A 110,527-nucleotide genomic window follows, 5' to 3' on the forward strand; every position below is an offset into this window, starting at 1 on the left:
CTAGTTGTGGGGTTAGTGTTAAATTCATATACATTCCCAACTCGGCCCCTCAGGTCTGCCTCCTCCATCAACCCCCCCCCCCCCCCCCCCCCCCCCCCCGTCTGTCCACCACGGGGTCAAGAGCCTTCAGCCACTCTGCCCCTCCCCTCTGGAACTCCCCCCCCCCCCCCCCCAGCCCGTCTGTCCACCACGGGGTCAAGAGCCTTCAGCCACTCTGCCCCTCCCCTCTGGAACTCCCCCCCCCCCCCCCCCCCCCCCAGCCCGTCTGTCCACCACGGGGTCAAGAGCCTTCAGCCGCTCTGCCCCTCCCCTCTGGAACCCCCCCCCAGCCCGTCTGTCCACCACGGGGTGAAGAGCCTTCAGCTGCTCTGCCCCTCGCCGTATGTCTGATTTTATTTTTTAAATTGATTGTGATTGTTAATGAACTGTTTTTAATTGTTGAACGGCGACCTTGAGTGTCCTGAAAGGCGCCTTATTATTATTATTATTATTATTATTATTATTATTATTATTATTATTATTATTATTATTATTATTATTATTATTATTATTATTATTATTATTATTATTATTATTATTATTATTATTATTATTATTATTATTATTACATTCGGTTATAAAAGACGCCCGGAGCCGGAAATGACGCGTGATCACTCTAGGAACTGACGTCGAGCGAAAGAGTGCGTCTTCGCTGATTGGCTGCGGGTCCAGGAAGCGGGGAGATTTGAAAGCAGCAGCAGGGTGGAGATTAGAAAGTGGGTGCATTGTTTTGCCAGTTTACAGTGACGCTAAAAACTGTGTTTTATTTTATCTCTGTCCGGTAGTTTAGTTTGAAAAGTATATATATTTTCTGTGCTGGTCGGGTTTCATAAAAGTCACCATGATGGAGAAAGAAATCATCACGGAGACCGACAACACTGTTATTATTGACATGGTGCTGCCGAGCCCAGAGGACAGCAGTGATGGAGACGAGGAGACTCTGGAGGAGAACGACGAGCTCCAACAACATGCTGCCGGTGTCACCTTTACGGTAGCCCTAGGTTTGTTCTGTTTTATTATTATTATCACAACACAAGTGCGTAGCTCGTCAGCTAACGCTAGTCTTGTTGTTGTGACCCCCAGCTAAAATCTTAGCCTAGCTAGCATCAATCAAACGGTAATGTTAGTCCATTTGCACACCAAAATAAAACAGATAGACGGCTACCTTTACTATCACTCAACCGACGGGTAAAGGGTTAACCTTCTGTCGTGTGGCAGTGAAAGGGTTAACCTGTTCTGCCGAATTGTACTGCTTCCTCGAAAACTGCTGCCGTAGCGCGAATCGCCTATATCTTTTGACAGCTGGGTGACGTCACCCTATAGTTCACTCCGAACTCCCAACAGGTGTACCGACATTTTATCATCTACAAATACATTCTGCTGCGAAGCCAATTACATGCAAATATTTACATGCTTATACAGTTCAAAAGGTGCAATGAAAAACACACGTTTAAGATATTGTTTAAGATATATCAACAAGACAAGACGTTCGTCAGCAAGGTGGCAGAATATTGTTGAGTGAACGATTGTGGGTCATGCGCAAGGCAAGCGCAGGAGCGCTGGGCAGCAGAATTCTGGTGTGCAGTGGAATTTGGCAGAACACCGGCTGTCCTTGTGTGGCAGTGAAAGGGTTAACCGGATGTCCGTGTGGCAGTGAAAGGGTTAACCGGATGTCCGTATGGCAGTGAAAGGGTTAACCTTCCGCATGTATTGTCGCAGTGAAAGGGTTAACCGTTTTGGTAGTGCTGCGCCGGTGAAAGGGTTAACGCTAGCTAACATATTGGTTTATCTTTTCCTTTTTTTTGTACAGAATCGTTTCAGAATGGAGACCAGGAGGAGGATGATGATGATGATGATGACGATGACGGGGAGGATGAAGACAGCGGCACAGACTACTTCCACGCCTGCCCGGCGGGCACCCAGTTAAAGAGGGCAGAGCACGCCGGAGGAGGGGAGGCGTCCCTCCCAGACACCTTTCAAACCAACAACCTTCTGCACTACGAGAGGTTCAAGGCCTACCAGGACTATATGCTTGGTATGATGACACAGAACACACACTAGGGTTACTACACAATGCACCGATGCTAGTAAAGTATCGAGGTACCCAGCTGTTAAAAACGGTCCAATACTCTCTTCTATTAGTGTTGATACTTTTAGAATAATAGTCTTGATTGATTGAACATTTTATTAACAGATGAATGGGTACAGTACGGCTCGATACACACAATTGTTGAGGGGATGCAGACCAGAGAGAGACTTTCGTCTTGTTTACATCAGGGTCCCCCCCATTTTCAATTCATCGTATCATCGATTCGTCTGGTACTGTATTTTCTGTGTTGAGTAGATATTTGTGTGTGAGAGAGTGGGGATAATGCATAAACATTACATTACTCTATCTGGCTTGACTTGGGTTGACTTGGGCTTTGGAAAGAGTCGGTGTAACATTAACCACAGCCCCCTCTCCCTTGCTCTCAAACACACATGCATGGCGTGTGTGAACAGAAGAGTCCACCAGCCACATTGAGTCGAGACATGGACCGGCTGATTCTCAGACTTGTACTTGCACGTGACTGACTGTTCCGGGGGGGGGGGGGGGGTTCTTCACATGCCTTCGAGCGACATTGTACTTTTGTGCTTATTTTATGCCATTATTAAGTCTGCACGTTTACATTGCACTACTTTTATTGTCTTTTATACCTATTCTTATGTCTTCAATTTATGCATTGTTTTTTTTATTCTGTCAATCTGTGTGCTGATTTTATGCCTATGTTCATTTTATACTATATAGATGGTTATTTAATATTTATTGTTGAAATATGTGCATTGAAATGTCTAAACTAAAGTATCGACAACATTGAAAATGAGGGTGACCTCGCTTGTCTTTTCGAGTATAAATAAAGGTTGTTGATGACGACGTGTGCATATTGTTTGTCGTCCGGGCACACTAGGCGACTGCAAGACGTCGGAGGTGCGGGCCTTCACAGCAGATTACCTGGAGAAGGTGGTGGAGCCATGTGACTGGCAGGCCCTCTGGTCCACCAACGTGTTCACGGTCCTCGTGGAGGTGAGTGTGGGGGAACTTTAGCTAACAAGGACCCAGAGTTGGAACTGTGAAAGAATGATTACTTGAATCAAGGATGAATGAAAACTTTATTTAACAGATTGCAGAATGGGTACAATACAGTACGGCTCAATACATACAATTGTTAAGGGGATGCAGACCTGAGAAAGACGTTTGTCTTGTTTCCATCAGGGTCTCCCATTTTCAATTCATATAGACATTTATGACATACACGACATACATGACATTTATGGCATAGGGACATATAGGTACTTAGTACTGATACATTTGTGACATAAACGGTATTCAAATATACAGTACTGTTACCCCTAGATCCTGACAGAGTATATACATATGATGGGGAGGGGACTGTACATTAGGAGGGGGTGGGTGGGTGGGTGGGAGAGAAATATACATACGGCGGGGAGGGAATGTATACATGCGGTGGGGAGGAGACTGTCTAATAGAAGCTGAGATTTGTTTTCTGTGCACAGTCTCGGTTCAGTTTACAAGGTGTAGCTGAACGGAGCCCCGATTTGAAGATCGGACTCGGTTTATATGCAAAGAGACGGGGGGGGGGGGGGGGGGGGGGGGTTGCCCAGAATCTGACATTTCTAAGAAGCTACGCTTCATATGTTAATACTGGAATTCAGACATGGAATGTCTGGACTATGTAAAATGCAAACCTGCGATGTCCCAACCGGAAGCGACTTCCTGTGTTGCCCTGGCAACGGGCAGTTTTTTATCGCTACAATGCAGCAGGCACACAATGCGAGATATATATATGTCTTGCGATGTATAGCAGGATGTGGGGCTGCAGAGGAAAGTTCCCCAACGCCTGTGTGTCTCTTCTTTGCATTTTTACATAGAAAATTACATCAGAAAAAGAACAATTGTCACAGGCATTTCCACAGAAGTGCATTGTAGACCTGTTCACTGTCCTTTAGTGTCCTAGTGGAGGTGAGTCGGTCTCAGTGTTCCTGTGGAGGAGGAGAACCGTAGTAAATAAACCACATGTCCGCATATCTATAGCAGGGTTCGCACAAGGTCCTTGAAATGCTTGATTTTTGACCAAAAAAAGTCGAGGCCTGGAATTCCTTAAACAGCCAATTTTCCATAACCATAAATATTGGAGCCGATTTCTTTTTCAATAAAAAAACTGCATTAAATGCCAGTTTAAAATGAAAAATAGTGCTTGGAAAAGTACTTGAAAGTCCTTGAATTAAATTTTGCAATGTCTGTGGGAACCCTGTAACCCCTAACTGCTCCCGATGAGCAGGTTGGCACCTTGCACGGTCGCCGTCGTGTGAGGAACAAATTGTTAAAGCGCTTTGGATAAAAGCTGTTGTATAAATGCACCACTGTGTCCCACCAGGTGAAGGACGTGGACTTCAAGGACCTGAAGGCCCAGGTGAAGCTGCTGCTGCCGCTGCAGTGTGAGGCGCGCGGCTGTGAGCTGGACGACGAGGCCCTGGGGGCCATCCTGGAGGCCACCAAGCACCGGGTGGCGCTGCAGGAGCTCCAGGTGGTCTACGACGAGTCGGGGGACTTTGACCAGACGGCCCTCGCCATCGAACACCTGAGGTACGGTCGTCTAGTCTCAGAGCACTGGGAGGAGAATGACTGTCTAATATTGCATGCACTCCTATCACGGATGTAAACTGTATTTAATATTAGGGATGTCCGATATTATTGGCCTACCGATATTGGCATTAAAATGTAATATCGGAAATGATCGGTATCTGTTAAAAAATATATATATATATTTTTTACATTTATTCAACCTTTATTTACTCAGGCAAGTAAGAACAAATTCTTATTTGATTTATTGTCAAAAGTATGCATAATGTTGTGTTAATTCCACGACAAGAGATATGTAATGTTAATTACCTGAAATTATTCCGTTTTTTTGGGGGGGAAACCCTGCATATATCGGTATCGGAAATTAAGAATTGGACAATATCGGTATATCGGTAAAAAAGCCAATATCGAACATCCCTAATTAATATTCTATAATACTCAAGTCAAATGCATCCGGTTAGTATGATTTATTAACTCAAGAGAGATCAATACATACAAAATTGTTAGATATATGGCTGGAAGGCTCTCCTCCAGGCTACCAGCTACGAGACCCGGAAGTAAGAGGACGAATGGAGAGAGAGAGAGAGAGAGACCCCTTTATAGTCAGGAGGGGGGACACCATAAAATGGGTCAAATGGAGGTTTTGGGGAAGGGAGGGGTTAAAGACATGTCCTCTCTGTGGAGAACGGACAGAAGGAGGAGACGATTCCCAGAGTCATTCCCCCACAAAACGTTTGTGTTTATTCTTGAGATGCAGAACGGGTGCGCTTCCTCCACTCGTAGAAACGGAGGATGTATCTTAGCCAGTTTGCTGCCATGGTCAGACGGAGAGTTGGCACCATTTTTTTTAAGACGCAAGCAACGCTAAACAAAGCAATCAATGGAGTTTTTTGTACCCTGGTTTAAGACTGGAGCTAATGTTAAAGCAGCTTCACTATCACCACAGAGATATTAACCCCAAATCGAAACCCAGATTTGTGGGTCTGAAAGTAAGCAAGTACATTTTATTTATATAGCACCTATATAAATCTAAATACAGGGATCACAAAGTGCTTTTCCAATCAAAATTTATTTAGAGCATCAAACAACATCATTAATGCATAGAACCAATTAAACACACCAACTAGAGATATACAAAATAAGACCAAGATAAAACTAGCCAAACGTCTGTCTGAACAGTTTTTAGCTGTTTTTTTTAAAGAGTCATGTTTCTACTGATCTCAGAGAGAAAGGGAGGGTGTTGTGAAGGATCAGATTAAACCGAATATATATATTTATTTATATATATATATTTAATCGTATTTGTATATCGTTTGATATCCCCTGTATATTCCTTGTACAATATGCACTGAATATCCCTTTAGTCTACTAAACAGCCCATAATAGTTTCATTCTACCATTGGACGAGAACCTGGCGCCAGGTTGCCATACCCCTAGGTCCAAGTTCAATCGTGCCGCCTAACATGTCGTGGCAAGCCCGGTTCCGCGCAGGAATATGTCGGGCGAAATACGAATGGTACTATTTGTTCATAGCGCATATATATATATGGCGCAAGTAAAGTAGAACTTTCTTTTTAGTCCAGTTCTTTACCCTCCAACAGAGTGACAGACGTGAAGCCTCCCCACGACGCACGTGTGGTGTAGTAAGGCCTACTTGGCCTCAGAATAGGCATTGAGATATCGTGCGGATTAATAGTTGAATAGTCATAGTTTGGCACTATACCGTCGAGTTGGACGTATTCTATTAAGCTAATAATAGTCTATTTATGTATGGTGCATCGTTCGGTTAGAGTTCTAAAGTTATCAGTACCCCCATCGTTCCTGACGTTATCTGGACGCTTAACCAGGCTGGGCAGACCCCTAGTGGTGCTTGCATCCGAGGAGCTCCGGGCCAGGGCGACTGGACCTGTATATTGGATTACTCTACCCGGACGACGGCGAGCCTTCCACGGCTTGGATTATGCTTTGGGTGCTTTGATTATTCCATGGATAAAGGCCAACACTGCGGAGTGTTGGAACTACCCCCCGGAGAGGACTCCAGGTGAGACGGCGCTCTACACCAGTGAGGTCGCCTCACGTCTCTCCGTTGTGGACCGGCAGCTACCGTCCACCAGAGGGTCCAGCTGTATTCGTCTGCGGACCGAGGTTCTGTGGGCACCGTGTTCAAGACTTTGAATTCTCCCAAGAAACCGTCGGCCAGATGGGATACCGCCAGCGGCTTCTCTAACCCCCCCCCCTCCTACTGTCTTACCACCAGCGGGACCCCCCCCCCCCCCCCCCTTAGTGTATCCAGCTATAATCATTTAAGTACCATCGCTATAGTTTCCTAAATATCCAGGTTGTATACTTACTCCCTGCGTAACCAGAGATTGGACATTCAATGTTGATTTACCTACGAATACTCATTTGCCATACAAGTGCATATTTCAAATCATAAGTGTAAACAAGTGAACGTTGTATATACCTTTTGCTATATTAAACCTTCGATTTGTACATTTGTGTGGATTCGTTTCATCAGGTGGGAAAGTGTTCATCATACTTATATCATGTACTGGATGGCCAGAAGTTAAAGTACAAGAGGTAGTGGTATTAAATACCATATCTAACAATACAGTCAGGGAATTGTACCCCTCAGTTACAGAGGGCGTTCTACAGTGTGGGAGCAGCTACCTGAAAGGCACGACCACCCCGGGTTGCAAGCCGGGCCCTAGGGACCGACAATAGAAGTTCGTCAGAGGGTCTAAGGGCCCGGTTTGATGAGTGAGGTATAAGAAGGTCTGAGATGTATCCAGGTGATAGACCATGAAGGGCTCTAAAAGTAGTGAGTAGCACCTTAACATTTTAAAGGGAGCCAGTGTGGGGAGGCCAACATGTGTGTGATATGAGACCTCTTATTATTTCTGGTTAAAAGTCTAGCAGCTGCATTTTGGACAATTTGCAAAAGCAGACTTTATTTAAACGGGTCAAAGGTATGTTAGAATAATCCAAACGAGTGGAAATAAAAGCATGGATGACCATCTCCAGCTCTGCCTTGGATACGACGGATCTTAATTGAGCCATGTTCCTCAGTTGGAAGAAGCAGGAACGAGTGAGTTGACTAACATGATATTTAAAAGACAACGCACTTTTGCTAGCTAATGCTGGACAGTGAAATGGGTATTCAATACATTACAGGAGAAACAACTCTAGCCAAAAGAACCACAATGTCAATACATGTACATTGTTAACACAAATTGGTAAAATATTTGAAACCTTGCAGAGTTTATCATGGCTGTCTTGATAAAAGTCTACTTTAGGAAGAGAATGATAGCAGAGAAAGCAGGACAGGTGAATGGGAGAAAGTACTAACAATAATTGTTGTAAACATTGTAATGTCCTCCTAACTAACCTCAGATCATCATGAATGGGTTGTTTTTATGCAAAGCCGTAATTCTAAACACGAACAGGATGCTGTCAGTTTGACAGGTCTGAGGGAGAGAGAGCGAGAGAGATTCAATTACTTCTCCATAGTGGAGGCTAGAGCTAACGTTAGTGGCTTCAGATTGATCAGGCTCTGGATTGATTCAGTTTCTAGAGAAGTCCTCCGTCTGAGTGTTCCCTGGTGTGTGTGTGTGTTACTGACAGGCTGTAGTTTAGGAGGGACCCTGAGTGTTCCCTGGTGTGTGTATGTTACTGACAGGCTGTAGTTTTGGGAGGGACCCCAAGGGCCTGAGGATACCAGAGAAACAGGTTTTGCTACTCGTATCTCTCTCTCTGCAGGCCTTCTCATTGTCTCTCCTTTAGCCGTTACCTTCTCCTCTCTCTTTCTCTCGGCTGTCAATTGTCCATAACAATACCTGTTTGCGGCTACATGTAGGCTGTCAAAAAGAGCCTTGAGGGGCTAAACGGAGGAGTATAAACACTGTGACGCGCATCATAAAATAATTCAGTTCCACGTCCAGAATATGCGCTCCTTTGCGGTCAATAGAAAATATACGCTCCCTGAGTTCCCCCCCCCTCTCTCCGTAAATGTCAACTCAAGTGAAAAGGTGAGTGAAATCCCATATGAACACTATTGCTGCCAAAACCCCAGTGAACACGCCCACCACCTAAAGCTACAGTACAACTAACAATACAACACCATAGAGAATACGGAGACTTTCATATATGGCTCCTACAATACCATTCGACTATGGATGAATAGGCTGAAATTAGACACATTTGAATATTAATGATAACAATAACATAATATATCAACGTAACGTGTTAAGAAAAGTAATTAAACACATTACCCTCACCAAGGTCAGTGTCGCAATATACCATGATGGGCATTTCTGGTCAGAGCACCCAGCCCTATGTTATTGCCAACAAAGAACACTATACAAGTTCAAGTTTTGTTTTGTTTGTCACATATAAGGTACATGTACATTACAGTGAAATGCTTGGTTCTGTATGAGCCTCTTGTGAATGTGCTTCATACAGTAAAAAGAATAAAGTCCAAACACTATATAAAATATACAACCTAAAGTACAAAATACAAACTTAAAAAGAAAGGAGAAAAATGCCAAAATTAGGTAATGGATGTAGTGCAAATCTTTTTGTAATAAATAGATAAAATAGGGTGTTTAAAGGTTAGTGTGGATGTGTCTGCAATGAATGTAGATTATTCCTTTTAAAGGGTAAGCATTGTAGCCTCGTTTCCTACTGTACCAGCCCATGATGTTGTTGAGTTCCTCCTCAGTCCAGCCTGCTCGTCGTACTGGTTAGGGATGGGTACCGAATTCGGTACTTTTAAGGTACCGAACCGAAACACGTCGGTACTACCGAGTATCGATTTAACACTTTGATCGCCATGGTTAAATTATAGACATAATTTACCATCCCTCGCCATCTCTATTTGTCTATGGAGAAGTTCCCCTTCTTTGCAGGGCTATAACTTTTTTAATTGTATTGCTAAATTGACATTATTATGGCCCATTCAATGTCCTATATCTATTGTTCAGGGTGTAGCAACGTTATACTTTTTCATTCACATATTCATACTAAAATACGGTCTAAAGTATAAGTATGTTTTTATCGTTTTCTGCAGCTTTCTCCAGAACTTGATTTATAGCCCCAAATGCATTATATTGATGATCAAATAGTTTGATAGCGATCAGTGCCAGATAAAAAATTTCAACTGGAGATGCTTCTAGAAGTTACTACGTATGATCTGATGATGACCGGATGGGCGGGGGGTCGTTTATAATTCCGTGGGCAACGTTATATCATTCATCTAGTGTGGGTGATATGATCATCAGAGCAGTTAGTAAAGAACACGTTGGAAAATAACGCTGGATCTTACCGTATCTTCCTCGCGCCGTTGGGCGATGAGCGTGTAGCAGAGATATTCCTATTATGGGATGTATAAATACCGATCCATTTCCAGGTTGTATAATAGTATATACGTCCAAATCATGTTTGTCGAGTTATTTGCACCGATCGGTGTTCACTGTGTCAAGATGGAGTCCTGCTAATGATAGCGAGTGCCCGGACGAAATATGGGTGAGCACCACTTCATCCACATGACTTCCTGTTGGGCGATCTGCCGATCGGCCACCAGATGGCGCTCTTGAACCGTTAGAGAGTTGAGTGGGCTCAGCAGTATATCTCGGGTCCCCGGGGGAGAAATATGATTTCGATCACAGATTTTTGAAATATTGATATCAAAGACGTGTTACGGCGTCTTCGGCAGAATGAGCATGGCGGGGAATGACGAGTTTCGGCGTTTCCAGCGATTAAAGTGTTAAGTGAGATACCAAAAAATAAATAAAAATCTACTTTTTTTTTTACCTTTTTTCTTTTCATGTCAACATTCACACGCACAATATATGCTTACCTAGGATTTGACTTGATTCAACAACCAAATAGTCGGAGCAATGGCAAGCCGAAAACGGTCGAAATTGTAGTTATTTGAAGTTTTGATTTTTTTTCACGACTGAGGTAGGTAAATAAATTTTTTTTACACTAAAGTACTGAAAAAAGGTACTGTTGGGTACCGGTATCGATTCACAGGTACCGGTACCGTATCGGTTCAAATGTGAAAGGTACCCATCCCTAGTACTGGTGGATATCTGCAGAAACGCCACAGAATTGGCCACATAACTATTGCAAAGTCGACGCCACCTTAATCTGTACAAGCCCTGACATAAATGTTTTAACCTCTTAACAGTCCTGCAAATTCTGCATACAATGCCTGTCTATTGCATACCCAAAGTAAATTGAAAGCTATTCTTGAACCATTTATAGCACATGCATGAGTCTGGCCTCTTTTGAAAGGAAACATTCTGAATGTTCTTCCACAACAGGAAGAATCACTCTTGAGTGCTAGTGTAATAGTTACAGAGGTTTGAACACACAGATTTATTTTATTACGTCTGAATTCAAACCGATGCCTCTTACAGGTTCCAGCTGAGAGGTATGTGCTGGAAATGGCTTCATAGCCTGATGTCTTATCTAGTACAGGTCCAAAATTGATAACAATACCACAGGAAATGAGTGTTTTACACATGTTTTTCTAATGGTATGTAATGTATCGGTATGTTTATCCAAAATGGCCATTGCCACCAATGAAGTAAATGCATGCAGCAGATGTCAAACTATAGTCTGGACCTTTAAGCAGAGAGAGAACCATATATATATATATATCTTGGGAAATATCCCTTAAGTGGGGTACCGCCCTTTGTCCGCTCGAGCTTTCAGCTGCTCGGCTCCCAGACTCTGGAACTCCCTGTTCCCCAACATGTCCCGACAGTCTGACTCATAACAACATTCAAATCCAGACTCAAAACCCACCTGTTCAAACTGACATACTCACTGTAACTGTACCCTGTGTGTCACTGTCGGGGTTTCGCACAAGGTCCTTGAAGTGCTTAAAGTGCTTGATTTCTTTTACCAAAAGTCCTGGAATTCCTTAAACAGCCCATTTTTTAACAAGGTGCTTAAAAAGTCCTTGCACTTCAAATCAACCGTTCGCATTGAACGTTTTGTTCATCCATGATAAAACTTCTGAATCAAGAAATTGCATTTATATTTTTTCAAGTGTAACTAATTGTCGGAAATTGGTTTTCAGCCATAAATATATTTTCTATGAAAAACGGCATTTAAAAGTGAATTGTATCCTGTTAAATGCCCGTTCTAAAATAAAAAATAGTGCTTGGAAAAGTCCTTAAGTATTAAAATGTTCAATGTCTGTGGGAACCCTGCACTGTTTTATACTTCCAGTTGTTTTTAACTTCAGTTGCCAAGATCCCTGTTTTTAACTTCGACTGTCTTGTTGTTATGGCCTGTAGGATGATCTTGGGTTGTTCTGAAAGGCGCCTCCAAATAAAATGCATTATTATTCTTCTTCTAGGTTCTTCTACCAACACATCTGGAGGAAGTGGGACGAGGAGGAGGAAGACGACGACTTCGACTACTTTGTCCGCTGTGTGGAGCCTCGTCTCAGACTGTGAGTACAGACTCATTCAGTCTTTATTTCATCTAGTCTCAGAGTACAGACTCATTCAGTCTTTATTTCATCTAATCTCAGACTGAGTACAGACTAATTCAGTCTTTATTTCATCTAATCTCAGACTGAGTACAGACTAATTCAGTCTTTATTTCATCTAATCTCAGACTGAGTACAGACTCATTCAGTCTTTATTTCATCTAATCTCAGACTGAGTACAGACTCATTCAGTCTTTATTTCATCTAGTCTCAGAGTACAGACTCATTCAGTCTTTATTTCATCTAGTCTCAGAGTACAGACTCATTCAGTCTTTATTTCATCTAATCTCAGACTGAGTACAGACTCATTCAGTCTTTATTTCATCTAGTCTCAGAGTACAGACTCATTCAGTCTTTATTTCATCTAGTCTCAGACTGAGTACAGACTAATTCAGTCTTTATTTCATCTAGTCTCAGACTGAGTACAGACTAATTCAGTCTTTATTTCATCTAGTCTCAGACTGAGTACAGACTAATTCAGTCTTTATTTCATCTAGTCTCAGACTGAGTACAGACTAATTCAGTCTTTATTTCATCTAGTCTCAGACTGAGTACAGACTAATTCAGTCTTTATTTCATCTAGTCTCAGACTGAGTACAGACTAATTCAGTCTTTATTTCATCTAGTCTCAGACTGAGTACAGATTAATTCAGTCTTTATTTCATCTAGTCTCAGACTGAGTACAGACTAATTCAGTCTTTATTTCATCTAGTCTCAGAGTACAGAGTCATTCAGTCTTTATTTCATCTAGTCTCAGAGTGAGTACAGGTTTCAGTCTTTATTTCATCTCCAAGAAGGATCATTGAGAACAAGCTCATTTAGAATGACGTTGAGAAATAAAAAAACATAATATATACAAACAAAGAACAAACATAATACATACAAAGAAAACACAATAAATACAAACAAAGAAAACAATGGAGACAGAAAGTCGATTTAAACATTTAGAATCATTAAATCAACTGCAGATGCTCTGTTGTTGTGATTATAGGTATAAAGACAAAATGTAAAAAATACAGCTATCATTTCCTTGCAGATTTTCGGTATCAAATTACATTTTTAAAGCATCAAAATTTACCAAAAGATATTACCATAATAGTATGTACAATACTAATTAAATCCTATTATCCTTCTATTGGTTTTTTAGTTGAACTTAGTCTGATTGTGTTTGCAATTGCATGCATACATTTAAAGCAACTATTTACACAAAATATGCTTCTATTTAGGGCTGACCTTCGAAGCTTTTTTTGGCAATCGATTTTAATTCGAAGCTTCGGGGGGAAAAAAATCTTATGTTGGGGGACTTGTACAGCACTTTGGTAAACGTTGTTGTTTTTAAATGTGCTCTATAAATAAAGTGGATTGGATTAATTAATTAAGTAGCCCCTTTCGTGACTGTGATGCAGCCAACAAGGTTTCACTCGGCTGCCCTGCATGGGTGCAGTGGGGCTGCTCTCACAGCCAATGACATGACATTTCATAATTATGTTGCAACCTTCGTCTATCAAGCAAACAATTATATAAATATTTTATATGTAGTTGATAGAGACAAAGGCAGAATTCGACTTAATTAAGCATGTTTTATTAAGACATATATATATATATATATATATACCGGTATATATATATTTTTTTTAACCTTCTATTTCTCCAATTTTTTTCTCTGATTTTCTCCCCGTCCCAATTAGGCGTTGTGCCAATTCCCCCCCTCCCCTACCTGGTCACTGTACGCATGTTCTCCCACGAGTCGGTACAAGGGTGTCCTGATGTCGAACGCATGCTTCCTCCGAGACGTGCGCCGTCAAGCCAGTGGTGCTTTTTTCACTTGGCAGCGAGGACTCTCATTGGTGAAGTGTAACGCGTGGGAGGGCACGCTATCTCCACCAAGTCGCTTAGCAAGCGCCGAGACCTGACCTGTAGGCGTCGCTGTCCACAATGCCAGATTCCCACCCGCCAGCTTTCCCATCCCCTAATACTGCCAATTGTATTAGTATGAACGGCCAGCCAAACTGGTAGCAACGCCGAGAGCTGGGCTCGAACCCAGTTAAGACATATTTTTATATGGGTCGGGACACTTTAAAAAAGCAGCACAATGAACACAAATCTGTCCGACATAGTCTTAAATAACAAACGGCATTGCTTCGCTTCTTCGTCGAAATGTCTGCTGCACATGTCCTTGTTGTTTTCAACACAGATAATCTCCACGTGCTTGTTGTAGAGAGGTGGAGTCGAGGCGCCGCTTACTTTCGTTTCATTGGAATGGAGGCGGGAATGCGCCGCTTACTTTCGTTTCATTGGAATGGAGGCGCAAGATTTGAGACAAAAAAAGTATTAAAAATATTTAAATGTTTATACATTTTTTAAACTTCAAATTATTTTTTTATGTTCGAAGCTTGTGCCATCGAACGAAGCTTCGAAGTATTTAAGACAGCCCTACTTCTATTAACACATTCAGTGCCAGAGGTCGCTGTGGGCCGTGTGTGCCAGCGCTTTAATCAATGGGGATACATGCCGGTGTTTGCAGGGCTAAAACTATATTAAATATCATAGCTATGGATATAAAACTATTGCCCATTTGACATCGAGTTTCCCACAGGATTTTCAGAGACTATGGGGGGTGAACCTCCGACCCTCTAGGGGTTTTTGTGTACATTTTAAAGTTAAATGCATCAATCTGGTGCACTTTGAGAGCAAAATAAAGAGGCTAGATCTATGATGAACTTTGTGTTCAAAACACAAAATCGACTAGACTAGTGCTTCCCAATCCTCTCCTCGAACCACCCCAGCCGTTCAATGTATTTGTTAAATTCCACCACCAGCACACCTGATTCAACTTAACTAGCCCTTTATTAGTTGAATCAAGGTGTGCTGGTGGTGGAATTTAACAAATACATGCAACGGCTGGGGTGGTTCGAGGAGAGGTTTGGGAAGCACTGGACTAGAGCTGCGCATACATTTGAGCCATCAAAGAAATTAAGCAAAAGTGATTATTTTAGAAAATAAAAAAAATATAGTGGATTACTATTACCACTGCCAATACTACTGATACATCCCTATTGGCAAACTTTATATTTAAAAAAAATAGCCACAGTCTAGGTAATTAATGGGAAACCCTGGACTCAATAGAGTGACATGTATAGTATTAAAGGAATTAAGCTAAAACTAATGGGCACTACAGTGTACAAAAATGTATTGCTGGGTCTCAGGAGGATATAAAAACCTAAATCTTTTTAGAGTTGAATCAGCATTGGTATCAGAAAATGTCCTAGTATTGGTCTAAATATTTCCCCCCCTGTGACCCAAGTTGGTGTTCTGACAGCGACGGATCTTTCAGACCGGGTTTGGACCTGTTGCAGTTCAGTCACACTCGAGCCCTGCATCCAGTAATGATAACAATAATATTTGCTGAAATTCCCTCGGGATAAAGTTATTCTATTCTATAATAATGAACTTTATTTGTATAGCTCCTTTTCATACAATAATTGCAGCTCAAAGTGCTTCCCAGCAGCAAAAGAAAAGGCATAAAATGAGCACATAAAGTGCAGACATATAAAATCACAGTTTTTCACATTAGGATCCAACATCCCAACAGGCCACCTTGTTTATGGTTTGATTCTATGGCGGTTTTAAAATGGACAATAATAAAAAGAGCAGAATAGACAGAGTAAAATAGTGCAATAAAATAGTTCTGAATTACTGTTGGTGTTAGTACAGTAGTTTGATCTGACTCATAAACATGCCTTAACGGTTGTTAATGGGGGACCAGTTGTGTTGTCACCACTAGATGGCGCTATGTACCAGGGCATTGTGAGAGCATGAATCAGCTACTGTGCAGCTGTACCCAGGATAGGGTGATGGTTAGAGCTGTACCCAGGAGAGGGTGATGGTTAGAGCTGTACCCAGGAGAGGGTGATGGTTAGAGCTGTACCCAGGAGAGGGTGATGGTTAGAGAGCTTTACCCAGGAGAGGGTGATGGTTAGAGCTGTACCCAGGAGAGGGTGATGGTTAGAGAGCTGTACCCAGGAGAGGGTGATGGTTAGAGCTGTACCCAGGAGAGGGTGATGGTTAGAGAGTTGTACCCAGGAGAGGGTGATGGTTAGAGCTGTACCCAGGAGAGGGTGATGGTTAGAGGGCTGTACCCAGGAGAGGGTGATGGTTAGAGCTGTACCCAGGAGAGGGTGATGGTTAGAGGGCTGTACCCAGGAGAGGGTGATGGTTAGAGCTGTACCCAGGAGAGGGTGATGGTTAGAGGGCTGTACCCAGGAGAGGGTGATGGTTAGAGCTGTACCCAGGAGAGGGTGATGGTTAGAGCTGTACCCAGGAGAGGGTGATGGTTAGAGGGCTGTACCCAGGAGAGGGTGATGGTTAGAGAGCTGTACCCAGGAGAGGGTGATGGTTAGAGGGTTAGAGGGTCGTTCTGAAGGCAGCAATGTACCTGCTGCCTGCATATTCTCAGGTTTTGCATTATTTGTCCAAAAAGCTGAACAATTCTGCTTCTCACTCCTCTGACTCAATCTGTTGACTCTATACCCTCTACTCTATCATGACCTTTCCCTCCCCATCTCATGCCCCCAATCTCTCTCCCACTCCCCCTCTCGCTCTCTCCCACTCCCCCATCTCTCTCCCACTCCCCCATCTCTCTCCCACTCTCTCACCTCCCCATATCTCTCCCACTCCTCCTTTCGCTCTCCCACTCTCTCCCCCCCCCCCCCTCACTCACCCCCCCCCCCCTCACTCACTCCCCCCTCACTCTTTCTCACTCTCTCGCTTTCCCCCTCTCTCCCACTCCCCCCCCTCGCTATCACTCTCTCTCTCCCCCTCTCTCTCTCCCACTCCCCCCTCGCTATCTCTCTCGCTCTCTCGCTCTCACTCTCGCCTGTCGCCTCCCCCCACATAAGATCTGCCTAGAGGCTTTTAAATCGCTGCTCAAAACACACCTCTTTTCCCTGGCCTTTGACCAGAGTTAGCCTGCCACTTGCACACAACGTCTTCTTGTCTCTTTTATATTGCACCTTGCTCTTGTTTTCTTAATTGTACAATACCTTTTTTTTGTAATTTTAGTGTATGTTTACTTATTACTGCATTGTATGTGTTTTTATCATGTACCGGTGAAGCACTTTGGTTTGGCTTTAGTCATTTGTAAATGTGCTATAAAAAATATAGGTGACTTGACTCTCTCTCTCTCTCTCCCCTCTCTCTCTCTCCCCCCCCCCCCTCTCTCTCTCTCTCTCTCGCTCCCCCCCGAACGAACGTTCAAACCTTCATTTTTAATTAAAAAAAAATATTACAAATTAAAAATATTTTTTCTATATATATATATTTTTTTTATAAATATCCTCAAACTAAATCCTCAATTTGAATAAAGTGATTCATCTGATTAAATGAATCTTTCTTTTTGATCAAATCAACTTTCTTTAATGAATATAACTTAGCAGTTTTTTTTTAATACTATAATATTAGTGTAGCCTAATCTTTATCTGCAACTGTGAAGAAAAACTCCATTGGTTTAAACAGAATGAATAGACACGTAAAATAAATATAAAATTATTTATTTATTTTTGATTCAAAATAAAAAATTCGAATTTAGAATTCGAATGTTAACGAACGAACATTCGGGCTCAGCCTTAGCAGGCACTATGACATCCTGCAGGACCGGGTCCCGCTGGCCTGCTGTCAGAGTATGACCTGTCCTCTCTCTCTCTCTCTGCCCCTGCAGGACCGCGTCCCGGGGGGCCTGGTGTCAAGAGTATGACCGGTCCTCTCTCTCTCTCTCTCTCTCTGTCTCCCTGCAGGCACTATGACATCCTGGAGGACCGCGTGCCCGCGGGCCTGGTGTCAAGAGTATGACCTGTCCTCTCTCTCTCTCTCTGTCTCCCTGCAGGCACTATGACATCCTGGAGGACCGCGTGCCCGCGGGCCTGGTGTCGGAGTACGAGTCCCTGCTCTCCCGCTGCGCTCAGTGCTTCCAGCAGTTCTCCTCGCTGCGTAACGGCTTCAGCAGCGACTCTGAGTCGGAGCTGGACAACGTGTCCATGGTGGAGGGGCTGCACCTCTGTGAGAGGATGGAGGTTCTGAGACGCAAGCTGTGCATTATGGAGAACCCGCTGCTCAGGTGAGGAGGGGGAGGCGTGGCCTAGCTTTATGATGAAGGCAGGAGGAGGCGTGACCTAGCTTTATGACTGAGGGGGCGTGGCCTAGCTTCATGATGAAGGCAGGAGACGTGGCCTAGCTTTATGATGGAGGCGTGGCCTAGCTTTATGACTGAGGGAGGGGGCGTGGCCTAGCTTTATGACTGATGGAGAGGGGGGAATACGTGTTTACCACAGGGCAGGAGGCGTGGTCTAGCTTTATGATAAAGGCAGGAGGTGTGGCCTAGCTTTATGACCAATGGAGGGGGGGTGGCCTAGCTTTATGACAGAGTGAGGGGGGGTAGCAGTGTTTACCACAGGGCAGGGGGAGGAGGTGTTGCCTAGCTTTATGATGAAGGCAGGAGGAGGCGTGGCCTAGCTTTATGACTGAGGGAGATATTGGGCGTGTTCGAGATTGATTTAGGCTCGCCTCGAAAGTAGACGAGAGTAGACAAGTGCAGCCGGGGGAGGAGTTAAAAAGGCGGACACTTCAGATTTGACAACAGCCTGCTCGCCTAGTCTCGCATGGCAGATATCGCGTTCACGTTACCACACACACATACACACCTGTCCAGCTCATTATAATGCGATGGCCGCGTGCAAAATTAGATTAGATTCAAATGTACAGCACACCATATACTGCTATAGTGGAATATACTATTCATTAGGGATGTCCGATATTATTGGCCTACCGATATTATCGGCCGATATCGGCATTAAAATGTGATATCGGAAAATATCGGTATCGGAAATTAAGAGTTGGACTATATCGGTATCGGTAAAAAAGCCAATATCGAGCATCCCTACTATTCATATACCATAATGTATACCATCTTGTTGCGCGCTCCTGGCACCACCTGGCGCACGCACACACAACACGCACACTGCTGAATAATTCTGTTTTGCATCATGAGGCAAAACAGACGACGTGTGTGTGTGTGTGTAGGATACAGTATCAGCTCAGCTGCTGCATCGTTAATGAACTATAGATTTATATGGAATTCGTTCATCTATCTAGCGATTGGGTTAACTGAGAGCCAGATTGCTTAGAGGAGTACTGTACATAGAGCGGTAATGCTCAGATTGCTCATTGAGTCATGACTATAAATGCAAAACGTAATTGTCGTATTTATTATCATTATAATTATTTAATTCCGATGATAGAAACAGTCCGTCTGTAGAATCGACTTGAAGAAGCAATCACCATTTGTTCAGGGGGGTTGATATATTGTTATTTTGATATCGACTCTATTGCAGAGATGGTTATTTTAAAAAAACATTTTTTTTTTTTTTTTTTTTTTTTAAGCGTTTATCGCTTTTTCCTGGTCAAACATGACCGACAGATACAGTGAGGGTGAAACGGGAGAGAGAGCAGGGGAAGACATTTGGCAAATGACGGCGGGTCCGGGAATCGAACTCGGGTCAGCCGATCCGCGACGCAGCGCGGTACATGGTGTGCTACTGGAGCGCCCTGCAGAGATGGTTATTAATACAGCATTCATTACTCTGATAAAAATAATTTGGTGTCTGACAACTTGAAGTTTATCATGATGATATGATAACGGTATTTGAGGAGCTCTTGGTACCCAAACTCCTGTATCCAATAATAATAAATATATCTGATAGACGGGATAGACGGGTAGACGGACCCGTACTGTATTGTACCCATTCTGCAATCGGTTAATAAAGTTTTCAATCAATCAAACGTCTCATAACTTCCTCTTTTGGGTGTGGCTGGTGGTGACAACCAGGTGACAACCTTTCTGAGCCAATAGGCACCAGTTTTTCCCCTAGGATTTTTTTCAGGGGGGCTGGTAGGCCCCCCAAAACGACTACGGTTGTTGCGGGGTGTGCGTGTCACGGATACGTGGTGTCAACAGTGTTGTCATAAACGTGCGCAGTAAGGCGGTTGTTAGTATCGGTGCATTTCTCTACACTGAGCTGAAATTAAACGATTGCACATAAATTAGGTAAATAAATATTAAAGGTGACATGCATTATAAATGTCTTTTTTCAGTGTCTAGCATTGTATTATAGTAATAGGAGTTAGTATCAATGTGTTTGTGTCTCTAAATACCATATTGGCGGATTGGCGTCATTCAGGTCATTCATTTCCTGGTTTGAAAAAATCTGGTAATTCTGATTTGACTCGCATGGTGACGTCACGTGGCGAGGATGGAGCGGATAGTGATCCGATTGGCTATGGCTGGGCGATATGACGATATTATATAAATATCGGGTACAGTTCATTAACGATACACTTTTTAAACGTATCGTGGATATTGTGATGTTTTGCCCAAGAGGATTGCGTCAATCTGGTGCACACGTTCAAACTTTTGAACAACGCCGCCCCACACACACACTACTGCATTTAACAATTTCTGAGTTGCAGCACTTAAAAACATTAAATGGACTGTTATATCTTATTAAATTGTGGACATTTATTCATTCCCACTTACTTACGCCTTTTACCCCCTTTGGGGCATAGGCCATCAACAAGGGTTCTCCAAGCATCCCGATCCTGAGCCAACATTCCCACTTATTAGACACTATTTCTGATAGTAAAATGGGCGTAAAAAGGCAAAATACAGAATTCTGAAATATGAAAATGGAAAAAACTGAATTTGGGAAGAAATTTAATGGAATTTGGAAAATAATCAAATGGATTTCATATGGCTCTAGAATAAGTCTGTGTTCTGAGAGGAATAGGTCATGCTTTGATGGCCAGTAACGGCATTCGTGTTGAACACCACAGACGCTGATCAGCTGGATCGTTATGAAAACATTGCAGGATCAAAGTGGAATTGATGTCAGATAGTCCTTACCTTTTGATCAGGGCTATTCCAAAAAGAATATTCCAATTGTTTGATCACGATTTCCAGTATTGATGTCCATCTGGTCCACGACATAATCCGGCACAACACATGCATCGAGTGTCCTGGACAAAATGCTCCGCCCGGAGAGGTTTAAATGTAACACACGGCCTGGAACAGGGTTTACTGCACTCTCGATACCGCCACCTAGCAGGATCTGGCCGGTACTGCACCCTCAGGGTCCCAGTATGCCTTTTAACTGCAACATACAGGTCCGTGACATTGAATAGAATATTAAAATTGGAAAAAAGGAAAAACTATCCAAAAACGTATATATACGTGGTTGGCCGTGAATGAGTTAAGGTAGATGTAATGTCGACAAACGGCGACCTCTAGGCAAAAGATGACAACATGGTACTGCACTTTGTTTACAGTCTTTGTTTTTGATGTGTGGACTGGATGTCAGTGGGGATAGGGTAGCGGTTGCTGGCTCTACCAAGAGAAGTCTGCAGGAATTATTGAGTTGGGTTGGATTCCTAAGCGCTGTCTCGATGTTTGTTTGCCTCTCCAGGGGCCTCTTGAGAAAGGTGAGAGGAGGGCAGCAACCATATGAAGATTGATAAACTTTGCCAGGGCTTTCGCCGTGACCTCCGTTTCAACGAGCGGGAGGCCTTGACTCCCGGTGTCCTTAAGTCAGAAAGGCAGCCTATATACAGGGCAGATGGATGCATAACGGGACTGAATACAAACCAGAGGCCCTATCGACTTCCCTCGCCCACGTTCTGGCTGAGGGGAAATAAGCTGGTCAGGAACTACTCCCAGTGTTTCAGAGTAGGGATGAGTTAGAATTTTCTAATAGTCGTGCCAGTCTCCACATTCGATTTGCATGTCCGAGTTGAAAAAAAAATATATAAAAAAAATGTATATATATTTTTTTAAGTGGAGCAAACCATTCTTATTACATTTTTATATTTAGAGGCAGCCTAATTTTCATAGCCTAATTGATCTAAAAGATGCACATGCTACTGTTTCTGTTTGTTTATTAAAACTGGTTGATAGGCCAATGCAATGCTGTTATTATAGGCTACGATGGTAAATAGTGTAATTTAGATTTATTGTCAGTCAGCTGAGCTGATCAACGTTCTGAAGGATTATCTGAAGTGCCTATTTATGTGCAAAACATTTGGTTTTAATTAGGGCTGTCTTAAATGCTTCGAAGCTTCGAACGTTCGATTCGATGGCACAAGCTTCGAACATTAAAAAAAAAATCGAAGTAAAAAAAAAAAAAAAAAAAATTTTATTTTTTTTTTACTTCGATTTGTGTGTGTGTGTGTGTGTGTGAACTACCCATCCCAGTTAGGACAGCCGAATCCCGTCCAATCTTTCGCCGTCGACTAAAGACTCACTTCTTCAACCATTATCTGAAATGATAAAAAAATAAAAATAAAAAATCTAACCGTGACTAACCTTACACTTGCACTTGTCCTAATAAACTAACCTACACTGTAACACGCAACACTTTGATGAACATTGTTGCTCAGCTGATAGAGTTGTACCCTTCTTGCTGTCTTGTCGTACAGAACTTGTAAGTCGCTTTGGATAAAAGCGTCAGCTAAATGACTAAATGTAAGCGTGTGTGTGTGTGTAGGTGTGTGTGTGTGTGTGTGTGTGCGCGCACCTTGTAGAATTCCACACATAAGAAAGAAAGATACTGGGATGAATAAACAAAATAGGAAATAAAATGTAGAAATGCATGCAATACATAAATAAATATGAATCTCCATATATGAAATATAACATTTAGATAAGGTGCTACTGAGATGTTTTGGTGAGTTCTTTGTTTTTTTGTGGAAGTTGGCCTTCTTAAAAATGCATGAACATTCACTGATAATTGGTCTGTAGTGGAGTCTACAAGGTCTACATTGCCGGACCATGTAGAATCCGGACCTTGTAGACTGACATAATTCTGTGCATAGTTTAGTCTACACAGGCCATATTTCAAATAATCAAAATCTTACTTCATTCATCTTAAACATTCTTGATTTGGGGGATTGGTAGTTCCCATGAAATCTGAAGTTGTTCAAACGACAACGGCGATCCACCTTGAATTAAATCACACAGCCGAGTGAAACCTTGTTGGATGCGTCAGTCACGAAAGGGGCTACTTAATTAATTAATCCAACCCACTTTATTTATAGAGCACATTTAAAAACAACAACGTTTACGAAAGTGCTGTACAAGTCCCACAACATAAGATAAAAAAAAGATTTTTTTTTTTTTTTTTTTTTATCTCTCGAAGCTTCGAATTAAAATCGAAGCTCGGCCCCGAAGCTTCGATTGCCAAAAAAAGCTTTGAAGGTCAGCCCTAGTTTTAATGAATGTAGGCCTGTCACGATAACAAATTTTGCTGGGCAATTAATTGTCCCAGAAATGATTGCGATAAGCGATATTATTGCGGTTTTGAGAGACCTTTTTTTTGTTTTGAGAAATGTATTTCCCAAAAGTTCAAAAAAAAAAAGAAAAGTTCACTAATATAATGATAATAGCATAATAATGCAAGGAAACCATTTCAAAGTGCAATAAACTTTTATTTAACATTGGAAGACCTTTTACATATCCTAAATAAAACAACCGAAAACAATAAAATGGACTCTCAGCCTCTTAACACATTGGTCGCCAAAATCGCTTTTCAGCGTTATTGCCCGCCATGCGTTGACCGCCAACATTGCTGTACAGCGTTTTTGAGATCAATATTTCATTTTTTCGCCATGGCATTCATAATTCATCCACCCAACCCCTGATGCCCTAGCGGGACCCTAGATGGGACTGCAACGGCTCAATACCGCCGCCTGGTGGATGGTCGGCGAGTTACACTCTCGCAAAAACCGGAAGTGTCATCGGTGCATCGAGGAAATTCCTCCGGCAGTTGCATCTCGCTACGGGACTCCTGACAGATACTATAGTACATATGGATCGCTTTCTAAACTTAATAATCGATATGATTTCGGCGTTTATTGCGCCATACAAACCGGAAATGGACCTAGGCGATCGGCGTCGAATAATTGGGATCTTTCACCGCCCGTCTCATCGGCCCACGGTAAGAGAACAGTAACGTTATTTTCAGCCCGATTGTTTATTCATTTCACTGCAAACCATCTGATCAATATATCACCCATTGTATTTACTAACTTTGCAGTGCAAAGCCTTTATAAATGTGTAATGGCCTCTGTTTCTGTTATATGCACATTTAGTTTCAAGTTTCACATTTGTTCAAGTGTCAATAAACAGTGTTCAGTATAGCCTATTTGTCTGTGTTTCACTTTCAATAACGAATGCGTGCTTGCCGAATCCCAAACAATATTCCTGCTGCAGTCGTCCTCTAAAGATAGCCATTTAGACTAGATGCTATACGCTATACAGAATAGACTACTACAGAAATAAATGCATTCAAACTTTTTTTGCGCTTACCGCGGGACACCATGGTCACCCTGACTGTGGCTCGCGTTTGTTTACTGTGGCTCGCGGATACGCATGGTGCTCACAGGAGCTCTCGTGCTGTACTCTGTAGCATGGGCTGCGGAACGTATTTCGAATGGGGTAGGGCCAATTTCACTGAAATTGATATAAAAGACCCCAGAATTGTCTGTATTCATCCTTCGAGAATATCTATACAGCGCCTCTATAATAGACGGTCCTGCACAGTAGCGCAGCGACCGGAACAGGAAGCTGAGACGCTATTTGTAAATATACACCTGCAGTTGTCCGAGACTTGTTTGTATATTGTCATCGTCCCTTATTAAACTGGATGGAACAAATGGAATATCGTTCTTATTTAATCCTATACGTTTCCTGACGGTACAACCTGCTGTATAAAAGCAATACACGAGGGATGTCGTGAATATTGCCACGCTGTGATGTGACGCAAGCTTTGCTCTCGTGCCTGCATGCGGGCACATCACAGCCAACCTCTGCAGTAACGCCAGCGGCCCCGCCTCCCCACACGGAGACTAGAATGACTGACAAGAGGTTCTGGTTCCCGCAATTAATCGCGCCCGTCAAAATCATCGCATTCATTTTCATTATCACGCGATAAATTGATTTATTGCTTATCGCGACAGGCCTAAGTGAATGATCCATTCTATTTAAAAGAATAACTGAATTTAACTGAAACATTTTAACAGACTTTTAAAAGATTTTTGGCTCGGGTCGGGGGTTGAATTTTAGTAGGCTTGGGCGGGGGGGGGGGGGAAGCAGAGCTAAGTTAACAATATACTCGTTATCACCATACATAACGCTTATATTGAAACACGTTGACATTAAGGCCGTTCTTTCAACCTAAAAGTGCACTTTCTTCAACCTCGAACCTAAATTCCTTAGCGACCCGTGTTGCCAAAGTAAACAAATCAGCGAGCACATTCGAGACACAGATATGAAAGTCATACAGAACAAATAACGTATAACGGAGGCTGAAATTAGACCAATATGACTCACAAACTCACGCCAGTAGTACACAACTACACATACAGATGCACAAAATTGATTCTGCATTGATTAAGTGATAATCAAAACCCAGCTTAAGCCGTTAAACCCATGTAGTGAATCGCGAAGCCAATACGCGCACACACAGTCGGACTGGAATGATTTACCAAACATACACTCCCAGCATTCATATCTTGTACGTTCATCTTCCAATCGCTTAACCATAACATAACTTACTTACCGGTACCCAAACAACGTGTCCCGAGTCCACTCATGCACGAATCCATTTCAAAACGTTAGAAAAACGGTCTGTTTCCCGATTCCTCAATCATCCAATGTCTGGAAGTGGGCCCATGGTTAATAAACGGACGACCATCGGTCCATAACTGCATTCTATAGAAGAATAAGTATTTATTTGTCGTGCAGATTAACCCATGCGAGATGAAGGACCCAAAGGAACACGCACGTTGCGTCACCTGCTCAGCTCAGCTCTGACTGAGAGAGGGAAAGTCCCTGTTATATAACTCTGTCAGTGTAATAGAAGGAAACGCATCTGTGATTTGGCGCACAGTCTGTGACGTCACGGTATTGAAAATCATACCGACGGGATTTCAAAATACCCTGGTATACCGTAATACCGTCATACCGCCCAAGCCTACTCTTTAGAACACTAGACTATTCGAAAATGATTAGTCAGTCATGCACATCCCTATTTCAGAGTATAGTTTGTTTTCCAGCACATGGGTTTTAACTTTCTATTAAAGATCAGACAGTCCAGGGACATCCCGAGCCCCACCCTCTTTTCTTGATCCTCCAATCACAATGGTTCCCTCTTAACAAATTCTGGGGGCGGGGTTTGATGGGTACATTTTACCTCGACTTTGGGGCCAGCTTATTGGCCATCACTTCTGGTCTTGCCTCTGACAAACTTTGACGGGTCAGGTGGGTTTAAGATAGAATAATGAGCTTGTCCCAAAGTAGAGTTAAAATGTAAAATTTTGGATTTAAGTGATATTTTGGTTAATATTGTTTAAAATGATCTGCAGATGTTTGCCTCTGTTACCACTACAGCATTGTGTTTAACTACCTGACCATGTCTCCATTTGTGAAGAAGACTAAAAACCACGTCACTTTATTTCTGACATTGGCCATGTGGGGCGATGGTGGCTCAGGAGATAGAGCAGTCGTCTGATAATCGGGAGGTTCCCGGTTCGATTCCTGCTCCTCCCGGGCAGCGTGTCGAAGTGTCCTTGAGCAAGACACTTAACCCCCTAACTGCTCCCGATGAGCAGGTTGGCACCTTGCATGGTGTGTGCATGTGAGTGAATGGGTGAATGTTGGGAACAAAAAAAAAATCATAAAACGCTTTGGACAAAAGCAATATATAAATACACCATTTACCATTATGATATTACTACATTAACTCCCTTACTGTCTGTGTGACTCCATTTGTGAAAAAGACAGAAAACCACATCACTTTATTTCTGACATTGGACACGTGAGCCACAACTCTTGGTATCGGGTTTGGGGGACATTGTCTTCCATGCGCCCCTAACGTCTCCGCCTCTCCCTCCCCAGGTATGTGCTGGGCTACAAGGGTAACTCACGGCAGCAGTGCGTCCAGGCCAAGGGTCCCAGGCCTGGCGGGGGCAGGGAGGTGCACGTGGTCACCGGCTCCACCACCGCCATCCAGCTCCAGTCCCTCCTCACCACCAGACTGTCGCCCCTCTACTCTGCCCAGGACACAGAGATCCAGGTAAAAGCCCGGAGCCCTATTTTCTGAAAATTCGCCTAAAATACATACCTAAGTAAATGGAATATTGCTCCACTTCTACAAGGTCCATTTGCATGTTCTCGGTATCTAGGGACATCTATGGACCTCAGTGAATGTATTCCCAGTGTCAGAAATATTGTGTCTATTACTAGGCTTGCTTAAATTGTGATGAAACAAAGGAGAATATGAATTATGATTTTTCTTTCAAGTAAAGAGTTTTATTTGTCACGGCATACAAGTATACAATGAAATGCGGGTAATGCCTGCAACGATGTGCAATACAGTAGTAACAACATCTAATAGAATCCAATAAAACAACATTGTGCAATAAACAGGTAACATAGTAGGGCATATCGGTATTTGTACATAAGTTATTTACAGAGCATGGAGGACATGCTAGGTCCTTTGGTAGTGCAATACACTGTTACTGTTACTATACTATTTTTAAAGTGACCTTTTCTTAGTGGCCATAAGTGTGGGCATGTGCAGCATGAGTGTGTGCTTGCTCATGTTAAAGTGGCTGCTAGTGTGCGAGCGTGTACAGCGTGCGTGTCGTGTATGTGCTCATGTGTGCTTGTGTGTGGAGAGTTCAGTGTTCTGTGGCACTCTTTGCATCTTTGACAGTGAATACCACCATGCTAAAAATGACCAGACATGAAACGGCCACTGATCTCGTTCAGTACCTTCTTGAGATCACATGTACAAAAAAAATCGAAGGAAATTAATAAAGGGAAGATGATTAACACTTTGGGTGCCAGCTATTATCCGTAGCCGTCTGTAGTGAGGCCATCACTAGATAGATGGGGAACGGTCACCTTGTTTGTAGAGCTATATTCTATATTATAGCTATGGATACAATACTATGGCCCATTTGACATCGAGTATCTATCGTTCAATATGTGAAAAAGAAAAAAAAAATTCATCCATACATTCCCGTTTTATACCGTGGTGAATATAAGTATGGTTTTAGAGCGGTCTAGGGTAATTCCTGGGAGGCTGGTAATGGCCCCCAACGTGTATTATACTAAATGCATTGGCGTTTAGTCCCTACACACGCTACAAAAAAAAAAATCAAATGCATATGATGGGTATTATGTTCCATCATGAATGCATGAGGAGGAGGGGGTCGTTTTTTGATGCTTTGATCGTCGCCAACGGAATACGTTTTTTTTGTATCTACTTTTTCTCCCATTTTCTATTTTTCTCCCATCCCAATTTCATATCGTCCAATTCTACCCTCCCCTGTCTCGAACGCTGTTAGGCCATGCCTCCCACAAGCCGGCTGTAATGTGGACGAAGCCATACATTGCACGTGTCCCCTCCGGTACTCGAGGTAGCAGCCGTCGCATCTTTTCACCTGCACAGCGCGATCTTTCAGCGTCGGGGTTCTGCGTTTGGAGGGCACGCCGCCCCCGTTGCTTCCTGATTCTACTGCGCAGGCGCACCAACCGACCTGTAGGAGTCGCTGTCCACAACGTCCGATCCACACCCATCAGCTTCCCACCCCCTAATACTGCCAAATGTATTAGTATGAACGACCAGCCAAGCTGATAGCAATGTGGAGAGCTGGGCTCGAACCCAGCGTCTCCTGCATTGGTGGTGAGCGCCTTGCCCACTGCACCACCTAGCCGCCCCTAACGGAATACGTTATTGTTGGATTCTGGCAAACCACAATCAGCCCCTTATCACTTCTTCATCTGTTGGCCCGTGTAGTTTCTGCGCTGTGTTTTATTTCTCCGACGTCTTCTCATACTGGCTGTACATCGTGGTCATTCCCCTTTAATGCAATCCGTAATCATAATAATTCACACTGTCAGACATGTTACCTTTCTTGGAACCCGTTGTTTATTACATAAACAAAAGCCTCAGATGTTACCCATCTCGTATTGTCCTTGAAAAGTCTTTGATGGAACACTAAATTCATTATTCTATCGTCTTGTCTGCTGTTAGTCCAATGGTGGCTGAGGCCTCGTCGTTAGCCAAAACCCTTCGCTGTTAGCTGAAGCTAATGATGAGGTGTCGCTCCCCTCCCCCACCCAGCGAGGGTGGAGAGGGATGAAAGTCTCTGATCAACGCGTGCGCTCTTCAGTGTGGTTCGTTTCTCATTCTAACTGTACCCGGAAGAAAAAACCCCATTATATTATCTTCGCCATAGCAACGACAGGCCCCGCCCCTCTTCTTGTTACCATGTGATGCTGCCATGGCAACTGCTTTTAACCTTTAGTATGGTTCGATGTCAAACTCTGCATAGTTCTCTCTGACCAAATCTGCACTGTTCCCAGTCCTTATCAGTGTTTATGTTTAAACCTTGGCATGCACACACTCTCTCTCTGACCTGGCTGCTCTCAGATGGCTACAAGCAGTGCTGTCTTCGACCACAGCTATTTGACCCAGATCACTATAGCAACCGCTCAATTGTTGATATTATCCCCCCCTAGTTCTCTCTGTTCCACCCAGCTGATAACGGCCCTGTCTGCACACACACATACAGGATAATGATGATGATGATATTATCCTCTTAAAACTCATCTCTATATCGGTTATAAACCAAATGCAAATCATCGATTTACTTCATTATGGACTAACGTTACACACCTACGCTCGGATCGCAATGAAGACATTCTTGGATCAATGCAAGATTGATATCATATAGCCCTTACCTTGACTAGGATGTATCCCAAAATAATATTCCAATCATCTGATCGCCATTCCAAGTATCGATGTCCATCGTGTCGCCAACATAATCCACCACAAAACACGGATCGGGAGTATTGGATTCTTCTCAATCTGAGCATTATAACCGCTCATCTTGCCCGGAGAAAAAGAGCCCACCCGGATCCATATAATCGACGCACAGCCCAAGACACAAGGTTTAAAAGGGTGCTCTATACCGCCGCCTGGGAGGATCTGGCCCGTCCCAGTATGCCTTTTACAGGCAACATACAGCTCCCTGACATTGAATAGGGTATTCAAATCGAAAAAGGAAAAGTGACCCAGAAACTACTTGAAATATTATTATAGAATAGCAGGCTTATAAAGGCTTATAGCCAATTCGCACATTTATGGATTGTGCCAAATCTTATCTTTCAAATGCCCAAGTTTAATTTGGATTTAGTATCACCAGGCGTGCATAAGAACAGATGATGAAATCTACTGTATTACAGTAGGTTTCTTATTCTGGCCAGAGTGACGCTATTTTGAAACTGATTTCAAATCTGATTGTTGCTTAATGCTAAAAATAGGGAGACAAACTAACTGCGCTCCAATATATGCCAATAACGTTACATTTTGTGGTATATTATCCCGAGTAATAAGAGATTAACATAATTTTTTTTGACCTAGAGGCCTCTGGGTAGGGTGTTTCTGAAAGTCCAACACTCATTGAAAGCTCTCGATGTACAAAATGGTGATTTCTTTTTACTGATTGGCAATTTTTAAAAATGGCCGACTTTCGGGATTAAAAACAACAGAAAAACGAAAAAATCTATCTAATAACACTTTAACCTATTGGTAAACTAACATATTGATGATAATATACATTATAACTAGGGATGTCCCGATCCGATCACGTGATCGGCCCCCGAGGTCCAGGTAGAGACCTGCTTAATGTCCTGTAGGACACACAGGTCCAGGTAGAGACCTGCTTAATGTCCTGTAGGACACACAGGTCCAGGTAGAGACCTGCTTAATGTCCTGTAGGACACACAGGTCCAGGTAGAGACCTGCTTAATGTCCTGTAGGACACACAGGTCCAGGTAGAGACCTGCTTAATGTCCTGTAAGACACACAGGTCCAGGTAGAGACCTGCTTAATGTCCTGTAGGACACACAGGTCCAGGTAGAGACCTGCTTAATGTCCTGTAGGACACACAGGTCCAGGTAGAGACCTGCTTAATGTCCTGTAGGACACACAGGTCCAGGTAGAGACCTGCTTAATGTCCTGTAGGACACACAGGTCCAGGTAGAGACCTGCTTAATGTCCTGTAGGACACACAGGTCCAGGTAGAGACCTGCTTAATGTCCTGTAGGACACACAGGTCCAGGTAGAGACCTGCTTAATGTCCTGTAGGACACACAGGTCCAGGTAGAGACCTGCTTAATGTCCTGTAGGACACACAGGTCCAGGTAGAGACCTGCTTAATGTCCTGTAGGACACACAGGTCCAGGTAGAGACCTGCTTAATGTCCTGTAGGACACACAGGTCCAGGTAGAGACCTGCTTAATGTCCTTTATCCTATCCCTACTGACAAAGCACAATACCGGTTGGTTTTTAGTTCACTCATTGTTCAGGGAAACACATTGTTAATGACATTGACGGATTGTGAATTTTGTGATTGACTCAAATTATATGTACCGGTATTTGGAAAAATAAATAGCCACTTTATTTGAAGAGTCAAAACTGTTTTCTTGGCTTTGTTTTGTTCATAGTAGTAACGCTCATGTCATGATAAATCTGGTTAGGTCAAAACTACAGGAATATACATTAAATATTTTTTTTATAATACAATAAATATATATATATCGGTATCGACCTTGAGGAGCAGAAGGTTATCGGTATCGATATCTGGGTAAAAAAATCTATATCGTGCACCCCTAGTTTTATTTATTCTTTTATTATTATAACAGGGTTCACACAAGGTCCGTGAAGTGCTTATAGTGTGATTGATTTTTTTTTTACCAGACCTGGAATTACTTAAACAACCCATTTTTTAACAAGGAAGACTTAAGAAGTCCTTGAAATTCAAATCAACCATTCACATTGAAGTTTTGTTCATCCATGATCATGATCAAATTTTTCTGAATCAAGAAATCTTTTTTTTGTTCAGTTAAATCTGACTAGTCGCTGTCTCGCACGCTCTAACTGCTTTTCCTCATTTCTTCCCATGTGATGCTCTAGCTGGCAAGCAGGTCAAGAAGATGCTTAAAAAAACAGTATTTAAAAGTGAATTGTATCCTTTAAAAGTGAATTGTATCCGAGTGACATCCTTGAAAATGAAAAATAGTGCTTGGAATGAAGTCCTTGAATTTCATTTTGCAATGTCTGTGGGAACCCTGTTATAATCTTTTTAATATATAAATAAAACCTGTAAATGTTAAGCATATCTGTGCCCACATTCAAATAATCGCTAATTTGTAGCTTGGTCCGTCTGTCAATAAACGGATAGAAAAGTGACTGGAAGGTTGCTTGGTCTGTTGGTTAATTTTTTTAATTGGATACTAATCCATTGGAAATTAATTAAAAACAGACTCGGTGGATCAATGTACCCGCATAACGCTCAGATTAAAGTAGGCGCTCTACAGATATTGAGCGTAATTTTGTCATCGCCCTGTGTCACCAGTAATACCGGTGTTGTTGAGTTTATTAGTCATGTGAAATTCCACATCACTGTGGCAACCCTGCCCTCTTCATTCAGGCTGCGGGTGACAGCACCGGCGAGAGGGTTAGGCTGCTCCGGGATCTGAGCGCTTATTTTTCTGCTTTTGATTGCCTGTGTTTCTGTGTGGAGTTGAAGTCAGACCCACTATATAAAAGGTCTCGTCTGATCTTCTACACTTTATTTTCTGTGTGGAGTTGAAGTAATTTTTTATTTATTGCACTTATACTTTTTTTTCTTTTTTTTTGTTCATGAAAATATATCTAATAGACTTTGACTTCTTATTTTTAAGATTTAAAGTTTTACAGATTGTATTTTTATATACGGGGGTCTATATATGTATTTTGTATCCCTCTGGTCTGGAAACGCTGCACTTTTACTGGTGATATTTCTCCAGACTAAATTGAAGTCTGTGTTTCTAGTTCCACAGCGACGTGGTTCAGGCGGTGAGCAGGTGTCACCAGGACGACGTGGTCATCATCCTCCCAGGACATTACTGCATCACCAGTCCCATCTTCATACCAGATTCCATCACCGTAGAAGGTACATTACTGCATCACCAGTGCCATCTTCATACCAGATTCCATCACCATAGAAGGTACATGATTACACAGACCCGTGTTCACTGGACACAGTGTTCGCACAAGGTCCTTGGAAGTGCTTAAAGTGCTTGATAATATATATTTTTTTAAGTCCAGGCCTGAAATTCAATGAACAGCCCATTTTTTAACAATGTGCTTAAAAAGTCCTTGGAACTCAAATGAACCATTCGCATTGAACGTTTTGTTCATCCATGATAAACATTTTCAGAATCAAGAGATTTAATTTTAAATTGAATTGTATCCTTTTTAAAATAAAAAATAGTGCTTGTAAAAGTACTTGAAAGTCCTTGAATTTCATTTTGCAATGTCTGTGGGAACCCTGCGGATAACTCTTATGAAGAGAAGTATCTCTGGCATGTGGTGTCACCATCTGAACTAACCTCGTCTCAAATGTCTTAGTCATGTGTATGTATAAACCAACCATTTGTGTCAACAGGAACTTATGACTATATTTAATAACAGGAATTTAATAAAGATATTGCCGCCTAATTGAACCTGGTAGCGCTAGCTGGCTAATGCTAATTGGTCCATTTAACTCATTCTGCGCCATCGCAATGGGGGGACCGGTGAGATTTGCGAGTGCTTAAAATATATCTTATATTATAGCTATCGGTCTAATACACCTGTCTATTGTCAGTGAGTTGCTTCCAGTCAACATGTACAAAACGGATTGTTTTTTCATCCATACATTTCCGTTTTATACCGTTTTGAATATGAATATAGTTTTTGTGATTCTTAGTAATCCCAGGAAAAGACGCGATAATAGCCCTTTAGTGGAATACACTAAACACGTTGTCATTGTCCGCCTGATTATCTAATCATCCTGAAATCAACGCTAGATAATCGTTATTATCCTTCCTCATGCAAGAATGAAAAGGGCCCTGGGCCCTCATTTATCAACAATTCTTAGAAAGTGTTCTATTTTCGTTCTTAAGCACAGAATTTAGAATGTGTGTACGTACAGAAAAATCGGGATTTATCACATGTGCGTACACAGGTTCTATGCACACTCCGTGTTGCTAAATGCCACTTGTTTTACGCTCCGCGCTCGTGCACGGTTTTACGTATTTGCATATAGAACCACCCGTAATTAACCATATATGGGCATGAAACACCCCCATGAAATGTGGAAATGTGGACTAAGCCGAGCGAACGCCTGGGAGAAATACGCGACAGGCTGACAGACATGTACACAGTGATGTCGGAAACAGTCGGATATATCTATTAACTTCCTAAAGACCATTGCTGCCTGGGCAGCGCAAACACTAATAAAGACCGTTAACCACTGTTTGCCATTGGTGTCATTAATAACCATGCTGGAATATGACTGCTTTTTCTTCGTTTCGTTCGATTAATACCCAGGGATTAAAGTTCTCCGTCAATTTCATTCCAAATCGCGACAGGTTTTCCGTAAATTTTCTACCTGCATATGATTTGTAGAGGCATACAATCTATTTTGATGTCGGTATTAGGTAGCCTATATAAACAATAATACGAGAGCATAATAAGAACCTTTCTATTCACATAACTGGCGGCTGTATTTGCACTTTTGCAAGCTCAGACCCATTCCCAATGATAACATCAGGCTGGATGGATGAAAATGAATGGATATAGCTAATAAAAATAAATAACGATTAAAACCTGACTATACTCGTGATTGGCGCTGAACGGTTGTCTAGTTAACCCGACTATACTCGTGACTGGCGTTGAATGAGTTAACAGGGTTCGCACAAGGTCCTTGAAGTGCTTTTTTAAATAAAAAAAGCCAAGACCTGGAATTCCTTGAAAACAGCCTTAAGGTGCTTAAAAAGTCCTTGAAATTCAAATCAACCATCATCATCCATGATCAAATTGCTCTGAATCATGAAATAGTTTTTTGTTCCGTTTTAATCAAATCTGTCGAGTCGCTGTCTCTCACGCATACACACACTCTATTCCTGTCTCTCACGTACTCTGTTCCTGTCTCTCACACACACACACAGTGTGGTATCGGAGAAGCCCGGGCGGCTGAGATAAAGGACGGTGGCACCATGACTGAAGAGCAGCGGCTTTAAGGCTCTCCTGCCGAGATGACTAATAATGGAATCCTGCCTGCCGCCACAAGAAGCCTTTGATATCTAGCTGTGGTTAGCGGTGCCGCGGTGCGTGTACTGTACACACACAGCTTTCCGGGATAATATTGTTGCCTATATTAAAAGATATTCCTGTGATCTTCGAGTCATAAGACGGCCCTTTTTTTTTAAAGTGAATTTCTCAAGAGATAATTGAACTTCGTCAGGAAGATCGAGTGGTTAATCAACATAACATCGGAGGATGTGAGAGCTGTGCTCTTGTGTACCCTGGCTCCCAGCATGCCACTGTCACAACGAGGAAGGCCACTGCATGGTACCTACTCGACTCGACTCTACTCTGCCTTTTCGGTTTTCCATTGCCAAATTTTGCGGATAGTACCTGGTACCGGGTACTTTTTTAGTACCTGCTTTGTCGAGGTTCCAAGCGGGTAGAAGTGGCGTGAAACACTGCAGACCACTGATTGGTCAGAAGAGAGACGTCCTGCACAAAACACAAAACCGCCATCTTTAAATAGCCTCGTGACTACTAAACATTAGCATTCATTATTTGTTTGCAGCAAGAACAAACTGCAATAAACAAAAAAGGATACATTCACTGTGTATTCTGCCTCATGTTTTGATGAAACAAAACCAACATCAACACAATTTACCACCAAGAACAAAGAGTTTAGTCTCACAAAAATATCGCTAATTTTGTTTAGCTTATGTGCTAATGTGACTGGGTTTTTCAATTATAACCGTTAGCATTGCGCCTAGCGTACATTAGCTAATAAGGCATTGGTATCATAGAATAGAAATACTTTAATCACCCTGAGGGATATCTGACACTACAAATCAGGATGATTAAAGTATTTCTATTCTATGATACCAGTGCCTTATTTGTATGCTAGCCGCAATGCTCATAGCTAGCTTCGAAATCCTCTATAGTCTTGTGTGTGTCGCGTTGAAGATGACGTCACGGCGCCCTTGCTAGTTGCTATGACGACCAGCTACACTGATGGGGCGGGGGGGGGGGGGGGGGGGGGTGTAACTATCTGCAGTGGAAAACGAACGAAGTACCAGGTAGGGCTGGGCGATTCTTGCTCAAATGTGAATCACGATTTTTCTCTCTAAGAATTGAGATCACGATTCTCTCACACAATTCTTATTTTTTCAATAAAATCATTTATTGCACTCTTTCTTAAACAGACAACATAACATATCAAAGTGCTTGACTTAAACTCAAAAGTCTCTTGTAACATACAAAATAACTCAAGTCAGAATCGTCATCATTTTAAAAAGTTAAGTAAAAAGTTTAAAAGATGTATATATATTTATGAACACATTGGGTGCCATGCAGTATGCCCATCTTTACCACTCTCTGCCAGTCCTGTAACCCTATGGAGTGGCTCACCTTCTTTGCAGGGCTATAACTTTTTAAATATTATAGCTATATCGACATTACTATGGCCCATTCAACATCGGGTATCTATCGTTCCGGATGTGGGAACGTTATATTTTTCCATTCATACATTGTCGTGTTAGTACCGTCGAGAATATAAGTGTTTTTAGACTGTATAGCAGTCATTCCTAGAACGCGCGTTATAGGCCCTGACGCGTATATATATGATCGATTGGCGTTTCGTCCCTATACACTAGGGCTGTCCCCGACTAAGGATTTTGATGGTCGACTATGATTGGAAAAAAATTGCCGTTAGTCGACTATTGGTCAAAAAAAAAAGTATACAATTTCTATTTGTTAAAAAATAAAAGATTTTTTTAAATGTATCATTCCATTTGGGCTGTGGGGGGTGCTTAATGTCTGAAGGAGTTGACGGAAGGCTTCTTGTCCTCTGCAAAAGCATGCAATTGGTCCAATGATGGATACATCTTGATATTTGTCTAGTCTAGTGTGTTCATTAGATGGGTGAAATCCTCTTTCTGTGCCTGTTTTCGTAGGCAGTTAGCCTCTGGTATGCGTGCCATTAGCGTTAGCCACGCTTCTAGGCCGCTTTTCTTTTGGAAAGAATGATACAAACATTTAAAATAATATATATTTTTAATTGTATTCAACTAAGAGGTTGGCCAGTCGACTACGGCTCCTTTCGACCGATTAATCGACTAATAGGGGTCAGCCCTACTATACACGCTATATTAAAAATGTCAAAGGCATATGATCGCTATACATTATGCTCCATCATGCGTGAAGGAAAGGGGGGGGGGGTCGTTTATGATTCCTTGATTGTCACTAACGGCTTTCTTTAGTAAGACACCATACGTTGATCGGACAGATTGCAATGAAATAAATGACAATCGAGCTGCAAATAACGTTAGATTCCTCTTACCTCTGGCCGATGCGTCTGGAGAAAGAAAATTCCAATTATTTGACGTCGATCTGCTAGATCCATGCACTCGAGGTGTGTATATTGATCCACGTTACAAGATATCTCTGGCGGAGATTTTTCCCTGATGCACCGAGCGCCACTTCCAGTTTAGAGTGGAGTGTAACTCGCCCGAAATCCACCAGGCGGCGGTATTGAGGCGTTGCAATTAGGGATGCTCGATATTGGCTTTTTTACCGATACCGATATACCGATATTGTCCAACTCTTAATTTCCGATACCGATATCAACCGATACCGATATATGCAGGGTCCCCCCCCCCCCCCCCCCCAAAAACGGAATAATTTCAGGTAATTAACATTACATATCTCTTGTTGTGGAATGAATTAACACAACATTATGCATACTTTTGACAATAAATAACAGGAGACTAGGTCAACAGGTAAAATGAGAAAAGCAGCTCTCACACTCTAGGATCTAGGGCTGAGACCTAACGTTCGAACCTTCGTTTGTTACGTTGGCATTCAAATTCTAAATCAACATTCGAATTTTAACATTTTTATAAATTCTTTTTTTTATTTTTTACGTGTCTATTCATTCTGTTTAAACCAATGGGGTTTTTCTTCACAGTTGCAGATAAAGATTAGGCTACACTAATATTATAGTATTAAAATAAACTGAGTTATATTCATTAAAGAAAGTTTATTTAATAAAAAATAAAAAAAATACTCATTTAATCAGATGAATCACTTCGGGGCTTCGGGGACAGCCTTACTAGGATCTCAACATTCCACTATTCATACCTATGGGCCAAAATGTATCACTAAAAGTATTAAAAAAATTAAATATGATAAATAATTCACGTCTGTGGCCTGCTGTCGGCCTATGTGCAACGGTTCATCCAGATTGGATCAGAACTGTAGAAGTTTGCAATACACCCCCATCATGTAACGCTTTTTCCAAGGAACATGTCGCAGGAATTGTCACACTAGAAGAAAATAGGTAACAAAATCTCTGTTCGTCGACGTTCATAAACGGGCACAACGCTTGCTGGAAAGGTGTCGGCCACCCGACAAGATTGTGTCTGCATTTGTGTGGTGTGATCCCGGCATGAGACCAAACCCACGAAGGTCCCAGCCAAAGGGTTGCATGTAGCTGGTTCAGTGAGCCTGGGAAATGGCAGTTAAGCTAAAGTTATCACAGAATATTCTCCAGAACTGCTGTAATGAAAGCATTACAGATTTACATAGGAAAGAAATATGATGATAATAAATCAACTTTATTTGTATAGCGCCTTTCATACAAGAATTGCAGCTCAAAGTGCGTCACAGCAGCAAAAAAGACCAAATGAGGTAATAAAGTGGACATAAAAATGGCATCGTTTTTCACATTAGGACACAACAGGCCACCTTGTTTATGGTTTTATTCTATGGCCGTTATAAAATAGACAATACTAAAAAGTAGGGATGCTCGATATTGGCTTTTTTACCTATACCGATATTGTCCAACTCTTTTTACCTATACCCCCCCCCCCCCCCCCAAAAACTGAATAATTTCAGGTAATTAACATTACATATATCTTGACGTGTATTTAAGACAACATTATGCATACTTTGACAATAAATAAAATAAAAATGTGTTCTTACTTGCTTGCCTGGGTAAATAAAGGTTAAATAAATGTAAAAAAATATATATATATATATATATATTTGAAAACCAATACCGATATTTTCCGATATCAAATTTGTATGCCAATATCGGCCGATAATATCTGACATCCCTACTAAAAAGAGTAAAATAGTGCAGTGCAATAAAATCAAACGGCGACGGTGTTGGAGCTTTAGGCAACGTGAGGTGAATACCAGTGCCTGTCCATGTGACGTAACGTGAGGTGAATACCAGTGCCTGTCCATGTGACGTAACGTGAGGTGAATACCAGTGCCTGTCCATGTGACGTAACGTGAGGTGAATACCAGTGCCTGTCCATGTGACGTGAGGTGAATACCAGTGCCTGTCCATGTGATGTAACGTGAGGTGAATACCAGTGCCTGTCCATGTGACGTAACGTGAGGTGAATACCAGTGACTGTCCATGTGACGTAACGTGAGGTGAATACCAGTGACTGTCCATGTGACGTAACGTGAGGTGAATATCAGTGCCTGTCCATGTGGCGTAACGTGAGGTGAATACCAGTGCCTGTCCATGTGACGTAACGTGAGGTGAATACCAGTGCCTGTCCATGTGACGTAACGTGAGGTGAATACCAGTGCCTGTCCATGTGACGTAACGTGAGGTGAATACCAGTGCCTGTCCATGTGATGTAACGTGAGGTGAATACCAGTGCCTGTCCATGTGACGTGAGGTGAATACCAGTGCCTGTCCATGTAACGTGAGGTGAATACCAGTGCCTGTCCATGTGACGTAACGTGAGGTGAATACCAGTGCCTGTCCATGTGACGTAACGTGAGGTGAATACCAGTGCCTGTCCATGTGACGTAACGTGAGGTGAATACCAGTGCCTGTCCATGTGATGTAACGTGAGGTGAATACCAGTGCCTGTCCATGTGACGTAACGTGAGGTGAATACCAGTGCCTGTCCATGTGACGTAACGTGAGGTGAATACCAGTGCCTGTCCATGTGACGTAACGTGAGGTGAATACCAGTGCCTGTCCATGTGACGTAACGTGAGGTGAATACCAGTGCCTGTCCATGTGATGTAACGTGAGGTGAATACCAGTGCCTGTCCATGTGACGTAACGTGAGGTGAATACCAGTGCCTGTCCATGTGACATAACGTGAGGTGAATACCAGTGCCTGTCCATGTGACGTAACGGACCAGTGAGCGCCACTCCGGTCGTTACCGGCACACAGGGAGATTCGGAGAGGCAGGAACAACTCCTGCTTCTCCCCCCGAAGCAGTTAAACAACCTCTCCATGCAGACTGTGTAAAATCCATAACCAAAGCCTTGGGGTTGTTAATAGCTAATGATATGTAGCCCTCTACCGTTGTGGATCTTTATTAGTTTCAGTCACAATGTATTATTCCCTGCTAGTCGCCCCAACAAGGTCCTTCCTGATCTGGAACAGACACGAGGCACACGTGTAAAGGTGACTCTGAATACCCACCACATTACACCAGACCAGAGGGGGGGGGAATGGATAATGAATACAAATACTGTCCATAAATATTTTCACATCAACACAAGTTTCATCATTTTGGCTGTGTCCACCACCACAATGGATTTGAAATGAAACGACCAAATGATAAATGTACACAAACTAGGGACGGGCGTGAGTAATTATTGATTATTACTTGGAATATTCGCTGTTTCAACAGAATTTGAGGGTGTTTGGAAACAAATATATAATAATATTATATTATACAGTCTATCAAATTTGGTTACCTCCAAATACATCCACAAAGTGCTGGTTTATGCCACTGAACCAGAAATCTCACTCTGAAATCCTCTGAGGCGTGAGATGTTGAAGACGACACTGCTCAGCTGTGGAGCATGAGGGCGTGCCGCGAAGGGTTTGTTACGTTGGCGTACAGTGAGCTTATCGCTATCTAACAGATTAAAAACAGCGGTTCGTGTTTGCATGTCCAAATGATGCCAACCAAATGTCGCCCACTTTGCGTAGCGTTCGTAGATTATTACAAATGGTAACTTGACTGTTTTGACTGACGATCGGGTATATTGCATTATGTCTGCGGAGCGACACAATAAAATCGGTAGCCTATGTGTGTGACTCTCGTTCTAAAAATAGATTTCCCTGAACTAGCACTACTCGAGTAATTCATCAGGGTTCGTGCAAGGTCCTTGAAGTGCTTAAAGTGCTTGATTTTTGACAAAGTCCAGGCCTGGAATTCCTTAAACGGCAAATTTTTTAACAAGGTGCTTAAAAAGTCATTGAAATTCAAATCAACTATTCGCATTGATCGTTCTGTTCATCCATGATAAAATAGTATCAATCAAATTAATCAAGACATTATTTTTTATTATTATTTAAAGTGTACCTAATTGTCGGAAATTGGTTTTTTAAGTCATAAATATTGGATCCGATTTTTTTTTTCTATAAAAGACTGCATTTAAAAGTGAAGTGTATCCTTTTTAAAATGAAAAATAGTGTTTAAGAAAGTACTTGAAAGTCCTTGAATTTCATTTAGCAATGTCTGTGGGAACCCTGATTTGTGCGAACAGGGAACCCTGTACTATATGTATTCTCTGCTGTATTTCATTGCAACGTCTGCTTCTCCTGACCAGGGTTCGGGTTGCCAGACGAGGTGGTGATCGAGAAGAAGAACAAGAAAGGGGATGCGTTTGTCGAGACCACGGGCGCCAACGTGAAGATCTCCAACATCAAGTTCATTCAGCGCGACTCTATCGAAGGCATCCTGTGTGAGTAGTCTCTGCTCCCTTTAGGGTGAGACTCTATCGAAGGCATCCTGTGTGAGTAGTCTCTGCTCCCTTTAGGGTGAGACTCTATCGAAGGCATCCTGTGTGAGTAGTCTCTGCTCCCTTTAGGGTGAGACTCTATCGAAGGCATCCTGTGTGAGTAGTCTCTGCTCCCTTTAGGCTGCGACTCTATCGAAGGCATCCTGTGTGAGTAGTCTCTGCTCCCTTTAGGGTGCGACTATCGAAGGCATCCTCTGTGAGTAGTCTCTGCTCCCTTTAGGCTGCGACTCTATCGAAGGCATCCTGTGTGAGTAGTCTCTGCTCCCTTTAGGGTGCGACTCTATCGAAGGCATCCTCTGTGAGTAGTCTCTGCTCCCTTTAGGCTGCGACTCTATCGAAGGCATCCTGTGTGAGTAGTCTCTGCTCCCTTTAGGCTGTGACTCTATCGAAGGCATCCTGTGTGAGTAGTCTCTGCTCCCTTTAGGCTGCGACTCTATCGAAGGCATCCTCTGTGAGTAGTCTCTGCTCCCTTTAGGGTGAGACTCTATCGAAGGCATCCTGTGTGAGTAGTCTCTGCTCCCTTTAGGCTGCGACTCTATCGAAGGCATCCTGTGTGAGTAGTCTCTGCTCCCTTTAGGGTGCGACTATCGAAGGCATCCTCTGTGAGTAGTCTCTGCTCCCTTTAGGCTGCGACTCTATCGAAGGCATCCTGTGTGAGTAGTCTCTGCTCCCTTTAGGGTGCGACTCTATCGAAGGCATCCTCTGTGAGTAGTCTCTGCTCCCTTTAGGCTGCGACTCTATCGAAGGCATCCTGTGTGAGTAGTCTCTGCTCCCTTTAGGCTGTGACTCTATCGAAGGCATCCTGTGTGAGTAGTCTCTGCTCCCTTTAGGCTGCGACTCTATCGAAGGCATCCTCTGTGAGTAGTCTCTGCTCCCTTTAGGGTGCGACTCTATCGAAGGCATCCTGTGTGAGTGGTCTCTGCTCCCTTTAGGGTGCGATTAGAGGCCATGGCAGTCATGTCTTTAACTCGTCATTAAAGGTGCTATAGATGACATTCAGTCACTAGATGTCCGACTAGAGCACCAGTATGTAATTGATCTAATCTGGTGCATTCCACGCGGGGAGAGAATGCATGCAGGCAACATAACTACATTCATTTTGGACCTGCCAACATTTTTTTAATGATAAATCAATAATTTCTTCAGAGGAAATGCAATACTTCTATTCTGCACCTTTCTTTATTTTTATTTTTTTATTGCTCTTTTTCCCCCTCCTTTTTCCTCCGATTTTCTCCCATCCCAATGTTAGTCGTTATGCCAATTCCCAATCCCCTTCCTGGTCGCTGCACACTTACCCCCCACAGTCAGTCTGGGAGAGTGGAGGCCATCACGTGCTTCCTCCGACACACGTCTAGCCAATCAACCGCTTCTTTTCCCCTGGCAGCGCGGACTCTCACTGAGAGGGTGTAACGTGTGGAAGGATCACACTACCCCCCTTAGATCCTATCCGCGCTGAGCAGGCGCCCCGACCGAACTGTAGGAGTCGCTGTTTACAACGACCCGGACCCACCCCTCCAGATTTCCCACCCTCTAATACTGCCAATTGTATTAGTGTGAATGGCCAGCCATGCTGGTGACAACGCCGGAGCTGTGAGCTGTTTTTGAACAGACGAATCCACCGTCTCCGGTGTTGGTGACGAACGCAATCTCCGCTATGCCACCTGACCGCCCTTATTCTGCACCTTTCTAATTATTAACATGAATAAAAAAAATTGTATGATTAATCTACATACAAATTGTATCTATAGCACCTTTTTAATATTATTTTGTACAGTATGTACTATTGTCTAAATAATGTGCTTTGTGTTGTTTTCAGCTAAATATCTTATGTTAATACGGTATTTCCTGAAGGACTTGGGAGAATAAATTCTCACATAAAGAACGGTTACAAATACAATACTGAACCTTGGCTGACGGTAACAGCCCTTCCAACTCAAATGAAACATGTGCTGATGGGAGGCTTCTATGTCTATTCAAATGTGAGCGATTGGAAGGATTTAAAGAGTTGTTTAAGGACTAGTGCCAGTTGAGACCAAATCTTAATTGGCCTAATTTTAAAATGCTTGTAAAATGAATAGATTTCTTTGTAATTTATGTAAATCCAGCTGATCAAACAATATATTTTTAACAGTGTCTTTTCAGTTCAGATTTTTTTTTAGATTTTCTCACTAGATTCCCCACCTGAAACTTGCAGTTGCATTTGCATCCATGGGGTGGCACTGTTGTCATGTCGGTGTATGTTGAGGAGGAATCATGCATGTAGACTTCTTCCTGTCTGTCTCTGTGTTAACGTAACAGCAGTACAGCAGAGGCACTATGGAGTTGGGATGTCGGGGTATGAAATTTCACAGTACGGTATCAGAAATATACCACGGTATACCGTATTTCACAGCATTACCTTACCCCCCTTTTAATGAAACATATTATGGCCCATCGAAAAAACCAACACGTATTTGGCTTTGAAGGAAAGTATTGCTTTATTGAACTGAAACATATGTGCGTGTGTGCAACTATCTTAGAATCTAGTGCAGTTTAATTATGTACATTAGATTAAAATGTATCGTCATCATACATCACAAGTACAGTATAACAAAAATAAGTTTGGCATCCAACCAGAGTGCAACTGTTACAATAAAGTGCAATATACAATGTACAGGTGGTTAACCTCTTAACTTGCGCCCCCAAAAGTGGAAATTTTTTTGACATCTCCCTCCTGCTGGTATCCTCACTACTAGTAGACTGTTTTCTTCACTACTAGTAGACTGGTATACTGGTATCTTCACTACTAGTAGACTGGTATCTTCACTACTAATAGATTGGTATCTTCACTACTAATAGACTGGTATCATCATCACTACTAGTAGACTGGTATCATCACTAGTAGACTGGTATCATCACTACTAGTAGACTGGTATCATCACTACTAGTAGACTGGTATCATCACTACTAGTAGACTGGTATCATCACTACTAGTAGATTGGTATCATCACTACTAGTAGACTGGTATCATCACTACTAGTAGACTGGTATCATCACTACTAGTAGATTGGTATCATCACTACTAGTAGACTGGTATCATCACTACTAGTAGACTGGTATCATCACTACTAGTAGACTGGTATCATCACTACTATGGTATCATCACTACTAATAGACTGGTATCATCACTACTATGGTATCATCACTACTAGGGGTGCACTATCGATTATTTTTTACCCCGATATCGATACCGATAACTTTCTGATCCTCAAGGTCGATACCGATAATATATATATATATTTATTGTATTATATATATATATTTTTATGTATATTCCTGTAGTTTTGACCTAACCAGATTTATCATGACATGATTGAGCGATACTACTATGAACAAAACAAAGCCAAGAGAACATATTGACTATATTTATTTTTCCAAATAAATATAATTTGAGTCAATCACAAAATTCACAATCCGTCAATGTCATTAACAATGTGTTTCCCTGAACAATGAGTGAACTAAAAACCAACAGGTATTGTGCTTTGTCAGCAGATAAAACATTTGACGCTATAGGAGAGGAGACTGTTGTGGTCTTGGTGCATGAAACAACTATTACTTGGCATTTATAGGACAGCACGCCTCAAAAAGAATTAAATAAACCAAACAAATCATCTCTGTCAAATGTCTTTAATTTCGCAAACGCCTCGTCAATAGGTACAAGCCGCGCCGGTTCCTTTGCAGCTGGCTTTGGATTCGCAGCAGCTTAGCCTTTAGCTGCTCGTGCGCCGTCGTTGGATTTTAATACACCATCGTAGCGGTGGTGATGTTTCAGGTGACTTATTATTAGGTTGGATGTGTTATAGCTTGTTGCCCCTTTCCCTCCTCGTGGAACTTCTGCATTTGTTACAAATAGCAAGCGAACTGTTTTTCCTCTGAAACTTTGAAAATGTCCCACGCTACCAATGACGCCATGTTTGTTTACCATCTGTGTGCTGCTTCTGAAAGTTAGGTGGCTACGTCACAGCCAGGCATGAGAAAGGGAGCGCTGGATTTGTGAAAAACTCCCTCTTCCTAGTCGAACCACAGTACTGGCAAAACGGGAGGAGCCTAGAGTAAAAACAAACGCCCTTCATCCCAATCCACCCACACCGGATTTCTTTTAACCAAAAAATGTATTATATATTATCGGAGCTATCAATAATTTTATCGGGATGACGTCATAATTGCTGATATCGGCCCGATAATTATCGTGCATCCCTAATCACTACTAGTAGACTGGTATCATCACTACTAGTAGACTGGTATCTTCACTACTAGTAGACTGGTATCCTCACTACTAGTAGACTGGTATCTTCACTACTAGTAGACTGGTATCATCACTACTAGTAGACTGGTGTCCTCACTACTACTGCTACCCTCCCTCCTGCTTGTATCCTCCCTCCTGCTGGCTCTGAACGGCCTCTTCATCCTCCCTGACCCCTCAGTCTTCCTCCCTGCTGCCCATGCAGCGGCCATCATCAATAATTCAGCGTGAGCTGAGGGCTCTGGCTACCAGCTGGCACCAGTCGTACATCACTGGCTGGAGACTGTGGAACTATGGGCGGTGGTCATTCTTAACGCTGGGCCAATGTGGGGTGGAGATCTGGGGGGCTGTGTTCTGAGACGTCCTGCTGGGTTTCCATTCAGCCTGCCCTCCTCCTCCCCAGCCTGCTGCTTTTAACCCGAGCCTGCCTCCCAGGGCCCTGACAGGGCAGGGACGCCTCTCTTAGTGTTTCCTCCAATCGGTGTCCTGAAGGATCCTTCACTTTCAGATTGATGTTTGAGCTGCAGACTGTTATTACTGCTACTCTCTGAGCTGCTTCCCCAGTGCAGTTAATTACCACAGCTAGACATCCTGCCAAGAAGTGTCTTTCTCCCGTCCAGTTAACATTCATCTTGTTCCTCCTCTTCCAGACGGTTGAACCTGACTAGGCTCCCTGTCCTTCACCCACTTTACTAAGATTCTGAATCGGAAAGGTCTTTATTTGCCAAGTAGTTTTCACATACAGTACAAGGAATTAAGCTTTGGTTGTTTTCGGTGCGACATTAGCGGACAGACATTAACAGACGGATAATACAATAAAGAGGTGGAGTAAGATAAAATGAAATATGAACTACGTTGAGCACAATAGAATATAATATAATTATAAAATAAAATATAGGCCAGGGCTGTACAACTGTAAATAAAGAGGTTGATTAATATATATTAAATGGGAAATGGGGTACAATAAAGATAATATAATAATAATAATAATAATAATAATAATGCAGGACCTGTCGCAGAGGTCTTTGATTGGCATGCAGACGACTCTCAATGTTAGCGGCACACAGCGGTTAGTTGGCACACACACACACACCGGAACACACACGCATGCATTGTGCCTCTGCGCTTAACCCATCCCGTCGTCCTTCCCCCCCAAGGGCAGCCGGGAGCAGACGAGGGCTGTGGCGCGAGCCACGCCCGGGGACCATCCAAGTGCTCCCGCCCGTCTTCGTCACGGACGCGACAGCGTTAGCGATCTGTTGTTGTGCATGTTTTTCCATTGGGTTTCTCTTATGGGGGGCGGGGGGGGGGGACCCTTGCGAGCACAGGGAGAACATGCAAACTCCACACAGAAAGGCCTGGGAGATCACCCACCTGGGTACCTGGCATCGCGGAAACCTGGTCCCCAAGCGGGAATCGAACCCTGGACCTTCTTGCTGTGAGGCGACAGTGTTACCACTACGCCACCGTGCCGTACAGATAACATAGGAATAGGCCAGGGCTGTGCAATTGGGTAGTTATGCAAAGAGTGAGTGGAGTATGAACAGGTATGTTTGGTTTTTTATGCAAGTATTTAGTCCAGTTGGGGTGTGTTAATGTAACACAGTGGGGGGGGGGGGGGTACTGACAGCATATGACGCGTCATCAGTGACCCAGATTTAGTTTACCTCAATTTCCTACACTTTCCTTGGGCATTCAAGTAGGGCTGTACCCAATAGTTAGAAGCTTCATTCATAACGTTGACATTCTAATTCTAAATCAACATTCGATTGATGACCATATTTAGTCATAATTTCCGTTGACTAAATGAACACCGCTTGTGCCCCAGGCGTGCGTCAGGGGAAGCTGGAGATGGAGAACTGCGTGATGCAGTGCGAGACGACCGGCGTGATCGTGCGCAGCGCGGCCCAGCTCACCATGAACATGTGCGACCTCTACGGCTCCAAGGTGAGTGGCTAACCTGATCTGAGACCCGCCCTCTTTTCTCCATCCACCAATCGCAACCACAAGTTTAGTTTTATTTGTCACATAATAAGGTGCATGTACATTACAGTGACATGCTTGGTTCTGTGTGAGCCTCCTGAGATTGTGCTTCATACAGTAAAAGAATAAAGACCAAACAGTCACTATACAAAATATACAAACTAAAGTATAAACTAAATCCAAAAATGAGGTAGAGATGTATCTACTATATCTTTAGTTTTGAGTAATAAATAGATCAAATATGGTGTAGTGTTTAAAGTGTCTAAAGGGAATGTCCTATCACAAGCGATGCTTTCGGACGCAGCAGTTGCGATTGGAGGATTGAGTAAAGAGGGCGGTGTTTGAGATGGGGACAGATACAATCATGCTCAATTGACCTAACAGAAAGTGTAAATTAGTGGGTGGGAGAAATATGTTTTGTGGGTTTTGAGTGTCTTATTTTTCCCGCCGTCCATCAATTTAAATCCTCTTAATGGTGACTGAAGTAGATTATGTTGACTCAGTTTTAAAACCAACAAGCGTAACAACAATACAGGTCAAGGTGTTATGTGGTGAACAGGTGTAAACATTATTCAAATCGCAATTAATTTAATGCGGTTGGAAAAACAAGGTGTGGGCGTCGCGTGTGATGAAGGGCTGTGGAGAGAAAATAACTGGAATCGCAGTTAACGTGAAAATTAAGTCAAATTAAGAAGCAACATAACGCTCAGAGCTGCTGGTGGAGAAGCTGTATTACTGAAACACACCGTATCTCGAGCGGGGATTGTTATTTAATTTCTCCCGGTAATTAGCAGAGGCAGATGGTACGTACGGTTTGGATATTGGCACGTTTTTAATGCAGAAGTTCCACGGCTGGCCTCGATGTCATCTCTCAGCAGTTGTTTTCGTCTGCATCCGTGACTCAACCTGGGTAATATAGATGCCTTGGAAAACAAGACGTGGTGATTAGTAAAGTGTCTGTATCGAGGTCACTTTCACACCTACACTTTGGTTTGGTTTAGCTTTCACGCCGCACTTCGTCAAGCCTGCCAAACTTTCTTTAAAAAGGCCATGTGGTCACGCAGGTCATTATGTTGTGAAAAACTTGCAGGAATATTTCTTTCATCTTGGGAGGTTTTGTCCTCATTCCTTTTTCGTCGGAGGCTGAGTGCATACAGGCACTGAGGAGATGCACGTTCACTCTGGGTTGCAAGGTTGTGCAGGAATAATTAAGCGTTGTGTATGAAGAGGACAAAACTGTTTCTCAATCTTATCTGGAAATGCGTATCCCTCTCATACAAAGCCCCATTTCAGCAGTGGTGTAAAAAATACCCAGAAATGATACTTATAAGTGAAAGTATGGGTACCGTCTCAAAATCGTACTCAAGTAAAAGTCAGAGTATCTGGCTAAAGACACACTTAAGTACATTTAAAAGTAGAAACTTTTACTTTTACTCAAGTACTAAAAAGTAAAAGTCAAAATTTATTTTTATTCCGGGGCAATGAAATGTTCCGTTTCGTCCTCTTCATCACTCGTATTATCGTTTGTGGCCATCTTCTGTAGCTTGTCACTCTGACCGTCTATTCTTCTGATAGCAGGTGTTTAATCAAAGATCCACGCTTTCTAGTCTTGCACAAGGACCAATCAGCATAGGTATGGGTGGGTTCATTTTCCATTGATGGGATTTCATTGGCTGTTTTTAAATAAAGTGCAGCCGCAGGATTAATAACGTTAACGTTAGTTCGGCCAGAGAAACAAATATACTAATTTAAATGGTTGGACCTGCGAGATTTGTACTTTGTAGGTCTGCATTTTAAATGTAGTTGAGTAAAAGTACAAGTATACAAACCTAATAATACTTGAGTAAAATACAAATCCCCAAAAACAGTACATTTACATTTAGTCATTTAGCTGACGCTTTTATCCAAAGCGACTTACAAGTTCTGTACGACAAGACAGCAAGAAAGGTACAACTCTTATCAGCTGAGTAACAATGTTTATCAAAGTGTTGCGTGTTACAGTGTAGGTTAGTTTATTAGGACAAGTGCATGACAGTAAGGTTAGTCAGGGTTATATATATATATATATATACCGTATATATATTGTAGTGACTAGTGACGGGGTCACTAGTCACTACACATCCTGCTAAGTCAAAACAGAAATCCGCCATATTTAAATCACCTCGGGAACTATTTAGCAACATTTATTTTCAGCAAGAAACAAACAAAGTGCAATAAAAAAAAATTATACATTTACTGTGTTCTGCCTCATTTATTGATGAAACGAAACCAACATCAACACAATGTACCACCAAGAGCGGAGAGTTTAGTTTCACAAAAAGAGAGCTGATGTTGTTAGCTTACATGCTAACGTGAATGGGATCTGCCAGTATAAACACTTAGCATTGCGGCTAGGCTAGCGTACATTAGCATAGTAAAGCTAGTAGAATGGTTGCAAACGTTATTTAACAGATTGCAGAATGGGTACAATACAATACAGCTCAATACAAACAATTGTTAAGGGGCCCAGGGGGTGCAGACTGTTGTAGTTTGGTCAAATCAAGCTAATTTACATCATGCTCCATGATATCTGAGTGGAGCGCGAGCGTTTGATGCGCAAATGAAGGTGATCGCTGAGCGAGCGTAGAGCGGCCCCCCTCATGGGGGCCAACATGAGCGAATGAGAGCGTAACTAAGCCGTCCAGAGCGAAGAGCAGATTTCTTGGCCGCGACACTCGCATGCTCTGTAGGGGACACGTTGATATATAGGTGAAAACAGCTCTGATTATCCCAATACTGGTAAAATAGATTCCTTACCTCAGATCAGATGTTCTCCAAAAAGATTATTCCAATTCCTGATCGCCATTCCAAATATCGATCGCGTTTATTGATCCAACGCTGGGTGGTCAAAAGACATATTCCACGCTGTTCTGATGGTGGGCAATGACTGGGATCGTCTCCGGTTACTTGCCTGACAAGTAAAATGTGGAATCCGGACTATTTTCCCCCCCCCATGCGTTTCATTCAATCCAATCCAATGGGGTGCAGTACCATCCGGAGAGATGATAGGGGGCGGTATTTTCCCTGTTCGAGCTCAGACAGATCCCCACTGGTACCATCAGGCTGCTCAACGAACAATAAACACTATGCAACAACCATCAAATGCACACAGCACACATCCACACGCACACACTCACTTTAAACAAACAACACACTGCAGCACCCACTCTCCACACTTTAGAACACCTAAACACACTTTATATTTATTGGTAAAGGATTTGCACTACAACCTGTACACCTTACTGTAAACTGTACCTAAATTGTACCTCATCCCATTTCTGCTTTGCACTATATAGTATTGTATATTAGTACATTGCATAGTATATTGTATATTGTATGGTAACTCAGTTACTTCTATTCTGCATCGAACATTGTACATATGTCTATACTGAACACTGTGACTTCTATTTTTACTTCTATTTTTACATGCTATACTATTTTATTTCATACTTATCTTGTCTAGCACAGTCTCTGGAGCGTAACTTTGTATAAAAGTATTCTGTACTTCTGTATGACAACTATTAAAGAAACTTGAAACTTGGTAACGTGAGGCTATATTGATGAAATATGAATGGAAATCGCTAAAAAAAAATTATGATTAAACAACGAGATTTCTCGTCGTTGGCACTCAACGGTTGGCATGAACTAACGAGATTTCCCGTTGTTGGCACTGAAAGTGTTAAAAGCACATGGTGTTTTCCTGCCTCCTCACCAGAGTTTCATACAGCTTTTACCCAAAACCAGGCTCGGTGTGAAAGAGACCAAAGTCACCAAACAAAACTCAACTTCATTGTCTTCCACTATGTGATGGTAAAAGTGGCCCGACATCTTATTCCTTGAGCCTGGCGGCTAACATTTTCACCAAATGGTCATTTTGAATCATTGAACCGTATGTTTTGGAACGTGAAACGGGTCGATTCCTCTGAAGTCTCTTGAGTCAGACTGCTGATGTTGTGTGGTTGTTCGTGTGTGGATGTTGTTGAGGTGTGTGGTTGTTGTGTGTTGATGGGAGTGTTGTTGGTGATTTGTGTGTTTTGTTGAGGGGTTGTTGTGATGTGTGTTGATGTTGATGGTGTGCTGTTGTTGTTGGTGATGATGACGTGGTGTTGTGTGTGGTTGGTGTGTTGTGTGTTGTTGATGTGGTCTTGAGGTGTGTTGTTGGTGATGATGACAAGGTGTGTTGTTGAGGTGTGTGTTGGTGTTGAGGTGTGTTGGTGTTGTTGTTGTTGCTGATGTGTTGTTGGTGTTGTCGTTTAACACATTCCCGCCCGAGCACGGATATCTCTGTGTTTCGAGTCCATGCGTTGTGGACAGAGGCACGGATATATCTGTGGGAAGTTGTTATTGCTTTTATTCCATTTTAATAACCTATTCAAGGTCGAGCGGCACTGCAGATTTACCCTACTCTATGAATTCGACAAGGTGCAATACCGGCCAGATCCTCTTATGGGCGCTATCGCGATAATGCAGTGTGCCCTGTGGCTGAACGGATCAGTCTTTTTTTTTTTTCAATGGAGATTTCAGTAGCAGGATTCTGGATCTGCAGCCTGTAGCTTGGATTACGTTTCAGATCGCAGATTTCACCATGCAATAAGGGGATTTATCATCAGCCAATGGACATATCGATCTACCAGATGGCGATCGATAACGGGGAAATGCTCGGGGGGATCAGCCCGGACCATGGTAAGATCTTTTTCACGTAAATTACAGCCTGATCGGGCATTGTTTTGATAGCCATCCAGGCGTTCGGCTAGTTAGACGAACACGGTTATTGGTAATCAATTATAATAAACAACGTCCCCCGCCCCCCCCCCCCCCCCTTTCATGCATACATGCTTTGGGATCGTGTCGATCATATGCAGTTTGAATTATTTCTGTAGCATCTGTAAAACGGAAATGCCATTGGATATAACGCTAGCAGCTATTAGCCCTATAACTAGCCTTCCAGAAAATATACTAGTCCCAAATCCTGTATAACGCTTATATTCACGCCACTATAAAATGAGAACCTATTGATGATTATTTTTTTCTTTAAGCCATTTTGAAGGGACGGTTTATGGACTCAATTGACAATGAAAATGGACAGATAGCAATACTATAAAGTATAGATTTAGCTGTACAAAAAGCCCCACGTTTGTTTACATTCCCAGGTCCTCTTGACATTAATTGGACTCAGCCCAATGGCCCCGAATGTGTTAATGATGAGGTGTGTTGTGTGTGTGGTTGAGGTGTGTTGTGTGTTGTTGAGGTGTGTTGTGTGGATGATGATGATGATGATGTTGTTGTTGTCTCCAGGGTCCCGGTGTGGAGATCTATCCTGGCAGCGTCTGTAACCTTCTGAACAACGGTATCCACCACTGCAAGGAGGGCATCCTCATCAAGGTGAAGCAACACCTCTTCTGTTCTGCAACATCCCCCCTGTCCCCAGTGTTAATTTTACAGCTATTTTAATTTTAGTCGTAGTCATGTGTCAAATGCTCCTTTTTCGTTTTCATCATATTTAGTCACCTTCATTTATTTTTCGTTTAGTCAGTTTTAGTCAACTACAGGTCTGCGCATTTTAGTATTAGTCAGTTTTAGTCTCGATTTAGTCTTTTTTGTTTTAGTCTAGATTTAGCAGCAGAAAACGGATGACATTTTTTAAAGATAAATTTTTTTGGCGTTTTATCGCTTTATTTCTACTGGGCAGATGAGGAATGGGAGACTGAGTGGGGGGAAGACATTCGGCAAATAACGACGGGTTCGGGAGTCGAACCCGGGTCGGCCGTGTCGCGGCTGAGCGCGCTATGTGGTTCGCCACTGGGGCGCCCCAACGGATGACGTTTTTGTCTAGTTTTCGTTAATGGGAAAAAAAGGCATTTTATTCTCTTGTTAGCTAGGTTTAAGCGTACTTTATACTTTGTGAACCAACCCCTGTGAGCCGTGGCTAGCGTTAGCATCAGGGCTAGCTAGCTAGTATTAGTATAGCAACAGACAGGCTAATCCACCACAAACGGCTCCATACAAATTCACTCATATGGTGCTAATACATTATTACATTTACCTGGATTTCCTTGTGGAAGGTCTTCAGATGTCGTTTGAGATTAGTGGTGTTTTTACCCTTAATTCGATGACTACATTTCTCCCGTGTTCTGTTCTATTCTGCAACACCTCTCTGTTCTGTTCTGCAACACCTCCCTGTTCTATTCTGTAACACCTCCCTGTTCTGTTCTGTTCTGCAACACCTCTGTTCTGTTCTGCAACACCTCTGTTCTGTTTTGCAACACCTCCCTGTTCTATTCTGCAACACCTCCCTGTTCTATTCTGCAACACCTCTGTTCTGTTTTGCAACACCTCCCTGTTCTATTCTGTAACACCTCTGTTCTGTTCTATTATGTAACACCTCCCTGTTCTGTTCCTCAACACCTCCCTGTTCTGTTCTGTTCTGCAACACCTCCCTGTTCTATTCTGCAACACCTCTGTTCTATTCTGCAACACCTCCCTGTTCTGTTCCTCAACACCTCCCTGTTCTGTTCTGTTCTGCAACACCTCCCTGTTCTATTCTGCAACACCTCTCTGTTCTGTTCTGCAACACCTCTGTTCTGTTCTGCAACACCCCCCTGTTCTATTCTGTAACACCTCCCTGCTCTGTTCTGTTCCTCAACACCTCCCTGTTCTGTTCTGTTCTGCAACACCTCCCTGTTCTGTTCTGTTCCTCAACACCTCTGTTCTGTTCTGCAACACCTCCCTGTTCTATTCTGTAACACCTCCCTGTTCTGTTCTGCAACACCTCTGTTCTGTTCTGCAACACCTCTGTTATGTTCTGCAACACCTCCCTGTTCTGTTCTGTAACACCTCCCTGTTCTATTCTGTAACACCTCTGTTCTGTTCTGTAACACCTCTGTTCTGTTCTGCAACACCTCGGTTCTGTTCTGCAACACCTCCCTGTTCTGTTCTGTAACACCTCCCTGTTCTGTTCTGCAACACCTCCCTGTTCTGTTCTGCAACACCTCCCTGTTCTGTTCTGCAACACCTCCCTGTTCTGTTCTGCAACACCTCCCTGTTCTGTTCTGTAACACCTCCCTGTTCTGTTCTGCAACACCTCCCTGTTCTATTCTGCAACACCTCCCTGTTCTATTCTGTAACACCTCTGTTCTGTTCTGTAACACCTCCCTGTTCTGTTCTGCAACACCTCTGTTCTGTTCTGCAACACCTCCCTGTTCTGTTCTGCAACACCTCTGTTCTGTTCTGTAACACCTCCCTGTTCTGTTCTGCAACACCTCTGTTCTGTTCTGCAACACCTCCCTGTTCTATTCTGTAACACCTCTGTTCTGTTCTGTAACACCTCCCTGTTCTGTTCTGCAACACCTCTGTTCTGTTCTGCAACACCTCCCTGTTCTGTTCTGCAACACCTCTGTTCTGTTCTGCAACACCTCTGTTCTGTTCTGCAACACCTCCCTGTTCTGTTCTGCAACACCTCCCTGTTCTGTTCTGTTCCTCAACACCTCCCTGTTCTGTTCTGCAACACCTCCCTGTTCTATTCTGTAACACCTCCCTGTTCTGTTCTGCAACACCTCCCTGTTCGGTTCTGTTCTGCAACACCTCCCTGTTCTGTTCGGTTCCCCGGACCTCACCTTGAGAAGCGCCGGTCCAGACCAGCGTCCAACGTTGACGAGTTCTGTAATGTTGTGCTGCGTCTCCAGGACTTCTCCGACGAGCTGGACGTCATGCCTCGCATCACCATGGAGAACAACGCCATCCACAACAACGAGGGCTACGGGGTGATCCTGGTGAAACACAGCGACGCGGAGAAGGACCAGGCGCTACAGCTCAGAGCTGCAGGTAGACTACTGCCCACTAACTAACTCTGTCAGAACAGAAGGACCAGGTGCTACAGCTCAGAGCTGCAGGTAGACTGCTGCTGCCCACTAACTAACTCTGTCAGAACAGAAGGACCAGGCACTACAGCTCAGAGCTGCAGGTAGACTGCTGCTGCCCACTAACTAACCCTGTCAGGACAGAAGGACCAGGCGCTACAGCTCAGAGCTGCATGTAGGCTGCTGCCCACTAACTAACTCTGTCAGGACAGAAGGACCAGGCGCTACAGCTCAGAGCTGCAGGTAGGCTGCTGCCCACTAACTAACCCTGTCAGGACAGAAGGACCAGGCGCTACAGCTCAGAGCTGCAGGTAGACTGCTGCCCACTAACTAACCCTGTCAGAACAGAAGGACCAGGCGCTACAGCTCAGAGCTGCAGGTAGACTGCTGCCCACTAACTAATCCTGTCAGGACAGAAGGACCAGGTCTCACTAACCCTGTCGGGACAGAAGGACCAGGTCTCACTAACCCTGTCAGGACAGAAGGACCAGGCGCTACAGCTCAGACTAGGGCTGTCACTTTAACAAAAAAATCGAATTAGAAATTCCTTGCAGAATTGTAGACTAGTTCAAATTCGAATTTCAGTGTAAAAATATATATATATATATATATATATAAAATACCCAAACCTAAAAAAAAGTAAGCTATTAAAAAAAAAAAATAATAATAATAATAATAATGTGACAGCCCTAACACAGAGCTGCAGGTCGGCTCCTCACTAACCCTGCCAGGAGGGCTCTCACCTGAGAGGTTGGAATGTTGAGATCTGAACATTCTGACTGATGTCATGATGGCCACCGAACGTTAAGACTTCTAGAGTTCAAACATGGAATTGACCCGCCCTCTTTTCTTGATCCTCCAATCACAACTGTTGCTTCGCTCTGACGAACTTTAGAGGATTAAGAAAAGAGGGTGTGGTTCTACTGCCACTATGAGAATGTACCGTCATTGGTGACTTTGAGAGATGTGTACTGCAAGCCAGGTTTGGCATAGCGATTTTTCCTTTTATTTTTTGTTTTTTATAAAACTGCCACTTTGAAATAAAAGCTCCCCTGATCGATGTTAGAAGACATTGTTCAAGGTAAAGAGTCTGTGTGGACCACAGACTAATCTAGTTTAATAACTCATTCATATTCCTGGCTGAGGGAACCACTCTCTCTTATCTGGGCAGGAAAATGTGAGTCTATTGAGGCTTTGCAGAGAATGTTTGGAATGCATGTTTTTCCTCCATGTTGGAGGAGACGATGGTTGCAGTGTATCGATATGTGAGAAATATATTAACACAAATGTAATATACTCTACATTCTATTGAAGCGAGAGTGACTTCCCGGTTCAATTCCTGTGTCAAAGTGTCCTTGAGCAAGGCACTTGACCCCTAATTGCTCCTGATGAGCAGGTTGGCACCTTGCATTAGGGGTTAAGTGTCTTGTTCAAGGACACTTCGACACACTGCCCGGGAGGAGCGGGAATCGAACCGGGAATTTCCGGATTACCAGACGACTGCTCTACGCCCTATTTGGTGCCACCCTCTTGTTCAAAAGCTCCTATACTATCGCAAACTAGGGATGTCCCGATCCGATCACGGGATCGGGGCCGATCACGTGATTTTCCGAAGATCGGGATCGGCAAAAAATTTAATTAAATAAAACAGGATTTATTTTTTTTATTCAACAAACATGACCATGTTCACGTCTTAAACTCATACTGAGGCCTTAGTTTTGGTTTTAAATTGCATATCATCATTCATTTATTTATTGTCACACAGAGCAGAAGAATTTTGCCAAAACAAACCAATAGCATCCAGCTGCAGAACGGCAGACCAGCCACACTCTCAGACCCAAATTTAAAAATGTTTTTTTATTTTTTTAATCCCAATTTCTCACATTACATTCACCCTGAATGTTGACGTTATCCAGGTGAAAAGTTAACTTCATTCAAGCGAGGCATTGCAATCCTTGACCTAAATCATTTGATGTATAATTAAATCAAAGGAAATGCGTTTGGGTCTGAGAGTGTGGCTGGTCTGCCGTTCTGCAGCTGGATACTATTGGTTTGTTTTGGCAAAATTCTTCTGCTCTGTGTGACAATAAATAAATGAATGATGATATGCAATTTAAAACCAAAACTAAGGCCTCAGTATGAGTTTAAGACGTGAACATGGTCATGTTTATTGAATAAAAAAAAAAAATTATATATATTGGTTTTGGTCGGATCGGGAAAGATCGGTATCGGTAGATACTCAAAATCACATGATCGGGATCGGATCGGGAGCAAAAAAACGTGATCGGGACATCCCTAACGCAAACTGTATGATATTTTGCTGTAAACAATATTTTATCTGCTCACAAGTCTACTTAATAACTATCTGATGAGGCAAAGAAAAAGTTTTACATGTATTTATGAGAAACACACAAGTGTAGTTGAGTTGAGCTACAAACTTCAACCTGCAGGTGGCAGCCAGAGGTCACAGCTAGCTAACCACCATGCTAACTGGACACTGCAGCCAGAGGTCACAGCTAGCTAACCACCATGCTAACTGGACACTGCAGTGTGAGGTCACAGCTAGCTAACCACCATGCTAACTGGACACTGCAGTGTGAGGTCACAGCTAGCTAACCACCATGCTAACTGGACACTGCAGTGAGAGGTCACAGCTAGCTAACCACCATGCTAACTGGACACTGCAGTGAGAGGTCACAGCTAGCTAACCACCATGCTAACTGGACACTGCAGTGAGAGGTCACAGCTAGCTAACCACCATGCTAACTGGACACTGCAGTGAGAGGTCACAGCTAGCTAACCACCATGCTAACTGGACACTGTAGCCAGGTGGCAGTGAGATGTCACAGCTAGCTAACCACCATGCTAACTGGACACTGCAGTGAGAGGTCACAGCTAGCTAACCACCATGCTAACTGGACACTGCAGTGAGAGGTCACAGCTAGCTAACCACCATGCTAACTGGACACTGCAGCCAGAGGTCACAGCTAGCTAACCACCATGCTAACTGGACACTGCAGCCAGGTGGCAGTGAGGTCACAGCTAGGCAGCTAGCTAACCGCCATGCTAACTGGACACTGCAGCCAGGTGGCAGTGAGGTCACAGCTAGGCAGCTAGCTAACCGCCATGCTAACTGGACACTGCAGTGAGAGGTCACAGCTAGCTAACCACCATGCTAACTGGACACTGGAGCCAGGTGGCAGTGAGGTCACAGCTAGCTAACCATTATGCCAACTGGACACTGCAGCCAGGTGGCAGTGAGGTCACAGCTAGGCAGCTAGCTAACCGCCATGCTAACTGGACACTGCAGCCAGGTGGCAGTGAGGTCACAGCTAGGCAGCTAGCTAACCACCATGCCAACTGGACACTGCAGCCAGGTGGCAGTGAGGTCACAGCTAGGCAGCTAGCTAACCACCATGCTAACTGGACACTGCAGCCAGGTGGCAGTGAGGTCACAGCTAGCTAACCGCCATGCTAACTGGACACTGCAGCCAGGTGGCAGTGAGGTCACAGCTAGACAGCTAGCTAACCGCCATGCTAACTGGACACTGCAGCCAGGTGGCAGTGAGGTCACAGCTAGACAGCTAGCTAACCGCCATGCTAACTGGACACTGCAGCCAGGTGGCAGTGAGGTCACAGCTAGACAGCTAGCTAACCACCATGCTAACTGGACACTGCAGCCAGGTGGCAGTGAGGTCACAGCTAGGCAGCTAGCTAACCGCCATGCTAACTGGACACTGCAGCCAGGTGGCAGTGAGGTCACAGCTACGCAGCTAGCTAACCACCATGCTAACTGGACACTTTTATTATTTTAGTATTTGACAAAGAACTTTTAACTTTATCCTCTCCAGATGAGCGGGCGGAGGAAGAGGAAGATGTCGGATCAGCAGCTGAACAGGGCAGAGCTACGTACCTTGCGGTCCGCGTGGTGGACGAGGGCGCCCCTCTGACCCCCGCCACCTCCTCCAGCTACGGCATGGGGGGCCGCGTCCCCCCGGAGGTCACAGAGGGCAACGGGGCCATCGAGCGTGAGCTGACGGCCTCCTCCTCGGCCAAACTGCTGCTGCGTCGCCAGCTGAGCCGGAGCCGGGAGCCCAGCTCCACGCGGCCCGACGACGCCCTGCTGGAGCGCGAGATGTTCGTCTCCATCCGGGGCAACCAGTTCAGACGCAACGGCCTGGGCAGCTTCGGTAGCTTCCTGTACTAGAGAGCCTGGACCCGTCTGTCTGTCTGTCTGTCTGTCTGGTAGCTTCCTGTACTAGAGAGACTGGACCCGTCTCTGTCTGCAGGAGGAGGAGGAGGAGAAAGAATCGGGGCTGATTTGGCATCAGATGGGGTTATATATTGAAACGTATCTTTGCATATGAAGTGTTTCCACTGCAGAAATCTGTTCCCTTTTTTTCTAATTATGCAGGCATATGAGACTAGGCCTGTTGGACCGACGGTGACTCACCGCCCCCGCTCTCCGTCTCGCACTAACACACTTTTATCTTCTATCCTTCCTGAGCCACATGGCTCTACTGGCTGGATGGTGGATGCTGAATGGAATATGTATTTTTAAATGCTTTTTTTTGACACGCACCTTTTTTTTATAGACACTCCTTTTTAATTCAATTATATCTATTTTTTTTATTGAATTAAACCAAATCAATAAAATGTATTGTGCTTGTAATGACCGCCTGTTTTTAACCAATGTGTTTATGAGTTATGTTAAGTTCCAACAAAAATATTCACTTTTTTGTATATAATGTTGTTTCCACTGTGTTCTTGGTGATGGTCTTTGTATAACTATGATGCTGTCTGAGATTATCTCGGAGCTTTGAGTGATGTTCACGTCTTCTTGAGGAAAGTTCACACGGTCTTGTTTTGGTGTTATCAATTTGCCACGCCCACAATTTTTTTTCTTTTTTTACTATTTTATATTCAGACGGTTCTCTTTGAATGCTGGCGGTCAAAAGTACAAATAAAATTAATATATGTTTATGCCGTGGTGGGTTCTGTCTCTTGATAAGAGTTGTGCCAGCGTCTGCTCTCTGCAGCGACTGGTTTCCATGGTAACTAAGGACTCGCATAATCGATGGCTGAAACGCAAAACCACCTATCTGCATAATCTCAGAGTTTGTGATTTCACTTTGGATGATGAGAAATCTATCTCCACCTATTCAGTCGGTCTGCAAGATATTTTACAAAAGCAGTGTATTGTATTGGGCATCCTTAAAAAAATATTTGCATTCTGCAAGAAAACCACACGTTTTCTGAAAGTAAAATTTTCAGATGGGAGGTTTTGCGTTTCAGCCATGGATATGCAGAAGGGGTCGGGTGCCAGTTGTCTAATGTTCTATGGCCGGGTCTCGTTAGTGAGCAGACGTCATTGGTCCAATCCCAATTCCCTTCCCTTGGCCCCTACCTCTTATTTTGCAGTGCCTCGACTGGGGCTGTGGAAATATAGAATATGAATTGTCTGATGGAGATTAAACCTAGGCTATAGGAAACTTCTTAAAAGTATTCTTGTTCACTGTCTGAGGAAGCTGGTAGGACTGGTAGAGCGGTCGTCTGGTAGACAGTGGCTCAGGAGGTAACTTAGATTAGAGCAGTCATCTGGTACAGTGGCTCTAGAAGTGAAAACTAGAAGTCCAATCCACTTTATTTATAGAGCACATTTAAAAACAAAGTGCTGTACAAGTCGCACAGCATAAAATAAAAAGATAAAAGCACACAATAAAAACATATACAATATGTCACATAAAAAAGCCAGGTCTCAAACTGTTTAAAAACCAAAATCCAAAGCAAATAAGTGTGATTTGAACACCTGCAGAGTGGGGGCCTGCCTAACATGCAGTGGCAGCTCATTCCAGAGCTCGGGCTGCCACTGCAAAAGCACGGTCCCCCCTAAGCTTCAGCCAGGAGGAGCTGATCAGAGGACCTGAGGGACCTTGGAGGAGCTGATCAGAGGAACAGCCAGGAGGAGGAGCTGATCATACATACACCAACATATTGCATTGCAAAAGTCAAGGCGAGAAGTCATAAAAGCATGTATAACAGTTTAAAAAACACTGAGATAAAAACAATTTGACCTTGGACATCCTCTTAAGTTGGAAAAAGCTCTTTCCCACTATGGCATTGATCTGTTTGTCCAACTTAAGGTCACAATCGATATTTACCCCTAGATTGGTGACCGTTGGCTTCACAAAAGGTCCAAGGAGGCCCAAATCACCAGGAGGAGACACATGCCCATTGTTGGGACCAAACACCATAACCTCCGTTTTACTGTCATTGAGAAGTAGACAATTTAATGCCAACCATGCTTTGACATCATGAAGGCATGCTAACAATGGTTTCAACGGGTTGCGATTGTTCCTTTTCAAGGGCAGGTAGATCTGACTGTCATCTGCGTAGCAGTGAAAGGAGACGCCATGTTTTCGGAGTATAGATCCTAAGGGGAGCAAATACAGCACAAATCAAATTGGCCCAATAATTGAGCCCTGGGGCACCCCACAGGGGAGAGGTTTAGTTAGTGGGTTAGTAGTGAGGTTATTTGTTAGTGGGTATTTCAAAGTACCTCATATTTGGTACCATTTTGAAGCTAACTAGGGCTTTCCAACTTGTTGAAATTGAACTTGAAGATAAAAATCTATTTTCAAGCACTTTCCTTACTTGAGATAAGACAATTAAGCATTACATCACGCGCAGGAGTGTTATATGAATTAGATCATGCCTAGGGGTGGTTAGGCCCGAGGCGCAGCCGAGGGTCATTAGACCCCCCTAGGCATGATCTAATTCGTATAACACATGACTTCAAGTGATGTAATGTCTTATACAATGGCCGAATTCATCCAACCTTATTGCTATACAATGAATAAACAAACAGTAATTGAAGCATAATGGACATTTATTCACAAAACCATCCGCAGAAAAAGTAGGTCAAAAAAAATTCTAAAAGTTGCCTCCGAGTCTAGAAGCAGGTGCGGTGCTTCAAAGCATGCCATCTAACAACAAACTTCATATAAATCCCGCAATGTATTATTGTTTTGACAATGGGTCATGACAAACCAATTACATAATCCAACATTGTGTAAACAACTAACATATTCCAGTTAACGGTATCTTTTTTAAATTATTCGTTACGAATATATCCATACTTCCATTGTGTCCGGGACATCCAGTGAAATCGCTTCGTGCGACAGTGTCCTTTTGCAGAGGCAGGTTGCTACAAAGCATGCCATCTAACGGTGGATACAGTACAGCTCAATACACACAATTGTTAAGGGGATGCAGACCTGTTTACATCAGGGTCCCCCATTTTCAATGCATCATAACATATATGAGATACAGATAGACAGTGCTACATCTATACATAGGTTGCTACAAAGCATGCCATCTAACAGTGAAGTTAGTGGTTGTTATTTGATTGATTGAACATTTTATTAACAGTGAAATGCAGTGTCCTTTTGAAGGAGGGAGGTTCTACAACGAATGCCATCTAACAACACACTTCCCGCGATTTATATTTTGTTTCACAATGAGTCATGACCAACCAATTACATAATCCAACATTGTGTAAGCAACTAACACATTCCATGTGACTTTATCGTTTTTGAATGAGTCGTTATGACGATATCAATACATCCATTCATAAAGATTATTGTCCGCCATCTTGGTTTCATTCATAAAAACACGAACGGCGGAGTGATTCGGAAAAAAAGTTATTCGGTTGTGGGTGGGTTCTGGGATCACGTGGAGTGTGTTATGAGAAATAACAACGTCTGTGTTGACAGAATCCGGCTATAGGGCGACAATAATGTGGTCAAGAGGCATGGTTTCTATCTTTAGCCTTTAACTGGCGTGGTTTATTTATTCACATGGCAGAGCAGCAGTTCTATAGTTCTCCTCTCACTGAGAGGCTGGGGGGAAAGAGAGAGTGGGAGGAGACATCTATATTTATACTCGCCACTGGTGGTGTTCCTGAGTGGCTCCGCCTAGAGCGCCCTCTAGTGGAAACAGTTATATATGCAGTTAGACAGTTACTAACAATCCTACACAGAGCCTCTGACTTCAACACTCCCACTTAGGGTTTGTATTAGCATACTGGATAACTTCTTTGAAAAACATTTTACAAAGGAAATAATATAATCCAAAACATCAACAGGGTATGACAGTCAATATTTACACATTAACACTTTAATCGCCGTTGGCGCTGGAACACGTCTTTCCCCGCCATGCTCATTCTGCCGAAGACGCTGGACAGCGTCTTTGATATCAATATTTCAAAAATCTGTGATCGAAATCATATTTCTCCCCCGGAGACATGAGATGTACTGGTGAGCCCCTATCAACTATCTAACGGTTCAAGAACGCCATCTGGTGGCCGATCGGCGGATCGCCCAGGGAAGAAACAGGAAGTGGAAGCTGGTGCTCATTTCAATTTGGTCCGATCACTCGGTAATAGTCCCAGGACTCGAGCTGATCACGACGGATAGTGATCCGTTACCAATAACTCGATAAACAACATGATTTGGACGTATATACTATTATACAACCTGGAAATGGATCGGATATTTCGACATCCCATAATAGAAAAAATTCTGTTCCACGCTCATCTCCCAACGGCGAGAGGAAGCTACGGTGAGTTTCAGCGTTATTTTGTAATGTCTTCTATACTAACTGCTCTAATGATCATATCACCCACACTAGATGAATGATATAACGTTGCCCACGGAATTATAAACGACCCCCCCCCCCATCCGGTCATCATCAGATCATACGTAGTAACTTCTAGAAGTACGTCCATTTGACATTTTTTATCTCGCACAGATTCCTACCAAACTGTATTTGATCATCAATATAATGCATTTAGGGCTATAAATCAAGTTCTGGAGAAAGCTGCAGAAAACGATAAAAACATACTTATACTTTAGACCGTATTTTAGTATGAATATGTGAATGAAAAAGTATAACGTTGCTACACTCTGAACAATAGATATAAGACGTTGAATGGGCCAATTTAGCAATAAAATTTAAAAAGTTATAGCCCTGCAAAGAAGGGGAACTTCTCCATGTTAAATAGGGCTGGCGAGGGATGGTAAATTATGAATTTAACCCCGGTGATCAAAGTGTTAAACATGACCCTTGCAAATCCCTTCAATTTTAATTTGGAACAGGTTTCCTCATAGTGTCTGCTACCCTGTCGTCCGTTGGACAGTAAACCAGTGTCATTCTTTCTTCTCTGATGACAGATCTGATGAGATGATATTTTCTATATTGACATGTTTACATCTATGTTGACACACTGGGTTCCTAGCAATCACAATGGTTCCCTGGTTGCCCTCATAAACAACAGCCTTCATATATACACAGTGTCCATCCATTTTAAATGATGTTGACAAAACGCCCCTCATCTTCAAAAACCACCATATTTGGTATAGAGCAGGGGTCTCAAACTCAATTTACCTGGGGGCCGCTGGAGGTAGAGTCTGGGTGAGGCTCCACAAAAAAAGGGTTTCAAGGCGGTTAGGTGGCCGAGCGGAGATTGCGTTCGTCACCAGCCCCGGAGCTGTGAGCTGGATTCGCCTGTTCGAATCCAGCTCACAGCTCCGGGGTTGTCACCAGCTTGGCTGGCCGTCTGCACTAATACAATTGGCTGTATTAGAGGGTGGGAGAAGCTGGCGGGGTGGGTCCGGGTCGTTGTAAACAGCGACTCCTACAGTTCGGTCGGGGCACCTGCTAAGCGTGGATTGGACTTGAGGGGGATAGTGTGGTCCTCCCACACGCTACGCCCTCTCAATGAGAATCCGCGCTGCCAGGTGAAAAGAAGCGGTGATTGGCTGGACGTGTGTCGGAGGAAGCACGTGGTAGCCTCCACTCTCCCAGATGATCTGACTGTGGGGGGTAAGTGCGCAGCGACCAGGAAGGGACTGGGAATTGGCATACGACTAACATTGGGATGGGAGAAAATCGGAGGAAAATGGAGAAAAAAAAAAAAAAAAAAAAAAAAAAAAGGTTTCAAGTATTCCAAAAAAAGTACAACTGAGGGCGCCCCTCTGACCCCCGCCACCTCCTCCAGCTACGGCATGGGGGGCCGCGTCCCCCCGGAGGTCACAGAGGGCAACGGGGCCATCGAGCGTGAGCTGACGGCCTCCTCCTCGGCCAAACTGCTGCTGCGTCGCCAGCTGAGCCGGAGCCGGGAGCCCAGCTCCACGCGGCCCGACGACGCCCTGCTGGAGCGCGAGATGTTCGTCTCCATCCGGGGCAACCAGTTCAGACGCAACGGCCTGGGCAGCTTCGGTAGCTTCCTGTACTAGAGAGCCTGGACCCGTCTGTCTGTCTGTCTGTCTGTCTGGTAGCTTCCTGTACTAGAGAGACTGGACCCGTCTCTGTCTGCAGGAGGAGGAGGAGGAGGAGAAAGAATCGGGGCTGATTTGGCATCAGATGGGGTTATATATTGAAATGTATCTTTGCATATGAAGTGTTTCCACTGCAGAAATCTGTTCCCTTTTTTTCTAATTATGCAGGCATATGAGACTAGGCCTGTTGGACCGACGGTGACTCACCGCCCCCGCTCTCCGTCTCGCACTAACACACTTTTATCTTCTATCCTTCCTGAGCCACATGGCTCTACTGGCTGGATGGTGGATGCTGAATGGAATATGTATTTTTAAATGCTTTTTTTTGACACGCACCTTTTTTTTATAGACACTCCTTTTTAATTCAATTATATCTATTTTTTTTATTGAATTAAACCAAATCAATAAAATGTATTGTGCTTGTAATGACCGCCTGTTTTTAACCAATGTGTTTATGAGTTATGTTAAGTTCCAACAAAAATATTCACTTTTTTGTATATAATGTTGTTTCCACTGTGTTCTTGGTGATGGTCTTTGTATAACTATGATGCTGTCTGAGATTATCTCGGAGCTTTGAGTGATGTTCACGTCTTCTTGAGGAAAGTTCACACGGTCTTGTTTTGGTGTTATCAATTTGCCACGCCCACAATTTTTTTTCTTTTTTTACTATTTTATATTCAGACGGTTCTCTTTGAATGCTGGCGGTCAAAAGTACAAATAAAATTAATATATGTTTATGCCGTGGTGGGTTCTGTCTCTTGATAAGAGTTGTGCCAGCGTCTGCTCTCTGCAGCGACTGGTTTCCATGGTAACTAAGGACTCGCATAATCGATGGCTGAAACGCAAAACCACCTATCTGCATAATCTCAGAGTTTGTGATTTCACTTTGGATGATGAGAAATCTATCTCCACCTATTCAGTCGGTCTGCAAGATATTTTACAAAAGCAGTGTATTGTATTGGGCATCCTTAAAAAAATATTTGCATTCTGCAAGAAAACCACACGTTTTCTGAAAGTAAAATTTTCAGATGGGAGGTTTTGCGTTTCAGCCATGGATATGCAGAAGGGGTCGGGTGCCAGTTGTCTAATGTTCTATGGCCGGGTCTCGTTAGTGAGCAGACGTCATTGGTCCAATCCCAATTCCCTTCCCTTGGCCCCTACCTCTTATTTTGCAGTGCCTCGACTGGGGCTGTGGAAATATAGAATATGAATTGTCTGATGGAGATTAAACCTAGGCTATAGGAAACTTCTTAAAAGTATTCTTGTTCACTGTCTGAGGAAGCTGGTAGGACTGGTAGAGCGGTCGTCTGGTAGACAGTGGCTCAGGAGGTAACTTAGATTAGAGCAGTCATCTGGTACAGTGGCTCTAGAAGTGAAAACTAGAAGTCCAATCCACTTTATTTATAGAGCACATTTAAAAACAAAGTGCTGTACAAGTCGCACAGCATAAAATAAAAAGATAAAAGCACACAATAAAAACATATACAATATGTCACATAAAAAAGCCAGGTCTCAAACTGTTTAAAAACCAAAATCCAAAGCAAATAAGTGTGATTTGAACACCTGCAGAGTGGGGGCCTGCCTAACATGCAGTGGCAGCTCATTCCAGAGCTCGGGCTGCCACTGCAAAAGCACGGTCCCCCCTAAGCTTCAGCCAGGAGGAGCTGATCAGAGGACCTGAGGGACCTTGGAGGAGCTGATCAGAGGAACAGCCAGGAGGAGGAGCTGATCATACATACACCAACATATTGCATTGCAAAAGTCAAGGCGAGAAGTCATAAAAGCATGTATAACAGTTTAAAAAACACTGAGATAAAAACAATTTGACCTTGGACATCCTCTTAAGTTGGAAAAAGCTCTTTCCCACTATGGCATTGATCTGTTTGTCCAACTTAAGGTCACAATCGATATTTACCCCTAGATTGGTGACCGTTGGCTTCACAAAAGGTCCAAGGAGGCCCAAATCACCAGGAGGAGACACATGCCCATTGTTGGGACCAAACACCATAACCTCCGTTTTACTGTCATTGAGAAGTAGACAATTTAATGCCAACCATGCTTTGACATCATGAAGGCATGCTAACAATGGTTTCAACGGGTTGCGATTGTTCCTTTTCAAGGGCAGGTAGATCTGACTGTCATCTGCGTAGCAGTGAAAGGAGACGCCATGTTTTCGGAGTATAGATCCTAAGGGGAGCAAATACAGCACAAATCAAATTGGCCCAATAATTGAGCCCTGGGGCACCCCACAGGGGAGAGGTTTAGTTAGTGGGTTAGTAGTGAGGTTATTTGTTAGTGGGTATTTCAAAGTACCTCATATTTGGTACCATTTTGAAGCTAACTAGGGCTTTCCAACTTGTTGAAATTGAACTTGAAGATAAAAATCTATTTTCAAGCACTTTCCTTACTTGAGATAAGACAATTAAGCATTACATCACGCGCAGGAGTGTTATATGAATTAGATCATGCCTAGGGGTGGTTAGGCCCGAGGCGCAGCCGAGGGTCATTAGACCCCCCTAGGCATGATCTAATTCGTATAACACATGACTTCAAGTGATGTAATGTCTTATACAATGGCCGAATTCATCCAACCTTATTGCTATACAATGAATAAACAAACAGTAATTGAAGCATAATGGACATTTATTCACAAAACCATCCGCAGAAAAAGTAGGTCAAAAAAAATTCTAAAAGTTGCCTCCGAGTCTAGAAGCAGGTGCGGTGCTTCAAAGCATGCCATCTAACAACAAACTTCATATAAATCCCGCAATGTATTATTGTTTTGACAATGGGTCATGACAAACCAATTACATAATCCAACATTGTGTAAACAACTAACATATTCCAGTTAACGGTATCTTTTTTAAATTATTCGTTACGAATATATCCATACTTCCATTGTGTCCGGGACATCCAGTGAAATCGCTTCGTGCGACAGTGTCCTTTTGCAGAGGCAGGTTGCTACAAAGCATGCCATCTAACGGTGGATACAGTACAGCTCAATACACACAATTGTTAAGGGGATGCAGACCTGTTTACATCAGGGTCCCCCATTTTCAATGCATCATAACATATATGAGATACAGATAGACAGTGCTACATCTATACATAGGTTGCTACAAAGCATGCCATCTAACAGTGAAGTTAGTGGTTGTTATTTGATTGATTGAACATTTTATTAACAGTGAAATGCAGTGTCCTTTTGAAGGAGGGAGGTTCTACAACGAATGCCATCTAACAACACACTTCCCGCGATTTATATTTTGTTTCACAATGAGTCATGACCAACCAATTACATAATCCAACATTGTGTAAGCAACTAACACATTCCATGTGACTTTATCGTTTTTGAATGAGTCGTTATGACGATATCAATACATCCATTCATAAAGATTATTGTCCGCCATCTTGGTTTCATTCATAAAAACACGAACGGCGGAGTGATTCGGAAAAAAAGTTATTCGGTTGTGGGTGGGTTCTGGGATCACGTGGAGTGTGTTATGAGAAATAACAACGTCTGTGTTGACAGAATCCGGCTATAGGGCGACAATAATGTGGTCAAGAGGCATGGTTTCTATCTTTAGCCTTTAACTGGCGTGGTTTATTTATTCACATGGCAGAGCAGCAGTTCTATAGTTCTCCTCTCACTGAGAGGCTGGGGGGAAAGAGAGAGTGGGAGGAGACATCTATATTTATACTCGCCACTGGTGGTGTTCCTGAGTGGCTCCGCCTAGAGCGCCCTCTAGTGGAAACAGTTATATATGCAGTTAGACAGTTACTAACAATCCTACACAGAGCCTCTGACTTCAACACTCCCACTTAGGGTTTGTATTAGCATACTGGATAACTTCTTTGAAAAACATTTTACAAAGGAAATAATATAATCCAAAACATCAACAGGGTATGACAGTCAATATTTACACATTAACACTTTAATCGCCGTTGGCGCTGGAACACGTCTTTCCCCGCCATGCTCATTCTGCCGAAGACGCTGGACAGCGTCTTTGATATCAATATTTCAAAAATCTGTGATCGAAATCATATTTCTCCCCCGGAGACATGAGATGTACTGGTGAGCCCCTATCAACTATCTAACGGTTCAAGAACGCCATCTGGTGGCCGATCGGCGGATCGCCCAGGGAAGAAACAGGAAGTGGAAGCTGGTGCTCATTTCAATTTGGTCCGATCACTCGGTAATAGTCCCAGGACTCGAGCTGATCACGACGGATAGTGATCCGTTACCAATAACTCGATAAACAACATGATTTGGACGTATATACTATTATACAACCTGGAAATGGATCGGATATTTCGACATCCCATAATAGAAAAAATTCTGTTCCACGCTCATCTCCCAACGGCGAGAGGAAGCTACGGTGAGTTTCAGCGTTATTTTGTAATGTCTTCTATACTAACTGCTCTAATGATCATATCACCCACACTAGATGAATGATATAACGTTGCCCACGGAATTATAAACGACCCCCCCCCCCATCCGGTCATCATCAGATCATACGTAGTAACTTCTAGAAGTACGTCCATTTGACATTTTTTATCTCGCACAGATTCCTACCAAACTGTATTTGATCATCAATATAATGCATTTAGGGCTATAAATCAAGTTCTGGAGAAAGCTGCAGAAAACGATAAAAACATACTTATACTTTAGACCGTATTTTAGTATGAATATGTGAATGAAAAAGTATAACGTTGCTACACTCTGAACAATAGATATAAGACGTTGAATGGGCCAATTTAGCAATAAAATTTAAAAAGTTATAGCCCTGCAAAGAAGGGGAACTTCTCCATGTTAAATAGGGCTGGCGAGGGATGGTAAATTATGAATTTAACCCCGGTGATCAAAGTGTTAAACATGACCCTTGCAAATCCCTTCAATTTTAATTTGGAACAGGTTTCCTCATAGTGTCTGCTACCCTGTCGTCCGTTGGACAGTAAACCAGTGTCATTCTTTCTTCTCTGATGACAGATCTGATGAGATGATATTTTCTATATTGACATGTTTACATCTATGTTGACACACTGGGTTCCTAGCAATCACAATGGTTCCCTGGTTGCCCTCATAAACAACAGCCTTCATATATACACAGTGTCCATCCATTTTAAATGATGTTGACAAAACGCCCCTCATCTTCAAAAACCACCATATTTGGTATAGAGCAGGGGTCTCAAACTCAATTTACCTGGGGGCCGCTGGAGGTAGAGTCTGGGTGAGGCTCCACAAAAAAAGGGTTTCAAGGCGGTTAGGTGGCCGAGCGGAGATTGCGTTCGTCACCAGCCCCGGAGCTGTGAGCTGGATTCGCCTGTTCGAATCCAGCTCACAGCTCCGGGGTTGTCACCAGCTTGGCTGGCCGTCTGCACTAATACAATTGGCTGTATTAGAGGGTGGGAGAAGCTGGCGGGGTGGGTCCGGGTCGTTGTAAACAGCGACTCCTACAGTTCGGTCGGGGCACCTGCTAAGCGTGGATTGGACTTGAGGGGGATAGTGTGGTCCTCCCACACGCTACGCCCTCTCAATGAGAATCCGCGCTGCCAGGTGAAAAGAAGCGGTGATTGGCTGGACGTGTGTCGGAGGAAGCACGTGGTAGCCTCCACTCTCCCAGATGATCTGACTGTGGGGGGTAAGTGCGCAGCGACCAGGAAGGGACTGGGAATTGGCATACGACTAACATTGGGATGGGAGAAAATCGGAGGAAAATGGAGAAAAAAAAAAAAAAAAAAAAAAAAAAAAAGGTTTCAAGTATTCCAAAAAAAGTACAACTGATCCAATCTTCTCAATCTTTAGCAATAACATTTCAGAACATGAACAGTTCTTCAGAACATAGGCTTCTCAGTGGTGTCAGTGGACTCATCCACAGCTATGGAAATGCACTGCATTTTTTAATTCTATCACAAAGCTGTTTAATCAAATCACCAGCCAGTATTTCAGTTATTCTGGTTGCTGTGTGATCTGAGGGGGATTTGCTTTTGTTTGCCTTCATCACTTCAGTCATACATTATTTTATTATGTATGCATCAGAGAGAGAGAATGGCTTCTTGCCACTGAGTGAGGACTTGGTTGCTTTTTCTCGTTGTGACATAGATTTAACAATAATTCTGCTTGCAGCTTGATATGATGATTTCATTCCATTTATTTTTGTGGTTCTTAGCACTGAATTTTGAGGAAAGGTTGCATTAAAATAACTGTTTTGTTTTGTAGTGGCGCCACCCTTCACAAGAGCTACAGTTTCTTGGCATATTAGTCACATTGGTTTGGTGCTGGGACTCAGGATGAATGCATATTTTTCAGTCCATTCACCTTTGAATTGCAGTCGACTTTTCTTTTACTGACCATCTTTGAACATGCCAACAGTTGACGGATTAGAAATATCATTTATTGTTCAAAAGTTATGAATTAATGAATGAAACTAAATATAGAAATGATTAATAAAAGAAAAAAAGTATTAATATTATTTATGTAATAATGTATTGTGTGTGTGAAAATTTGTATTCAAACTTAACCTGTTCTCTTCCTCGAGCCTCGTCTTCCCCTGCCTCTCTTCCAAGCCTCATTCCTGGGTTGGAAAAGGTGGGGGCTGGGCTAGTGGTTGAGCTAGCTGAATGTTAGCCATGAGCCAGGTATGAGCAGGCTGCAGCTAGCTCGGGGCTAGCTGGGCTAATCACCGCTGGCCGACTAGAAGCGTCATGTCTGGGCATGTTTCGCCGCGCCGACCCGATCACACACATCGTCCATTCTGGGATGATAAAATGAAATATATTATATATAGAATATGATCCAGTAATGAATAAACAAATAACAGCAAATACAGTATTTGAAAACATTGTTAGACTGAATAATATACGTAAATGATCCCTTGCGGGCATGGGGAGAGACACACTTTTGCTGGCGTTGTACTAGAGTCGCCACGCTGCTTTAGAAACATAATTTTGGAGTGGAAAATATTAACAAAATCTCCTCAAAAACATCTCACAAACACTATAAACTGTCAGAAACTGAACGAATGCCATAATATGCAAAACAGCGACGTTTAATTGATTCAAATCAGTACTTACATGATCACCTCAAAACGGAAAATCCTCGCACTCTGGCCGACAACGCTTTGGAAAATGCTGCGGTCTCGCTCGATTGGTCTCCCGTCTCTTTTCCGACCAATCCCATGCCGCCTTCCCTGGGACTTCACGAAATGCGAGATTACCATATTAAAGGTACAGTTTTTGGCTATAAAAAAAGCCACTGGAATGGTGTCGATTGGACGAGAACTGGAGGCGTGACGACAATTTGATTGACAGAGTGACGATACCGTCGACCCCATTCACCGTCAGATAAGAAGGATAACCCTGCTGACCTTGTTGACAAGGTGAGGGGGAAGGACATCTAAGGGGGAGGCTGATGGCTTCATATGGAAAATAATTTCCTCTATCTGAGAAAGGGACACAGGCTCAAACTGGCTAAAGAGGAAGTCTAGTAAATTACCTCCTCAGCCAATGAATAGCTCTGGTGGAACTCTTTGTTCCGACTTTAATAACACATTTCCCTAACTTCAGTTGAGCCCTGGAAGCTGCTGTGAGTGGGACAGTAAAAACAATGCAGTGTGAACGACTCACTGAACGACTCACTGACTCACTGCAGGCTCCATCAGGGTTATTGTCGTTCTTCCAACATCCACTCGTTGAACCCATCATTTCAAACGTGTCGCTCCGGAGAAGAGATGGAGGGTTTCAACTTTGAGACGACGACAAAGGACGTTAGTATAGATTTTTCTGCCAGAGCTCTGGACGCTGGGAATGGGCGGAGAGAGGAACGGCAGGCGGAGAGAGAAACGGCAGCCGGAGAGAGAAGCGGCAGATCGTTTTATCTTCAATAAGCGTCAGAATCCAGGAACGACCAAAGCATTGACCCCCAGGAGACAGATAAGGACGGGGCTATCTGCCAAGAGTCAGTGTGGGTGCACGCACGTGTGTGTGGGTGCGTGGGAGTACACGTGTGTGTGTGGGTGCGTGGGAGTAGGCCTACACGTGTGTGTATGGGTGCACGTGTGTGTGGATGCGTGGGAGTATGCGGAGCAGTGATGCGGTGAGTGCATCGTTCACTCACTGTGCGACCTGTTTGATCCCCCATAGTGTGTGTGCATGGGTGTGTATGCATGGGTGTATGCGTGTGTGTGTGTGCATGGGTGTATGTGTGTGTGCATGAGTGTATGCCAGTGGAGGCTGCTGACCACATTTTTAGGTGAAGCACAAATTATTATATTATATTATATATTAAATTATATTGTTAAAACATATTAACATTAGGTGACAGCGCACCTGACCAGATGAAATCATATTAGGTGACAGCGCACCTGACCAGATGAAATCATATTAGGTGACAGCGCACCTGACCAGATCAAAACATATTAGGTGAAGGTGACAAGGAAGCCACAGACTCATACCCCCCCGACACTCAACTAACCGCCTCGGACAGTCCTTCATACCAGCGGCCATCAGGCTCCACAACAGTGGGCAGGGACTGCTGCCAGACATCGACCTAGAACTAATAGGAACCCAAGTAGGACAATAACACTACCTTATGCATACTGCACCTTATGTGGATACTGTGATACTGTGAATAATGAATAATGTATATTTCAGTTAGTTAGATAGTAAATTATAACACTACCTTATGCATACTGCACCTTATGTGACACTGTGAAAATATATTTCAGTTAGTTAGATAGTAAATTATATTGACCTATTTGTTTACACTGCTTGTGTTGTTTTCACTACCTGTACCCCCCCCCCCCCCTTCCCCCATGCTGCTATGATGCCTGAATTTCCCCAAGGGGATCAATAAAGGAATATCTTATCTTATCTTAAAAGGAAAGATGAAATTACCTACCTGGGTTCCATCCTATAGAGGCAAATCATTCCTGTGACAAAATGGGATCCAATGTAATAAAACTAAGTCAACCAACGAACTAGATTCCTGTATCGGATCTCCTCTCTGGTAAAAGAGAATACCTTGAAGACTCTAACAGGAGCACTCATTCAAGGGTACTACGACTATGCTTGCACCTCATGGTACCAAAGCACCTCAAAGGCACTAAAAACAAGATTACAAACATCACAAAACAAACTGGTCAGACTACTGCTTGACCTTACTCCTAAAACCCACCTCACCCCTGCCCACTTTGACAACCTAGGATGGCTTAGAGTAGACGACAGAATACAGCAACTTGCAATGGGCCTGGTCTACAAGATACACTACACCACTAAGATACCCATGTGCATGTCGAAATACTTCCCAAAGGTCAGTGAATACCACGACCACAACACCAGAGGGAGTTCCACAAATCATGTTCAACCCAGATAAAAAAATGTAATAAAATAAAAATAGTCATAACTTAGAAATGAGATTGCATAGGTCTATGAATCGATATCGCGATTCTGTTTTGATTAAATGCCCAGCCCTACAGTGTGTACAGTAAGTTAGCTTGGTGATAATCATTGTGATGTAGGCTAAGCTGGCTAGCTACTGTTAGCATACAAGCTTTTACAAACACTGTAGCCTACTTACTTTTTCATCCACAACGTTTTTTCTGATCCAGATGCATAAGTCCACTTCTTCATGTTGCTCAGTTGCTGGTTTATACTTCGGTCCTAATGTTGGCGCAAAGTTTAATTTAGCCTGACTTGACTTGTTATAGCTGTACAGCTTACTAACTACTAAACAACAACTAAACTACTAGCTTGCTCTTTCAAACAGTCAAAACGGGGCCAGCTGCAGGTCCGGAGGTTAGGTTTAGCTCTGGCCAATCTCAAGTTTCTCAAGTTTCTTTATTAGTTGTCATACAGAAGTACAGAATACTTTTATACAAAATGCTTCTTTCTGTTACATTTTGTATAAAAGTATTCTGTACTTCTGTATGACAACTAATAAAAAAAACTTGAGAAACTTGAGATTGGCCCGAGCTAAACCTAACCTCGGGACCTGCAGCTGGACCCGTTTTGACTTTGCAATGCAGCAATCTCTGATTGGATTTGCAAGGCTGCCAATCATATTCAACCTCCGTGTACTGGATGTCAAGGGCTGTCAATCATTCAATCCTCCATTCAATGGCAAGAGTTTAACTGCACAGACCGTGCTTAGACGAAGTTAATAGCCTATTTCGATTGGCTGTTATTTATTATTTATTTAACATTGGGTCAGCCTGTGAAGTGAATCTGCACGAATATTACTGCAGTCATTACTACAGTGCAGGCCTGCTCAGAGCTGTCAATTTTGGCCATTTTTTAAAGAAAAAAAAATTCACTGGACAGAGGAAAACTTTTCTAATAAAAAGATATAAAATAATAATAATTAAAAAAATATTTTTTTTATATGTATATAAATATTTATATATATATATATATATATATATATATATATATATATATATATATATATATATATATATATATATATATATGTAAATTAATAATAATTATGAATTATGAGTGAATTTGTGTTTCACGTGTTGTCATAGAGAAACCTCCACTGGTGTATGTGTGTGTGCATGGGTGTGTGTGTGTGTATGCGTGTGTGCAGGCACGTGCACACATAGAGGCCAAGGGGTGCACGTGCCAAGGGGTGCCTTTTTGAGTCTCATCAAAAAAGTGCCCTTTTTGAAAAAACTTTTTAATTTTTTTTTTTTTTTTTTTTTTTTACAGTTACGCATATAGACTGCCCTTCCAACTGAAAAATGTCAGGATAGAATAAAAATATTAGGTAAAGAGAGAGAGATGCCCCATATTCCATTGCAGTTTGCACGGCCTCCTCAGCGTGCCTCTCCGCGGACCTATATATTTTATGCATAGCGTGGGTGGTGATGATGATGATGATAGAAACCGCTATTGAATGCTGGTATTACACTCATTGAGGGACACAAAGAAGTCAAGTCCGATGGGATTTGGGAATCTCAAATAGAAATCGTGATTGGAATAAAAAATGCATTTATATTAAACAATACAGAATATACAGCACTTCTTGGGGTCTGTAGGGTAAGCACTTATTCCCTCCCCCCTGAACATTTATGGAGATGTATGGTCCTTTTAAGTCAGTGATAAAAGTGTCTTTCAAGGATAAGTGCACTGATTATTATAGTTCAATATTCAATATTTGATCACCAAAACCCCCTAAAAAACATAAAAAGGGGGCCCCCCGCCCGAAAAGGGCCCTTAAAAATCGCGCTTGCGCGCTACGCGCTCTCGGTTAATATATACACACAAGTGTAGTGCCCTTTTCAGCCTTTGAGCACCTGCCCCTCTAAAGTCCTGTGCACGTCCCTGCTCCCCGCCCAAAAAGGGCCACCAAAAATAGCACAGGCCCAGTGCCCTTTTCAGCCTTTGAGCACATGCCCCTCTAAAGTCCTGTGCACGTCCCTGCTCCTGCCTTCATCTGAGGTCCAGGCAGCTGTGGTCCCGTTAACAAAGCCTTCTAATAATATACATTTCTCTCTGATAACGCAGTGGATTTAGAATTTTAAGCGTCAGTTAAAAAAAGAAATAATAAAGAAAAAAAAGGGAAATAAAATCGCTATTAGATTACATTCAAATTGTTGTCATCCAACCAGTGTTAATTTTGGCAGCTATTTTCATTTTAGTTTTAGTCTTAATCATGTGTCAAGTGCTCCTTTTTCGTTTATCATATTTAGTCATCTTCATTTATTTTTCATTTAGTCAGTTTTAGTCTAAATTTTGTCTTTTTTGTTTTAGTCTAGATTTAGTCGACGAAAACGGATGACATTTTTGTCTATTTTTTGTTAATGTACTAAAAAAATATATATATTATATAAATTATAAAACCTTTTTTTTCTTAAATGTTTTACTGCTACTGTTTTATATATACTGTTTTTTTGTAATCACTAGAAAGTAATGGTATTTATTCAACAACTGTTGAATAGATTGAATGATTGTATAGATTAGTATTAGTATCATTAAATGACAACTGTGCTCAATGAGTTCACCCACGGAAAGGTTGTTGGCACATTGGTTCAACATACATACAGTACTACATACTAAATACAGACAATAATATTCCCTCCAGTGCCTCTAGTGCTTTCTGAAAGATGCAGTCTTCAGAAAAGTGAGACTTTTGATGGTTTGTAACGACGACACATACGTGGAATAAACACATGGTGTCTACGAGTCTACGGGGCTCCCACTTTTACTGGCAGAGAACAATGGAGACGAGACGGGGTCTCGTGGCCCGATTGGAAAAACTTCCCTCGAGGATCTGAGGGACAGAGAGGAAGCAGGCTGAGGGGTGAGAGGGTTGGTAGGAGGAGAGGAGGCAGGCTGAGGGGTGAGAGGGTTAGTAGGAGGAGAGGAGGCAGTCTGAGGGGTGAGAGGGTTGGTAGGAGGAGAGGAGGCAGGCTGAGGGGTGAGAGGGTTGGTAGAAGGAGAAGGAGAGGAGGCAGGCTGAGGGGTGAGAGGGTTGGTAGAGGGAGAGGAGGCAGGCTGAGGGGTGAGAGGGTTGGTAGAGGGAGAGGAGGCAGGCTGAGGGGTGAGAGGGTTAGTAGGAGGAGAGGAGGCAGGCTGAGGGGTGAGAGGGTTGGTAGGAGGAGAGGAGGCAGGCTGAGGGATAACTGAGGGAGAGGAGGTCAGTGAGATATGGGGGGGGGGGGGGGGGGGGCAGTTGGTGAAGGGCTTCGTAGGTGTCCAGGATGTTGTAGTTGATCTGGTTGGAGACAGGAAGCCTGCAGTGGTCTTTTAGAACTGGGGTGATGTGGTGCCAGGATTAGGTGTGAGTTAGAAGTCTGGAAGATGCACTCTGAGAGAGAGAGAGAGAGAGAGAGAGAGAGAGAGGCAAACAATAGAATGCCAGAGAGACACAGATTCATGTGTCAACAACTCATTGTAAACATACAATGTGTACCGTGTTCAAATTTAAACTAGTTTCTCTTTTTTTTTTTTTATCCACTTTTTCTCCCATTTTCTATTTTTCTCCCATCCCAATTTCGTATCGTCCAATTCAACCCTCCCCTATCTCGAACGCTGTTTGGCCATGCCTCCCACAAAGCGGCTGTAATGTGGACGAAGCCATACATTGCACGAGTCCCCTCCGGTACTCGAGGTAGCAGCCATCGCATCTTTTCACCTGCACAGCGCGATCTTTCAGCGTCAGGGGTCTGCGCTTTGGAGGGACGCCGCCCCTGTCGCTTACTGATTCTACTGCGCAGGCGCACCAACCGACCTGTAGGAGTCGCTGTCCACAATGTCCGATCCCCACCCATCAGTTTCCCACCCCCTAATACTGCCAAATATATTAGTACGAACGACCAGCCAAACTGAAAGCAATGTGGAGAGCTGGGCTCGAACCCAGCGTCTCCAGCATTGGTGGTGAGCGCCTTGCCCACTGCACCACCTTGCCGCCCAACTAGTTTCTCTTTCAAGCCTTCAACTCAACTGTAACCTGAACATATGGTGTGAAAATAATGTGCTTTCTATTATGCTTGAGACCAATTCTCTACCGCAATGTAAGCAGTCTGTTTAATAAATAATTGCCAAGTCTTCCAAACCAGCCTCTGCGGTAACTGGCACGATCGTGAAGTTGTCCCTGAAAAAGTAAACTCAAGAGCAAGAGCGGCCTCCAGGTAATCGGAAGGTTCCCGGTTCGATTCCAACTCCTCCCGGCAGCGTGTCAAAGTGTCCTCGATCAAGACACTTAAAGGAACACGCAAACTTTTTGGGAACCTACTTCCAGTGAATGACGCTAAGCTAGGCTAACTGTGTGGGTCTTCCTACTCTTACTGCATGCACAGAAGAAGAGGGGAGGACGTGACCCTCTTTGCGCCGCCCCTGTGCCTCAAATAGATCCGCTATCAGCTCTATCTTTAATCTTTCAAAATGTTCAGTTGCTATCGCTATCAGCTCTATCTTTAATTTTTCTAAATGTTCAGTTGTTATTGCATGCACTCATCTGTGTTTCACTACACACATGAGTGCATGCTTACCAACTGTCAGTCTGCAACACTACTATCACCGACATCTAAGAAGGGAGATCCCCCCTTGAATGGCCCTTCTAAGGTTTCTCTCCTCCACACTGCCTGTGGTGCATTTCTTCCTATTGTTAGGTTTTAGTGAGTTTTTCCTTACCTTCGCGTGGTGTAAGTCTGGGAGTGTTTGCATTCATTCATTTATTTTGCATTTATTTTAAATTTGTTGGACCTTATGGTGTTCTTGTTTTGTTCTTGACTTATTGTTATGTTTCTTCTTGACTTGTTTAAAGAAGACGTGTCCGGCCCATGCGGACATTAACGTGTGTTGTCGGGCCTTACAAATACATTTGATTTGATTTGATTTGGTGTGGCAGGTCTTGGAAGTTGTACAAAATTGCATACCTTTCACCTTGGCATGTTTCTCGTCTTCTTCTTTTCTTCTCTTTTTATACTGGATGGCCGGATGGCTTTTGCCTCTTCATAGTTCTCTAACGTTAGTCTTTCTTTCCTCAACGCTCAATTCTATAAACACTTGACCGATACCCATCAATGCACAGCGCTCTAGCATGTTCTGACTGTGAACACCTAAAGCTGAGGCTCAGACCGACCGACTGTTTTAGATTTTTAGGCAACCGCCTATATCGCCTGTAGGAAGCTCCGCCCTCACACACCTTATTGTCTAATGTAACCAGGTCTTTACTGCCCTCCTCAAAGGGATTCCCATTGCTCAGCAACACCTCCATCAGGTCTTTGGCATGGCGTTGACATTGGTGCTGAGATGCAGATCCTTTCTTGTGATGAGGACGTTCCTCACAATCATCGTTTGTTCTTCACAATCAACTGTTGTTTACAGTTCTCATATCTAACTCTAGTTCTCCACATATTTATGTCTCATTGTGTGAAATATCATATAAGATATGCTCCAATCATGTTTATTTTATTTGTATTCAATTACTCATTCATGAAAACTTAGGTACAGGCACCAACATCACCATTCTAGGTTTAATAGAATAAAAGTTATGAAGCGTAATTCGAAATAAATACAGAAATTGCAGCCATCTTTGATTTTTGCCATACCAGAATATTCAAAACATCAATATTTTAACTCCAGTTGATTTCTCACACAGTATTAACTTAAAATAGCAATACAACATTATATTACACAGCAATTGTGTGAACATTAAGACGTTTTTAAAGAATTCATGATTTTGATTGTGGCCATTTTGGATACGTTTTTATAAAATTCAACTGGTTCCTTGACACTCAAGCCAAAATTGTTCTATAGATCCTCATCTTCAAATTAGAAGTGGAAACGAAACTTTCGAATATACATTTTAAATGACTGAGTGTCCAGGCACCCCACTATCATAAAAGTGTGTGGTTTTCTGGTCAGCAGGAGATGTGCATCTCTGGCAGCTTATGGTCAGTGGCATTGTTCGTCAAATAGTGTTGAACTTGAGTATTACACCCTGAGTGCATAGTAAAATAGACATATTAGCATGGTAGGTAGTAGTATACGGATAGTAACATAGTACATAGTAGTAAGGTACTAGTAAAAGACAGTTATTTATATATATATTATATTGTAGAAATCATCGGAATAGAGAAACGCACAATTTATATCAGTTAACAACACAAAGCCATGTGTCATTTATTTCGCAGTAGCACAAGTGACAGCTGTCAGAACTATGCCGTGCTAGCTTCTGACAGCTCGTAGTAATCAAACATTCATCAATGAAACCCCACACAGGGCGTCTCCTCTCAGCCCAACCCATAACCAACCTCCTTAAAGTGACAGTGCCCCATCAACACATCAAAACAATACCATGGGGAATTATGTCTCTATAGAACCCACTACAATATAAATATTATATTTATTAAGAAGGTTGGGCGGTCAGGTGGCGTAACGGAGATTGCGTTCGTCACCAACCCCGGAGCGGCTGGATTCGCCTGTTCGAATCCAGCTCACAGCTCCGGGGTTGTCACCAGCTTGGCTGGCCGTTCACACTAATACAATTGGCAGTATTAGAGGGTGGGAGAAGCTGGCGGGGTGGGTCCGGGTCGTTGTAAAACAGCGACTCCTACAGTTCGGTCGGGGCGCCTGCTAAGCGCGGATAGGACCTGAGTGGGATAGTGTGATCCTTCCACCGCTACGCCCTCTCAGTGAGAATCCGCGCTGCCAGGTGAAAAGAAGCGGTTGATTGGCTGGACGTGTGTCGGAGGAAGCACGTGATAGCCTCCACTCTCCCAGACCGACTGTGGGGGGTAAGTGCGCAGCGACCAGGAAGGGGATTGGGAATTGGCATAACGACTAACATTGGGATGGGAGAAAATTGGAGGAAAAAGGAGGGGGAAAAAGATAAAAAAAAAAAAATAAGTTATTTATTTATTTGCATCTCAGATATAGATTGAAGAGGTCTGTTTCTATATGGGTGACATGTCCCCATACACAGGGCATACAAGGGCATTCGCATGCAGTCACCAGCTCTCTACCCAATCCAATTCCTATATGGGAGATTTCCCACGACCTGTTAAGACAGCACTCTCTTACGCCACCATCGCCAAAACACCAAAAGAGCATCAAATCACTGACCTCTAGGACCATCATTCAGGTCATAGTACCAGTTAGATTAGATTACATTGAAATGTATTGTCATCATACAGCATAAGTACATTACAATGAAAATAAGGGTGGCATCCAAACCCACTGCAAATGTAACAGTAAAGTGCAATAGTAATATTAATATAGTGATTAAGCTGGGTATAAGATATATACATTTGTTCTACTGAGTATAATGCTAATCACATGTATGAGTTGTAATATATTTTAATGTTTCAAAAATGTTCTTATGTACCCCAGTTGCTATTGCATGCACATATTTGTGTTTTATTACATGTATATGTACATACATACCAACTATTTGTCTGTTTTATTCTCCACCCATCCATAGCAACACTATTATCACCGACATCCAAGAAGGGGGATCCCCCCTTGAACGGCCCTTCTATGGTTTCTCTCCTCCACATCGCCTGTGGTGCTTTTTTCCTATTGCTAGGTTTTTCCTTACCTTCGCTGGGGTATGTCTGGGAGTGTTGCATTTATTACTTTACATTTATTTTGGATTTCATGGTGGGTTTTTTGTTCTTGATTTATTGGGCTGTTTCTTCTTGAATAGTTTAAAGAAGACTTGTCCGGCCCATGGGGACATTAACTTGTGATTTCGGGCTTTACAAATCAATTTGATTTGATTTTATATGCATTTATATGTCCAGTGATACAGTTATAAAGACACTATGGTCATGGTCAGGCACTCTACTACTGGCCCCTGAGCAGCTAACACTGGAGCGGTTAAAGCTGAGGTGCCTTGCTCAAGGGCACAGCGAGCAGGCACGTGCACACATAGAGCCCAACGGGTACACAAACTAAAAACCGATATTGTCTGAATTACTAGAAGAAAGAAATGCACCACCTTTGGCTGATAGTAATTTATAAATTTCTTAGGATTTCTTTTGGTCTAATAAATGTGTAAGGTTCTTAGATGGATCTCCTGCTGCCTCCTCCTCCTCTTCCTCCTCCTCCTCCTCCTCCTCCTCTTCCTCCTCTTCCTCCTTCACTTCCTCCTCCTCCTCCTCCTCCTCCTCCTCCTCCTCCTCCTGCTCATCCTCCTCCTTCTCCTCCTGCTCCTCTTCCTCCTCCTCCTCATCCTCCTCCTCCACGGGGAGCAGCGTACTGGCTCATGTTAGGCAGGCCATGCATTATGCAGCAGCTTAGGCCACCTCCTAATCCTCCTCCTCCTGCTGCTCCTCCTCCTCCTCCTCCTCCTGCTGCTGCTCCTCCTCCTCCTCCTCCTGCTCCTCCTCCTGCTGCTGCTCCTCCTCCCCCTCCTCCTCCTCCTGCTCCTCCTCCTGCTCCTCCTGCTCCTCCTGCTCCTCCTCCTCCTGCTCCTCCTGCTCCTGCTGCTGCTCCTCCTCCTCCTCCTCCTCCTCCTCCTCCTCCTCCTCCTCCTCCTCCTCCTCCTCCTCCTGCTCCTCCTCCCCCTCCTCCTCCTCCTGCTCCTCCTCCCCCTCCTCCTCCTCCTGCTCCTCCTCCTCCTCCTGCTCCTGCTCCTCCTCCTCCTCCTGCTGCTGCTTCTCCTCCCCCTCCTCCTCCTGCTCCTGCTCCTCCTCCTAATCCTCCTCCTGCTCTTCCTCCTCTTCCTCCTCCTCCTCCTCCTGCTCCTCCTCCACGGGGAGCGGCATACTGGCTCATGTAAAATGGCAGGCCATGCATTATGCAGCAGCTTAGGCCAGCGCGCCGGGTCTTCATGTCCTCGGCTGCAGTCCACCTGTCGCTGCTCTGGTCGTAGCGCTCCACCTTGGAGATGATTCTGGAGCCATTGAAGCCTCCGACCACGAAGAGCAGGTCGTCCAGCACCGCGATGCCAAAGTATCTGCGGGGGGTGAGCATGGCGGGCAGGGCGCTCCAGGAGTCAGTCAAGGGGCTGTAGGCCTCCGCGCTACGCAGGTCGTTTCTACCATCCCACCCTCCCACCTGAGGACAGGACACATGAGAGGAATGTTTTAGTGTGTGGCTCAGGCAGGCAGACACTGTATTAATCCATTTAGGGAAATGAGGGCATCACAGCAGCATTGCAAGTCAAATGATACATATCTATAAAAATATCTAGTATAAAGCATTTGTCTCCGTGTGCACCTACCGCATAGACATGTCCTCCGTATGCAGCGACTCCCAGTCCCCAACGCCTGCTGCTCATGGGGGCGATCAGAGTCCACTGGTCGGTGTCTGGGCTGTAGCACTCAGCTGTGAACAGATCCGTCAAGTTGGAGCCATCACAGATGTAAACCTGTAATAAGAAAGAATATTCTAATTTAGTTTATATATTCCATTTGATTTTATTCTACTTTAATTGTCTGTTAATGTTGATGCACCAAAGGACCCAGACACATCTTTTGTATGTGCAAGCTTACTTATATAAATAAATAAAGACATTTATGATTTCTGATCTAACGTTCCTTGTGTTCATCTAGCACCCTGTGTCCCTCAGTTCCACCCACCTTGCCCTGGAGGGCTGCTGCCCCGGCGCAGCTCCTGTGCTCCAGCATGGGTGAGATCACTGTCCACTGGTTGGTTTCAGGCTCGTAGCGCTCGGCGGTGTTCAGTAGCACGTATCCGTCTTCCCACCCTCCCATGGCGTAGATACAGCCGTCCAACACGACCACGCTGAGCCCACTGCGGCGTGAGTGCATGGGAGCCGCCTGCAGCCAGCTGCGAGTGATGGGGTTGAACCTGCTCACACTGTTGAGAGGCTCTCTGCGGCCGCCCAGGCCGCCGACACAGTAGACCAGACCGTGGAGATAAGCGGTGCCGTGGAAGACCCGGTGACTCTCCCCCTCAATGCTCACGTCCATCCATCCACCGGCTCGGATATTGTAAGCCTCCATGGTCAGGAATGCGCCACCACCGCATCTTCCGATGGCCAATAGGACCTCCTGGGGCCGGCGTGGGCGGGTCAGGGGGTTTGGGAGCCTGTCGGAGCCAGGGGGGTTCAGGACGCTGAGGATGAGGGGCCTGCAGTCGTGGCTGTCCCTCACCACAGGGTTGTTCTGGACGTTGTTCAGCAAGTAGTCAGGCCTCATCAAGCCCATGCGAACCTGGGAAGAGACAAGCAGACAGCGGGTACAACTTAGACAGCGGTTGTAGACAGTTTCTGTTGCTTTGAGAACCACTGTACTAGGGAACCTAGTGTTGTTTAATGTAATGCACAGTAATACAATAATTTAATTTTAATTTTTTATAAATGTTTTTCTTTTCTTTTCTTTTCATACATAAAACAGAACATAACAGTACAATAATAATAATAATAATAATAATAATAATAATAATAATAATAATAATAATAATAATAATAATAATAATAATAATAATAATAATAATAATAATAATAATAATAATAATGACAACAGGGACAACAAAAATAATAACTGTAACATGAATCATAATGACCTTGACAAGAGACAGACAAACAAGAAAAAGTAAAATAATTAAAATAAAATAAAAATAATAATAATAATGTGGCTCAGGCACTAGCAACCATGTTTGTGTATCCGTAATACAATTAGTTACCTTGGGCAGCAGCAAAGGGATGTGTGTTTTACGCTCCTCATGGGAGTGGTCGATCCAACGGAGGACGGCCTCGAACACCGTCTCCTCGCTCTTCACGTTCAGGTCATCCCTCTCGATGATGTCCACCAGTTGCTGCGGGGACAGCTCCACAAACTCCTGTGAGACGTGCAACATCTCCTCAAAGTGGCACACGATGCAGAGATGGGCCTTGCGCTTCAGGTCAGGGCAGCAGTAGATGTCCGTGAACCTCCAGATGCCGACACAGTTTTCCAGAGACAGCTGGCCCTCTAGGAAGTCAGAGCACGCTCGTACTATGCCAGTGACGCGAAGCTGGTCTGCAGCCACCAGAAGCTCTTCCACGTTCTCTGCTGTCACCAGCACAAAGCGTGTGTAGGCGTACTCTATGATGAGCTGCATCATACCCGGGGACACCCCAGGGATAGTGTAGACCGCTTTCTCTGAGTCGCTCCAGCGAGTGAAGAGGGCTCTGTGGGACGCAGAGTATAGAGATATCTGATGAGTAAACAGTAAGCAACATTCTGTCCTGTGTAGTAATTAGGGCTGACCCCTATTAGTCGAATAGTCGACTAATCGGTCGAAAGGAGCCGTAGTCGACTGCCAACCTCTTAGAAGCGTGGCTAACGCTAATGGCACGCATACCAGAGGCCAACTGCCTAAGAAAACAGGCACAGAGGCACTGAAAGAGGATTTCACCCATCTAATGAACACACTAGACTAGACAAATATCAAGATGTATCCATCAGTGGACCAATTGCATGCTTTTGCAGAGGACAACAAGCCTTCAGTCGACTCCTTCAGACATTAAGCACCCGCCACAGCCCAAATGGAATGACATTTTTTTTTTTTTTTTTTTTTTTTTTGTCGACTAATGGCAAATTTTGGCCAATCATAGTCGACTATCCAAATCCATAGTCGGGGACAGCCCTAGTAGTAATATATTTTCAATGTAGAAGTATAGGGTCTTAGCACAGTAGAAGTATAGTATCTGTTTACAGTAGAAGTACAGTATAGTATCTGTTTACAGTAGAAGTACAGTATATTATCTGTTTACAGTAGAAGTGCAGTATAGTATCTTTTTACAGTAGAAGTGCAGTATAGTATCTGTTTACAGTAGAAGTACAGTATAGTATCTGTTTAGAGTAGAAGTACAGTATAGTATCAGTTTACAGTAGAATTACAGTATATGTGTACAGTAGAAGTACAGTATAGTATATTTTTACATTCGAAGTACAGTATAGTATCTGTTTACAGTAGACATACAGTATAGTATCTGTTTACAGTAGACATACAGTATATTATCTGTGTACAGTAGAAGTACAGTATATTATCTTTTTACAGTAGAAATACAGTATATTATATTTTTACAGTATACATACAGTATATTATCTGTTTACAGTAGAAGTACAGTATACTATCTGTTTACAGTAGAAGTACATTATATTATATGTTTACAGTAGAAGTACAGTATAGTATATTTGTACAGTAGACATACAGTATAGTATCTGTTTACAGTAGAAGTATAGTATCCGTTTACAGTAAAAGTACAGTATGGTATCTGTTTACTAACCAAGCTAAACTGAACCAAGCTAACCTGAACCAAGCTAAACTTACCTGAAATAGTCACTGCAGTCACACAGGAGGGCCTTGTGGGCATTCAACTCAGTGCTGTTGACTTTAATAACCACATCACAGAACCTTCCCTCCAGACGCAGCTCATTAAGGATTGTAGAGGACATTGTTTCCTTTACCATGTGGGGATTTTGAATTGTATCTACAAAATATATTCAAGCTTACAGACAACTAGCCGGAAACAACAAGTGAGATCTTCACTTGTCTTCTGAGATCTGATATCTTCTGAGAGAATTGTAGAATATATACTGTACCAAATGTTCTAGAATGTTTGATTATGACATCATACTGTGACATCACAAATGTTCTAGAATGTGCTATTATGACATCATACTGTGACATCACAAATGTTCTAGAATGTTTGATTATGACATCATATGACATCACAAATGTTCTAGAATGATTGATTATGACATCATACTGTGACATCACAAATGTTCTAGAATGTTTGATTATGACATCATACTGTGACATCACAAATGTTCTAGTCAGGTTATGACATCATACTGTGACATCACAAATGTTCTAGAATGTTCTATTATGACATCATACTGTGACATCACAAATGTTCTAGAATGTGCTATTATGACATCATACTGTCACATCACAAATGTTCTAGAATGTCCTATTATGACATCATACTGTGACATCACAAATGTTCTAGAATGTTTGATTATGACATCATACTGTGACATCACAAATGTTCTAGAATGTTTGATTATGACATCATACTGTGACATCCAGTTATTATTAACAGCGTTACTAACAGCGTTAGTTTTTTCAGTAACGAGTAATCTCGTATTTAATGTTGCCCAGTTGTGGCCTGTTGAGGGGCAATATACATATCAAAAGTTCCAAAACATCTATTGTGTTTGTATTTGTATGATCCACTATATAAACATAGTAATTATAATATTTACATGGCATTTGATTGGAGGCTAGTCTCACTTTGTCCCACAGCAAATGTAAAACATTTACTTGAAAGTAACGCAATAGTTACTTTCTGAAGTAACTAGTTACTTTTATAATTTGTAACTGAGTAAGTAATTTAGTTACTTTTTGGAAGAAGTAACTAGTAACTGTAACTAGTTACTTTTTAAAAGTAACTTGCCCAACACTGGTGACATCACAACGCAACATGTTTGAGTTGCATTTGAATAATTTAAATAATATGTTGACATTAAAAAATAACAAATAAAATGATAAAAACTACATAAAACAATGATACAAATTATAATAAAATATTTAAGTAAATATTTTCTATAAAAAATTTATAGAACTGGCTCAAAAGGGTGGCGAGTATTGACAGCTGAGGGCAAGACACAGAAGGACGAAACCCGGAACGAGAGTCGAGAGGACGACACCGGAGGACGCCGAGCTGCGGGAATACTGGGACACGCAACTTTTTGTCTTGTGCTTTCTTCCAGTGGAACATTTTTCCTGCTGCAGACTGCTGTGTCCACCCTGCTGTGGAACGGGTGGAGCCTCAGACCGGAGAGACATTGTCGCAACGCTGCACGCCGTGAGTAAATGGATACAAGATATCAGAATACGCGCCTGACAAGCGAACTGTTTCCCGAGCGGTCAGTGGAGGAATACAAGAACAGTGACTACATTGGAATTGTGAATGATATTAACTGTGTGGAGCTGTGGATTATAAGAACGGCATGCAGTAAACCAGTAAACTGTGGAAGATTGGAGCGCAGTATTCTGGACGCTCCTCCCTCTGTGAACTGCCTCTCTTTTTATCGTGTGGAGGATATATAAATGTGCATTGTGACTAACCCGCGAACGGGGGACTCTGCTTTTACTGACTGTGCTCTCCAGTTCAGGCGGGAGGACATTACTATACGCCTTCGCTTGGAGTACACTAAAAGCCCCCATTACCGACAGAACGTTTTTAGCCCGAAGGCGTGAGGGGCTACGGGAGCGGAAGGGGGAGGAGTCCTTCCGGCCCTCACCTTCGGGCCCCGGTCATAATTAACCTTTTTGTATTGTTTGTGACTCAGCGCTTCCACTGCCCCAAACCTAGGTTAGGATATGAGAGGAGCATTCTAGCCCTGGCCATAACCCCTAGTGGTGAACAGCACCCACTATCCTATACAAGCCCCCTTAGTTTGCTGTGTAACACCCAGTGTGTATTGACATAACATGTGTTCTCTATAATCATTTGCCGTGACTCCCTGAGATATGGTGTGATATATATATTTCAGGCTATTTGCAGTGAACTATGTTTTGAGGTGTAGTGTGATTCTGGACTAGTTGTGTGATAGTCTTAGACCTGTGTGCAGTGTGAGTACTCTTCCTCACGTGTGTAGTGCCTTAGGGGCGGGGACAGGTAGTGTGGGTGGGAGTAGCAGCCTGGGGTTGGCCGTCAGGGCATTGAGCGCTTCCTCATTTTAATTACCCTAGGCCTAGGGGTGTGGGTATTTTAATCTAGTCTAATAGTGTTTAGGTAGATTTATGAATTTGTATATTATGTATTAAAGTATTGCCTGTTTTGCTTAAATACCATTATTATGTAATAAAGTATTGCTTGTTTTTGCTAAACATTCTCTCCTTGCTTGTCTGTGGTCCTGGGGAATCTGTTGTGGTAGGTCAGCTGAGCTCTTTGGAAAGTACACCTGTGCGCTTGCACTTCCTAGCGGTAGACTGGGGTGCTTTTCATTGGGGTCTGGTGACATATGCGTGTGTGTGCATGGGTGTATGCGTGTGTGTGTGGGTGCAAGGCTTGACATTAAAGGGGAGATGAAGCATTGAACAATGTGATCCTAGTTTGTTTGTTGTGTACCTTGTGTAAGACAGGGTCCTATAATAAAATGTGAAATCCTGCTTATTTGTCTGAAAAATCAAATATAATTTCGCTGTTTTCGCCATGGGCGGCGCCATTTTAGATGGTGACGTCACAGTGTTGGTTTGCTGGTTAGCTGCCTATAGTAAACATTGATTGTCGGGTCAGTCAGTAAATAAAATGTTGCCTACCAAACAACGGGACCGCAGTGGTTCTTTTTGTATTGCTCCTCGCTGTTCAAACTAATTTTACCGTGTGAAAGAGAGAGGAAAGTTGGTTCATTTCCACAAACTACCAGTGAAAAAAACAGTGTTGTTGGTACGTTGGCTGGCTGCACTGAGGCGGCACGATCAGCCTGTTGGACAGGGCATGAAGACCTGCAGCGAACACTTCATTGCCTCGGATTATGTTGTTGTTGTTGTTGTTGTTGTTGTTGTTGTTGTTGTTGTTGTTGTCCAGAAGACCACTAATCAGCTGAAGCCCGATGCGGTTCCCTCGGTCTTCGACAGACAGACCGGCGCAGGCAGTTCAGCGTCGCGGAGCTACCTGGCTAGCTAGCTCCAGTTCAACCAGCGTCGCGGGCATTTAGCTACCTGGCTACCTAGCTACGGTTCAGCTAACTAGCTACATGCAGCATTTAGCAAGCTGGGTTTTAGCCGGCTAGTTGGCTTTGAATCCTAGGTAGCCAGGTAGCTAAATGTCCCACGACGCTGGTTGAACTGGAGCTAGGTAGCCAGGTAGCTAAATGCTCCGCGACGCTGAACTGCCTGCGCCAGTCTGTCTGTCGAAGACCGAGGGAACCGCATCGGGCTTCAGCTGATTAGTGGTCTTCTGGACAACAACAACAACAACAACAACAACAACAACAACAACAACAACAACAACATAATCCGAGGCAATGAAGTGTTCGCTGCAGATCTTCATTCCCTGTCCAACAGGCTGATCGCGCCACCTCAGTGCAGCCAGCCAACGTGCCAACAACACTGTTTTTTTCACTGGTAGTTTGTGGAAATGAACCAACTTTCCTCTCTCTTTCACACGGTAAAATTAGTTTGAACAGCCAGGAGCAATACAAAAAGAACCACCACGGTCCCATTGTTTGGTAGGCAACATTTTATTTACTGACTGACCCGACAATCCATGTTCACTATAGGCAGCTAACCAGCAGTGTACTGTATACACCAAACCAACACCGTGACGTCAGCAACAAAATGGCGGCGCACATGTTCATAAATGCTACATAAATGGACATAACAAATAGTTTTTTCTTAGAAACGCCTTATTTTTATAACGTGATTTTTTCTGTGGTTTATATAAATACTAATTTGATGCTATGACTATGTTTATATCGCTATGCTTCATCTCCCCTTTAAGGCTTGTCCGATTGTCCGGGACAAGTAAAAAAAAATTGTCGGACAAGCATAATACAGCTTTTTCTTGTGTGCCAGTCATGCTTACCAATCAGAACCGTTGGGTACCGGTATTGATTCCCAGGTAAAAAGAAACATTTCCAGGCTCGGTGTCCCAAGCCACATTTTACAATAAACCTCTGTTGGGCTGCTTTAAAATAATTCAATTATAATCGCAAATTGAATCGCAATCGCAATATCTGTCAGAAAAATCGCAATTCGATATTTTCCCAAAATCGTGCAGCCCTAGCGTAGACCATCAAGAGAGAGGAGAGATGAGGAAGATGAGCTGGTGCTGATGGGGAGTGAAGATGAGCTGGAGGACTGACCATACAGTATATACCCGCAGCCCTCACACAAGAATACGCACACACTGTGTTTAAGTTATTAAATCATAATGATTGTCCAAATCTGTCGGTTTTATACATTTTTAATAGGCCTTTATTTTCACAAGTACGTTTCGGACAAGTAAGTTTAGCTTTCGGACAAGTAAAATATCTAAAAGTTAATGTTATGCCCTGGGGTGTGTGTGTGTCTGTGTGTGGGTGTATGCATGTGTGCTCTCCGTCTCTGTCTCCATCTCTCTATTTCTCACTCTCTCTCTTCATTAATTATATCAAGCGGAGAACTGAGAAATTCGGCACGACTGATAAATGAAGTTATTTCAGGACACTGCCTATATTGAATAACATGACAAATGAGTGTGAGTGAAAAAATCAATGAGTGCTTGAGAGGTTATTTACCTAACAAACAAATGCTTCAAATATTTGCATGAATAGAACAATTAGATTGGACATTTGATTATGTATGTCATCATGCAGCACAAGCACAATACAAAATAAATAAATAAAGAAACCCATTATTATTTATTTATCCCGAATTAACATTCTGACGGCCTGTCTGCAGGCAGTCAACCCTGTGCAAGTCGCAATACATTAACAGCCATCTGTTATAATCACATTTAACATTTTAAGCATTTTATGAGGAAACTAAATTTGTTAGATTGGACATTTTAAAACGGTCTCGAATAGCCAAAACATGTCTGGAGATTATAGCTTGCTAACGTTACCAATTAATTTTTTTTTCACCTCAAAGGCGTGCTGATCAGCAGTAATGCAACGTCATGATTGTCGATTGATGGGAGTATCGATAAATAGACACATTTGTTTTTGTAGGCTATATTAAGCAGCACATATAAATGAATAACTAACTTAGTTAATTATAACTAACATAAATAGCATGGTAATAATATGTAGGTTATTGATAAATACATTTTATATTACAAATGATACACCAGTAGAAGTCATGTTATTTCCTCATTGTGACCTTGCTGTGTCGCCTGTCTGCGCCAAAAAATAGGATTGAGGCGATATTTAGCCAGGCGACAGAACTTGCTGCGTGATTGTCGCTCGAAAATCTCCTACTGTGTGGGTGCTCTCATTCGTAACAATGGAAGCGATAACATTCTATCGGTCGCCTGGCAAAAATCGCCCGCCGTGTGCATTGGATTTAAGAGCTTCCCTCTCCCTCATTTTGGCTTTATTTCCCCCTTCCTGATATCTGCCAACAGCACTGCCAGGTGCAAACTGCTCCGCAAATCAGGAGCAAATTGCACACATATGGGCGTGTATCCGCTAGTATATCATCCGCGAATATATCTTTAGTGAATAGCTGGCACAGATGGAGCAGCTAATCGCGCGCAGTTAAGGGTGCTATTAGCGCCGCACAATCCATTCTTTGTGAATTCGCCCTAAGTGTAAGTGTGGATCAAGTTCAGTACAAACTCTAGGCACTCTAAGTGTAAGACAAACTGCACTGGACAGTGGTCCATTCCAATAAAGTAATATCATTTGGACAGTCTCTAATTATTTATGTATTAATTAATTCATGCATTCTTCATTCATTCATTCTTTATTTATAAAGAAACATATTCCAATGCAACTCCTGTCTCTCTGCCCGAGAGGACCAACCAGCCTTATTATACAGGATACAGTCCGTGTACCATAGTCAGGTTGAGCGTGGACATAATGTCTCCATTTTATGTTCTGTTTTATTTATGTATTTTTGGTTTTGATTGTCCGTTTTGGTTGGGATGCCCATTTGTTTGCATTTGGATCCTGGACTGGGCCATTAATTGGATGTGGACAGGTTGACAAGGGCTGGATTACAATCGCAGATATATGGATTTATTATGTATCTGTCTATTTATTTTCTACACGTCTGTTTATGAATACATTTTCCTCACACAAAGCAACTATTGTATTTAGCTGTGAATTATTATTATTATAATTTCTTTTTTAAGATTTCTTTTTTAGCGTTTATCGCTTTTTGCTACTGGGCAGTCCAGTAGAGAGAGAGAGAGAGAGGCGGAACGGGAGACAGAGTGGGGGGAAGACATTCGGCAAATAACGACGGGTCCGGGAATCGAACCCCGGTCGGCCGTGCCGCGACTCAGCGCGCTATGTGGTTCGCCACTGGGGCGCCCCGTCTGTGAATTATTTTTAAATACAAAAAATATATTTGTACCTACAATGGCCCTAATACGCTGTTGTAGAAGAGAAAACAATCTTAAATCATAAGAAATGACGTTTCATGAGAGAATGATAAAGTATTTTCTCTTTTTTTCATCCATCTATCTCTTTCTCCCCCCCCCCATGTCCCCTCAGGGGTGATCCCAATAAACACACCGATGGCCGAAGAGCAAAACCTCTTATCTGAATAAAGAGGGAAAAACCTCCTATCTGTATAAAAAGGGAGGGAAAGACCTATCTGTATATAAAAAAAGGTACTAATACCTGGTCTGTATTGTTAGCACATAATATAGTAATATAGTCCAAAAACTATATTGTATTGGGTAAAATTGCATTCTCCAAAAAAAAAGAGGCTTTGCTCTTTAGCCATTGAAATAATGAATATGTGAGATCAAACGCCATAATAATAGAACAAAACATCCAATTTCACAGCATGAAACCAAAATGAACGTGTGACACACTAACCAAACCTGTTGGAGCCAATCAGTGGAGCCACCCATGGACAAAAAACAACAATATGAAACAGACACGTCGCTTCCTCTCAGCGGTCTGGCTCAGGTACAGTTAAATTACCGTACCATTATAATTTCAAAAAGCACCAACAGTCCGCGCTAAATGAAAACCAGAAGCTTTGTTCCACTACACAAAGTTAGTCTTCCTCTGATACTAAACCAACCGAGGGGGTATTCTGGCTTCCACTGAGTCCACGTCTGGCGATGAGTCTGCTGACAGATCTTTTAAACAGGAGCGCAGTGTGTACACTGGACTGTGAAGAGAGAGCTAATAAACTCACTCATGTATGCCATCACAAAGGCCTTCCTTTATCACAGTGTAGGGGAGAGAGTGAGAGAGAGAGGGAGAGAGGGAGAGAGAGAGAGAGAGAGAGAGAGAGAGAGAGAGAGAGAGAGAGAGAGAGAGAGAGAGAGAGAGAGAGAGAGAGAGAGAGAGAGAGAGAGAGAGAGAGAGAGAGAGAGGGAAAGAGATAGAGAGGGAGAGGGAGGGAAAAAGAGGGACAGAGATGGAGAGAGAGAGAGAGAGGTAAAGAGAAAGCAAGCTCCCAGGAATCATCACAGGTGGAGGGCAATTATCCACAGCCAAAATGGCACCTGTTTAAAACGTCTACTTAGCCAGCTTTAGTTAACCTCTTAAGCCCCAGCCATATTTTCATAAAATGATATTTATTGTTTTATATATAATTGTACCAGATTACACAGATATTAGGCAGTACACACATTGTCCTGCAATACATGTACAGTGAACGTGCACAAAATAATAATAATTGTAATGATAATCTTTACAATAATAATAATAATAATAATAACATTGCATTTCACTGTAGACCGCAGCAGCGATAGAAATATATGGCGAATGTAGCTGTGCATTCACTGTACATGTATTGCAGGACAATGTGTGTACTGCCTAATATCTGTGTTGGTACAATTATATATAAAACTATATATATTTTAGCGGCTAGCCCACTAGCGTCCTGCTACGCTCATAGCGAGGGGGGTGTACTAGGCGTAGGTCAGTGGCCAATCAGAGCGCAAAACGGGAACCCGGAAACACGAACGCATTGGTAAAAGCATAGACGCAGCCAGGTGAGGTACAGGGCTTGACATTTGTATTATTTCAGATATTGAAACCGTCTGTGTAGTTCCTCCTCTCTCTGGTCTCCTCTCTCTGGTCTCCTCTCTCTTGTCTCCTCTCTCTGGTCTCCTCTCTCTGGTCTCCTCCCTCTGGTCTCCTCTCTCTGGTCTCCTCTCTCTGGTCTCCTCTCTCTGGTCTCCTCTCTCTGGTCTCCTCTCTCTGGTCTCCTCTCTCTGGTCTCCTCTCTCTGGTCTCCTCTCTCTTGTCTCCTCTCTCTGGTCTCCTCCTCTCTCTTGTCTCCTCTCTCTGGTCTCCTCTCTCTGGTCTCCTCTCTCTGGTCTCCTCTCTCTGGTCTCCTCTCTCTGGTCTCCTCTCTCTGGTCTCCTCTCTCTGGTCTCCTCCCTCTGGTCTCCTCTCTCTGGTCTCCTCTCTCTGGTCTCCTCTCTCTGGTCTCCTCTCTCTGGTCTCCTCCCTCTGGTCTCCTCTCTCTGGTCTCCTCTCTCTGGTCTCCTCTCTCTGGTCTCCTCTCTCTGGTCTCCTCTCTCTGGTCTCCTCTCTCTGGTCTCCTCTCTCTGGTCTCCTCTCTCTGGTCTCCTCTCTCTGGTCTCCTCCCTCTGGTCTCCTCTCTCTGGTCTCCTCTCTCTGGTCTCCTCCCTCTGGTCTCCTCTCTCTGGTCTCCTCTCTCTGGTCTCCTCTCTCTGGTCTCCTCTCTCTGGTCTCCTCTCTCTGGTCTCCTCTCTCTGGTCTCCTCTCTCTGGTCTCCTCTCTCTGGTCTCCTCTCTCTGGTCTCCTCTCTCTGGTCTCCTCCCTCTGGTCTCCTCTCTCTGGTCTCCTCTCTCTGGTCTCCTCTCTCTGGTCTCCTCTCTCTGGTCTCCTCCCTCTGGTCTCCTCTCTCTGGTCTCCTCTCTCTGGTCTCCTCTCTCTGGTCTCCTCTCTCTGGTCTCCTCTCTCTGGTCTCCTCTCTCTGGTCTCCTCTCTCTGGTCTCCTCTCTCTGGTCTCCTCTCTCTGGTCTCCTCTCTCTTGTCTCCTCCCTCTGGTCTCCTCTCTCTGGTCTCCTCTCTCTGGTCTCCTCTCTCTGGTCTCCTCTCTCTGGTCTCCTCTCTCTGGTCTCCTCCCTCTGGTCTCCTCTCTCTGGTCTCCTCTCTCTGGTCTCCTCTCTCTGGTCTCCTCTCTCTGGTCTCCTCTCTCTTGTCTCCTCTCTCTGGTCTCCTCTCTCTGGTCTCCTCTCTCTGGTCTCCTCTCTCTTGTCTCCTCCCTCTGGTCTCCTCTCTCTGGTCTCCTCTCTCTGGTCTCCTCTCTCTGGTCTCCTCTCTCTGGTCTCCTCTCTCTGGTCTCCTCTCTCTGGTCTCCTCTCTCTGGTCTCCTCCCTCTGGTCTCCTCTCTCTGGTCTCCTCCCTCTGGTCTCCTCTCTCTGGTCTCCTCCCACACCCTGCAGCTCCTCTCTCTGGTCTCCTCTCTCTGGTCTCCTCCCACACCCTGCAGCCCCTCTCTCTGGTCTCCTCTCTCTGGTCTCCTCTCTCTGGTCTCCTCTCTCTGGTCTCCTCTCTCTGGTCTCCTCCCACACCCTGCAGCTCCTCCCTCTGGTCTCCTCCCACACCCTGCAGCCCCTCTCTCTGGTCTCCTCTCTCTGGTCTCCTCCCACACCCTGCAGCTCCTCTCTCTGGTCTCCTCTCTCTGGTCTCCTCCCACACCCTGCAGCCCCTCTCTCTGGTCTCCTCTCTCTGGTCTCCTCTCTCTGGTCTCCTCCCACACCCTGCAGCTCCTCTCTCTGGTCTCCTCTCTCTGGTCTCCTCCCACACCCTGCAGCCCCTCTCTCTGGTCTCCTCTCTCTGGTCTCCTCCCACACCCTGCAGCTCCTCTCTCTGGTCTCCTCCCTCTGGTCTCCTCCCACACCCTGCAGCTCCTCTCTCTGGTCTCCTCCCTCTGGTCTCCTCCCACACCCTGCCTCTAGACCTGCAGCTCCTCTCTCCCGCCGCCACCCTTGACCTTGTCATCAGAGCTGGAGTGTCTGATCCACCAGACTATGGTATCCCCCCGCTGCTCCTAAATTGTTAGGCTGGGTTTCGTATCGGTAAATTTTGTGCTCATGTAGCCACCTGAATATGTCTGGCTATTATTCAGGGTGTCTAACGTTAATCTTTTGCATTCCCTGTGTTCACGAGGACGTTGTAACCGGTTGACCGCTCTTGATCATGCCTACCCGGACATGGACACGTAACGTGCGGCTCTCTTTGATTCTCCCTACCCCGACATTGACTACAGGTGCAGGAAGGACATCAGGCGAAGAAGAATGGGTTCAACGCCAAGTGCAGCAGAGAGGGACTTCCTCTTCGGCGTTCTTCACGGAGGAAGGAGGACGTCTGAAACGGGAGCACCACCGAGTCAGCACGCGAGGAACAACTCAGTTACAAAGCGGGTTATCCTAGAAGAATATGCAGTAGTTTAGCGTTTGATTAATGCGCCAGATAAACTCAGTTACACAACGGGTTATCCTAGAAATATCTGCGGTAGCTTAGCGTTTGGTTAATGTGCCAGAGACACTGTGAATGAATCAACAGGCGAGCATCGCCGAAGACCAGGTGGTAGGCATTGGCCACCTTGCGTTCAACACGACCCACAGTTTAGCTGTGTTTAGGCGAGTACCACAGTTTAGCGCGCGCGCCGTCCCACCTCTTCAGCCCAGCAGAGGACGCCACTACACTGCACGCTTCTCCAGCCCCTCCAAGCCGTTGCCAAGCAGCACCGGCCCCAGCGTTTACCTCGCCCCGCCGGCTGTTATCGCAGGATCTCCGTCGGCCATCTTAGCACCCGGACTAGTGGTGCTGAGGTTGAGCCCGCCATCTTGGATAAGTACCCGCGGCGCTCTGAGTGTTGAAACGTGTTCGGTAGACAGTCCACTGTGTGGCGCAGGCTCTGTAAGAGTGAAGATAAACGGTGCTTTGAACGCACGCTGGAGAGCAGTGTATAGGGGCGCCCCAACCATTTCAAGCTGGCTTTAGATAGGACTTTATTAGCTAAATGTGGGCCCACTGTTAATTTCTTTTGAGTGTAATAATAATGTGTGGTTCTTTATAAAATTCCCATTGAACTCCTTTACTCCTTACCTGGTTCTCCCCTACCGCGAAGCGGAGCAGTACATAACCCTTAAAGGGGAAGAGGTTCTTACTGTGTTTGTAATATAGAGAGAGCACAAGGTGCCCAGTGTGGGAATAGCTTCCATTGTGGGAATAGCTTCCATTGTGGGAATAGCTGTCAGTGTGGGAATAGCTGTCAGTGTGGGAATAGCTTTCATTTTGGGAATAACTTTCCTCCATGTGTATTGTAGAGCAAGAGCACTAGGTGCCAGTGAGAAAATAGCTTTTCCAATTGAGTAATACCCATGTAAATTGAACCAGGTGATATAAAAGGAGACGTAAATGGGAACACTGTGTGTGAGTCTTTAATGTGCACGTTGCCTAACCCTTTTCTCTCCGGGTAATGCTCATTATTATTTAACCCTTTCCCCACCCCTGCCTATAGTTCATTGTTAAAGGTCTCTACAGGTCTGCAAGGGTACTGCTTTGGGGAGCGAATACATCATCCATCTTACTGCCATCAGGTGTGGGAGGGCTCAGGAAGTATTGGGGGAAGTGGGGGTGTGTGGGGAGCTACTGCTGATCGCCCTGGAGGGCAAGAAGGACCAGAGTACCATCCCTAGGTCAGTGAATCCTACTGCTCCTGCTGCTCGACCTCCACTTCGACATTCCTGGCCTACAGTCGGGGATCCAGCTAGACTCAGCTCTGCTGTGTCCCGCTACCAGGTGGCCGTGTATAACCACTCCCATAAAGCAGGGATAATCCACCCTGCTACGCCTACACTCATAAGGTGTGTTTTAGCTCATCTCAGCCTATTATGGTAAATGGCTGCTTTTTTATATAGCGCTTTTATCCAAAGCACTTTACAATTTGTTCCTCACATTTTACCCGTTCACTCACACATTCACACACCGACGGCGGAGGCGACCATGCAAGGTGCCAACCTGCTCATCAGGAGCAATTAGGGGTTAAGTGTCTTGCTCAAGGACACATGGACACGCTGCCCGGGGGGAGCGGGAATTGAACCGGAAACCTCTGGATTGCCAGACGACTGCTCTACCTCCTGAGAAATCCACAGGGTGGATCTCAACAACAAGCTGTTCAAATCTCCACATCAAACCTTGGGTTTTAGTTTCTGGGTTTTTGTTATTGAGTCCTGGGTTCTGATGATTGATGTGCTTCTCTAGAGAGAGAGGGGCTTTGTCTGAGCTACTGCAGACACAGGGGCTCTACCAAATCACACACTAACCCACCTCTGTTGCACATAGTGTGTGTGTCAGAGAGAGAGAGAGAGAGAGAGAGAGAGAGAGAGAGAGAGAGAGAGAGAGAGAGAGAGAGAGAGAGAGAGAGAGAGAGAGAGAGAGAGTGTGTGAGTGAGAGAGAGAGTGTGTGAGTGAGTGTGTGTGTGTGTGAGAGAGTGTGTGAGAGAGAGAGAGTGTGTGTGTGTGTGTGTGTGTGTGTGAGAGAGAGTGTGTGTGAGTGTATGTGAGAGTGTGTGTGTGTGAGAGAGTGAGTGTGTGTGAGAATGTGTGTGTCAGTGTGTGTCTTTGTGTGTGTTTGAGAGTGTGTGAGAGAGAGAGAGTGTGTGTGTGTCAGAGTGTGAGAGTGTGTGAGTGTGTGTGAGAGAGTGAGTGTGAGTGTGTGTGTGAGAGAGTGTGAGGGAGAGTGTGTGAGAAAGAGAGTGTGTGCAGGGGCGTCCATTTGGTATGGCAAGGTATGGCAAGGTATGGCACTCGCCATACCTTGGCAAGATTTTTTTTTTTTTTTATTATTTTTTTTACAATTTTTTATGTTGATTTAGAATTCGAATGTCAACATTATGAACGAAGCTTCGAACTATTCGGTACAGCCCTAGCATGTTTTGATATTGTCAATTATCTCACTTTTACTAGGTGACTTTTGCTGTGACTAACTGAAATATGCCCAAAAAAAAGGAAAATGGACATAGGGAATTTTTTTTTATCAAAGGGCAGCAGAGACAAGTGCTACAGGGACACAGGTAAGGTCTGGCTTAGTGATTATAATAGTGCAGTTCAGCATTCAGTAACCCATACTTTTTACATTCTGTTGAACACACACCTCAAAACCGTACCTAAGGAAAATTGGCTCAATTGCAAGAAAAGTAATAGACAGTTATGATATTACATTCTGCATAATTCGTATGCAAAATATTGTGGTTCCCTGCTTTAGTCTGTTGACACATTTCTATACTAAAAATGCTTGTGTAGTCCTGTGTCATATACCTAAATGTCATATAACTGAATTGTATAGAAACAACTCACCAAAAGTGACTATTGCACAACTGATTTGACAAAAAAAATCCACCAAGGGGGGGAAACCCCCCGTTCACCCCCGCCTACTCGCCATACCTTGCCTTTTAGTGAAAGGACGCCACTGCACGAGAGGAAAAAATTGGGATGGGAGAAAAATCACAGAAAAAGGAGGAGAAAAGGTAGGCCAAAAAGAAAAAAATTTAGCGACCGTATGGTAAATGTTTTAAAATAATAATTTAGTGAGATTGTGTCGAAAATTTATATAACTAGCTAACATGCTAGTAAGCTAATTATTCCTAATCCTTCTGTAGTGAGCGGTGTTTGGGTGTATGAGGAGCCGACTACCTGACTGACCAGGATATCTTGTGTCTGTTGCCCAGGTACATAATTTTGTCATGTGATTGTACATCGTTAATTTCATGTTACTATATTGATTACATTACACAAGGAATGTTCAGCGGTGTAACAGTTAATAGGGTCCCCCTCTCAATACACTCCACAGTGTAGGTGCTTGTAAAAACAAGGGGATATATATTTTTTGAAAAATAATCTATAAAAAAGATCTAACAAATATTCAAATATTGATGCCCATCCCTAGTTTGTATAAATTCTAACACTTAAAAACGAATTAAAATATGGCAGTAAATTCACATATGATTCTTACAAGGAGGGCGGCTACGTGGCGTAGTGGGCAAGGCGCTCGCCACGAAATGCTGGAGACGCTGGAGACGCTGGGCTCGTCAGTTCGAGCCCAGCGCTCCACATTTGCTTTCAGTTTAGCTGGTCGTCCGTACTAATACACATTGGCCGTATTAGGGGGTGGGAAACTGATGGGTGGGGATCGGGCGTTGTGGACAGCGACTCCTACAGGTCGGTTGGTGCGCCTGCGCAGTAGAATCAGGAAGTGTCGGGGGCAGCGTGAGCCTCCCACGCGTTACTCCTCGCCACTGAGAGATCGAGCTGCGCAGGTGAAAAGATGCGACTGCTGTTACCTCAAGTACCGGAGGGGACTTGTGCTATGTATGACTTAGTCCACATTGCAGCCGGCTTGTGGGAGGCAAGAAACAGCGTCCGTGACAGGGGAGGGTTGAATTGGATGATACGAAATTGGGATGGGAGAAAATATAGAAAAATGGGAGAAAAAGTGGATCAAAACAAAAAATTATTCTTACAAGGAATGTAGAGAATCTGTCATGTCAACATAGCAGGAAAAGTATGATGCCTGTGTTCATTGTAATGAGGACTTCTAGTGATCTGCAGCCGTGACATGCATGTATACTACATGTGGAACATAGTCATATCAGATGAAGGTCTGACGCGGGTCCGAGAGGCTCAGCTTGGACCCCCTTCATCAAAATAATCGCTTTTAGAGATTTTCAAATCAAAGGCTTTTCAAATGCGATGCACACTGCAGGACCGTCCCACGGGCCAGATGGGATCGATCACTTGGCAGACCTGATACGACCCGCGTATATGTTTGACCCCTGCGAACAGCAACCTGCTGGAATACTAAAGCTGTCACGTCCCGCATGTTCATGGACTGTTCTCCCCTGATCTGCCTCTCCCAGTCCCTGTACTGTATGTCTGTTCCTGATGTCCCTGTTCCTTAATGTCCTCCCTCTCATGCTCGCTCTCTGTCTCTCTCTTGCCCTTCATGTTCCCCCTGTTTAGTCTAGTGTTATTTGAAAATTTTACCGTCGGCCACTAGGGCCATTTTGTTTCACGGACATTCGCTCATTCTGCGTCGGTTGGACGTGTTCATTCACTCATTCATGTGAGTCTGTTTATTTCACTATTAAGTGCTTATGTATAACTATATTGTTAAAACTGACATTGAGGAGTGTATTTCTTCATTACTCTTCTCGTCTTGTATTATGTTATTATGTTTGTCTTGTCGTCCATAGTTGTAGTTCCTTGTAGTTCTTGTCAGTCTGTTTCCCCTCCCAGGTGTCTCCAGTTATCTAATCAGCCCAAGTGTTTCTCGTTTGTCATTTTTCCATGTGTATTTAAGTCCCCTGTTTCCTGGTCTCTGTGTGGGTTCATTGTCTTATGCTGCCATTTTCTGTTTGTTCTCTAGCTCCTCGTGTTTAGTAAGTGTTCCCTGTGTTAGTTTAGTGTTTGTGTTTGGTTTATCCCTTGTTTTGTGAATAAATACCCCTTGGACTTAACGCCTCATCTCCCCGTCTGCATTTGGGTCCTGCTCTCACCTCCAGCCGTGACAAAAGCTAATCTAAGTAATTACCTTGGATTGGTTTGCCTCCAAAAGCCATGGAATATGCAGATAAATAAGCGACTCGTACCAAGTTACAGAATGTAATTTGAATAGTGTTCAATAGAATTATAGTTTATATAGTTATAGTTTATAATCACAGAATATAAAGGTATTTTCCCTTCAAACATGCTTTTGAGTAATCCAACTAGAATCATAGTACTTGCCTATATTCCCCTACAGTACAGTGTTCTTTACTATACATGTAAATAATTACTTACTACCTTTTAGGACTCAGATTACTATACTCATTTGATGCACTCATATTATAAAATGTAGTAACGTGGTATTCTTCAACCTTGACACCAAACCAAATATAGATAAAAATTAGCAGGTGATATGCAACTAGAAAAGAAACTGGGTCATGGTCTACACAGTCTCTTCCATCATTTACCATCTCCTGATCTATCATTCCCTCCCTCCCTCCCTCCCTCCCTCCCTCCCTCCCTCCCTCCCTCCCTCCCTCCCTCCCTCCTTCTCTCTCTCTCCATGTCTTTCCTCAGATCCCTCCACCTCCCTCTATCTGCGGCTGACTGCGGCTCTTGTGGTCCACCCACCGTGGGCATCTCTGTTTCCTCTCCTCGTTATCCTCTCTTGTTTATCTCCGGCGCTCTTCTGTAGATCCTGACACTCTGATGGGAAACACTGACACCTGCCTCCGTCAGCAGGGCCACAGCGAGGATCTCTGAACTACCAAGGTGATGAGTCTTAGACCCTCCAGAGGGAGTTCAAGGGTCATGCTCCCCAGAGAAGATTCTGAATAGTTTAGTATACATCTATGCATTCTAATGCATTTTGAGAGCACCGATAATGACCTTGGAAATTGACACCTAGAGGAAGATTGGACTAGAATCCAACACACACAGTGTCAGGGTTGGGGGGGGGGGTGTAGGACACACACACGCAGACACACACAAAAAGGGGAATCTTATAGTTACCCCACTGGAATCGCTGAGCGATGAGAGAGGGTGGGGGAAAACACAAGAATGAAATAAATAAAATTTTAAATGGTAGGAAACACAAAACACCAGTATAAAATAACTGTGTAAAAATCCCAAAATAACCACCACTGCCTAGCAGTTGAAAACAACAAGAGAAACAATAGCACTAGAGACAGAGAAAACCCCAGAAGCATGAGCTTGAGACACTCCTCTACTATTGAGGGAAAAACATGAAATGGACAAGCATCCGAACACAGTTAACCTGTTAAGCCTTAAGGTCCCCCCTGCTTTTCTTTATCATAAATTGATCAATAGAGACCGTATTAGATCTCCAGCATTGGAAAGCCACACTCATTGGCTACAACCCTGTGCAAAGATTTTCGAGATCGCCAAATGATTGACGGAGCTAGAGCCCCGGGAGTAGGGGGTGGTAATGTGTACTTTTGCGTACTTGGGGCATGCCTCACATATCGGCATGTAACTCGAGAACCGCTGAACGGATTTTGTCACCTGAAAAGGCCATCGACAGGCAACAAATAGGGCTTTACTTCTATCTATATATTGTATTAAAAGAAATGCACACCCGAGCCACTAGAGGTTGGCAAAGTGGCATCGCGAATCGTCCACATGTGGGCCCTTGGATGTTAAGAGGTTAATGTTTTTTATTTTATTTTATTTGTAGCCAAGAGTAAAGACCATAACCCTATCAAAAACAGTAGTCCAAGTGTATATTTTCATTTTTACCGATGTTTTATACGATTGATCGGAAATACGATTTTATTGGAAAAATGCTAATTATAGTAAAACCGCAAGGAAATTACTAAATCAAGATTCAACCCTGCCATTGGAAAGAGGAGCATTTTCCCTATCCATAGATGTATGATTTGGCCATAATAAGTTCAAGGTCAAATTCAAGGTCAAATATGAATTCATAATTAAAATCGATCATCATTTATTACTGTATAATCCTTCTGTTTAATCATCTTCCCTTTATTCATTTGCTTAGATTTTTTTTACACTTGATCTCAATAAGGTGGTGAATGAGCTCAGTGAGCGACCTCGGTTACGGCACAATTGTAACATGGCGTTATTCACCGGCACAGATGCAAAAATAAATCATAATTTATATTCTCCTTTTCTTCATTACAATTTACTCAAGCCTAGTAACATACATAATATTTCTGACACTGCAAATACATACCCCCAGGTTCCTAGATGTTCCTAGATACCAAGAACATGCAAATTGACCTTGCAGAAGTGGAGCAATCTTCCATTTACTTAGGCATGTACCTTTAGGCGAAATAGGGCTACAGCTTAAAAGGTTAACCAAACCTACTTAAAGGCACTGCACACCTGACACCAATCAGGTGGCAATCAAGCCCACACACCTGCCAGGCTGCATGGCAATTAACTGCAGAGGCCAGTGATTGACAGCTGTCGCTCACAGAAAGACGAAATAGACAGCTGACCCTCACAGAAAGACGAAATAGACAGCTGTCCCTCACAGAAAGACGAAATAAAGCCAAAGCACCTTAGAATAGACTCAAATAAAACTCACATTAACCGTGATCCATCACACACAAGAGAAGTCACAAATATGGCCAGATTTTTATTTTTTTTATTATTATTGCAAAACAAAAATTATTAAAAGTCAGTACTCAACACACAATGCATAATGAAACTAACAGTCAAGGTGGCTGAAATGACATGCAAGTACAGAAACAGAAAACAAAAAAAAGTCTATAATAATATTTTACCGTATACAGTGTATATCCAACGAAATTACCAATTATACAAATGCCTTATACAGGATATACCCCTAATACCTATTTTCTAAAACCCTACACACATATGCTCCAGCTCGAACCCCCCCCTCCCGGACCCCTCCTTGGATAGTACCTCCATTATCCCTCACTCCTAACCAGACACTACCATTATAAGCTAGCTTTTATTCTCTCCACCACTTCTAACCACATTGACATTTTGGATTCGTTGAGACCCAGAATTCTTGCTGTAGATATTTCTTGATAAATCACATCGAGATATGTAAGAGACCAAACCTTCCGGCACATTTTTTCCGGTTGAAACCAGCGTGATGCGATCAGCTTTTTGGCTACTGTGATACCCGATAAAACCAATCTCTTTAGCTGTGGATTTACTGCAAACTCAAAAACATCATTCAATAGCAATACAGAGGGGTGTACTGGTATATTCCAAGATACGAGTTTTGATAATTGCTGGGTCACATCTTTCCAGAATGCCTTAACTGGTGGGCAGTCCCAATACATGTGCATAAATGTCCCTTCGTCTCCATTTGTACATTGGGAGCATTTTGAGTCTTGTTTAAGGCCCATTCTGTCCAGTCTTATAGGAGTCAAGTATGTCCTGTGAATATAGTTAAGATTGATTTGTTGATGGTCCGGGTTCCTTGATGTAAGACGGACATTTGCCCATGCTTCTTGCCAATCAAAGTCACTTTCCAGGTCTGGTATATCCCTCCTCCAGACAGTGTCTAGTTGGAGGGTTTCATACGAGGACGTTAGTAATTGATAATAAAAACCTGATACAAAACCTCTCAATGTTTCTCTTTCATAGAAGAATTTGTGGTATCTGTGGTGTTCAACTGGTATGTCTAATGGAACACCGTGAGACCTCAAACATAGTCGTAACTGTATGTAAAAAAGCCATGTGGACTCGGTGAGGTTAAACTTTGTGCATATTTCTCCATAACTACAAAAACCCTGGTTATTAAAAATATCCCCTAATGAGTGTATGCCTTGCTCTTCCCATATAGGGACAGATTTTTTATTATAATTTTTTTCAGTTCAGTTTCTTTAATGCTTTGGTACACACATCAAGACTGGTACACACATCACAAAAACATTTGTAAAACATTCCGTTGGACCTGTACTACATAGGACCACATAGGCTATGGCATCGTTATGTTTTCCAGCTCCTACCGCTCAGCATCTGGCAACCAGTAAAAATAAATGTGAGTAGACAAAACCTTTACTTCAGCGTGTTCAAACCTCTGTTACTCTATTTCATTAGAACTCAACGTAATTTTCCTTTATTGTGTAAGAAACTTCAGAATGTTACGTTTCAAAAGAGACCAGACTCATGCATGTGCTATAAGTATAAAGTATAATAAAGAGACCAGACTCATGTGCCATAAGTATAAAGTATAATAAAGAGACCAGACTCATGCATGTGCTATAAGTATAAAGTATAATAAAGAGACCAGACTCATGCATGTGCTATAAGTATAACGTATAATAAAGAGACCAGACTCATGCATGTGCTATAAGTATAACGTATAATAAAGAGACCAGACTCATGCATGTGCTATAAGTATAAAGTATAATAAAGAGACCAGACTCATGCATGTGCTATAAGTATAACGTATAATAAAGAGACCAGACTCATGCATGTGCTATAAGTATAACGTATAATAAAGAGACCAGACTCATGCATGTGCTATAAGTATAACGTATAATAAAGAGACCAGACTCATGCATGTGCTATAAGTATAAAGTATAATAAAGAGACCAGACTCATGTGCCATAAGTATAAAGTATAATAAAGAGACCAGACTCATGCATGTGCTATAAGTATAAAGTATAATAAAGAGACCAGACTCATGTGCCATAAGTATAAAGTATAATAAAGAGACCAGACTCATGTGCCATAAGTATAAAGTATAATAAAGAGACCAGACTCATGCATGTGCTATAATAAGTATAAAGTATAATAAAGAGACCAGACTCATGCATGTGCTATAAGTATAAAGTATAATAAAGAGACCAGACTCATGCATGTGCTATAATAAGTATAAAGTATAATAAAGAGACCAGACTCATGCATGTGCTATAAGTATAAAGTATAATAAAGAGACCAGACTCATGCATGTGCTATAAGTATAAAGTATAATAAAGAGACCAGACTCATGTGCTATAAGTATAAAGTATAATAAAGAGACCAGACTCATGCATGTGCTATAAGTATAAAGTATAATAAAGAGACCAGACTCATGTGCTATAAGTATAAAGTATAATAAAGAGACCAGACTCATGCATGTGCTATAAGTATAACGTATAATAAAGAGACTAGACTCATGCATGTGCTATAAGTATAAAGTATAATAAATTGCTAATTACTTTGGGTACGCAATCGCCATTTTGCCCGATGCTTAAGTGGTTAAATACTGACATTATAACATGCAACTTATTTTTTTCTTGTTTACCTTTTTTCATAATTCTTTACACCTAGGACTGTGGACTATGCCCCTATTTAGATGATCAGGCTATTGGAGTAACATATGCTATTATTGCATAACTAAGATGCATAATATGAACTGCTAGAACTGTGTGTTGCATGATGTATATCTCCCACAGCTGTGCCCAGACATCATTGACTAATTGCTACGTGATTGGGCGCAGCTGTGGACCAATGACTGTATCGGGTCAATTGTTTAGGTATTGTTCATGAGTCTGATGGCTTGATGGTAGTATGAGTCCTTGAGCCTGCTGGACCTGGCTCTGAGGCTGCGGTAACGCCTCCCGGAAGGCAGCAGTTGGAACAGACTGTTGTTGGGATATGCCCTTCTGCCATGTTGGCTTCGGTTGGCTCCGTCCTCCACCCATCCATCTCCTCCTCCACTGTGGGCTCTGAGGCTCCTATTCTGGGGCTGCTCAACGCACCGTCCACCCCCAGGTGATGGCCCTTCTGTTACCTCGCTGGGCCCCCAGGTAAGGGCCCTTCTGGTAGCTCGCTGGGCCCCCAGGTAAGGGCCCTTCTGTTACCTCGCTGTGCCCCCAGGTAAGGGCCCTTCTGTTACCTCGCTGTGCCCCCAGGTGAGGGCCCTTCTGTTACCTCGCTGTGCATGGCTGGATGTTAAACTGGAAACAGCCACCAATACACGTTTCCTCCCCATTAGGTGTCGACCCGACGGAACCGGCCAGGCGAGGACAGAACAGATGGAGAAACGTCATTTTTGCCACACAGAGCTTATTCTCACTAACACACCACACTGTGCCCCTGACAGTTTTGTCTCTTTTCTTTTCTCTTTGGACCAAGCTTTGGACCAAGCGACATTGGTAAGAAATGGTAAATGGTGCATCTAATATAACAGCTTTTATCCAAAGCTTTACAATTTGTTCCTCACATTTGACCCATTCACTCACCGACGGCG

At 43.3% G+C, this 110,527-nt stretch overlaps 1 protein-coding gene across 1 annotated transcript; it reads left to right on the forward strand.

Moving 5' to 3' along the window:
- The first annotated feature begins 755 nt into the window (after positions 1 to 755).
- Positions 756 to 61,117, forward strand: shcbp1 (SHC SH2-domain binding protein 1). The gene is made up of 13 exons (XM_084330332.1): positions 756 to 1,040; positions 1,850 to 2,074; positions 2,988 to 3,103; positions 4,476 to 4,684; positions 12,054 to 12,149; positions 18,070 to 18,300; positions 27,187 to 27,364; positions 33,179 to 33,299; positions 42,018 to 42,152; positions 48,320 to 48,438; positions 53,809 to 53,895; positions 56,196 to 56,334; positions 60,221 to 61,117. The coding sequence occupies exons 1-13, from the start codon at positions 881 to 883 to the stop codon at positions 60,574 to 60,576; spliced, it is 2,172 nt and encodes a 723-aa protein (XP_084186458.1). The 5' UTR covers positions 756 to 880; the 3' UTR covers positions 60,577 to 61,117.
- Positions 61,118 to 110,527: the final 49,410 nt, after the last annotated feature.

Source organism: Notolepis coatsorum, assembly GCF_963971535.1.
Source record: "Notolepis coatsorum genome assembly, chromosome: 15".
In the NCBI taxonomy this organism is placed as follows: Eukaryota; Metazoa; Chordata; class Actinopteri; order Aulopiformes; family Paralepididae; genus Notolepis; species Notolepis coatsorum.

Coding starts and splice junctions, on each gene's coding strand:
- shcbp1 (XM_084330332.1), top strand. CDS start 881: ATGATGGAGAAAGAAATCATCACGGAGACCGACAACACTGTTATTATT. Junction 4,685..12,053: donor CTCGCCATCGAACACCTGAG/GTACGGTCGTCT, acceptor TTCTTCTTCTAG/GTTCTTCTACCAACACATCT. Junction 53,896..56,195: donor AGGAGGGCATCCTCATCAAG/GTGAAGCAACAC, acceptor CTGCGTCTCCAG/GACTTCTCCGACGAGCTGGA.